The sequence below is a fragment of the Ascaphus truei genome, chromosome 1 (genome assembly GCF_040206685.1).
Source record: "Ascaphus truei isolate aAscTru1 chromosome 1, aAscTru1.hap1, whole genome shotgun sequence".
Taxonomy (NCBI): Eukaryota; Metazoa; Chordata; class Amphibia; order Anura; family Ascaphidae; genus Ascaphus; species Ascaphus truei.
The window spans coordinates 436,358,406-436,502,584 of NC_134483.1; positions in this window are offsets into that span (position 1 = coordinate 436,358,406).

The following is a 144,179-nucleotide window of genomic DNA, read 5'->3' on the forward strand; positions in this document are numbered from 1 at the left end:
GTGGTTGAGTTTGAGGAAGGGCATTGAGGAAGTGGGACTGAGTGCGACGAGGGGGACTTTGAGTGATTAGGGAAGTCAGAGTATGAGAGGAGTGTAAGAGGGAGAGAGGAAGAGGGAGCGAGGAAGGGTGTAAGACAAGGAAAGTGAGAGAGAGGGGGAGGAGTGTAAAACAGAGAGAGTGAGAGAGGGAAAGCTGTTGTCAGCCCTGCCCTTACCCTACCAATATTCTTAGTCCATTTTCTTAGAGAATAGGGTGGACCTATATATACCATTCTATCTCCCTATAGTAACATCACAGGTCACAAAACATACAAGGGAGTGGTGGTCACTTCTGCATTGTCATACTACTCCACATGATTGAGAGAAGAGTAACATGAGTGATCCCACACAGTTAACCTATAAAGACCATTAATACCTTAATTGACATAGTAACCAAAGGGGGGGGGTGGGGGCACATTTAAATTATTGCTTAGTCCACACATTTTTCTTATCACTACCCAATTATAAAATAAAGTATATACCTTTTAGTGACTATGGGGAAACTTCTTAAATAATATTTTAAATTAATCAACCTCAATCAGTTGCATCAACTCATATGCACTTACAACTCATTGATTGGTGAAGCGGGACCCACTGTTCTTAAGTTTAATGACAGGCATGCTTCCCTACTGGATCTGTACTGTACATAGGGTCTGTCATGGAGGGTGATAATTGGTATCTTCCCTGGAGATAGCGGGGCTAAGGCCTAGCACCAGAGGCTAAAATCAACTCCAAAAACATGTCACGTTTGCATTTACAATATATTTGAACACTTTTATTTCCCATTTTTATTCTCACAATTAAAAAATATCTGCCTTGATTGACTTTGGTAGCACCCTTTGTCATTTATGGGTTTACCCCTATTTGAATGAATTAAACTGTGCTTGATGGGGGAAGTGACCCAGTTTAAACTGACCCATCCAAGGATTCATCTACTTTCATAAAATTTAAATTGTGTCTGACTGTTTTGATTTTCTATTCCAGTCTTGGATTAGATCTCCTGGGATTATTCCCCTTCCTATAAACACATACAGAGTGTTTAAGACACTGCAATGTAGTTTTTAATGCTTACCACATTTTTGCAAATACTGACAATCACAATATTTTTGCTAGTAACAGAAGTACAATAGTTGACTGTTTTGCAAAATTGTGAGTGTTTCTGACATCTCTACTCATTATTATAATTATCAATGTATATGTATATCTGAATATGATAATTTAGTATTCAGTTAATGACTAGAGATGGGCAAATATTAAAAAAAATCAGCCCACAAATATTTCACCAAATTATTGTCAATATGAAAGAGAGCGAGAGAGTGGCAATTGTTATATACAGTATATCCCCTCACCAGACCTTTATACAACATGGATGGGGGACCTGCAATTCTTTGAAGATATACTCTCTCTCTCCAGCAAAACCCATTGTTCATTGTTTGGGGTGAATCAAATGTTTTGGAACGAATTTGCGATTAATAGCCACCAGTGAAATTGCGTACATTCGTAAAAACTTTTTTAAAGGCTTTTTTAAATTAGGCAAAGTCAAGTTTTTTTTTATCAAGCCTCGAATATTCACACTTGCAAATAAATGCAATGTTCTCAACGAACACGAATTTTGGAAAACAAATTGTCAATCTCTATTTATCATGAACCAAGACAGAACCACAACTGTAAACATAAACCTGTAAATAAAATACCTGTACAAGTACAGTACAACATATTTGATTCTGCTTGGGAAGACATACTGTAAAGCTTTCATAACTACAGTATTAAGAAAGATCAAGGATCAAAGTTACTTTGAGATTTTACAGTTGGTACTGTACATAAATGGGCAGACTGAGTGGGTCAAGTGGCTTTTATCTGAGAGGAGAAGGAGGGTGTGGTGGGAGGGCAACCAGAAGTCTAGGAGCCCTTGTTGTGATGAAGTGGATACTGGTGTCAGACCCAAAGGATTAGAACACACAACCTCTGCTATTCAGGGCAGCAGCACTAAAATTGTACGATACCAAACTGGGAAATGCTATTGCCACTGCATACTTTTGAGCTCTACTACTCGCACCTGCAGTCCCCTCCCAATAGACAATTTCCACTTCTAGGTTATCAGTTCAGTGTGCCTTTTACACAAAAAGGAGCACACATTAGACATCTCGGAGATATGTGATAATGGACTTTCCCAGCATTTCTTCTGCTGCCTTCTCCTCCTCCTCCTCCTCCTCCTCCTCCTCCTCCTCCTCCTCCTCCTACTCCACCACCACGCAAAAGCCCAATTTCAGGTTCTAGAGGAAGCACTTTCCATTCGTATATTGTCTCTTTTAGGTGGCGTGAATAAAAATGTGAGTTTTAAGCAGTTTAGCATTTTGTCATTTTCAGAGCCAGTAGAATTCATCTAGTTTGCAAAAATAGTTTGGTCATTTTGCTCGGATTAGCAGACCCAGAATGAAAGCGCTTATAAAAACGCCTTTTCCACATAGTTTGGACATGCAAGAAGGGCTTACAGAATTGCAAAACATGCAAATCTATTAGAATATCCTCCTATGTCTCTGTGTAAATCTGCATTCACAATTTAATTGATACACTCTATTGAAATTAATGTAATGTTGGAATTCAACTTTTCAGTGGGAGCCCTTTTTTAACAAATTAAAAAAAAGAAAATGAAACATTTCCTGTATTTTTTTACTCCAAGTAAAATATATTTCATCCATTCATAAGAACTATCATTCTTTAATTTGGTATAAGCCATTGCTGATTCAATTATTAATACCGATCTTAAATAGCAAACCTTGGAGTTTCAAGCTCACCTCCTTTCTGCTACATGAAACTATAAAACCATTATGGAAAAGAAAGTTAGTGGCAATAAAACCTAGAGTGTTTCTGGATGCTGGAAGGAGTTTAAAATCCCTAAATGCCTATCATAAGTCAGAATATAAAACATACCAAGGAAAAAATGCTTCTTGTCAAATGGAAATGGCCAGTTCATGTTACCAACAAAACATTGGCATGATTAGGGTGCAAACTGTTACCCAGTTTTGATGACTTAAAGTAACAATCACATCCTGTCCTTGGTAAATTAAAAGATTACACTAACTAATCCCACTATAAAATTGTTCCATGCTTTTCAGCTAAAAAATGTCAGCGGATCTTGTTTTAGAGCCATAAGCAATTTATTTGAGATTTACTTACAGATTCAGAATATGGCATTATAATGTTTAAATAAAAATGGGAAAATATCAATGGCCCAGCACACAAATAAAATGACTGAGGAAAAGGTATGCATGTCTAAATTATAGATCAATGCAAATGTAACTAGCTTCCATCTTTAAATGTACTTAATGGTGGTTCATCATCACCTTAAGGTGTAATCTACTCTCTCACTTGTTAAATATTATACTATTTACATCAGACTAAAAATAAAGTTGGCTGTGTCTGCAGTACACAAAACTGTATACAGTACTTTGATTTCCTACTTACAGGTATCAATATTTCCCCTGTAAGTGGCAGAGGGGACATGGCCACAGCGGACAGTTTAGTTCCTTTTTTTTTTGTTTGTTCCAGCTTCAAACAGTTTAGTTCCTCTTTTACCGTGACTGTCTTAGTTGCTAGGGAAGGCTCCTCTCCTCCCTGTTCTCTGAGATAAGGGTATTTAAGCTTTGTCTTTGGAGTAGGGGGGCAGCACCTCATCCTGGGACAAGGCTAAAGGTGAAGCCACTTGTGTCCGGGAACATGCGATCGCAGAAGAGTACAGTGGCGTCCGCCATTATCCTCCTGCGGCCGTTTCCCAGCGATTTTTAAAATCGCGGGCAGATGCGGCATGTTTTCGGCCATTTTGGGCGCCGCGAGCGCTTTCCATTGTTTAGCGCTATTAGCGCTGTCTGGTGAATGCGGCTGATGAGCAGCAAAGTGCGTGAAAATCAGAAAACACCCCAGAATTTTTTCAGGGATGTAGGAGGATAAAAGGGGCCGCAACAGTAACTCTAATTGCCAGGCACCTGAGCTGGGTGTGGGGATTCCCTGGTAAACCATGCATGTGGTATCCTGACTGCTGTGACTCGAGCTAAGTATTTCAATAAACAGTATTTGACTAACAATTGGTGTGGGGATGTCCATGTGTATACTCGTGGGTAAAATCGACAATTCGAACAAGTATTCCTATCAGTACATTATAAATAATATTTCCTCTAAGCACATTTGGCGTAGTCAGCAGGATAAACAACACCTGGTAGCACAGTCCCCTTAGTTGTTCATTGCAATTCAGCATGAACTTCCAATATTGGTAATGGATAGGAATCATAGATTCTTTCTGACTAGAGTGTGTTTTTTTAACATTGTACATTGTACATTTCATCACTTCCTCAGAGAAATATCTCTGAGGAGGGGATTGTCAAAATCACAAAATGCTTCTGGAGAATGACAAAGAATCATAATCTTACTAAATATTGTTTTTAAAATGGTTGATAAATTAAAGGTAACAAGTTTTATACTGTTGTAGCGCCCTTCCCCCAACCTATGTGAGATAGTGTCGCTATCAGTGAATTCTGGTGCTGGTGCGTACCTGTGAGGTGGAAGAGGAGGCCGAGATCTCCGCGATGTTGTAGGGAGGACATCAGGACAGGCTATAGTGATGTTCATTGGTCAGTGACAACGCCTCCAGCCCAAGAGAATCCTGGTGTAGCCAGGATGGACCTCTGGGGCACTTTTTCTTTGGGTGATGCTTCTAATTCGTACACCAGATTGGGTATAACTGGGGTTTATTGGTAAAAAAAAGAAGCAGGTTTTCTTTTCATGCAGCTGGTTGCAACAGGTTCAATGCCAGGATCATCCTTCCCCTAATTATAGAGGACAGTGTCAGCTCATCTCCTCCTCAAATCCCTCTCCTGGCTTCCCATCAAGACCCGGATCAATTACAGATATAGCAGATGTTCTTACCCCACTCTTAGTCCCACTTAGAGTATGACCTCTTTGGGGCAGGGCTTTCCCATGACGTATGACTCCGTTACAGACCAGATTCAAATGTGAGACAGCTTTAGTTTTGAAAGAACTTAGACTGGTGGCGGAAGTGAGAGTCTTCGGTAGATTGTTCCAGTTGTGGGGTGCACGCTGTTCCTCAACTTAACTTTAATACTTACAGTACTATTGAACTCCTGATTAAGCTGCCAAGCCAGCAAAATGCATTGAGTTGAACCTGCAGCAGCCTGAGAAGTGTATCCAGCATCTTCCCCTCTCCCTGGTGATTCCATCTTCGCGATCGATCGCAACCGGAATTGATGCGACGGACCGACCGGACGTGACGCGACGCAACCTTGGGAGCAGGGCTGGAGCCATACACAAGCTGCCCATCACTATTGTTACGTGTCTATGCACATAGTGCCTAATGTAAGTGCAATACCTATTGCCTTTGATAAATTATTTACTGGAACATGCAATGTTGCACTAAGTGTGTTATCTTTTCACATTGAGGGATTATGCTGCCGATTCCTGATACTTCACACTGATCAAGTCATCATTATTATCTCCACTGCTAATCTTTGACTGGGAAAGTGTGACTTCCCAATCGTGAATGTTTTAATTGACTGTTGAATTTATAGAATATACTACACTATGGGCCTTATTCAGAAAGCCTCGATAAGGCCCTTATCGAGCACTTATCGCCCAAAATGGGCACTCGTATTCAGATAGCCTCAATAAGTGCTCGATAACGGCCTGTATCGACGCAAAATTTTATCTCCATCCGAAATTCGCCGACTGAGCAGCGATCAGCTGCTTATCGACCATTTTCGAATGGTTGATAAACTCCCGCTATTCAGAGACCCGCGAGTCGGGTGTCGCGGCCCATCGCAGCCCTAAAAAATGATTTTCTCCCCAAATCCAATTCCCCACAAAATTGTTGGACAATTGGTGGGGTGATGGCCTCGATGAGCTGCGATGTGTCGGGACTTAGAAGAAATCAGGCCCTTTTCCTGCCTCGGATTGATGCCGGGGGTCTCCGGAGCTGATAGCCATTAATAGCAGCTCCGGACCCCCCGGCATGCATCCGAGGCAGGATACATGCATGTACAGCAACTTAATTACCTTAGCGGCTAACCGCTAAGGCAATGAAGGGGTTAAACACCCGTGCCTGGCTTACTGTAAGAAACATACAGTACAATACAATACTGTGGCTAGCGGGGGTTGGTGAAGGGGGAATTTGGCCCTTAGTGGCTGTTTAGGCATTGCGAGGGGGTTGCGGGGGGGAGTTAACCCCTTCATTACCTTAGCGGTTAATACCGCTAAGGTAATAAAGGGGTTAACCCAACCGCTACCCACCCGCAAGGTCTAAACACCCATCCTTAGGGCTAATACCCCCTTCACCCACCCGTGAGGCCTAAGCATCCACCCCAGACTGACTATACCCACCCTATACCCATTGAGTAGTATAGTGGTACATCATACCCATATAATAATAATATGGGCATGATAAGCCTCTATAGCACTCAATGGGCACCCTAATAAAAATACAGTACTCTTGGATTTACCGACGTCATGTTAAAGGTAAATGAAGCACAGCCATTCTGATTGGCTGGCATCATTCCCTTTAAGTGACGTCACGGCAAAAAAAAAAAATGACGTCTGCACATGGTTTTAACAGCCAATCAGGTGGCTGTTAACCATTGTGAGGGTAAATGTGACGTCACAAGACATATTTAAGGCCGTGACGCCTCATTTGAGCCCAAGAAGCCGACGAGACAGCATCGGCTGGGATTTAACATGGGGTTTTATGGATTGACAGATGAAGAAAGAAGATAAAGAACAACAAGAAATGGTTACAGATGAAGATAGAAGATGGTGAGTAAAGAAAGAAAAAAGAAGATTGGGGTACCTGAGCCGGATCCTGATGGCGGATGGCATCGGATGCTGTTGGAGGCCTTCAAGGTACGTGAGCTTCCTGTTACCCCGGGAGTCAGAGGGCCACCGCTTCTAATGGTAATTAAGATATTCAATGTTTGTAAATGTCTCTTTTTACAGGTTTATTCTTTGGATGTGTTTTTTTATTTTTTGGGGGAGGCACATTGACTGATAATATATTAATCGGTACCTCTTTAGGGTACAGATTAATACATTATTATGCCAATATTTGGGGGGCATTTCTCGCTTGTTATTGCATTTATTGATGTGGATGTGATTGTTTGTTTATGGTTAATGTAAGAAAAGGTTTGCGATTGGTGTTCGCTTGTACTTAAAGTTATATTATGTTAGCTAATGTGTTTTATGGATACTTCAGAGATAGTTTTAATGTATTTATTTGTCTTTTAATGGTTACATTAATTAATGTTGGATTAATTCATTGTTTACATTGGTTAGTGTTACTATTCATTTTGAGTTGCTTTCCGAATTAATTGTTTTGATTGGATAATGGTTTAATTAATTCATTGTTGATGTTGTAGTTGCTTCTATCGATTGTATTAGCTGGCTACTGATTTTATTTAGTGAAGTGTGTTTTTTGGGAGTATAGTTAGGTTTTATTACTGTGTGTCTTGTGTATTACTGTATTTTTATTAGGGTGCCCATTGAGTGCTATAGAGGCTTATCATGCCCATATTATTATATGGGTATGATGTACCACTATACTACTCAATGGGTATAGGGTGGGTATAGTCAGTCTGAGGTGGGTGCTTAGGCCTCCCGGGTCAGGGTGGGTTAACCCCTTAATAACTATAGCAGTTAGGAACCGCTAAGGTGATTAAGGGGTTAGGGACCATTAGAATGTATTTATTTTCTATATATGCTTTCTGGCAACGGAGGACAGAGGAACCTGCTGTTGTGGTAAGTATAACTGTATTTATTTATTTTATTTATGTATGCTAATGCAGTGTTTAATAATGGGCAAATAATCTATTATCCATATCTGGATAATAGTTATTTTGCCCATTACTGTACTGTATGGGTTTTGGCAGAGGTGGGGGGCGTGTATTGATCTGTTTTTAAATATTTATTTAAATATCCATTTCTTTAATAGTGTAGAGGTGCAGGGGGTCTCCGGAGCTGAACGACGTTGGTTTTATGTCCGGGGACCCCCTGCTTCCCGAGATACAGGCACCTTTATGGGGTGCCGGTATCCCTCTGCATTGAAATGTCCCGCGTCACGTGACCGGGACATTTCCTTGCATAGGAGATACTGGCACCCCATAAAGAGGCGGCAAGGTTGGAGGTACTGGAGGATCGTGGGAAGCACTACCCTTAGGACAGATAGATATCGCCGAAAGATACCAATATATGTACAATTGAGTTGTACTTATTGTAAGTACATTTCCTATTCTCTACCTGTTATATAAATTTTGCCTTGCAATCTAGACCATTGGTCTGTTCTGTTTTCATTGCATGCATTATACCGGGATTTGAGTGTATTCAACATTGAAAAATCCTCTTCATTGAATCCTACCTGGGCCAGGATACACCTTGAGAGGGGACATCAATTCCTTCACACCCTGACTGAGTCAGACCACTGCTCTATAAACTTAACACTTATTGTAAATAGGAAATCCCAAAGAGCCAAGATATCCATCTCGCCCCAATTACAATAATATACTACACAATTATTGTTTTTATGTTTTTATTTACATGATGTGTTCCTGACCTGATCGCTCCCTTCCCATCCCAAACCAAGACTACACAGTATACAGTCCCTGAATGCAATACCCAGATTGGGGCCTTGAATAACCCCTTCTTGTTTAACCTTAGCCCCTTGTGGGGCAATAACTCAGCTTACTCCTTTTGGGGAGAGGCTCTCTGCTGCATCCACAGACTCTGGAGGGCAGCCCAAACTACTCCCAGAAACACATACTCTACTATAGAGGGAAGCCCCCTCCTTCCCTAGGGAGTGGCTTGTAAGCTGGCCTACCTACAATACAGTCATAGACCCACCTTACACCCTGTAAGGCAAGCAGGCAAATCCTAAACTTTATTGCTAACACACACACAGAACAGTATAACAGACCCTGCAAGAATTACACTCAACACTGCCCACTCTTTACTGGGACTACAGTGTTAGAGGGGCCAGAAAATCAGTAGTTGAAGGGGACATGGCTACATCGTATATACAAAACAATGTTTTACTTAACTTCTACTCTAACATATAATTTGTGTTACTGGTGGAAGGTGGTTTTCGGAGAGTTAGAATAATTTTTTTTTTTAAATTGTCTATTTTTATTTTTGTTATTGTAAATTAAACATTCAGAAGTTAAGCAACATACCTGGTTTGTAAGAATACACCAACCATAGTTACCCAATTTCTGGTCAGTAAAGAAAAGTTACAGATACATTAACTATTGCTATTTATTTACCTTTGGTTTCTTGTGTAAATTATGAGATAATATACTCTCTTACTGTGCTGCTCCTTTTATAGTTTTATGTGCGGGCCTCATACAACAAGTGGTCTACCAAAACAAAACATTCTAATATATAATGTATATGTAGCCCTTTTTGTGAATACCTACACTAAGGAACTACGGTGATGCAATTACCTGTGGCTTCAGGAGCTCTGAGCCTCCGCTATTTGGGAGCCTGGGGTCATACCATTACTTATCACGGTGCAGCGCCTCCACTCGCCCAGGATCCCCATGATAGAGATTATACCCTGAGCAAGAACATAACCATAGCATTGTGCAACAGCAACCTTTTATGTATTAAGCATAGAGAACAACAGAATCACAGAATATATATATATATATCAACATCTCACACATACACCGTGGCTCGGCCACACCTTATTAGGGATAATGTCCTGTACACAGGTGGCTCTGCCACTCTCCCTAGGAGTATGTCTTATAACCAGTATAGGTATAGTACCATAGGATTTGCACGGGTGGCCCAATTAGTTAGTGGGAGGCGGGATCAGCGCCTGGTGACCGGTGTAGGTGCACTTGTAGACAATGATACCTTCCGGTCACTGCGATGACCGTCACACTCCACGCAGGGTCCTAGCGTTGCCCCAGCCTTTCGCCGTCACTCCTTGCTGCAGCGCCGTCTGTATCCAATCCAAAATGGCGGCCGCAGCTCCGCAGCTCCGCGACTAAACCACACTAATGGGAAATGTCCCTACCAACTAGGGCCGTCCTTACAAAACAGCACCCTACGATGACAGGGGAATACTCCTCGGGCCGGGGGAATACCTTTCACCTAAACGGACGGGTCACTGACCCTCCGCTCGCGCACACGAGGTTCCGCCAACCTCCTCCTTCACCTCCCTCTCTGCTCTGACCCACGAGCCCACACGCATCCGGTTCCTCTATACAGAGTCTCGCACCCGATTGGTCCTCAGCCTCAGCTGACTCTCTCGCAGTTCGGAGTTCAGAGTTCAAACCCCCAAAGTCTCCACAGATTGGTTGCCCTTCGCGCGCTTCTCTCGCGCATGCGCAGCCCAACTTGTACACAGTGACCTTGCTGACAGAAGGAATAATATGGCGCTGCCTTTGTGATTGACAGCGCGGAACCTTTAGATATATATATATGCACATCCTTACATTCTCCCCTCTCCAGAATCCAACGTCCCCGCTGGACTACATAAACCACATATATATCTAACTATGTACACAACCCTCTCATTCCTAGATTAGGTTACACATTTCGTTAAACAGTACCTTCACAGCTTGCATCCTATGCCGAGCCCACTGCTGAGCCTCATAATGGGGTGCCCCAAATTGATCATATGCCATTCGCATGGGAGGCTGACTGGTTCTTTGACTTCGCCGGGGTTGATTCTCCTCTGTTTCCTCTGCAGAGTATCCAGTCTCAACTGGTGCTTCCCTCTCTACCCTTGAGGAGTTTTCAACATTAGTACAGTCTCTTTGAGGTGTGAAACAGGGACTTTGTGGGTCTAGGAACTGACTCGCTGGAGTCAAATAATCAATGTTCGGGCCAAGAGGCTCTTTACCCGTGGCTCCTTCGGGAGATGCCTCCACGGCCGGAAGGCCCCTTTGAGAGGTTCCTTCTATTGGATCCTCAGAGGTGGCAATTTTTACAGTCTCTAAGCCATCCTCTGTGTGTTCAACTTCTCCATCTAGGGCCGTGGCTGGGACTTCCAATTCGTCCGTCCCTACTTGAGGTATGGGAAGCAGATGATTCCTATGCCACACTTTTACGCGGCCTTCAGAATCCTTGATCCGGTACACAGGAAGACCAGGCATCTGTGACTCCACCTCAAACACACCCTCCCGCCACCGGTCTGCCAATTTATGCTTCCCAGGTACACCTAAGTTGCGTAAGAGGACCGCATCTCCGGGGTGAATTTCCTTATGACGTACTTTGTGATCGTAGCGCCTTTTATTTCCCGCATTCAGTTGCGCAGTCGTCCGTTCAGCCAATTTATAGGCCAACTGTAAACTGTCCCTTAGTCGCTGGACATATCGAAAATGCGTCCTATTGGATACCCCATCGGTAGATATCCGCAGGCGCACATCCACCGGTAACCGGGCTTCTCTTCCGAACATCAAAAAATACGGGGTATACCCAGTGGACTCATGTCGGGTACAATTATACGCATGTACCAATGCCTCGACGTGTTTACTCCACTCCGTCTTTTGCGGGCTCGTCAAAGTTCCTAACATATCTAACAAAGTGCGATTGAACCGTTCAGGCAAAGCATCCCCTTCGGGGTGGTACGGGGTAGTACGCGACTTGGCAATGTTCAGTAGTGTGAGCAACTCCCGTATCAGTGTACTCTCAAAGTCTCTGCCCTGATCAGAGTGAAGACGATTCGGTAACCCATAGTGAATGAAATATTTCTCCCATAGTACTCGGGCCACCGTTACGGCCTTCTGGTCTTTCGTAGGGAACGCTTGGGCGTACCTAGTGTAGTGGTCAGTGATCACAAGAACATTACTAACTCCCCGATTGTCGGGCTCAATACAGAGAAAATCCATACACACCAAATCCATTGGACCCGAGCTTTTCAAGTGTGCCATAGGAGCCGCCCTGGTGGGCAGTGTCTTTCGTTGTAAACAGCGATTACACCTCCGACAATGTTGCTCCACGGACTCCCTCATTCTCGGCCAATAGAACCTATCCTATAGTAGCCCAAATGTCTTGTCAATGCCCAGGTGACCATGGTCATCGTGAAGGGCCCGGAGGACTAGGGTTCTCAAACGTTCCGGCAAAAACAGCTGACGCGATCGGGATGGTTATGATAAGGTATCACCCGATATAACAAACAATTGTCCATTTCGAACTTCCCAAACTCATTTGACAGGAGTTTCACCAAGTCTTTGGGGGCTCGCTTCAGTATAGAAGGGTTATCTTGTTGTACCGCTTGACGGGCTAGCTCCACTATGGGGTCTTGTGTTTGATAATGCACTAGATCCCTCCACGAGATGATATTATCGTCAGTGATATTCATCCCTTCTCGACCCCGATAGGCCCGAGGAATAGCCCGCGAATGACATCCCAACGAGTCAACAATCCGTAATTCCGAGAATGCCACGTGGTCGTCGACTACCGCAGCCACGGAGCAGAGGGCACGAATCCCGGGACCCGGTATCTCTTCCCAAACTTCCTCATCAGGGGTGGATTGAAGACCAGGTCGACGAGACAGGGCGTCGGCACCTATGTTGGTGGGTCCGGGTTTGTATTTAAGGTTGAACCTGTAATTGGCTAGAGCAGCTAACCAACGATGTCCTGTGGCGTCCAATTTGGCAGATGTATTGATATAGGTCATGGGATTGTTGTCCGTGCGTACTTCGAACTGTACCCCATATAGGTAGTCATGCAGCTTATCCACCACAGCCCATTTTAGCGCCAAAAATTCCAGTTTATGGACCGGGTAATTCTGCTCGCTAGGGGTTAAGCTTCGGCTCGCATAGGCCACCGGACGCAGCCCGGTCTCATACTTCTGATGCAAAACCGCTCCTAATCCGCTAAGGCTAGCATCGACATGTAGGACATAGTCTCTGTCGGGGTCCGCGTAGGCCAAGACGGGAGCCTGAGTGAGGCTGGCCTTTAAGTTCTTGAAGGCCTGTTCACATTCTGGAGTCCATGTCTTCCCAAAGGGTGTCTGCGCCGAGATTCCTTTTCTCCCGGTTTCTCCCGGATACACCTTTAGAAGATCATTCAGTCACTTGGCCTTGCTGGAATAGCTCTCTACGAACCGCCGATAATAGCCACAAAACCCCAAGAAGGACCGCAACTCTTGAACATTTTGAGGTCTTGGCCAATTCACCACCGCCTCTATCTTCCCTGGGTCGGTGGATACCCCATCAGCTGATACAATATGACCCACATACGTCACAGAGGACCGACAGAATTTGCATTTGTCCAGCGACAGTTTTAGACCCTCCCCCTGAAGTCTATCCAGCACCTTCATCAGTCTCTCGGAGTGCTCCTCTAGAGTCCGCCCGAACATGATAATGTCGTCCAGGTACTCTAAGCACTCTCGCGGGTTAAGGTCTCCGAGGGTTTTTTCCATTAGTCTCTGGAACATGGCCGGGGCACCGCAGATCCCTTGCGGCATGCGGGTAAATTGGTAAAACCCTAATGGACAGATGAAAGCCGTTTTTTCTTGGTCTTCCTGGCCCATGTCACTTGATAATATCCGGACCTGAGGTCGAGCACACTGAACCATTTGCTTCCCGTCAGAGCGTTCAGGAGGTCCTCGATTCGGGGCAGTGTGTACTGATCGGGAATAGTACGGGTATTCAGAGTTCTGTAATCCACACATAGACGGACCATCCCGTTCTTCTTGCGGACTACCACAATGGGTGAGGCGTAAGGGCTCCGAGATTCCTGCACGATGCCAGCCGTTTTCATCTCGTCGAGTAATCTCCTTACTTCGTCAACATCCCTGGGGGCAAGCCGGCGGGAGCGCTCCCGGAAGGGGGTAGCGTCGCTCATTCGGATGGTATGGTGGGCGCTGCGACTGCAACCCACGTCCATATCACCAGTGGAGAACACACTCCTTCGGTCGTGTAGCTCGTTCTGCAGCCTCTTCCTCCATACATCCGGGAGTGGCGAGTCGCCGAAGTCAAATTCCAACACTGACTCGACGGTAGTAGGTGGACACCTAGATGGTCCCGTCGAAACCTTCTCCTCGGGAGTTACAGGGTATATCCTTCCCAGCGTCTGCCGCCTGTCGATAGTCATGGGGTACGGGGATATATTCTGCACGTACACCCAGGTGCGCCTCGGAATCTTCCCGGGCCATTCCTTGACAGAGGCTAGTACTTTGTATCCCAAACGTTGTTCGTCCTGGGCCACACTTTCCACGGTGAAGAGTTGATCCTCCAACCGTCGTCGGGGGTAGTGGCAAGCGGCGACCATCATTCGTCCTTCCCCCGGGGGAATTTGAGTCAGTCCCCATTCTTGACTGTAAAGGACGCCATACTCTTCTTCAGCCGCAATTCTACCGCAGACCTCTTGGAGGGCGGGACAGGCCGCTAAGGCCAGCAGTGGGGCTTCTCCCGCTTCTTGCAAAAACTGGCGGAACACCGCGCGCACAATGTCAGCGTTGGTCCCCAAGATGATTGGGGCGCTGGGGTGGTCCTGAGGTTCGGGGCACACTAAGGCCTCCACTTCCATGGGGTGATGTTTACCAGTATTGAGCTGGAGAATATCTAACTGCACCTTTACTACTCCGTCTATGGGGTAATCTTCATGACTCAATCCCCGTAGTCGCAGGGCATCCGCAGATAACAACGGTAGTTGGTGGAGATGTTGGTCGTAGAAGGGCCGGTATACGATGGTTACTTGAGAACCCGTATCCAACAATGCGGCGGCGTAGATGCCTTCGATAACTACGCGAATAATGGAGGCGGGGCCAATTCGGGGGCTCTGAGAGGGCGGTAACGCCTTTTCATCCTCCAGGGGTTGGCACGGCATTGATTGCGCCGGTCGGGACGACGTCCTCCGCGAGGTGGGGCAGTGGGCCCGTAAATGCCCCATCTTTCCACATGCGTAACACTGCATTTGGCTGAGGTAAGCCTCGTCTCTCCTGGTTGGGGGACTTCGCCCAGTCGGGGGACGAGGTCTGGGTGTCACTGGGGTAGGGACATCCTCGGGATCGGGATCCCCAGGTTCGGGCACGTCGGGCTTTGGGTCCACTTTCTTGGCTTCTTTACCCCCGGGCGGTGGCTTCTTCCCGGTGGCTAAGTCACGCCCTAACAACACCATCTCGTGCGCTTGGACCCGATCCATTAAGTCGTGAAACGACAGGGCTTGTCCGGGCGTTATGCAGCTACTGACCCGCACCGACACGGGGTGTAGGGGTAGGAGCCCCCTCAGCAACTGAGTGGTACGTAGTCCGTTGGCTTCTTTCCTTGGCAACACGCCTTTCCTCACCATATTCCAGAGATCCAGGTGTAGTCGCCTGAGAAAATCGGATACCATTTCCCCTTCCTTCTGGGCTAACGCATGAAATTTTGACATCAACGTGTACATGTCCACCGGAGCTCCATACGCCTTGGTTAGGCAGTAGATGAGATCCGCCGCATCAGCTTCCGGGTTGTCATCGCGGTAGTAGTGCACCATGTGGGACGCGGGGGGCCGTAAGCACTCGACGATGCGCTGTCTGCGGACCGCGTCCGTGCAGGTCCATTCAGGCAGTACCTGTTCGGTATGATCCAATCAGTCCTCTATCCCTACTTCCCCTTGGGGCGTGGGTTTATCACCGGAGAAGGCCTTTAACTTCCTGTACTGGAGCGACTGGGTGGTATTGTGGATAGCGGCGGCTATGGCGGGAAAAGAGGTGTCTCCCGGTAAGCTATCCCCGACGGCGGGGTGAGCGTCCAATCTTGATAGGCTAAGTCGGTTGAGGCCAGCCCGCAGGCCGGACGGGGTAGATGAGGAGCCTAGGCTCAGGGCTGCGGGCCAGCGAGGGTGCAGGCCACGGTCAGGGGAGTGGTCGGGGCCTCCCGTCGCGGTGCCAACGGCGGGGGTATACTCTCTCCGGGGGGTGGACGTGGCCAGGGGCGCAGGGGTGTCCGCCTGGACTAGGGGGCAGCGCACCCCCGGGGCCTCGGGCAGCAGCAGTATACGAGGCAAGGCCTCGGGGCATATATCTTGTTCAGTGGCACACAAGATCCGGCGCCAGGTCTGGTCGTGGTCATAGAAATGGTCTTGTACTTGGGCATTGTCCAGGAGCGGGAGCTTTCGGACCTGCTCGGTCACTGTGCCTAACGAGATCGTGGCGGGGACATGGCCCAGCGCGAAAACACGGTTCAAGGGAATCCCGCGCCGTTGGGCCCACTTGCGCACCTCGAGCGCCGAGGGCGCCGACATGATGTGGGTTGGTTGCACAATAGAGACAAAAAAAATGAGGGGGCACCCCAGGTCTAAGATCTCAGCAGCGCCTCCAAATGTAGCCCTTTTTGTGAATACCTACACTAAGGAACTACGGTGATGCAATTACCTGTGGCTTCAGGAGCTCTGAGCCTCCGCTATTTGGGAGCCTGGGGTCATACCATTACTTATCACGGTGCAGCACCTCCACTCGCCCAGGATCCCCATGATAGAGATTATACCCTGAGCAAGAACATAACCATAGCATTGTGCAACAGCAACCTTTTATGTATTAAGCATAGAGAACAACAGAATCACAGAATATATATATATATATATCAACATCTCACACATACACCGTGGCTCGGCCACACCTTATTAGGGATAATGTCCTGTACACAGGTGGCTCTGCCACTCTCCCTAGGAGTATGTCTTATAACCAGTATAGGTATAGTACCATAGGATTTGTACGGGTGGCCCAATTAGTTAGTGGGAGGCGGGATCAGCGCCTGGTGACCGGTGTAGGTGCACTTGTAGACAATGATACCTTCCGGTCACTGCGATGACCGTCACACTCCACGCAGGGTCCTAGCGTTGCCCCAGCCTTTCGCCGTCACTCCTTGCTGCAGCGCCGTCTGTATCCAATCCAAGATGGCAGCCGCAGCTCCGCAGCTCTGCGACTAAACCACACTAATGGGAAATGTCCCTACCAACTAGGGCCGTCCTTACAAAGCAGCACCCTACGATGACAGGGGAATACTCCTCGGGCCGGGGGAATACCTTTCACCTAAACGGACGGGTCACTGACCCTCCGCTCGCGCACACGAGGTTCCGCCAACCTCCTCCTTCACCTCCCTCTCTGCTCTGACCCACCGCCCACACGCATCCGGTTCCTCTATACAGAGTCTCGCACCCGATTGGTCCTCAGCCTCAGCTGACTCTCTCGCAGTTCGGAGTTCAGAGTTCAAACCCCCAAAGTCTCCACAGATTGGTTACCCTTCGCGCGCTTCTCTCGCGCATGCGCAGCCCAACTTGTACACAGTGACCTTGCTGACAGAAGGAATAATATGGCGCTGCCTTTGTGATTGACAGCGCGGAACCTTTAGATATATATATATGCACATCCTTACATATAGTATTAACTAATACCACTATTTGGTCTTTTGCTAAAATGCTGATCAACAAATCATTGAGACAAAAATTGAACATCAATTGATATGGTCTGCCTGTACGGTCTTGGACATTTGGTCAAAACCTTTTTGGTATGACCAAGTCTCCACTGGCATTCCGACACAAGTGACCTCGCCACCGGACCTGTCACCGCCAGCCGCTTCCCTGCTAAGTTAAATACCTAACCTTAGCCCTTACACTAAAGCCCCCTAATCTTAAGCTCTAATAACACTACATGCTACCCACAAACTTTAACCCCTTACCCTAAAACCCCTAATGTTAACCCCCAACTCTAAAACTAACCTTCTATCCTAAAACTTACCTTATTGTAGAAGTGACCGGTGGTGGAGGGTCCAGCAGCAGTGTGGCTGGGGTGAAACGCCAGCGGGGACTTGGTCTTTGCGGGACAGCCAAATATCCCATTCCGCTTCCAGTACTGGTGGTTATATCACATATAGTGGAAAACCTTTACATTGTGCCTGGGTTTGTAATGGTTTTGATACTTGTTCAAAGGCAACTAACAGGAAAGGAATATGAAAAGTGTCAGAAAATTGTTCTGTTTCATACTGTAGTGCACAAATTAATTCCTATTAAGACAAGAGCAGGGTTGGTTATGGACCAAATGCTTCTGGCAGGAAATGAATCAGTGCATAACCAATTTGTTAAATTGTACAAATTATTATAAGACTCCTAAAGAGAATTTAGTTGACATAATTAAAAGCCTTGGTTCAATGCAATATAAAATTACATCATAATTACACCATACTGTAGAAGTGAAATTAGTAAGAGTAACATTCATCATCATTTGCCGAACAAAATTATTGCCTCTCTGTACAGGGTGTAGATTGTGTGTAATATGTACCCATATGACCCCTTAATATTCTATGCACGGTCAATCAATAACATACTGTAAATACATTTTATTTGTAATCAGGATAGCGTTTTCATTAGTTGTGATTCAAATTTTATCTCTACCATTACTTTATCAGAAAAGAAGAGAATAACTGCTCGCCTATATATATTCTTAGTCCTATTGATGAAAGGGTAGGTGCAAGGGAGGTAAAACAATATATATAACAGGGAGAACTCAAAAGAAATGAGTTCAAAGCACCCCACTGTTTGCACTCATTACCAAGGTAATAATTGGATACTCCATAATGCAGGTATTCAGATCCCTAACAGGGAACTGAGAGCGACGAAAAAAACAAAAAGTTTTATTACATCAATCATTATACACTCAATAGTTAAAAATTATTAAAATCCCCACAGAGGAGCGGTGGAGAAGAGAGAAGGGATTTGCTTACTGAATTGCTACGTTGGTATCAGTAGTCAGAGAAATCCTTTTCTTCCCCTGCGGTTACTATAGCTATGCGGTATCCACTATCTATTGTCCGTGGAGTAATGAATATACATAATGCAGATGGGTAATAAAGATAGTAATCTATTGTTGCCTTTTACTGAGGTATAGTTAATTACAAACTATGATTACCTTCTCTGGGACACCCTTAGTACCCCAATTACAAGGTGTTGACCCTGTTTAAGATGCCAAATCCAAATCAACAGTGTTAGCAATATATTATTAATTCGTAGTGATATACTGTCATCTTAGTATGTATACCTACTTTGTTACAGCCATTAATGGTAAAGATCGATTCAGATCAGCACAGGGTTACAGCGAACCTGAAAAGTATACAAGTCGTATATTGCTGAAATATACCAAACAAACCAGCAGTGTATTAATGGTTCGTGGTATCAATTTGACATCTAAAATACACACACTCAGCCTGCATATTGATACCAATTAGGTTGCAACCGCTTGCAGTAAAAGATGCCCGCGTAAGATCGATTCCGGGCAGTACAGGGTTACAGCGAACCCAGAAGGTATACAAGCCTTATACTGCTAACATATATCCAACTAACCGGCAGAGTATTATTGGTTCGTGGTGCCTATTAAACATCTAAAGTACACAAACTCAGTCTGCACATTGATACCTATTGGGTTACAGCCACTTGCAGAAAAAAATGCCCGCGCAACTTGGGGTTACAGCGAACCCGAGCAGTGAAGGAAGAGTATACAAGCCGTGTGTGTGTGATCTGCATCAGCCGCATGCATCGCCGCTCCTGTATGATGTCACTCTCGCGACGACCTATTCAGCCCAACATATGTTACGCGCGTACTACGCGCTTCTTCAGGGGAAGGAGTCTGCTCATCAGACCCTAACATGGGTATTTATAACGGCGTCTGTTCACCGATTGTCTAATCAAGATTAATCTTAGTTCAGTGTTTGTGATGGTTTAGCCCTGTCAAGTCGGGTCTACTTGAGGGACAGAATGTCACGGATATATCATTTAGTATATTAAAATCCCTACTTATATTTCAATCTCCAAGTAATGCCTTTGATGTCATTTTGTTTATGCTTAATTGTCTGTTTGTTTCTGAATAACGTTTTAACCCTAAGAAGATGTTTAAATATTCCACATTAAACATATATGCAAGTGTAGGAGTGTATGCACCTTTTACATGATCCGCCCCTAAGGTCAATACGGATCTTATCTGTATTAACAGCTGTATACCCAGGATCCTTAGATTGTATACCATCCAAAGTCCCAAATATAAAATGGAAAAACAATCTTTCATAGGGATATATCTTTAGTGTTATAAGTAGGATGCTTATTCCTTAAATGATGTTCCCTATTATAACACGCTTGATTTTGTTATTACTATAGGTATGCCGAATATATAAACCCTTCATTGAGACCAAAGGGTGACTGGGTCTGCAGTAAGAATATCCATCGACACTCCCGCTGAATATTTTATTCCAGTCACCCCCTCGTGGGCTTCGCTGTATATGTTCATATGCAGGGGGTCTCCTGAGCTGAACCGCATTGGTTTCAGCCTCGGGGACCCCCTACTTCTTGAGATACAGGCCCCGTTATGGGGTGCCGGTATCCTCTGTGCTTTTAAAGCTCCCGCGTCACGTGACCGGGGGATTTAAATCCTGCAAGGGATACCGGCACAGCATAACGGGGCCTGTATCTCATGAAGTAGGGGTCCCTGAAGCTGAAACTAATGTGTTTCAGCTCAGGAGACCCCCTGCTCATGTACACTAGTATTAAAACACACATATCAATAAAAAAAAATTCATTGCCGTAGCAGCTATCGGCTATGGTAATGAAGCTGCATTAATGTAATTTTTATTAATAGTGTGTGGGAGCAGGGGGTGTCCCGAGATGAACCGCATTGATTTCAGCCACAGGGACCCCCTGCTTCCCGAGTTACAGGCCCAGATATGGGGTGTTGGTATCTCCTCCATTATTTAAATGTCCCCCATGTGACGCGGACACTTTAAAAATGGCGGCGACACTGGCATCTGTTTACCCATACCGGGGCCTGTAACACAGGAAGCAGGTGGTCCCTGAGCCAGAAATCAAAGTGGTTCAGCCCAGGGGAACCCCTGCTCCCGCACACGATTAAAAAATTACATTAAAGCAGCTTCATTACCTTAGCGGCAATTTAATGAATAAAATAGAAACACATAAAGGATATGTCCGCTGGACTACAGTGGACATATCCTTTATGTGTTTCTATTTTATTCGTTAAATTGTTTTGTACATTAGTATATTCTGGTTTGGTTCCTTATCTGGATGCTTATCCCTGTGTAAAAGCCATTGAGGCAGTGTGCTGTCTCGGGAGACCATTATTACAGGAGTATCTCATTGGAGTAATACGTTTGGCAGATGAGCCCAGCTGATACCTGCAGGAGGGGTTCTCGGGCCATTTCATCTGAGTTTATGATCACTGCCCATATTGATCTTTTATTCTGTAAGTGTAGACCTTTATTTAGCAGGGTTTTCTATACCAAAACAGATTACACTATGTTTTGTTTTTTGTTTTTTCTCTCCTGTGTGCTTTAGGTCCTTTTCTGGCGAGTTTAAACAATGGGCAGTTTTTATCAATATTATCTATTATCTATTTAATTAACATTGTCTTTTTTTAAATAATTTTATCTCTAGCGAAATCATTTTTTTAGTATATTTACATATTAGAATTATGATATCTTTTTTTGGAAAGGTAAAAAACATATTTATTATTAATTAAACTTTATATGGTATTCTGTAGTATATCAATCACCATGTTACCTTGTATTTCCCCAAGTAACCTATAATTACTTATTGACACATTCATATCATTTTAAATGGCTGGGTTCATTCAGAAATATGCTGCACATGTACAGTACATATTGCTAACCATTACGTGGCACATGTATCAAATGCCGGTACTGCTTACCACTTCTGTTCCAGCATTGTTGACTTGAATGGGAGTTAATAGTGGAACAGGTGAGATAGTCAGTACCAACATTTGATGCATGTGCTCTTAAATATACCGTATTTTTCACAAAACAAAACTAATGATTACAACTTGTTGTGTCAATATTAAATGAAATACTGTAGGGTCGATTGATTGATGTTTTTTTCCGAGTTGTGCAATTAGGAGACTTTATATGGTGCACAATTGTGCCCCATATTTGCACCATTTCAGTCAGATGTACTATAACCCGACAATATGTGGATAAAATGTATTTTCTCGCTGCGCTGGGCAAAGTGACAGCCGTGGGCAGCCGCACTTCCGCATTTTAATCAAGACTTAGAGCCACTGACAGGCAGCAGTCGTGTAATACATGGCCTTGTCAAAATTCTGAGTTCATTACATTTTCTTGCTTCAACGTCTTTTCAGTCAACAGTGGGCATAACAGACAGGGATTCACCATCACCGTTTTTGGGTGTTCTTAGCCAGTTTCTATGTGCACTGAATCAACACGCAAGGAATTATATACAGTTTCCTAGTGAGCAGACAGAGTGTCAGGAACTCAGGACTGGCTTTTACAACATTTCCGGGCTACCCAATGTGATGGGTGCTATAGACATTGCACTGAATCTGTCACGTGAAAGGGAGTAGGTCTTTTGCAACTGCAAACACTACCACTCCCTTAATGTGCAGGCTGCATGTGATGCGCAAATGGATGTTCAGATGTCTGGAGAGATCTGTTGATGCCCTACAGTACTTGTCTGAGTAGGTTGCTGACATAGTCATTGCTTGCTGCATTCTGCACAACGCAGTACGACATCACAATCTCCCAAGCAACATACGTGAGAATCTGGAGGATGACTCTCATGTGCCTGCTGCATGGGTGGGGGAGCAGATCCGGGAGCATGTGATTAAGCAATTATTTCATATAAGGTGTTTTGCATCTTGTCTTCTCTCTACTCCCTTTGTATCTAAAGCCCTCTCCCACCTAGAACCATTCTCACGGACTGCCCCACAACTCTGGAATGCCATTCCTCTCAACATCCGACTAGCACCCTCTATCAACCTTTAAGACCCAACTCAAAACACACCTGCTTAAGGAAGCATATAAGTAGCTCTATGAGTGATAGTTTTACACCATATTCATAAACTTTGACACCTTGCAGACGCACTTACCAGAATGTCCTCCAACTGTCTCTATACGTCCTTCCTACCAACCAATTAGATTTAGATTGTAAGCTCTTCAGAGCAGGGACTCCCTTTCCAAAATGTTACTGTTATGTCGGAAGCACTTCTCCCCATTTATGTGTTTTTTATATTATTTGTTATCTATGGTACCTGTATTACTGCTGTGAAATGCTATGTACATTCATGGCGCTATATAAATAAAGACATACAATACAATGATCTGTAAAACAATTCAGTGCATGCGCAAAGGCTGTACGGGAAGATATTCTCTGTCCCCTGAAATATGCCCATTTTGAAGTAATATCTTATCCACACAAGGTGACCATCTGGCAATGGTATGTGCGGGATTAACCCATTCCTCCTCTTTCCCAACAACTTCTTTACCCCTCAATAAAAAGCATCTCCACAAATCATCTACTCACACCCTCTCTCTATCTACTCCTTCCTGCTGCTGGACATATCTGTCCTAATTTGTACATAGCCATATACACACACCTGCTCTTGCCCATGCCACCCTACCACCTCTTCCCTTGCTAATGGTGTTAACCAATCTGATTTAATACTGACTAACCATTGAAACTCGTCCCACAAATCAAGCATCCCAATAGCCTGCACTCACGGCTATTGTCCCTCACTCACAGTCACTCTGACCACCCATTGTGGCCAAGCACTGCCATGTACAGCACTTATTCCCTTACCTACTGTCTCTGTAAGTTTCCCCTCAAACCACTTAGATTGTAAGTTTTTCGGGCAGGGATTTCCTTTCCTATTTTCTGATTTTGCTGCACTTATATTATTGTATTTCCCGCACTGTATTCTTTGTGAAGCGCTGAGTACACTTTTGGCGCTATATAAATAAAGATATACATACATACAGTATATACATGTTTTTATGTGTACAGTAGGTATTATCATTTTATAGCATATAACATTTTTCATCATAACAAATGTTCTTTAGCTAATTAGCTGACCAGCTAACCATTCATTATGGATTAGAGTCAGAGCATACATGTATATTGACATTGGCTATCTTGCATGTAGCATATTAGCTAAGAATAATTAACAGACCCACATCTTTCTACATAATGCAAATATTGCTCTTTTTTAACATAAGTGGAAACTTTGTGATTTCAGTTTGTAAAATGAATAAGGAAAATATGTACATCATTTTAAATGCTACTCATTTGGGACAATGTACTGACAGATTACTCCACAATGTTTGGGGGACATTTTATTTGTAAACATATCGATTGTTATATGTGTGATCCACAAGATTGTGTGTTCATTTTTTTCTTGATTTATGCAGCCTTTTTATTCAAATTATTTATCAAATTATGTGGATGAACCTAATTCCAAGGTATGTGGATAAACTATTGAACAACATCAAATGTGAAGATAAACATTTATTACAGCTGTGTTCTTTGTAGCACAAAATGTTACATAATTTTTTCTTACCCCTCTTTGAACGTGTTGTTGGGCCTGTTGCAGTCGGTGGGGCAGCAGCAGTTGTTGGTGCAGCAGAAGCAGTTGGTGGCACAACATCTACTCAAATATGTGGACCCTGGCGCGCCGTACATAGTTTTTTTTTGGTATGCATATTTCCTAACATGAGTTGTGCAGTTAATCTGAGACTGGCAGAGCTTCCAGAGGTCTTGTGCTCATTGTTCCTGGCTCCACCATTTCCCTGACCCTACTGTATTCCATCCAGACCCTTCTGTACTCCCATACCTCAGCTCTGACCTCAGCAAATCTAGGCCTTCTGACCTCCTCCCCACCTCCTCTATAACCCGCAGTCACATCTCACTCCTTCATGCCTGTTCTCCACTCCTCCACTCTGCTCCACTCTGCACTCACACTCTCCATTCACCCATGCCCATTCCTCTCATGTCCACTCACACTCCTCTCATGCCCACTTGCACTCCTCCCACTTCTTTCATGTCAACTTCTCTCACACTCCTCACACCTCCACTCCCCTTATGCACGCTGCCAGCCCTGTACGCCTCCATGTTATTCACTCTCCAAAGTCATACACAGATGACAAATTGATAAAAGGGGACAAATACTATTTGCAACACGCAACAATAAAACTTGCACACTGAGAAAACAATAATAATAAAAATACAATTGCTCAAGGCAAGTCAATCAACCAACAATCGTAAACAAATACCTCCAAAGTCCAAGCCTGTCTCTCCCCAACTGTTCACATCACTGACACACCTTGTCTAAAATGGCTGCTTAATATAGAGTGTATGATGCGTTGTATCACAAGTTTATGTTCCCTCTACTTCTAAACCAAAACAAAGTAAAATCTGTGTGGTTAAACAGCTGGCTTGCCATTTTTTATAGACATGGTTTAAACTATTCAATTTGTAATACAGGATACATTTTTGGACTAGTTTTAATATGCTACTTACTGTATATGACCATGTCAAACCACATGATTTGACAAAGACAAATTCATAGCTACTAGAATATGCCCCTATATGTGGAAAATATACAGTAAGGCTTTTAAAAACCTAAAAACAGTGAAAAAATAGATATTTTATATTCCATGATTTGTTTTCCCCTTCTAACATCTGTTTTATGGTTATATTAAGTTTATCCTACTTTTCCAGAATCAGTGCACAATTAAAGAATTATCTTATACTGTACCAGTCTTTACACAATCCAGAGTCTTAAAAGCAAAGAATTAAAGAATGGAGTGCTCTTCTGGAAAGAAACAATCACTTAAATAAAGCAGAACAAAGCAAACATGATGCTGGCATGAAAAGTGCAAAACGAGAACTAATTTTGGGTCATATGGAAGCACTATAGTTTCTTGTCATATTAACCAACATAATTAGTGCAGAATGTGCCAAGTTTCTTTATTCACTTTAAAATCACTTTACAACCTAAATTGCCCAAATTCTGCTCAACAGTATGTTATTGTATGAACATCAGGTAAATTCTGGCAATGTTCACTCATTTCACAAAGACAATTTCTGATTAACATCTACATAGTCAAGCAGTGAATAATTTTGCATATTTGCAAAATAAGTGAATTCTTCAATGGAAGGTGATGTTTTTTTTTGGACTACATTATTTAGATAAACGCTGAAGAACAATACCCTTTCCATTAGTCAGAAAATGGTAATAATTTCTCCTTATTTTTCTTTCCACCTTTCCCACCAAACTACATACTCGAACCAATTTTCATTTTCACATTATATTAACATCACTTTACCTCTTTAAATGTGTGTTTCCAATTATTCTAAACTTCTATATCACACACACATCACATTCTCTCCTTTGGTCCATGGATTGCCTCCCTGAGTTTTTACTTATGTAATGCCATCAAATCTGAATGCTCTCCACAGTTACAGTACAAGTTCTACTAAGGCCCCCTGAGATTGATCAAGTGTGAGTGGTGAGGTTATGCTCTACTGGGCATCACACTGCAGCGAATCTCTGCAGGCCCAGCCATTGTGTGATGTTTGGTGTACACGGATGCGTGAATACTCTGGACAACTCTCGTTCTTGTGGGGGAGTGCCTGAAAGAGTGAAAGGGAGGCATGCAGTGGAGTTAAAATAGGCTTTGAGGTTTTAAGGTTTAAGGTGAAAGTTAAAGAGTAACCCAGCTTGAGGCAGCATGAGAAGACTGGGAAGACAGCAGAATGAAAAACTGAAGGAGTACAGGCACAGAGAATAGAGAGACTGAGAAAGTGAAGTAAAAAAAGAGATAGATAAAGATAGATAAAGGACTGTGAGAATAAAACAGAGGGACAATGAAGCAGAAAAAGTGAATTAAGATAATTAAGATAAGATTAAGAGAAGAGATAGATAAAAATAAAGATCAGTAAATTAATAGATTGCTGTATATATACATTTACAGATAGATAGAAAGATAGGGAAATAGGAAAATAGATAGTATCATATAAACAGACAACTATATAGATAATGTTGTATACACTGTATAAAGAGATATATTAGGGAGAGAGGGAGATAGGGAGAGAGGGAGATGAGAGGGGGGAGATGGGAGAGAGAGAGGGGGGAGATGGGAGAGAAAGGGAGAGAGAGAGGGGGGTGATGGGAGAGAGAGAGGGAGATGGGAGAGAGGGAGATGGGAGAGAGAGAGGGAGATGGGAGGGAGATGGGAGAGAGAGAGGGAGGGAGATGGGAGAGAGAGAGGGAGGGAGATGGGAGAGAGATTGAGAGAATAAAGGAAGACTGCTTTGAAAGACAACCCTATTAAAGTGCATCCATTCACTGGTAATTTAAGTTATGCATAGCATTTGAGTGTTTGAGGACGGGGTGATGTGAGAAGAGGGGGACATTGAGTGATTGAGCAAAAGAGGGGGTGTAAGAGAGGTAGAGGAGTAAGAGGGGGATAGTGGGGTAAGAGAGTAAGGAGGACGAGAGTGATAGTGAGGAGGAAGAGAGAGGAGGGTAGAGTGAGAGAGGGACAGAGAGGGCAGGGGTGCATGAGAGATGATTAATAAATAATTTTGTCCCTGGTTTATCACTTTAAAAATATTATCACCTTATGTACGTATATGAGCTTATGTGGTTATAAGTTGGCAGAGACAAGGGGTCTGAGGATGTAAACTCAGTGTTTAACTATGTTCTAATGTTAATAAATTGCCTTTTGCACCCAAAGAGGACATATTGTGTTTTTTAGGATTGGAGTTGTAAAGGGATGAAGGAGTAGCGTAATCAACAATGCACCAGTCATGTTGCCTTACTATAGGTATACTGTAGCTGCACTATTACCTGTGAACAGCCTGCATATGTGTAACTGATTTTAAGTGGGACCACTCAGGAACCATAACATGTCAAAAGGGCATTAAATTGTTGGCACAGTGAATTGTAGCTGTTCTGCAATTCATTACATTGTATTATACATAGGAAATAATACAATTACTACACAGCATGAGAAGTTAAAACAAATTTGTATACTAGCTCATCAAATGTGTTATTATTTTAGGTTTGTACAGAACATTTTATTTCAATTGCTTTCTTAACATTGCTTAACGTTGCTCTGAAGGGTAATAAAACAAAACATACAAATAGGTTTCTAAATTGAAAAAGAACTCAAGTGGGCTTTTCACCCATAAAAACTGAACATTTGACATAATAAAGAATGTTGGACATTGACATTTGGCAATTTAATAAAGTTGAATAAAACTAGATGTGTACAGAATTTCCCAATCATGTTCCGCTGGATGTGATTAGGCGTTCTGTAAAAAAAATTCAATGTTGGCGATTTGTTTTTTAAATTCTAATTTATTATTATGTTATTTTTGAAGGCTGATTTTAAATGATATCCATCCTACATGCTTAAAAAAGAAATCCTATATAAATTGTATTTAGATATCTGAATATCTTCAAGGCATTCATGATAGTACAGTATAGTTATAAACAATCAGAGTCGAATTATTTAATTCTTTCGGCCCAAGTCGAGTTCAGAGAAATGGGGAGAGTTGGTCACATGATGCACATTCACAGGCTGGTAGGCTGTTTTTCGTTAGCTCACATGCTTGTAAGATACTGATGCTTGCATTGTGTACTCATGCATTGTACATGTATTTTTCGTGTAATATCAATATTGTTGTGAGAAAAATCTGTTTTTCCAAATATAGATATTAAACCTATTCCCCATGGATCAGTGACTGAAAGAAGGAATTTTGAAACAAAAAGCAGAAAATGTGAATCTTTGCACAGCAACATGACTGGTGAATAAATATTCTACTGCCTTGACAACAAAAAAAACATGGAATGAGTTGGAAAAAATGTATTGATGTATGTACTGATGGTGCCAGAGCAATGGTTGGGAAGATTATAGTAGATGCTGTAACACGGAAAAAAGTGTATGACATGCCTATGATCTACCAATTTTATGTACGCAGAATATTTACCCTTTATTAATACAATATTACTTTGATATACTTCACGATGAGCATATTGCGCTATTTCTTTTGACTCCAAGAATTGGCCATCGGATTAATCCCTGGATCAACATCCTTCCCATGTATACTTATTTGGTATATCCCTGTATACCTTTCCCATCTAAAAAGATGTCCAACCTTTTTTTGAACAAATCTATGGTATCTGCCATCACAGTCTCCATGGGTAATGAATTCCACATTTTAACTGCCCTTACTGTAAAGAACCCTTTCCTTTGTTGCTGGTGAAATTTCCTTTCCTCCAACCTTAAGGGATGGCCCCGAGTCCTTTGTACTGCCTGTGGGATGAATACAGTAGAGGCAACATTTATTCTAACATTTGCTGTAAACTAGCCGGGTTACATTCTGGGTATGTGCTGGGTATGTGCTGGGTATGTTCTGGGCTAGTTTGAGGCACGTTTAAGGCATTTCTGCATTGACTAACGACCCATAGGATTAACACAGCAGGGATCCCTGGCAGTCCAATTCAGTTTGAATGGGACTGCCAGGGACCCCCCGCTGTTAATCTGATAGGCCATTAATCAATGCAGAAATGCTGGGGCTAGTTTAAGGAAAGTTTAAGGCATGTATTCAGAATGTACCTGGGTGTACCTGGGTCTTTTGGGGAATTGCCACTGGTTTTTGTTAGAATAAGAGTTGCCTCTACTGTAGTTCTTTTGAAAGCTCCTTGTATTGTCCCTGAATATATTTGTATATAGTTATCATCAGTGTTCGACAAACCTATACATTTGCTCGCCCCGGGCGAGTGGATTTAAACCCCGGGCGAGTAAATATTGGCCCAAGCAGCACACGTTTGGTACTAGGTGGCGAGTAGATTTTTTTGTGTGGCGAGTAGATTTTTTGGTGATTTGTCAACCACTGGTTATCATATCCCCTCTTAGACACGTCTTTTCTAATGTAAATAAATTTAATTTAGCTAGCCTCTCCTCATAAGTTAGTATGTCCATCCCTTTATTAATTTGGTGGCTCTTCTCTGCACTATCTCTAGTTCCATAATGTCTTTTCTTAGGATTGGTACCCAAAATTGTACTCCATATTCAAGGTGTGGTCTTACTAATGCTTTGTAAAGGGGCATAAATAGGTTTACTTCCCTTCCATCCATTGCCCGTTTGATGCAAGATAAGATCTTGTTTGCCTTTGCAGCTACTGCATGACATTGGGCACTATTGCTAAGCCTGCTGTCTACAAGCACTCCCAAATCCTTCTCCATCAAGGATTTTCCCCGATATATCTCCATTTAATTTGTAAGTCGCCTTTTTATTCTTGTATCCCAAATGCATAACCTTACATTTATCTGTATTAAACCTCATCTGCCATTTACCAACCCACGGGTTGTAGCAGGAGGCCCAGTCCCCGCTGCCCCGGATGCCGCCTGCTATGAAGAGGTAGTTGTGCAGCACGCAGACCCCGCAGCCATTGGTGTTGGCTTCCTCCGGCAACCGCGTCAGTGGCCTCCAGCCCCCCGGGGAGCCGCTGTAGCAATGCACCTGGGGGGAATGGCGGCACGCATGTGCTGAAGTGGCCGGGGCTGAGGGGAGGGGTTAGCCATCACAATTGCGCATGCATGGCATGGCAGCGGGTTAGCAGCAGACGGGGAATGGCGGCCGTTAGGAGCAGCGCCGGCGGCGATAGGTGATCGGCTGTGTGGGTGGTGCGGGGGGGGGTGGGGGGGAGCCGTGACGTCTATTCCGTTTCACATTTCGTCTCCATCTCTCCAGTTTTGCCCCATCAGAATAGGTGCCACTAAAGAAGTTTCACTTCAAAAACTAAAAAATAACTATTTGTAGTTATGATTCTTCATAGAGTCTTGTTGCTCCAAATAGGCTCCCAAAAAAAGAGAGAAAATAAATCAAAAGACCATCATTAGATTATAGAGATCCCAATAAGAATACTGCTTAGATGTATGTAGGGACAGCAGAAATGATTGACATTCTTTCAATAGTCTAGAAAAAATATTGATAAATAGACATTTAAAAAGGTAAATATTTGCGCTTATGCTATAGTAATCAAATTCAAAACTAGTAAATAAAGCGAAAAATTTTGAAAATTAATAAAACTTTAATCCATAAATTAATAAGACCATGATATATCAATAATAACTAAAAATATATGTATATATATATATATATATATATATGTTTGGCTACGGTGTATGTGTTGCGGGGTGATAGTGACTGAGTAACTGATAGTGACTGAGTAAGGGCGTCCACTAGTTGTGGTAACGTTACCCCCAATGCTGGGCTAGGGGTGAGTGGTAGACTGGCCCGGTGCTCTCTGGGAGTGTTATTTATTTTTATTTCTTTATCAAATATTTTACGAGGAAGTAATACATTGAGTGTTACCTCTCGTTTTCAAGTATGTCCTGGGCACAGAGTTAAGACAAATAATACATGCCTACAAATACAGTTACATAAATGAACAGGGTATACATTATATACAAGACATTGCATGCACAGTTAAAGAAAATATATATTATGGGCGTATGAAACAGTTACAGACCAGATTCAAATGTGAGACAGCCTTAGATTTGAAAGAACTTAAACTGGTGGTGGATGTGAGAGTCTTTGGTAGGTTGTTCCAGTTTTGGGGTGCACGGTAAGAGGAGGAACGGCCGGATACTTTGTTGAGCCTTGGGACCATGAACAGTCATATATAGACCTCTTTGCCTGATAACCTGTAGAATAAATCCCTAAGTCTCATTAACCACCATTCTTTATCACATATTGTATGCTGTGTTTGGAAATTTGCAGATACACACCCACCTTCACAGTACTTGTCTACAGGACCGCCAAAAGGGTGGTTCAGCCTGGGGTTGGCATCCAGGGACCGGTGAGTCAGAGGGCCCGGCCGCCCGGGCCCCCAGCGCAGCCGTGCCCATGTCATTATAAAAAAAGTGTCAGAAAAAAAAAATGCCAGCAATTCCAGTGTGCATGCGCAGAGCGGAGGTCTCTGCGTGTATGTGCAGGGAAGCAGTGTGTCTGGCCTGCAGGGTCCAGGGATGGGATTAGTGGTGCATCAGTCACCCACCCAGTCAGTCAGTCACCCACCCAGGCAGTCAGTAAGTCACAAACCTACCAAGGCAGTCAGTAAGTCACCCACCCAACCTTTTTGTCAATAAGTCAACCACCCACCCAGGCATTCAGTATATCACCAACCCACCCACCTAGGCAGTCAGTAAGTCAAGGCAGTCAGTCTGTCAGTCACCCACCGAGTCAGTCACCCACCCACCCACACAGGCAGCCAGTCAAGGGAGTCACCCACCCACCCATGCAGTCAGTCACCCACCCGCCCAGTCAGTTACCCACCCACCCACACAGGCAGTTACTCACCCACCCACGCAGTCAGTCACCCACCAAGTCAGTCACCCAGGCAGTCAGTCACCCACCCACGTGCCTTCCATCTCCCCTCCAAAACCAACCCCACCGCCTGCCAATTGAAGGCCCCCCCCACCACCAAGCTGGTTGAAGGCTCCAAACCCCCCCCCCTGGCCGGTTGAGGCTCCACCCCCCCCCCACCTGGCAGGTTGAAGCGCAGGCCGGTTGAAGGCTCTCCTGGCCAGTTGAAGTGCGGGCTGATTGAAGGCTGGGCAACGGGCCAGTTGAAGGCTCCCCCCTCCCGGCTGGTTGAAAGCTCCCTCGCTGACCGATCGAAGGCCCCCACCAAGGACCAGTTGAGAAGAGGTACTGTAATTCATTTTTGTCCCATACTGTACTTTACCCCTTAGGTCCATACTTTAACCTCAACAGGCCCAAACTTAACCCCCCCACACCCAAGGCCCATACTTAACCTGCCCCCAGGCCCATACTGAATCCCCCCAGGCTTTTTGTCACATTGGATCTAGCATTGGGTATCTTTGCTTGTTGAAAATATTAAAATAAACAGATTGCATTGTAATGTTTTTTTTCCGTATTACAATAAGAAGAAAACTGTTAAGTAAAAGTTGCGCACTAAAAAACTTTTTTCCGTGGTTGGTGCGCTATGGGTTGGGGGGGGGGGGGGTATTTCCCTGCTTCTTTCATTTGTCCTGGGCCCCATGATTTCTGTTGACAGCCCTGCTTGTCTAGTTTAAGCAGGTTGTATTTCAAACTCCACAACAAACATTTAGGGCGCACATTTTTCATTCTTTATTTCTCACTAATTTGCATCATATTCATGGATAATTAAAGAAAACAATCTTGATTACATTGCTTTCATTTGAGTTGTGTCCAAGAAATCTCTTAACGCCTGCTTTTTTAAGTGGAAGTTTCCATACAGAATGCATTGTAATTTTTGTTATTTTTCTTATTTTTTGTTGCTGAGAAAGCAATCCTGTACAAGATATACTGCACTGTATAAAAGAAAATTAATAATAATAAAAAATGTTGGTCTTGTTGATCTTGGACATAAATTCTTTAATGTGAAGGGAAATATTTGTTTTAGTGTTGGAGATGAACACTGAGTTGACATGTTGATGAATATGCATTTCTTCCCCAACATGGACTTTTAAAAATAGTCTTAAGAGATCTTTTATGTCTCCTTGTTCTATAGAATGATGAACAGCCCTTGTTGTTTGCCTCAGACTTTTTTAGCTGGCAAAGGTTGCTCGTGTTACTTTCTACACAATGGCATATTATGTAATTTGACTAACCCCTGGTATAGTATCCTACATATTTTTTTTAAGCTAACATATCATAGTTCATTAGTAGTATATATATGAGGCATTGATTAGTATTTTTATAGGTGTTTCTTCCAAGAAGAGTAACAACTTTGGTGAGTTTTAAGTTCCAGGACAATATGTCCTTGTCTGGGTAACCGCTATGGAATTTTACTATTGAAATGTTATGGCAACCTGACCGAAACGTCATCTTCTCTTCTTATACCCTCAATTGGTGTGTTCAAAAAAAAAAACCTGAATAAACTTGAAACTTGTCAAAATTGTTATTTACTTTACTATAATATGCATATTTCAGTTGGCAACATTTGTATGTTATTTTTCAGCAATATAAAAGTATGTGACACATTTAACCATGCACTAAGAGAAGCAGAACATGTTATAGGCCAATCTATGTTGTATTTGTAGTAACTAATTTCATACTATATAGTGCATTTTTGGCAAAAAACTGATGGCGTGAACAATGTGATGCAGACAGATCTCACTATCACGAAATCAGTAATGGCTCTTTGTCATGATAAGTTTTTGCTCAACTTTATCCATTTTAATCTCTGGCTATTCTACATTACCTTTTGAGCTCTCGTTTAGCTAAATAAGGTTTTATCATGTTTAATAACAAAAACGTTAAAATGCCGCGCATCGGATAGTGATACTTAAGTGGTTAAAGACAAATAAAACCAAAAAATTGGGGAAAATTCAAGTGAATAATTATGAATTAAATATGTTATAAAACGTGACTGTGTATAACAAACAATTTGTGATATAAATCAGTGTAATATCACAAGTGTTATATTAGAACAACATACTGTAAGTTTATCAAAACTGTGCTGTAGCCAAACATGAGATGCTGCTGCTGGTTACATAGGGTGGCTCAACATCTTATAGAACTAGTACAAAGGAAAAAAGAAAACATTGCAAAAAATCTAGTATGTAGTATATATAAAATGTATTGAAAAATTCAATCAGCAGGTGAGTATTGCACATACATCAAGGGGGAGATAAAAGAGCATGACATGTTAGGGACATGTTACCACAGTGGCAGATATAGCTGGTCCCCACACCGATTATCTGATCTCACGGGTTATGCTGGATGGAAAGTCCAAGAACTCCCCTCAGTGGGCCACCGATTCCTGATGTCGTTGGTATCGGTCCTCGTCTGCTATGCTTCCCGTGGTATGGGCACTATTATGGAGTCCCTCCACACTGACGGCAAATGCTGATTACACAAGCCAAACCTTGGCGGCCACTGATGACATCATGAGTTCTGTTGCCGGTGAACAGTCAAAAGATTTTGTATGGCCGCAAACATATAAGGCAGTAACAGTGCTTCTGGTTTCCCAAAATCGTGCAGAGATTGCACTGTATAACTGGAATTCCTACACGTTTAGTTGTATACAACTACTTCTTCAGGGGATAATGATTTCTTAATCAAGAGCAATATATATATACGCTGCAGGATCCTACGATTGGACCAGCAAAGGGGGGAAGTCCCGATCCAATCATAGTAATCATTCTGCAGCTAATCTAATTAAAACAAACACATACTGTATATATGCATACCAATATTATACAATGCCTATAACATATACTGTATAAAAATAGGAACAACATATTTATTAAGCAACTAATGAAACAATTTATGCAAAATGAATAAAAATATTATATACAAAGTACACAAGCTATAGAATGAAAGAAAAAAATGTTAGTCACAGTAAATAGAGAAAATGCAAAATACTGTCAGTTAGTCACTACATTAAAAAGTTTGAGAGGAAGATCATGAAAGGCAATGAACATACAGGATTGTAATAAATACCATGATACTTAGTATAGAAATAATAATAACAAGAGGTGAATATTAGGGGATGAATATATCATTAAAACACAAAGCATAGATATGGCACACTAAAAATATGTTAAGATTATAGAAAACAAATTTATAAATATATATTCAAATATAACGTGGTAAAGAATGCAGATGGAAACATAGGACAAACAATGTAGAATAGTGACTCAATATAATAACCAAAAATAAATCTCTTCATTTAAGCCCAGTGGAACCAAATTTTTCATTTTATAAATCCATAGGCTCCCTTGTTTTGATAGAGACTTAACTCTATCACCTCCTCGTCTCTCTTTTTGGGCGATCTGGATGCCATTATATTTTAACTGAGAGGGACCACTGTTGTATTTCAATTTGAAGTATCTCAATACGCTGTGTTTGTCAAAACCAAGTTTGATATTCCTGGCATGCTCAAGGATTCTATTTTTCAAATATCTCTTTGTGCAACCTATATATTAATATCCACACTGTATTAAGAGGTAAACCACATGGTGGTTTTACAAGCTATACAATCCTTAATCACAAAATGTTCTTTAGTTGTGTTCAAGCTAAATGTTTTTCTCTCTTGATTTAACATTACACAGGCTTTGCATTTCCCACAACCAAAATTACCTGATGGATTTTGGTGCATCCAAGAGGCCCCCTGAATTTATTTTTGCATAGGTCCTATATCGCTTGGTGCAAAATAGTTCTTCAAATGTTTGGCCTTACAAAATATGGAACTTGGCCTTAGTTCTAAATGTGGGCCTAAAACAGGATAATTAGAGAGAAGTTTCCAATTTTTCTTTACTATCTGTTGTATGGTATTACTAACAGAAATAAAGTTGGTGACAAAGGAAACTTTAATGGTTTTATCAATACATCTAGAAAAAGTGGCATCTGTTTCTTTGTATTTTGTAATAGTAGTGAATCTCTTTCCATATTATTCACCTTCCTTAGAGATTCAGTTAGATTGTCTACATTATATCCTCTCTGGATGAATTTATCAAAAATAATTTTAGACTGAGCTTCAAAATCAACTTGGAGACTACAATTCCTTTTAACCACTTCAATTGCAGTGTTTCCCAACTCCAGTCCTCAGGGAACCCCAACAGGTCAGGTCTTAAGGATATCCCAGCTCCAGCAGAGGTGGTGCAGTCAAAATGACTGAGCCACTGATTGACCCACCTGTGCTGGAGCAGGGATATCCTTAAGATTTGACCTGTTGGAGTTCCCTGACAACTGAAGTTGGGAAACACTGCCCTAGAGGAATGTTACTTCTTCATGACTGTTTATGGGTACTTGATGCCAATAGTAAACTGTTAGTATCCACCTTCTTAAAAAAGGTTTTTGTTGTTACTGAAAAACCTGGTCTTGCCTCTAAATGTAAATCCCAAAAATCTATGGACATATTGTTACTCGCTGAAGTGAACACAAGAATAAAATAATTTTTATTGAATTTTTCCAGAGTCCACATCTCCTTCCCAAATGCAAAGAACATCATCTATATATCTTCGCCATACAATTATTTGATTGATGAACGGATTATTATCCCAGATATAAAGTTTCTCTCAGGCCCCCATAGAGATATTCGCATAACTGGGGGCGAATCGCGTCCCTATTGCAGTCCCACATATCTGTATAAAGAACTGGGTCAGGAATAAGAAATAGTTAAGATCCAGAATAAACTTAATTGCGATTAGAATAAATTCACTATTTAACGAATGTATATTCAGATCGTTATCCAAAGTTTCTTTCACAGATACCAAATCTTTACCCTGATGGGGTGAGGTAGAATCATGCCTACTCCCTAAGGAGCAGGCTATACTGGAACACTACATTTTGATAGGGAGCTATCTTTTTTTACCAGGGGAGGGTTCTACTCCTAAGCTCCGGTAACAGGGCAGCACTACTGAAGTGAGCCCCCTCCCCCCACCCCCTGACACATGCTCCAACGGTTTCCTGACTAACATCTAGAAACGCAACAAATTAAATTCCCAGTGGGGAGACTCAGTGAAGAGAAAGAGTGTGTATGGCACAAACTGATATTAAATACAGTTAATAACCATATAGTGAATGAAGGTAATATGATACCAGCACTTATTTAAAAGTCACAGTACTCGGTTGAACAGGCATCTTGCTTTAAATCTCCATTGTAGATATGTAGGGAAGAAACATAAATGCATAATGGATGGGACATTAACGTATTTACTCCTTGAACAAACAACACAAAGGGGGAAATTTCAAACTCACAATAACCCCGATGTGGGTAAGGAAGGAGTGACTTGTGGTGCACTGCAACCCTTTCCCAGTATAGATAGCTTCTCATCTGACCCGTCCTCCACGTGTAGTAGCCTGCTGGTGAGAGCAGCAGATGCTTAGTTGAAATCAATTGCTGCTCAAGGAACTGCCTCCAGGTATTGAATCTAATGGTTCACATACTTTTTAACACATGGTATTGAATGTAGAATCATTTGTGGGTAAAACAAATGTTTAAAAAGTATCATTTTTTTTCAATTGTTTGATCAGGTTATCTTTATCTTTTATTAGGACTTAGATTAAGAACTAATAACAGTTTAGGTTAGAAATGAAAAGGGTAGATAGAGTTGTATTCGGGTATTATTTATTGTAATGACTATTTTGTGACCTGTATTTTTGTAATTTTTTTATGGGTGATATCCTTATTAGCCACATTTGCTAATGATAGGGCTAAGCGTGACCGTGATGCTGAGGTAGGGGATTGGATAATGCCGACCCACAGCCACGCGGGTGCGCCTAGGATGTAGAGTAGTCATTCAAGCCAGGTCAGGGTTATAGATTGGAGAATGGTTAAGGGACTTGCCAAGTTCAGGAGCGGAGAGTTTCGGATCGTCGTAGTTCATAGCGAGGTTCAGGATTGGAGAGTATCGGATAGTCGGGGTACGTAGCCAAATTCAGGATAGGAGAATGTCGGATCGTTGGAGTACTTAGTCAGGTCAGGACTGGAGACAGGAGAATGGTCGTACTAGCCGGATCAGGAGTGGAGAGAAGTGGAGTCCAAGGTGCTAGCAGGGTTCAGGCAACAAGAGGTTAGTCAGCATACAATTTAAGGCAAGGCAAGTATTCAGGAACAAGGATGTGGCAAGGCACGGCATCACAATGACTATGCTCAGCAAGGAATGGTAGCAGACTGAGGGTATAAATAGAAGGAGCCTCCAATAGCCAGCCAGGGCGGAACCAGGAAGTAAGAACCGATTGGTTGCTGGTGCACATATATGTGCCCTATGATGCAGCCTGATCGGGGAGAAGGGTGGAACTGCTCGCGCGCCATCCCGCGCATGTCACGGAGGCCAGGGGGCGGAGTTTATAGTGCGCATCACTCCCACGCCGATTCCTGGGACAAGAGGAAGTGGGACCAGTCATGCGCCGACCCTCGCGCATCACGGAGGTCAGGGGGCGGAGCAGAGAACATGCATCATTCCGCAGACGGTCCTGACTTTCCCCAGAGCGGGGTCGGAGCTTGACTCGCGCGTCAGCAGGGAGGCTGTCCGAATGAACACGCCATGTGACAGGGATGGGGGCGAATCCATGGGTGGGTGATCAGAGTGCGCAAGTTCTGCACGCGCGTACTGGGACCACAGAACCGCGCACCCTGGGTATCCGTCACGGAAGGTTTGTTGGGATGAGGAGACGGGATGGTGAATACTTACACACTGGGGCAGAAGGGGGGTTGTTTTCATGGCATTATGGGGGCTAGAGATGGGGTAGTTGCCCCTGGGAGGGTGGTTAGTCTTCCCAGGAAGGTGGTGGTGGGGGGCGGTTAATCCCTTGGGTACCATAGTGGTTAGTAATGCATTGCATGGCAATGATTTACTAGCCACTAAGGTGGCCATGGGTTTAGGTAGTGGAGTTTGATGTTTATATTAACCCCTTTGTATACTTTTTGGCAATTACTAGTTTACCCATGGGCTACTATGTGGTTATATATACTGTAATGTATTTTAATTACTATTTTATCATCTATTTAAAGTTGGTTTAGCCTATCTTGCCTAAAGTATGTATATATTGGCCATTACACACATATGAAAGACAGGGTTAACAACCGCCTGGAGTAGGTGATAAAATATATGCTTAAAAAAAGTTTTGAATTTATATTTAGAGCTAAACTCCATTAATTTAAGCTCCTGCAACCCCCTGTTTCCTGAGATACTTCCGTCGGTGCTGCTGGTATCTGTACAGTTTAATTCTCATGTCATGGCTTCCTGTTGGTCCACATGACGGGGGCATTTAAACAGCAGAGAGATACTGGCACCCCACGGAGTTAAGTACCTCGGGAAGGAGGAGATCCATTTTAAAATATAATGCATGTTAGTAATGCATATATTTCCATTCAAGTAAATTAAAGTTTATGTATTGCTAACTGTGCATTATCATATTAAATAAAGGGTTCAATAAGGGCTTCTGTATCCTCTCTGCCTGTCTGTTTTTTACGGCAGTTACTGACTCTCAAAACTTGCTTATCTTTTATTTAGATACAGAAGGAAGAATAAAGTCTAGAGGTAATCATTTCATGATGAGGCTTTTATACTGTAGCTACTTTTATATTCTATAGGCTACTGTATGCTTATTTATTCTCTCTCTCTCTCTCTCTCTCTCTCTCTCTCTCTCTCTCTCTCTCTCTCTCTCTCTCTCTCTCTCTCTCTCTCTCTCTCTCTCTCTCTCTCTCTCTCTCTCCCTCTCTCTCCACACATATATATTTTATATATATATATATATATATATTATATATATCTTACAATAGCTTAAGATTTAATTTAGCAAGAAACTTCAATCATATAATATTCCTTTGTAGTCATTAAGATCATACAGTAAGTAAAATACCCTAATCCTTATTTTATGTGTTTCTCTTCTTTAGAAGCTGAGATACATAATGGAATGTGCCAGGTTTGATCTGGCAATTATGATGAGTGAAATCATAGTAAATCCATAGAGGCTGGTTGAATGTTTTTATGTATAACTGCATTTAAGACATACCTTATTAGGTGTTTCTCTTTGCCTTATCGTTTGTGGTTTCCTGCAATGCTACATATCCGTATGTTTCTTTTTAGCTCTGGAATGGTGTTTTCTTTAGTTTTTGCTGACATTTTATATGTTTATCAACTTTAAGCTTACAGGCATTTATCCGTTTGCTGTCATGGCAAAGATTCAGGGTCTCAATATTTTAATTCATCTTCGGCCATATTCATATTACAAACTGAAATGACCTTCAAGAAATAACAAAAAAGGATGAAATATCATCTTAGATTACTGCACATATTATGTATTCTACATTATGTTTTTATAAAAATAATTTAAAGAAATCATTATCAGACATTTAATTCCAGCATTTTTTTGCTCACGTTTTTACTCCTTGATTCATTCCTCTTTTTCCCCCCATCCACCTGCACTACCTATCCTCTCACAACTCGCCCCCCCCCCCCAACAACAACATTAAATGGGTTATGCATCAATATGGCTTATTCAATTAGCCCTGAAGCTCCCATTTAAGTCAATGGGAGTTTTTGCTTTGGGGCATATTAATATAATTATAATAAATGATTAATATAATAAGAAAATTAGGGACAAAATGTGAAGCAAAAAAATAGTTTAGATCATTAAAGAAAGGCATTTAAATGTATATGTAGTATATAGGCAATACGATACCGTGTAGAGACGAATATCAAAGGCAGCACTCCAAATGGTTGTCAAAAGAATATTGTATTAACAAGACATCATTTCCAACGTTTCGGTCCTTCGTGCGGGACCTTTCTCAAGGTGATGTTCTTTATCTATTTGCTATATATATATATACAAAAAGTCAAGAGTCAACACTCCTAGTAAAGATAATAATATGGCCTGGTGCCTGTCCCTTACAAATAAATAGAATATACGTTACCATCCGAGGACTGAAAAGGTAGAGACAGCACACAGTAGGAGGGTGACAAAAGGTTATATTAGCTTAAACAGCATCACAGATAACTGACGTTTCGACCACACAGAGGTTTTTTTTTCTCAAGGGGATGTGTATACACATCAGTGGGGTCGAAACGTCGGCCCCTGTGTGCTGTCTCTACCTTATCAGTCCTCGGATGGTAACGTATATATTCTATATATATATATATATATATATATATATATATATAAATAAATAAATATATATATACTGTATATATATATATATATATATATATATATATATATATATATATATGTTAAAAAAGTTAAGCGCTACAACTAATAAATATATTGTGAAGTGAATGTGAAATATGCTTAAAAAAACAATTAACACAATAGGTGATTGGTGGCTGACAAACACATGATCTGACTACCATGGTCAGATATAGGAACTTTCAACAATATGATACTGAAACGGCGTCTGATAGGTGTAGTCTCATAGATAAACCAATGATTATATTGGGGTGTAATCTATACAACATTAGTCCTGAATGAATAGTCCTGGCAATTCCAAGAAATGTTTAAAGCGGACGATGGTCACAGCACATGAAATGAAAAGAACAAGAAAAACATACATTGGCGGCCGCCTTTATCCTAATGCGGCCGCCACCGCGGAAATTTTAAAACGCGGCGTGCGCGCAGCTTTTTTTTTAGGTTTCCCGCTCTGCGGGCGCTTTCAATGATAAGCGCCATTAGCGCTTATCTGATGAATGTGGCCGCCGCGCGGGAAACTCCGATACAACGGAGACAAGCACCGGAATTATCCGGGTAAGTGTTAGACTAAAGGTGGCCGCGACAGTAGCATAATACTGTAGTATATTTGAAATCCAGCAACTAAGCGTTTAAGAAATAGAAGATGCCTCAGAGGTAAGAAATATCAGGATAGTGGAGTGAAAAGAGTTACATTTAATTCAAATAAATTAAAAATACAATAATCAAAACACATTAGATGATCAGGTAGTCATCCAATTTGCAAAAATTGGAATCCTGCCTACAGGATACAGGTAGGACATGCGCATTACGATGTATCAGATCGGGAGATGATTCGGTGCACAGAGAGTCAGATGGAGCGTTTATCAAAGTGAGTGTTCTACACTCATGGGTGTAATGACGTCATGAAGGCCATTTAAAAGATTTTTTTTAAATTCCAAAGATCAGACATATTGCACATTAATAAAACCTCACTCGATACTAACTTTCTTACTACTGTATTTCCTGCCTTTTCTAAAGCTCACTCAATACTAAACTTTAGTACCACTGTATTTCCTGCTTTTCTAAAATCCTCTTTCATAGGCAGGGCAAGCTGAGAAACTCGCCTGTAAAACTGCCTGAAGTTTTCAGAGAGCTGGAGCCTTCTTGAATACTGTGCTGCATAGTACATTTTCACATCCATTATATATTTATTTTATTACAATTGTAGCCCAGTCCTCCCTTTAGTTCTCCTCACCTCCGCTGCAGGCGGGTAGCCGGTAAGGGCGCCACCATTTTGTTTGTGCGCTCGCATTCGCAGAAAAGGTTCACGCATTCAAAGGTTCCAGCAGCCAAGAGTCTGCACAACACCATGACACTGTACAGCCAATAGGGCTGCTAGAATATCCTGAGAGGAGATTGGAACTTTGGGTGTGCTTGAAGTTTGAGCTGAAAGTTAGGAGAGTGGCAGCTGGATCTGGGACAAGGAAGAAGTAAGTTATATGCAGATGTCAGTGGCATCTGCTCTTGGCCAGATACCCCCTATTATGCCCCAGCTAGGCTCCGACTCCCACATAGTTTGCGGCTGTGATAGGGACTTGCCCCTCAGATAGGGACCCTTCCCTGCTTAGCAATATTAGTGTTAGGGAAACAGGGAGACGCCGCACGGTGGCTGCGGCCTGTGGTCAAGGACACAGATCGCCCAACATTAATAAAGACATTATTTACGGTGGTACAATCTACAAGGGACCCACCCAATGCAGAGTCGGAGGCTTCGCAGTATCTGCATCGATTCCGTGGTTCCCAGCATCGTGGCATCAGCGCACCCAGGTGTGGCAACAACCGGCAGGTACCCCAACGCATCAGTGCACCAACTCAAACACTATAGTGGGGCAGCGCTGTCACACAACTTCGGTGGGGGAGCGGAGCATTGGAGGGTACGGCCATGCGTGGCATACTTGTGGGGAAGGTCTGAGGAACTTGGCAAGTAGCAGTAGCAGTTTACAAGCCACAAAGATGGCATACACTGTGAAGTGACAAACAACAATTAGAATCAATCATTGGAAAATGTTTGCTCTGAGTGATCCCAGCCATGCAATTAAACCCAAGAAATCTCCACCCAACCTTTCATCCTCATCTCTACCCATATTATCTATGGTTTTCTGAAGATTTTTCATCTTATCAAGGTGCTTACTTACATCCATATTCCTATCCTCCAAACAGCTGAGACCAGCTGCACAAAAGTTTCTTGCAAACTTTTTTCCAGATGGTCTCAGCTGTTTGGAGGTTAGTGGCCCCTCCACTCCAGGGTTTAGGCTCACCCCTCTCCACTTTCCAAGTCAGCAGATCTTTTTAATGTTACTGGGTTTGGACAGATCCAATGTGATTATTCACACTCCAAATATAGGGGTAAATGAGATTTTTAATCAGGTAGTGTTAGGACCTGCTAACGGTCCTGCCTTGATGTGGCTTACAGGCTTATAATGCTTTGGCCATAGGGTTTAACTAAATGACCCTTTTTCAAGAGAATATATAGGTATTTCACTGTGTATTTTTGTTATATTGGATATAGTATTGGGCTTTTCTGTCTTTTGTTGTATATATTTCAGACCCCAACAGGAGTCCTAGTAATGGAGATGTTTGTGATGAGTGGGGTAGATGGGTGCATACCCAACATTTGCTCTAATCTTCTTTATGGGCAGTTAGATTATGTTACCATCAAATTACCGACCAGGCTCTTTTCTTCCGGAAGGTAAATGGATTTGTTACTGTATCTCTAGATCTGTTTTGTCTATCAGATTCTTCCAATGCATCCTCATAATTTTTCTAAATTACTAAAATGGGAGTTAAAATTAAAACAGTTAAACCAACACATAACATAACAAATTTCCAGGCTGGATCCATAAAACTTCCCAAAGGGTTGATATGATCTTATGCATCGGGGTTCCTCGTAAACGTCTTTTAACATGTTTTTTACTTGGTCCAACACTTTACAATGAGACGCGTGTACCCAGGATTCGGCTTCCATAATCTTTATGGCAGTGTTTGTGGTGAAAAAATTTGATAGGGGCCAGCCACTTTGGCTGCAGCGCGGTTTTCTTTTAGAAATTCTTTACAAGAATCCAATCTTCAGCTTCCAGACGATGAGTCTTAGAAAATTATTTGTTTATCTGTACAGCTTTGACCTGTGTATGGATAGACTGCAAAGTTTTCATTAGTTGCATGCAATACTTAGATACTGTCTCTTCTGCTATTGCATTATCCTTAACTAATAACTGACCTGAAGAAGCCGTAATCATTGACCGCCCCATCAATATCTCATGAAGGGACAGGCCATGTTTACGCACCGGTGTGCTTCTGATGGACATAAGTGCCAAAAAAAGTGCCTTGGGCCACTTGAATGCAGTTTACTCACAAACCTTTCCTATCTTACCCTTGATGGTCCCTTTAGCCCTTTCAACTGCGCCAGTGCTCTGTGGATGATGTGCATAATAGAGGTGATAGGTAATACCTAACCCTTTAGCCACCTGTTGAACTATTGCCACTGTAAAATGTGTACCCCTATCTGAAAAAATATATGGTAGACCAAATCTATGAATAAATTCCTGCAATAGGGTTTTAGCCACAGTCTTAGCATCAGCATGTTGAATGGGATAGGCCTCCACCCAATTAGAGAAAGTGCAAATTACCATATTGATAATGGAGGCTTCAGGGCATTTCAATAAAATCCGTTTCTAAAATGATAAATGGCCCCATAGGCAAGGTGAGTGATTAGTTCCTGTGATTTTCTCTGGCCTACTGATGTTAAAAGCTTGGTAAGTGGGGTATTGTGCACAGTGTCTTTCTGCAGCTGCAGTTACGCCTGGGGACCAACAATCTCATTTAATGATGCTCACAATCCCCTCCTTTTTCACATGTGATACTCCATGAACCATGCAAAAAATATAGGGCAGCAAGGAAGAGGGCAGAGCCTGCTTTCCATTAGGTACCCACAGTGGGGATGTGCAGCCTGTCTAATTTTAACTGTGTTGCCAACCTCATGAACCTGACAAATTGGGCATATTTTACAATATTGCTGTAACATTTTATAATTTCAACAATAATTCCCCCTTTTGCCAGAGCGAGACATATCATAATCGCTCAAGCAAGGTGGAGTAATAGGATCTCTGGTGCCACCAAGCGGCCGTCCAGAGAGCGCCAGAGTCCACCAGGGTGTAATAGGCACCCTATATATCAAAGTGATTCAAACAGGCGCTTTTAAACACAGGTGAACTAATAAAGTGACGTAGTGAAATACTTAATTATAAGTGAACAAATTAATTATTTTAAAGTGATAAAAATGAAGTCTCAACCTCCAAGGGATAATGTACACAATAAGTGTAATAGGCACCCTGCCAGTCTCATTATTCTAATTTACACCATGGGGCAATTTTTTTAATTTGGGGTAGATCACTAAAATCAGTGATCAGAGACTGGGTAGTAAATATAAACATTTTAGTGTCCTGAGGTACATGCGAATATAAAGATATTTAGTACCAAATATCATAAATAGAATCAGTGTACACAGTAGCTGTTTCACCTGTCTAGACACAAAGTCTGGTAAGGGCATAAAACACACAAATTTATCAACTTGAACTGGATAAACCTTGGGTAGAAGATTTGCATTTAATCCATCATGTGGGGAATAAGCATAATCTGACACTAAATTACCCATCATATCTCTCTGACTGGAACCATCAAAATACAAAATAAAATCTGGATTGCTCAGAGATACATTCTTTAAGATGAGATGTTATAGCCACTGGATTCAAGGTGAGACACCTTTGGAGAGAAAAATGGTCAGCAGTTATAAAATATATCACATATTAAGTTAATTTTACAGTAGAATAATAGTGTTCGTTAAACTTCAGAAATAAAACAGCAACAAGGACATTTTTAATTCTCCATTAAGATTCGGTGCATTTCCCATAGAATAGTTTATTTCCACTCTACTATTTATAGTGAGGAGTTAGAAAACCTAAAAAAATAAAATAATAACACAAATTGGGGTATTGAAGGCAAAATAAAAAAACCTTCACCCCAAAAACCTTGTCCCTGTCTATAAAGACAGCAGACTCCTCCAATATATAAAACTTAATTAATAGCCAGCCTCTCAACACAAATATCGCATTGGCCCGTATAATATATAGTACGGCCTCACACATAATACGACCCTAAAGTTTTGAAGGTGTTCTACATGAAAAATAAAAGGTGTTAGGCTGCAAATATAATACGAGTACAGTTTTCGGAAGGACATTTTTTGGAAAAAAACATAGCACTTTATTCAGGCCAATACGGTATACTGTATATACACTTGTTACAGCAGCACTTATAAAATATTTGTTATTTAGTACATACAGATGCAGCAGCCGTTATTCAAACATTTACCTGGTTATATCTTGCGTTACGCCGCGTGGTGGACCGAGATGGTCTGTTGCAGACATAATAGCCCATCAGATTAACACAGCGGGGTCCCTGCTCTGTTAATCCTACCGGGGTCTGCCTGCCTGTAATAGACGCGCAGTAAGAGATAGGCTGAATCAGTCACTCTAACTGCGCGCCTCTCACAGGCGATTGCGGGGTTTTATTACAATTCTAACACTACAGTATTATAGCAGGGGGTCTCCGGAGCTGCACCACATTGATTTCAGGTCTGGGGACCCCCTACTTCCCGAGATACAGGCCCCGTTATTGGGTGCCGGTATCCCCATGTTAAAATACTGTGGGTCACGTGACCGTGGGATCTAAACAAAGCAGAGGGATACCAGCACCCCATAACAGGGCCTGTATCTTGGGAAGTAGGGGGTCCCTGAAGCTGAAATCAACTTTGTTCAACTCAGGAGACCCCCTGCTCCCACATACTAGTATCAAACACCCTCCCCCCCATAAAAAAATCATCACCTTAGCGGGTAGCTGCTAAGGTAATGAAGCTGTTTACATTTTATTTTTATTCATAGTGTGCATGAGCAGGGGGTCTCCTGAGCTGAACAAAGCTTATTCCAGCCTCACGACCCCCTACTTCCTGCGATACAGGCCCCATTATGGGGTGCCGGTATCCCTCTGCTTTGTTTAGATCCCACATGGATTTTAACATGGTGGGGATACCGGCACCCCATACCATATAATTATTATGCCTTCAAGCTATCTACTATGATCTTTCTAAAATAAGATAAAAATTGGATGTGATGTCACTTTAAGGGATGATGTCATATCCTTTTGAACTAATGTAACCTATCACATGGTACAGCAACCAATGGGATTGTCTTAAATCCCATTGGCTGTAATATCATGTGATACAGCCATGTGGTTTTAAGGATGTGACGTAACTTCCTTGGAGATGATGTCGTCACATCTTAAAAAAAAAAAATGAGGCAAGCACATCCAATCAGATTGGAGATGTACCATCTGACACAAAATGTGACATCACAGGCCATATATAAGACTTCTGCATCTAATTTTACCTCAAGAAGCCGGCGAGTGAACATCCTGTTCTGGATTTACCTTGGAGCCTTGGCTTGACAGATGAAGAAAGAAGATTAAAGAAAAGAAGAAAATAATGACAGATGAATAAAGAAGACGGCGATAGAAGATAAAAGAAAGAAGATTTATTTTTTTTACCTGATGCTGGTCTTCAAGGTGGATGGCGTTGGAGTGCGGGTGATGATGTTGCGGTATGAGAGCTTGCAGATACAATGGGACTCGGAGGGTAAAGACTTCTAAAGGTAAGAGAAATACTGAATGTACGTAAATATCTTTTTTTCCAGGTTTTTTCATTGTTTTATTATTTTTATGTTTGTGATTACCTATTCACTGATAATGTATTCATCTGTGCCCTACATATAAATACAGTGACAGTCAACGCATTTTTTGGCAAATTCTTGTTTTGAATTGATTGAAATTTTTACTATTTGTTTTTATTGTTTGGATTCAATTGTTTGTTATTTGGGTGGCTTGTTTCTAGTACATTTTAGGATTGGTTAGCATTTTAAATTAATTATTTGTTTTGTTGGCTACTGGTTTAAGTTCATTGATTGGTTTGTTGGCTAGTGTTTAAAATGAATTACTTGTTTTGTTGATTAGTGCTTTTAATTATTCAATTGATTAGTTGGCTAGTGCTTTTATTTATTTAATTGGTTGGCTAGTGCTTTTATTTATTTAATTGGGTGTTTAGGTGCTTGTGTATATCTTCTATTATTAATGTGTATTTTTGGCCTTGTTGCTTTTTTATTAGGGTGACCATTGACTGCTATAGTGGCTTATCATGCCATATTATATGGGTATGATGTACCACTGTGCCAAGGTGGGTGAGGGTGGGTATAGTAGTCCCAGGGTGAGTGGTTAGGCCTACCAGGTGCGTAGTGGGGAAGGGTGTGTTAACCCCTTACTAAGTATAGAGGTTATTAACTGCTAAGGGGATTAAGGGGTTAGGGGCCATTAGATTGTATTTTTTCTGGCAATATAGTACATGGACATGGAGTATGCTGATGAGGATGCCCTTCATGATGGCAGGGTTAAGTAGAAATTTTTATTTACTTTATTTATGCTGGCTGGTTAAAGTTTTATTTAATAATGGGCAAATTAGCTATTATCCATATCTGGCCCATTAATGTACTGTATGTGTTGGGGGGGTGTATTTATTTCAATGTATTGCACATTTTGTTTAGGCCACAGGATTGGTACCACAGGCCAGTCGGGACCCGCAGGGATAACAAAGACCCCCCAGACACCCAAAGACACCACCTGAGGCGCCCACCAAGACACCGTGGGGACCACCTGAGGGCCCACAGACACCCGCGGGGACAACCCGAGGGCCTGCAGACACATGCGGGGTCCACCCAAGGGTCCGCAGACACACACGGGGACCAGCTGAGGGCCCACAGACACCCACAGGGACCACCCGAGGGCCCCCAGAATCCCGTGGGGACCACCTGAGGACACCCGCGGCCTCTGGTATCAATTATGTGGGGGTAGAGGAGGTCAGTATTCGTATTTATTGTGGATAGCGGAGGTGGGTGAAGGGGGTATTTGGCCCTTGGTTGGGAGCAGGAACGCAACCCTTCATTGCCTTTGCGGTTACTCGCTAAGGTAATGAAGTTGCCAGTAAATACATTTTTATTGCATGTTATTCATGCTAGGGGTCTCCGGTGCTGATATTAACTGATATCAGCTCTGGAGACTCCTGGCATCAATCCAATGCAGAAAAAAAGCATTTTTTTTTCTAAAAGTCCTGTCTCGCCACCTCTCATCAGCTCATCTCACCAGCCCCACGCCAACTTTTCCTGGCGTGAGGATTTTGGGAGAAACTCACCATTCTAGAGCATGATAGGCCCCGATAACATTATCGCGGCTACTAGAATTGCACGGTTTTCAGAACCTGCTGATAAATGGCTTATTGCCGCTCACTCGGCCATTTTTTTATGACAGCTGAAATTTTTGGTTATTCATGCCTTTATCGCCCACTTATCGAGGCTTACTGAATAGCCGACAAGTGCTCGATAAGTGGCTTATCGACGTTTATAGAATTGTACCCATACTTTACTTTACAGGAGTTCCAAGAAAACAGATTAAGCAATCTTGTCACAGAGTGCAGAGGGATCTGGAAAATTATATGATAACGTCTTAAAATAAACTACTTATGGTAGAGGAAGTAGTAGCATAGCTAAAGTTTATATTAACCAAATGGTCATAGGAGAATTGAACTACAAGCATGAAAGAATATGCAACGCAAACGACTGCAAAGTTCTATTAAAGGCATCACATGTGCCAAAAAGAGTATTAGGAATGTATGGTATTTGCTTAATAAAGTAAATTTTACTGTACAATAAAACATTATATGTGTGGTTATACAGAACAGTGTATGTGGAAGGGCAAAGCAAATATGACATGTACAGTATACAGTACATATATACTTTTCTAATATTTCAAAAAGCAATTTGTATGATGTGACCTCAGCTACCATTAGAAGTGCCTGACGTATAAAAATAATATGGCCAGATCCACAAACGCAGATCACTCAGGGCTCATAACATACTCTTATCAAAATCAGTAATGGCCGTTTCCCCCCCTCCTCCCCCCAAGAGTTTCACAGACCCTGGATGTCAGAGGCAAGAGAGGATCTCAGTAGCCGGTACAGTGAGGTGAGGCGCGAAGGCAAAACAGGGCCACTAGCAGAGGTCATGCCAGGTGATGAAGTAGTGTCGTCTGGGACATGGGCAGAGGCCAGGGCTGGCAGCAAAGAGGCATCATCGAGGTCACAAGCAAAAGTCACAAGCAGGTAGTGAAGAACAGTAAGCTGGGACAGTGGAACAGGGCTTGGACACAGGAACAGGATTTGGACACAGGAACAAGACTTGGACACAGGAAAAGGACTGGGACATAGGACTGGGACTGGATTTAGGGGGGCGGGGGGGAGAAGGCAAGCCAAACTATAGGCAAGGACTTTTAATAATGAACCAAAAAGAAATACAAGTAAGACAGGCAAAAGCAGGGACCAGGATATACTGAGAGGAGACCCCCGCATCAGCTAAGTAGTAATAGTATGAAGGTGATGGTGCTGATTAGGGCAGTGGATGCTAGAACCACTGTAAGATAGAAGGACCCCAAATATAAGCACTCTCTCACTGAATTGAATTTGCCTATATTGAAAAGCATCTATTACCTCTTTCAGTACTCTATTGATGTACTGTACCTACAGTATGTACCAATGATTACATATGATATGACATGCACTTGGTGCTTGTGCTTTTGTTAGAATTACCATAGCAGTGATGTGAACATACCATAGGAGGTGGGTTACCTCTTTAACTCAAAGTAGTGGGGAGAGAGATCACATTCATGTGGTCTCCATAACAGTGTGTGTGCTCGTACACATTTTGACACTGAAACAGTTAATTAATCAGTAGCAGCAGAAAATTGCCAAAAGTGTGAGTAATCTGTAAACTTAACGTTTATTTAACAGAACCTCTAAAAATCAACAGAAAAACACAAAAATTGAAAATGATTAAATAATTGGTGTTGAGAAATATTAAAACAACTAAACTGTAACACTAGATTAAATCTACCTGGTACAATAGAAATTGTCATCATATACTCTATACTGTCGCGGCCCTTTTTATTCTAAAACATCACCGCATTTTTCTTGGATTTTTTTTTGAATGCTACGCACTTCACCGGGTGCATGCCGCGTTCATGTTGCGTTCTCAGCTGCGGTTCATGTGCGGTTCATGCGCGGTTGATGCGTTTATTGAGAATGGTTCGGATTTAATAGGTTGCAATTCTTTGCGTGTCCGCCAGATGGCAGATATTCATGAATTGTAATGCGCACGTGCTTCAGTAATGTGTCGACTTGCAGGTGTTTCGTTTAAAAAAGATACCACAGTGGGCTATTGTAAATTGGCCTTGGGACTGAAGGAAGAGGTTACAATAATGTATCAATTTAGGCTTTTCATATTAAAGAAAGACAAGCACCAGTTTCTGGTTATTGTCCAGAGAGTCCCGCCATGAGTGCACAAATGCAGCCCGTGTTCTAAAAACCCGACAGAACGTACGCGTATTTAATATGGGCCGCGATTAATGCAACAGATAAGATGGCAACAGTTGTTCAAATTTATCAGTATTTTATCGAAAACTATGACTTTTACAAATTTTCGCCAGCTCCTCATGTATGGAAGCGTGCAATAAGGAAAAAGTTATGTAGCGATCCATGTTTTTTTCGTATTGATCCCGAATTTATTGGAGGTATTGGTGTGTATCACCGGGTTTTCCTGTATCTATGATCATGCAGACGACAAAAGGCGAAAGGTCGTGTTAAAACCAAGTTAGAAACGTCAGTCGCTGGCAAGCAATGCGCCAGCACATGGGCGTCCGCAGAAATGTTTTCAGGGGGGGGCATAATGTTAACTAGACAGAGAGAGAGAGTGGTTGTGGGGGGGGGGTGACGGGGTGGGTGACTGACACTTTGACTGACTGACTCGTGTGTGACTGACACTTGGGTGACTGACTGACACTTGGGTGGGTGACTGACTGACTGTGGGTTGGTGTCTGTATTCATTCACAGACAGACAGACACAAACACACACCCTCCCTCTCTCAGACTCTCCCTCTCAGACTCTCCCTCTCAGACTCTCCCTCTCAGACTCTCCCTCTCCCTCTCAGACTCTCCCTCTCCCACTCTCCCTCTCAGACTCTCCCTCTCCCTCTCAGACTCTCCCTCTCAAACTCTCCCTCTCAAACTCTCCCTCTCAAACTCTCCCTCTCCCTCTCAGACTCTCACTCTCCCTCTCAGACTCTCACTCTCCCTCTCAGACTCTCCCTCTCCCTCTCAGACTCTCCCTCTCCCTCTCAGACTCTCTCTCTCCCCCTCAGACTCTCTCCCCCTCAGACTCTCTCCCCCTCAGACTCTCTCCCCCTCAGATTCTCTCAGACTCCCCCCCTCAGACTCCCTCCCCTTCAGAATCCCTCCCTCACTCAGACTCTCTCTCTCTCACTCAGACTCTCTCTCTCTCACTCAGACTCAGACACACACACACCCCACACACCCCACTCTAATGCAGATAGTACCAAGGTGTAGCCCCATCTCTTTCTTACCCCCTCTCTTCTTCATTCACTCTCTCCCCTCACCCCTCTCTTCCTCTATTACACCCCGTCTCCTCACTCTCCCCCCTCCATCAATTATGCCCCTCTGACTCAAACCCACTCCCTGAATCCATCCTCCTCACATTCATTCCCTCCCCCCCTGATCTCACACACACAGACACACACTCAGACACAAACTCAGACACTCGCAACAAGGGGGAATCGGAGTAGGGGGGGGGAATCGGAACGGGAAGGGGGGACCCAGAGCAGGGGGGGAATCGGAACGGGAAGGGGGGACCGGAGCAGGGGGGGGGGGAATCAGAGCAGGAGGACAAGGGGGAAGCGAGAGTGGCATGGAGCAGTAGTCACCTGACTTGCTCCATACAGGGAAAGGCCGGGCCTCGCTATGCAAGGTCAGATAGACTCGCAGGGGTGAGCAAACTTTTTATGCCGAGCCCCCCTTTTCATCCATTTAATTTCTCAGGCCCCCCTGCCTGACGTAATCAAAATCACATGAACCCCCCCCCCTTTATTAAACGATATACAATGTAAATACAAATATGTTTCAACAGCTCGCGCTTGCAAAATTAGGCTGTGTCCACGCTGCCGCTGAGAGTGGTGACATCACCAACTCTCCAAGCATGAGCACAGGGTGTCCTGCATAATTTTGCAAGCACGAGTGGGGGGTATGGATCAGGGCTATTTCTGTGTTTGTGTGTGGGTGTGGGGTTGTGCGCATTGACTGCTGCTGAGCATGCTTCAATGTCAATTTTGTTTGTCTCGCCAAGCACACAATTAATCACAACACAAACAACACCCCCCACACCACACATTCAATCACAAAACACACACATCACTACACATTACATATATATATATATATATATATATATATATATATATATATATATATATATACACACATATATATATACACACACACACACACACACACACACACACACACACACACACACACACACACACACACACACACACACACACACACACACACACATATATACACACACACACACATATATATACACACACACACACACACACACACACACATCACTATACATATATATACACACACACACACACACATCATTATACATATATATATATATACACACACACACACACATCACTATACATATACACACACACACATCACTATACATATATACACACACATACACACATCACTATACATATATATACACACACACACACACACACACACACACACACACACACACACACACACACACACACCACTATACATATATATACACACACACACACACACATCACTATACATATATATACACACACACAGTGACATCACTATACATATATATACACACACACAGTGACATCACTATACATATATATACACACACACACACACACACAGTGATATCACTATACATATATATCAACACACACACACACACACACACACACACACACACACACACACACACACACACACACACACACACACACACACACACACACACACACACACACACACACACACACACACACACACACCTGTACTGCTTCTCGGCTCCCCACTCAAGTAAAGTGTGTCTGTGTGCAGAGAGAAGCCCCGCCCCCTCTGCAAGCACAGGGAAACACAGCACGGATCTTCTGCTCTGCCCCTGCTCTGCTCTGCCCCCGGTTTCGCCGCACAGGCTGCGCCCCCCCTAAATAATTTGGCGCAACCCAGTTTTGCGCACCGCTGAGATAGAGTTGCGAGGGACAAAAAAAAAAAAAATCCTGGCAGCGTGCCAAAACGCGCCAGCCAATCAGGAGACAAGGGAGGTTTTTTTTTTTTGCAGAAGAGCTCGCTAAATCCTGTCACGCCAGTGCCCTCTATTCCCCGCTGTTGGCGGCCCAGGATCCAGGGGGGGCCAGCGCCCCCCCTTGCCACCCCCTGCGGACGCCCATGCGCCAGCACCAGCACCAGCTTCCAATAACGGTACTACCGTCAGTGACAACCCTTGCTGTCTGTCCACGCACGGTTACCTGCAGCCTGAGACGGATTTCATGTGCAGTTTCGAGTAAGCTTGCATGTACCTAAGCGATTTCCAGCCTCATCAGCTGACTACAGGTGTAGTAGTCCCGCTGCCAACTGTCAACGTGTATGATCAAGAATACTGGACTGGCAGTGGCCCGGCGCCAGCTGAATGGGAAATTCTATGGTGAGTAATGTTGCCGTATTTTTTTCTGTTTTTTTTTTTATTGTGAAAATATCAATATCAGTGCGATTCAAAAGTCAAGCGATTCTCCTATAAGCAAAATCATTGGCTGAGAGGCTTCCACAGTACTGCAGATACTGAACAATTGGTGGAACGCTAGGCGCATGTGCATTGGAACCTTCTTGAAATGCATATGCGTGTCATCACATCGACGGTAGGCGCATGCGCATGTGAACAGGAGATGCCCCCCGAGAAAATTATTGGTGGGACTGACTGGGAACTTCTTTAGGGGACTGACCATTACAGTAAAACTTTTCTTTTTGTTTTTCCTCAGAAAAGAAAACGGCAAATGGAGTGATTTCGATGGATAATATCGCTTTGAATAACAATGCCTGCACATTGCTGATTCGGATTTAAAAAACCACGTACCGGAGTCTACAGTTTAGTGGCCGTTGTTATTGATTAGGATAGAATACCTGAAACAGTATGCTGATGTTTTCCGACCGTACAGTATACTGTATAATAAACCCGAAAAAATAAAAAGTATGCATTTATTCAACATGTATTACAGTACATACAGTATGTGTCTTCTATACCAGTACATACTGTACAGAACAGTATGTGTTTTGTATTTTTTTTAATACTATTGTGATGTGCAGTACTGAGCATGCCTACAGTATACAGTACAGTATGCCTGGACAGTAGTGTACATTCTAGAAACACTGTATTTTGATACAGTATCAAAGGAGACAATGAACAATTTAAAACAAATCAACATTTTCTTTTATTGGTGGAGTAAGTACAAAAACATTTATTTACAAATACTGTACAATGTAAAAACATTTTAATTGCAAAGCAATTCAAAACATCAACAGGTTTACTGCTAGTTCAAACATTTATGTACAGAAAGTAAAAACATTTACAGTCAGTCAGTATGGTTTACAGTCACATGTTGTTATTAAAAAAAATTCTTTATTCATAAAATATACAAAACGCAACATCTCCTTTATTAAAGTACAGCAAGTCAAAACATTTACAGTAGGATGTTGTGCAGAGCGGTCAGTCAGGCCTGCACAACTCCAGTCCTCGAGGGCCGCAAACAGGCCCGGTTTTCAGGGTAACCTTTGAAAACCGGGCCTGTTTGTTGCCCTCAGGGACTGGAATTGTGCAGGTCTTGTATACAGTAAACACAAACATTTATTTATTAATACAAGTTAAAACACACAACATCTCCTTTATTTAAGTACAGCAGGTCAAAACATGTACAGTACAGCACAACAGTATGGTCTTACCTATTTAAAAAAAAATTCTTTATTCATACAGTAAAATATACAAAACGCAACATCTCCTTTATTAAAGAACGGCAAGTCAAAACATTTACAGTGGGATGGTGTGCAGAACAGTCAGTCAGGCCTGCACAACTCCAGTCCTCGAGGGCCGCAAACAGGCCCGGTTTTCAGGACAACCTTGAACACTCACGCAAATGCGTACCCCACCAGATTGTCCTTCCATGGCCGATGCCTTGCATGGCGCAAAATGCCATTAATGCAGTCACAAACGCCTTTCATTACAGGATCTGTAATTGAAAAAAAGTTCCGCAATTCATCCAGAATGGTCTTTCCACAATTGTCAGGAAGCGCCTTTTTTTCGCGATCTCCTTCGTAGTTCACTTTGAGGGCCCAATCGCAGTACATCAAGTAGTACACGTGGTGCTTAAAAATTAACAAGGCATACTTGTGGGGTACACCAGCAACTCATCACCCTATACTTCTCCCTGAGTGCCGGTGGCATATCGCGCAGGATGATGTCGGGGACCGTATCGATGCAAGCGAATGAAGGTTGGGTTCTGGAAGTGGGTGTTCTTCTGTGAGCAGGTGTGCTTCTAGCGGCGGGTGAGGGTAGGTTGTCTGGGAGGAAGCTTTCCTCCTGTCTTGGTCGCCGTGTTGTCTCCTGGCGTGGTCTTGACGGGGTTGTCATGTTATCCTCGTCAATGGCATACATGTACACAAATTCTTCTGGTGGAGGGGGGTGCGCTTGGTGATGGAAGGTGGTCGATGGTCCCATTCATCACATCCATGCCACCCTCCTGCTCCGGCGTCGGGGATACAGGGACATGAACACCGAGCAAATTATGTATCCCCGCTATATCAGTCTCTATCTTCTCCATCCGTCGATCCATCGTCTCCATCCGTTGATCCATCTTCTGCATCCATTGATCCATATTTAGCATCCGTTGATCCATATTTAGCATGGTCTCCAGATGTAGATCTATCTTTTCCAGCACAATAGAGTTCCTGGGGATATCCACACTTATCCCATTCAGCATCCGGTCTAAAAAGCTGCTTCTTGTGCATGGCGTTCTGTGGACATCTGGGTGCATGGGTGCTACGGAGGATGAGATGGGGGTTCCATGGAGAGAAGCGGCAGCGTCGTCGAAGAAGGGTGGAGGAGGTGACCTGTGGATATCCAGGAGAGGAGAAGCGGCAGCGTCATCGAAGAGGGATGGAGAAAGTGACCTCTGGATTTCCGGGCGAGAAGCGGCAGAGTCGTCTAAGCGCAAAGGAGAAAGTGACCCGTGGATTTCAGGGGCACCAGCGGCAGCGGCGTCGAAGAGCAGTGGCGAAGATGGCCTGTGGGTTTCCGGGAGGGTGGCGGCAGCATCGAGGACGAGTAGTGGAGAAGACAGGCTGAAGATATCTGGGAGAGCGGCGGCAGAGTCGTCGAAGCGTATTGGAGGAAGTGGTCTGCGGGTTCGATGAGTTGGCTGCCATTTTGCATTGAGTGTACATCACCGTATTTCTTCTTGACATAATAAGGCTGACGTCTATTAAAATCCTTAGCCTTTGGGGTCAGCAGAAGGTTTTCTTTATTGGCCTTAGCCTGTCGCTTTGGCCTTGGCGTGGAAACGGCTGCCGCCTTTCGCTTTTTTTGTGTGATAGGCACGGCAGAGGCAAGTGGCTTCCTGCGTCCGTAGAATCGGGGTTGATCCATGAAAGCAGATGGCACAATGCAGTATCTGGACAAGGGCAAGTTCAGATAAAGATCATCGAGTGGCGGGCTATGCAAAGTGTGTAAACTTTTATACATGGCGACGAGGTACAGGTGTTGAAAGTGGACGTACTCTAATGTGAGTCATTAACGTATAAATACACCATCCATTTTGTGGATTCACTGCACATTGAATACACATTGACTAAACATCAAATATACTTTCTTGTATTTGTATTTCTTTCTACTCGCAGCAATGCCTGTTAAAAAGATTTCAAAGGATCTCAGCATGCGAATTAAGGAGATGTACACGAGTGGACACCGAATTGTAGATATCCAACGCTGGTTAGCTACTTCTGGCCTCGTTGTGCCAGCAACCACCGTGAGCTATCATGCACACGGAAAAACCAGACAACGCACGAGGACACCAACGGTAACTAACGCGTAAGTATATTTATATAACTAAATTTATTTATTTTTTTATAAAATATTGTACTGTACTAGTGTACTGTAATAGTGTATTGTAGATCTACTGTATCTAATTTTATAGTTATTTCGGTATATTTATATAACAACAGTATATACTGTAAATTGTTTATTTTGCTGCATATTAATAGAACAATATCTCACTGTATACTATTTTTACTGCAAATGATGTGCTGTGCTTGTGGCCTACCGCACTGTAACTTACCGGATTGTTGTTTTTCTGTACATTGTAGGGAGACAACTCTTCTGGTCGCCAAAATAAGTGAGGAGAATGATGAGAAGAGTGCATTATGGGTCAAATACACTCTGCAGGAAAATCACAATCTCACTGTATCCGAGACCAGCATAAAGAAGATGAGACGCAGAATTGGATGGAAATATGGACGTGTGAGGTTAGTATTGGACAATACAGGTGGTAAAAGTGTTGTTTAAGAAACTGTACTGTACCTCTAAAATTAATTATTCCTTGTCATTACAAACCGTACCCCATGATAAGGGACGTAAACAAAATCAAAAGAGTGGTCCAGGCCCAGGCATGGATCGACAGTGGGGAAACTTTCCAGGATTGCATCTTCACTGACGAGTCTACTGTATCGCTGGAGAGATTTGCCACCTTTGCATTCCACGAAAATGTTGCATATCTATGAAGCCACGTCCAAAACACCCAGTGAAGATGCATGTGTGGGGTGCCTTCTCTAGGCGTGGACCAGGATGCATTGTCATCTTTGAAGGTAAAATATATACAAGATAATGAAGCCTTATGCACTGTACTGTACTAGTGTGCAGTTTTTTGAGCACTTTTCTTTTCTTGTTATAGGAATCAGGAATAAAGCTTTCTTCCAAGACAATATTGTGCCTGAGATTGTGGAATACATCACACGCGACTTCCCGGATGGTCACCGTTTCTACCAGTACAACGATCCGAAGCACACCGCGTCAACAGCGCTATTCTGGAAGCCAGAGGGTCATGTGTAGGGTGACTTAGCTCAGATAGTGTCAACTCTGCCCTCTTTTCCAAGCACGACAAGGTCTGTTTCTTTTCTTACTTTATTTTGGAGAAAGCAGGTAAAAACAGTTTCTTGTGTAGAGGTGTAGGTCTAAATATCTCTGTGTGTGCTTAGTAGTAAAGGGAGGTGAAAAGATAATCCTGCAGCATCATTACAGGGGTTACAGCAAGGTACTCACTCGTCCAGTGGTGTGGTGGAAAGGAAATGGCAATGTATGCTGGGTAGTAAGATAGTCTGGGGACAGACCATCTGTGGGCAGAGCAGAGGGGGAGAAAGCAGATTTGCCCATTTGAGAGAACGGCTGGGGATGCTATGGCAACTCACAGGAGTGTCTGGGGGAGCTACAACATGTAGCAATAATGTTGCATCTCTAATACAGCAAGCTGCTGGGAGAGGGGAAATGGCACTGTATTTATCACACAAGCACTGTGTTTGTGTGCAGAACCAAACACATACAGCTGGCAATAATAAGCTGACAAGCAGGGCTGTGAGGAAAGGGGGGGGGGTGAAACAGAAGTGCAGACAGGGGTATTCCTGTTCCATGACAAGCGCATATCCTTGAGCGCGGTATCAACTGGTTGAAGACGCCAGCGGAGTAAGTGCGGTAACCGTGTCTCATTTTTTCCCCACTGTTTTTACTGTGTACTGTATCTCTTAAACTAATTGTCCTTTTTTTCCAATGACAGATCGCCAGACTTCAATCCGATTGAAATGGTCTGGCATTAGCTGAAGGACCGTATCCGTAAAGTCGTGAAACTCTCCAAAAAGGATGAGTTGGCGAAAGGCATTCTGAGTTTTTGGAACGATGTACTCACCGTGAAACGATGCAATAAATATATTGACCATATTGCGACTGTGTTGCCCATTGTGATCGCGCGTAATGGGCAAGCATCAGGAAGGTAGTATGGTATACTGAAGTACTGTACTGTAGTATTGTAAATACAGTATGATAAAGGTAAGTATGGCACAGATTTTTTCTTTCCTAGTAGTCAGAGTATACAGTAGTTCCAGTATAGACTAGTTTGACAGTACTACAGTAACTGCATACTGTAGTCCAATATGGAGTAGCTATGCAGTACACAATGCCATAATACAGTATGCACCTACTGTACAGTACAGTAACTGCTCAATTTATTTATTTCCCAAGAGAGCAGCACCAGCCATCTGGTTACAAAGTATTTAACAGTAGTCAGAGTACACAGTAGTTCCAGTATGAACTTGTTTGATAGTGCTAACAGCGTACTGTAGTCCAATATGGAGTAGCTACAGTATACAGTACACCATGCCATAATACAGTACAGTATGCACCTAACTGCTCAATTTATATCTTTCCAGAGAAAACAGCACCAGCCATCTGGTCCAAACTATTTTACAGTAGTCACAGTATTCAGTAGTTCCAGTATAGACTAATTTAATAGTACTACACAGCACACAATGCCATAATACAGTACGCACATAACTGCACTAATTTTTTGTTTTCTTGTCTTTTCAGGAAAAAAGGATGGACTGGGAGAGAGGGGGGGTGTCGTGTACAGTCTGTGAACTGTTTGTACAGTCAAGTGTACAGTATCTAAACTGCAGTAACTGCAGATGTACACAAAACATCTCCTCTCTCAATGAACTACTGTACTGTACACAGAATGAGGAAGAAGATAAAGACGGAAAAATTATATTACTATATATATATATATATATATATATATATATATATATATATATATATATATATATATATATGTGGCAGGACGGCCTCGCGGCGGGTCAGTAAGACGCTTGGCACGATGGGAAACTTTAAACACTAATGGTTTATTAGCCACAACCAAAATAAGTACGGGTGCACTGTCCCTTTAAGAAACTACTTTCTTGCAAATTAAAGCCTAGTCCCGTTAGGGACACTAACTCACTTCTTGAGCCCTTACTAACAGGACAGCCAGCTAATCTGGTCATGCCCAAAACATGCTACACAAACGATAACCAATAAGCATAATAAGAATAAAGTCTTATCTGTTTCAGCTCCAACAGCAAACAGGAACACGGTTCTGGGGAGCAGGCTGTGTCCAGCCTCGCAGCAATGTTTATCTTTATCCTGGGTTGGGGTCCCAGCAGATCCCAGCAGCAAAGCTCCTCGCAGGACTGGGGACCAGAGCAGCAGCAGCTGCTACGGCTTCCAAGCCGGGAGAGTTCTCTCCACCTTCCTGTGGAAAAACAAGCTCACCTTGTGTGAGCAACTTCCTGCTTTTTAAAGCACTTGTTTCACTGATAGTTCAGCCCCTGTTTAATTAGGCTGCAGGTGTGCTTCTTTCTGTCTGAGGAGGTTAACACTCTGTGAACTGGCTGCAGCGTCTCTCCATTCACTATTCCAGCCTACTGAGTTAGTGACTCTGTCACATATCCCTCTCCCCAGCGAAACATTGTCCTGTGGAGCGGCCCGTGCACCATTCCTGTGCACCAGCATCTTCGTCGAAAATGTCTGACGTCGGCCCTTCCCTCCCCCCTTTTTTTTTTCTTGCCTTCCAATTTAGGCATTTTCTTTTTGGGGTAATTACCAGGCCACCTGGGTCTGAAGACTGGTACCTCCCTATCTCTTTGTCTTGTGCCAGTTTCAGTTTAAGGTTGATGCTCCGCTTTTGTTGTATCTCTTCTTGACAAGGTTCCTGAGCATCCTGCTGTCTATTAGCTCTCTGCTAAATCCTGAAGATGCATTGTTGCCCTTGTCCTCTTGTGCTCAGAGTCTCCCTTATCCTGTAGAAGAGCATTGACCTCGGTCAGCTCATTGCATACACTCGCCAGTGACTGTTTGGCCTTCTCTTTTGGACCTTTCTTCCTCAGTGTACCTTCAGTGTTGGGTTCCACACCATTTATCTTCAGTACTTCAACTTGGTCGGGATTCCTTTTAACCCGAAGTACACCCCATGGCACCTCCCTTTTACGGTCAGCAGACTCATAGGCTTGGGCCTTTCTGTCTTGACTCTTTAACTTACTCTGTTGGGAGATTTGCTGGACTATCTGTGTGGTCTTTCTCCCCCTATGATCACGGGCACACTTCCGTCTCATTCGCGGCTGTCTCTTCACAGTGGCTGCCCTCATGGCAAGGAATTCACTTTGTTTCCCCTGGGCACTGTAGTTTGATTGGATTCTTACTGTGCTAGTGCATCACAATTTGGCCTTCGCATTCCGTGCCTTGTGGAAAGTAGACTGTAGTTCTGCAACGGTATCACGGTCATGCTTCCTGGAGTGCCTCCCTTGTTTTATCTCTACTGCCACCTTTTCCTTGGACTGCTTCAGTAACCCAAACGTCTGTCTTGGGGTTGCAAGCTTTTCCTCCAGCTTCATCTGAGAAAACTCCTGCTGGTCAGCCGTAGAGTCCAACGTAGCGTCCCGCTCAGTCTTCAGAGCCTCAAGCTCCTTGACCAGGTCACACTTTTGTTTCTCCGCCATCTTGCGGCCAGCACACTCAGACTCCAGGTCCTTCCTCAGGTCTTGAAGCAGTCCTTCTGCCTTTCTTCTTTCACTCAGTGTGGCTGCTAGTTCATCTTCGTTAGAATTGAGTCGCGATTCTACGTCTCCTAGCAGACTCAGAGCAAGGCTTAAATCTGTCTCTCTTTCTTTATTCTGGACCTGCAGCTGCTGGTGCTCCTCCCGGACCTTGTCTAGCTCCAGCTGTAGCCGGGCCCCCTCATTGGTCGTGTAGTCCAGCCGCTTGTGGATATCAGCCATCTCGGTTTCATGGTGCAACATCAGGCAAGCCACCTGTCCGACGGTCACCTTCTCCCGCTCGGCGAGCTGTATCTTGCACTCAGCAACCTGCGTTTGAAGCTCTTCAATCTGATGCTGCCAGTCCCCTCTCAGGGCCTTCACCTCTTCCTGGGGCTTACTCTGGGTTTGCATCAACGCCTCCTCCATCTTTTTGAGCTCTGCAGTTCTTGTCGCCAGTATCGCTGTTGCTTCTGTCTTCCAGGCTTCTTTCTCCTTGGCATACTGACTCATGGAGATGGAGTTGCCTCTCTGCTTCTCCAGCTCTTGCTCCAGTCTTTGGACCTTCTCATGTTCCCTCTCACACAGAGTCACCTGGCTTCTAAGCTCCGCCTCCAGCGATGCTCTTGTGGCGCTCAACGTGATCTTCAGCTGCTCCAGGGCGAGGCATTCTTTTTCCAGCATTTTCTCTGCATTCTGCAGAGCAGCCTGTACTTCATTTTTTTCTTGCGCCAATTGCGTCTTCACTTCCTGCGCTTGGTGAAGCTTCTCAGTCCCATCACTGACCTGACCAGTCAGGTTTAAAACCTCTTCCTTCAGGTTTATATTCTCCATTTTCACAGTCTCTATATCCCTTAGGACCGTTTCATTGGTTTTCTTCAAAGTACCCAGCTCTGCCCCTAGCGATGCTCTTGTGGCGTACAGCGTGGCCCTCAGTTCCTCATGCTGTTCTGTAGGGACATACTGGGTACTCAGCCGTTCCTGTAGCACTCGCTGCTTTTCCTTGGCTGCTTGCAGACTTGCATGTAGCTCTTGCAGCTGGCTTTGCCATAAGTGCGTTGCCTGTGTGTGCTGCTGCAGGGAGACACCTTGCATCCTCTCTGCATTCTGCAGTGCTTCCTGCACCTCTTGCTTTTCCTGGATCAATTGCTTCTCCACTTTTCCTGCTTGGTGGAGCTTCTTATCACCTTTACTGATTTGATCAGTCAAGTCTGAATTTTTCTGCGCCAGACTTACATTCTCCTTCTTTACAGTCTCTAAATCCCTAAGGGCATTCTCATGGGTTTCCTTCAACATACCCAGCTCTGTGTTTAGACTGTGGCCCTCCTGGCGTGAGAGCTCCAGCTCTGTTTTGAGCGTGCTAGCTTCTTGGTGAGAAACTTCTAAGTCTTTGATGAAGTTTTGCACATCTCTCTGGGACATCTGATAGCATAGTCTCCAGTCAGGACTTGTTCTCTCTGATTCCATGTTAGCAATTGCGGTGTTGGCTTAATTCAAGCTTGTCGTCAGCTCCTCCAACTCACTCCGCAAGAGTTGCTCTGTTTTCTTTAAAGCCGCATACTCTTGTATAGCTGGGAGTATACACCTCTGTACCTCTGCATTAGCTTCTCGCTCCCTATTCAATTGTTTCTGCAAGACATCATAATCACGCTGGGCAGTTTGGAGTGCAGAAATTAAGGCCTCTATTCCCTGGATCAAGGATTCAGCTTCCCTTTGCTCCTCCTTTTCCTTTGCCACCGTTCCTGTGACAATTCTGCCGGTCACTCCGGTCTGCAGCACATATCGGCGCCTTTCTGACGCATGTCCTGACAGCGCAGGTTCAAGTGGCTTGGTCACTTCCCCTGTGATTTGAGGAACAGTTTTCTTTTTCTTCTTTCTTTTTGCTTTATTAGCTCCAGAGATATCAGTGGTACTGTGCACACGCTCACTGGTATCAGCTTCCACATCTTGGTTGCACTCATAGGGCGTTGCTTGCTTTTGCAGCTGTTTGTCTTTGAAAATTTTGGGGCACACATCTTCCATGTGACCTACTTTATGACAGGCCCAGCATACTAAATTCATCTGTGGGTATGGCTCTCCTCCAGGGGCCACATACGAGTTGTCATCATCATCATCGTATGGCCTGAAGGGACACTGTTTTGTATGGTTATGTACATTGCAAAACTGACACATGACGGCGGCCATTTTAAAACCCCAGATTTTTTTTTTGTTTTTTTGTTTTCTTCACACCCGACGAGGCAGACTTTGCACAACACACGTAACTTGTATGGGCTTTACAATCTTTGAACCTTCTGGGTTCTTCTTAGGGCAACATCTTTGCCAAAATTCATTTTCACTTTCTTTTTTTACCAGACAGGGCAAACTTTGCTCACAGCACTTACTAGCTGCAAATTCACTCACTTCAGCAAAAGGCATTAGCTTTACACAGCAATCCTTTCATACCCGACGGGGCAAAATTTACACTCAGTGCTTGCTAGCTGTAACTTCCATGCTTCAGCAAAAATCATTTTTTTTTTCCGCTTGAGTTCACTGTCTCAACACATCTTCATCTACTGACCCCCAGAGGCGTAACATCCCACTTCTTACACCACATGTGGCAGGACGGCCTCGCGGCGGGGTCAGTAAGACACTTGACACGATGGGAAACTTTAAACACTAGTGGTTTATTAGCCACAACCAAAATAAGTACGGGTGCACTGTCCCCTTAAGAAACTACTTTCTTGCAAATTAAAGCTTAGTCCCGTTAGGGACACTAACTCACTTCTTGAGCCCTTACTAACAGGACAGCCAGCTAATCTGGTCATGCCCAAAACATGCTACACAAACGATAACCAATAAGCATAATAAGAATAAAGTCTTATCTGTTTCAGCTCCAACAGCAAACAGGAACACGGTTCCGGGGAGCAGGCTGTGTCCAGCCTCACAGCAATGTTTATCTTTATCCTGGGTTGGGGTCCCAGCAGCAAAGCTCCTCGCAGGACTGGGGATCAGAGCAGCAGCAGCTGCTACGGCTTCCAAGCCGGGAGAGTTCTCTCCACCTTCCTGTGGAAAAATAAGCTCACCTTGTGTGAGCAACTTCCTGCTTTTTAAAGCACTTGTTTCACTGATAGTTCAGCCCCTGTTTAATTAGGCTGCAGGTGTGCTTCTTTCTGTCTGAGGAGATTAACACTCTGTGAACTGGCTGCAGCGTCTCTCCATTCACTATTCAAGCCTACTGAGTTAGTGACTCTGTCACAATATATATATATATATATATATATATATATATATATATATATATATATATATATATATATATATATATATAAATATATTATAAATTATATATTATTAATTAATATTATTATCAATGTGCATTATTAATGTTTATCCACCGGCCCTCAATTTCCATCTGACAGAAGAACTTAATAAAGACTGCATTATGTATTATTCATGATTATTTTTATATTTGCTTTTTTGGTTCCTGATAAAATAAAATAAATATTTATTTACATTCTTGATAATCACAATCATTGACAACAACCTCCCCCCACACACACACACCTGATTCAGTTAATGGTTTTTTAACTCTCAATTCTCACAGTGCTGGGCAAATCAGATTTACATATCAAATTCGAGAAGGGATTTTTCCAAAGTGTTACCGTAAACAAAGCCTCAAAGGGTTGGAGGGGGGGGGGTTGGGTGAGTCATGCGCAGTAATCAGCTAGCTCCCATCTCAAAGAGGATTACATGCAGGCGCAGTGAGGTGATGCTCGGCTAGGGACGGATTAAAACACAATGACAATCTTCAGAAAATGATTGACTCTGTGGAAGTGTCTGTCGATAAGAGTTTCAAATCCTTGAGCGAGCTTTGTGTATGTTTGTGGGGGAGGGGGCTACAGGGTACAGCTGCATGAAGTTCAAAGATAATGACATACTTTAATTTCAAAATACAGTTCATCATAATAATATGATCCCTACACTCCCAAAATACAGTACGTAAAAAGCACACAAATAAACCATGTGCAGTCAAACGCACAGGGTCGCAGTCAAAAGCTACAGCACAGATTGAATATCGTAATATCAAGATGGTTTTTGCAAGCAAGCAGTGGTGGGTGAAGTTATAGGTGCATGCGCAGTAATCAACTGCTGTCAAGAAGGAATGTGATTGAAACCAGAAAGACACACATTCAACACATAGACACATGTTCAAAGGAATGGTGTGGGAGAGATGTACTGCACTGTAGATAAGATAAAAAGTTGAAATACCCTGCAGTGCAGAAAATGATCTTGTGTGTGTGCGGGGGCGAGTGAGGGGAGAGCGCTGTATATGCCGAAATGTGACACTGTTACAGTACTGTACACGCCTATGCATTTCAACATTTTTCAAATGAGACATACAGTACAGCACTGCAAATGCATGTATACTGTAAATATGCAAATTTACAATTACTGCGCGCACACACGCAGACTGTGTACTGACGTAGGTTGAACTGCTAAGGTATTAGACTTCCAAGACTACAGCTCGCGAACGCCCCCCTGAGTTTTTAGATGGCATTGCCATATTGCAGACAGCGAGAATAAAATGCTAATATCACGAGTGCTAAAATAACGCAATTCACTCCGGACCCAAAAAAAAAACGCATCTGACCGAGATTATAAGAGCGCCACGGATACAGCCGATTTAGGCTAAAGGTGGCCGCCACTGTAGTACTTCATAGTACAGTTTTCTGTTATAGAGAGATAAAAGATTATAAATAATGAACCGCAAACTTACCATTCACGTGACTAATAAATCAATTAACAATTAACAAACTTAATTAACAAACTTAGTGCAGCCTACAAATAACAGTCTTTAGTACCATGTGATACAAATAGAATGGAAATATGAAGGTGCAAATAAGTAAATGAAGTCCAGTGCAGTGCTCAATTTGTGAATAAAAGCACTCACAACTAGTCTGTGGTTGTCAAATGACCACAAATGCAGTTTTCAGATGCTGTTAACTGCACATTGAAATCCTCCTCGTATAAAAACATAAGGGGAGTGGGTTTTTGCCACTTGGAGGACACCGTACAATCCTGTCAGCTAGCCAGACACCTCTGTGACGGTGTACTGTGGTGCGCACGCAGACACGGAAGTACTAACTTTGGCAAGGACAACGCCGACACCAGGAACTGTGCGGGACATCTTTGGCTGAGCGTGGCAATTTTTGGGATTCTCCGGAGTGGCTACAGCATGCCCTTATGACACTCATTGCGCTCAAAGAGACGGCGAAATGTGAATGCAACTTGTACGTTCCCTGTTCTGTCTATACATATTAAATATTATTATGCTATGTTCTCCCTACGTTTTTATCTGAGGAGATTTTCAATGTGCAGTTAACGCCATCTAAAAACTGCATTTGTCGGAATCCGACAACCATAGACTAGTTGTGAGTGCTTTTATTCACAAATTGAGCACTGCACTGGAGTTCATTTACTTATTTTCACCTTCATATTTTCACTCTATAGAGAGATAACAGAAAGGGTAAATACAGTGGGAGCTCAGACTTCACTATTATCCAATCTTGTATCAAAAGTAAAATTAGTTATTCGGAAACTTTTACATTTTAGATTTATTTGGAAAAGTAGTTGATTGATGAAAGCCATAACAAAATCATGAATGATAATTAAAAACAGAGACATGACTTTACAGTATAAGAAATACGCCCTGATTGTTTTTGATCAGATGAAAATCTGAGGGATATGTGCACTGAGCTTTTAATCATGCTAATGACATCATTTCATGGAACATGGGAAAATGAAATCTAAATGACATATACAAAAGTGCTAATAACTGTGATAACGTCCTTACTACTAATTGCGAGCAAAAATCATAAACCGGTGCCACAGATATTTAAATATAAAGGCAATTACAAACATGATAACTATGAGCTCTGGTCAGCAAGATTGATGTTTAATTCAGCCCACCATTGAACAGCACTCTAATTTTTCACTAAAAAGTATAGGGCCTACAACAATCACAGGAGTATATCACATAATTTAATAAACGTACTAATTTACATAGTAAGTTTATCCTAGAAAACTGGAAGAAATCCATGGTCAGCCCATCTAGCCTCAGTGATTTACCATGGGACATAAGACTGAGCATGGTCCCAGTTTATCCTAGAAAACTGGAAGAAATCTATGGTCAGCCCATCTAGCCTCAGTGATATACCATGGGACATAAGACTGAGCATGTTATCAGAATTCTTACATTTAGGCAGCTGTAGACAACTATCCACTATTGCCTTTCAGACAGCATTTGTCATGACCCTATAATTAGAGAAGGATGAATTAGTCAAAATCCAATCTCCAGATTCTCCGATGATGTTATTGTGAAAATCCAGTCCGTGTGCGAATATCCTAAGGTGGATTGGGAACTAACAATTTCGGAAGTGGATACAAACCACTCCCTATCCTCCCTCTCCCAGCGGGACGTACGGAACATCTAAAGAGACCCAATGCTTCTCCATTCAGTGTCCAGTAACTTCCTTTGAATATTGCTGACAAATTCTGGGGTCAGACTCATGGCTATCAGGTGGTTCCACAGTTGAATGTCCATCAGCTAGTTGATCACCAGAGCCCTCCCTCAGAGGGAATGCATTTTTACAAGATTCGTCCACGACCTCAGATGAGCGAGGACTCATTCCTCAAGTTCTCACCAGTTGTCTGGGGCCGGGTTGTCTTCAGTGCACAGGTAGACTCCCAGATACTTGAGAGTATCACTACCCCATGAGATACTCTGGAATGTGGGGGTAAGGAGTCTACTTGTAAGGGACCCACCAAAAGGCAAGAGCACTTGGACCAGTTGATCCAAACTTAAAAGGTTGCTGTATAGTCCTCTTGACACTTGTGCCTGCTCCAGGTCAACTAGGGAGAGGAAGGCGAGTGGCAGACCAGTCCTCCTGCGCATAGTGCAGCAGATCCCGGACCAAAAATATATTATCATGGATTGCCTAGGACAGTATAGGACTAGTAAGGGTGAATCTCCTCTGCCAGCATGGACATAAGCCTCAGTGAGAGCAATTTGGCTACAATTTTATCGTCTGTGCTGAGCAGTGAGACCGGACACCAGTTGTAGATGTGGCAGAGATCCCCCTTCTTTGGCAGTAGTGATGGATCCACCCCACGACATAAAAGGTGCATCTCACTGGTTCGGGGGCTTCTGCCAGACCTCATTAAAATCAGGTCACAGTTTATCCTAGAAAACTGGAAGAAATTCATGGTCAGCCCATCTAGCCTCAGTGATTTACCATGGGACATAAGACTGAGGGCTAACAAGAGACAACGGTAACTCAAGCTGCTCCCTTCCTCCCTCACTGACCATGGGAAACTCTGCCCATAAGACCCCATGCATGTTTGGCTGCATGGACTCCAGACAGAACAGGGTAGTATAGAACCTCTTGACCCTATACCAGATGGTCCATCAGAGGAGAGGAGAACCGTCCTCTACCAGCAAGCAGGTAATGTGCCTTTGATTCCCCTCTATTTTATGAGTGCATAGAAGAGATGCGACCCACGACCATCTCCCAAAGGAAGAGGATGAGCCCGGTGTTCTTCCAAGTCTTGGAGAGCACACTTCCTCTCCATGTATGCACTCTGCAGGTTTTGGTCCTCTGACGCAAACAGCCACTTTTTAAGATCAAGCAATTCCCCTCCAAGGGTCTCGATCCGAGCATCATACCATCTGCTAGCACCTTTGGCATACTCCTGATACATGAGGGACTGGTGAACCTTGCCCATGTTCCACCAGTGCTCTAATGGGGCAAAGTCCACCCTGAAACCTCTCCAGGCAGTCTAAAACGTTGTCTTCCAACAACATGTTGATAAAGTGCCAATAGGCGCCGGAGAGCAGTGCTAATATGAGTGCCACCGTCACAGATTCATAATTGTGGTCTATGAATGGCGCCAACCTATTGGCTCTGGACTGGGCTCGTGACAGTCTGTAGCTGAATATTTACAGCCTGTCTATTCGGGAACAGGACATCTGTTTACCCCACACAGTGGATGCCCTGGGAAGTTCTAGCAGGCGTCAATCAGAGTGTTGCGTATGATGATTGCCTGTAAGGCTGACGTGACGAGTGAGTATGGTTTTGTCCCATTAAAGTCGGGTGGCCTGAACATACACATTAAGGAAATTGAATGTGTAGCCCTCATTCTGGACCATGGCATGCAATAGATGGCCAGGAAAAACAGCTTTGGTAAGCAGTAGTTCTTGCTGAAAGGACTCAGAGAAAAGGGTCACAACTCTACAAGACGACGCTGTGATGTGGTTGAAATAGACCCTGCCTCACAACTCCAGATACCAGCTGGCTTCAGCCTCTAGAGTGGTATGGGTTTCTTGAAGGAAGCACACAGAATACCCTCCTTCTGCATAAAGAAGAGCATCGGAATCTGCGAAACCTGTCCCTACAGCCATTAATGTTGAGTGTACCTATGTGCAAAACCATTGTTAGTAAAGAGTTGATTTTGGTCTTGCGACATTCGCTCGGACTGAATCCTGAGTTGCTTAGTGGGCTTGTATCAAGTGGTAAAACTTCAGGGTGCACAGATGACCTACTGTATGCTCCTTTAGTTTTTGGCCCTGAAGTTGGCACTCATAAGTTCTACCAGAGAGAGGAGGAGCGAGGCATCTTTCCACCTCTGTAGGGCTAACTGTACCTTCATCTTGTTAAGCCCATAGAGGGTACTTTTCAGGAACTCAGCTAATTCTAGGATAGGGATAAGAGGGGCCAGGGGGTACACCAACTGCGCAATGTCAGAGGACGCCCCCTCATTCAGCTCCAACTCCCACGGTTCCTCCTGACTAAGGACCCCAAACCCCCCGCCCATCTCTGTGGGAGCTAGTCTCCTCAGTCGTTAGATGGGCCCCCTCTGTGGTGTTTCGAGAGGGGGCTCCATCGTACCCTCTATCTTTGACACTTGGTATATCAATCTCTGCAGTGGTACAAGCTGGTGAGCATATTCTTTCACCAGCTGTGCGATATGGGGTACAACTGGCAACTGTTTATAATCAAACCTGAGGGGTTAGGTAGAGACCTATCAGTGTTGCCAACATACTACCGGAACCTACTAAGAGCCTTAAGCCAGGTCTCCATGACCTGAAAGGAGTGGTGGTGATAGTGGTTGAGTTCCTCAGTGAGCCCATGCTGTTTAATCCGGAAGTGTGGGCTTGGATGTTAGATTCACCCTATATCCGTCGCCAACTAATCCTGGTGCGAGTGATCGAGTTACAACACAAATGTAATTAGCCAGGGATTCAAGACATGCCAACCATTTTATTATCATCATCATCCTCATCATCTTCATCCTCATTTTTGGCATCATGCTGCATATCAATTCATGTTTTTTTTCAAAGAGGAGTGATCTGATTTATGCAAGCTTCATCACTGCTCACAAGAACAGTAACTTCCTCAAAGGGCCTCAGCAGCGTGCACAGCTCTCCCATTATACCTGTATGCCATTATCTAGGTTCAGAAAGGCCTTATGCAGCTGACTGGCATGCTACATAACATAATATATCCTAAATACTGCTGCCAGAATCACTCTACTCTTTCCTAGATCTGTCTCAGCATCTCCCCTCATGAAATCCCTCTCCTGGCTTCCGATCAAATCCTGCATCTCACACTCCATTCTTCTCCTCACTTTTAAAGCTTTACACTCTTCTGCCCCTCCTTACATCTCAGCCCTAATTTCTCGCTATGCACCATCCCGACTCTTGCATTCTGCTCAAGGATGTCTTCTTTCTACCCCCTTTGTATCTAAAGCCCTCTCCCGCCTTAAACCTTTTTCACTGACTGCCCCACACCTCTGGAATGCCCTTCCCCTCAGTACCCAACTAGCACCCTCTCTATCCACCTTTAAGACCCACCTTAAGACACACTTGCTTAAAGAAGCATATGAATAGCACTGTGGATATTCTGAACACATGATACATAAAGCTTGGCCCCCTGCAGACGCACTTACCAGAACTCCCTCCTACTGTCTCTGTATGTTCTCCCTACCTACCAATTAGACTGTAAGCTCCTCGGGGCAGGGTCTCTCTTCCTTAATGTTACGTTTATGTCTAAAGCACTTATTCCCATGATCTGTTATTTATATTATCTGTTATTTATTTGATTACCACATGTATTACTACTGTGAAGCGCTATGTACATTAATGGCGCTATATAAATAAAGACATACAATACAAAGACATACAATAATCATTGACCACCTTCTACTGTTCATGGAGTCTCTCAAGCATATATAAGGTGGTAATACAGCATGTAGGCACCTCAATTTTTGCTAATAACGAGGTAAAGTGTTGTGTTTCACCAAACAAGACATAGCTTTGCAGGATGTGTATGATCGGCTTTAATGAGCATATTTTACTGGCAATGGACAAAATGCTCTGCACTTTCACATATTGATAAGTATATAAAAAAAGGAATGTGTATCATGTTGCCCTGCAACCAAGTTGGAACAATTATCCCCCACCACAAAGCCAACCTCAAGTGCCATTGATGTTAGCCACCACTCTATGACATTCTATATTTTTGATAACACATCAGAAGCTGAGTGTGCCTTTTCTTCAAAACTCTACAAACATGTGGCATGTCTATGGAACATCTTCATGTGGCATACATTCACTGTATTTTTTTCACCATCCTTGGTGATTTGATAATACTAAAACACATCCAATCGGTACACATCGGAAAGCTTCGATAGCATGCAAAACTCGCTCTAGAAGTACTTCTCCCTAAGTGGTACAGCTCCTACTCAGGCAAACCATAAAGGAGCTCATAAAATACTCAAACTCTAATTTTTTTAAAATATCAAGCTATTCAGGTAGCTTCCTGATTCATATTGAGGCTGCAATTTGCAGGTTCTGATCTTGCCACATCAAGGGTGGTGAGATGGGTTCCGCAATGTGACTGATGAAAAAAAATATTTTTACTAGATCGGATTGAAGCAGGGTTTCTCCGGAGCTGTCCCACATTAATACCAGCTCAGGAGACCTCTTGCTTCCATCCTATGTAATAAAAATACATTTACACGCAGCTCCATCATAAAGGGAGGGAGGCATGCTACCTGATTGGATATCTTCTCTCCCTTTTTGATGACGTCCTATCAATCTAATCAATCCAATTGGTGGGTCTTCCATGAAATGGCTTCCATTTTTCTTTTCTGAAGTGACATCATCATAAAAGGGAGGGAAGCATATCCTTCCCAATTGGCTTGCTTCCCTCCCTTTAAGATGACGGCACATCATGAAAAACAATGGAAGCTATCATATGGTATATCATCCAATCGGATTTGGGTGTGTACCATTTTTCAATCAAATATGACATCACAGGCCTTTTATAAGGCCTGTCACATCTCATTTGAGCCCAAGAAGCCAACGGATCAACATCTACTGGACCAATTGGATTACAAAGGAGAGAATAAAGAAGAATAAAAGGTAACAAGACTACTCACGCGTGCCTCCTCTGCAATCAAGAGTGGATCATGGACTTCTGTGCAACAGGCTGTCATTGCGTCGTGGGTCAAGAGTTGGTGCCGCAGTTGGATGAGGTGATGGTGAATGTTCATCCCGACAAAGGCAAGAAATACATTGATTGTATTTTTTTTTAATTGTGTGTATTTTTTTTTTAGGGTGCCCATTGAGTGTCAATGTGTTTATCTATGCCCCTTTCAGGGCATCGATAAGCACAGTGACAAGCAATGCATTTTTTGTCAAATGCTTTTTTTATTTCTTTGTAATGTATTGTATTTTTTGTTGTTTTTTTTTTAGGTTTCCCACTCATTGTCATTGTGGCAATCCATGCCCATATTGTGAGCATAGTTTACCACAATGGGTTTATTGGCAAGGGTACAGTTATGCCAATGTTATTTTATTGTATATTTCTTTTGTTTTGCAAACAAACGGTCAAATGTGCTATTACTGTAGCAATTTTTGGCTATTAGTGCCTTTGCCCATTTGTATGTGTGGTGATGGGGGTAGAGTGGTTGGTGGTTGTTGCCCCGGGGAGGGTGGTTAGGCCTACTGGGTGGGTATCGGTCAGTGGGGGTTAAACCCTTAATTACTATAGTTGATACTAACCGCTAAGATAATTAAGCGGTTAGTGGCCAGTAGTTAGTTAGTTTATTTTAATGTTTCTGCTCACGGAGGATGAGGAGGACAAAGATGAGGATGAGAGTGGCCTTCATACTGGCAGGGGAAAGTATAACTTTAATTTACTCTTTGCTGGCTGGATAATGTTTAATTTTTAATGGACAAATGCGCTATTATCCAAATCGGTATTATAGGGGTTTTGCCCATTACTGTATTGTATGTGTTAGGGGGGGGTTGTTGGGGGTTGAAGGGGTGGGTATTAGGGTGTACATTCATTGCTATTGGGGTTATCTTTGCTCCCATTGAGGGCATAGGTAACCACACTGACAATCAATGTTTTTTTTTGCCAGTATTGGTGTTTATTTTGTGTTTTAATATTTATATATGGCTGAAGGGGTGGGTGAAGTTGGTATCTGGCCCATGGTGGGTGTTTATTATGCCTACCAGGTTGGTAGCGCGGGGGGGGGTTAAGCCCTTCATTACCTTAGCGGTAGCAACCGCTATGGTAATGAAAGGATTAACTCCTGCTGCAACCCTGCCGGTAGGCCTAAACACCCAGCACGGGCCAAATACCACCTTCATCCACCCCCCTCCACCCCCAAAAAAACGGACACTAGTACTGAACCCCTTCATTACCTTAGATGTTACCAGCTATGGTAACTGCTGCTTGTACATTTATTTTTTTTACATAGGATGGAAGCAGGGGTCTCCGGAGCTGATATTAATGTGTAACAGCTCCGGAGACTCCCGGATTCAGTCTGATGCAGTAAAAATAAAAAAAACTTCAGAGTCACATCGCAGATCCCATCTCGCCACCCTTGAGGTGGGGAAATCAGAATCTGTGAGTCGCTTGCAAGTTTCAGCTGTGATTTGTATCTCGGAGCTACAAGAATAGCTCAATATTTCAAGAAATTCGAGTTTGAGCATTTTTGAGCTCCCTCATTGGTTGTCTGTGTGGGAGGGCTACTGATTGGGGAGGAGCACTTTTTGAGCGAGTTTGGCATGTTATCGAAGCTTTCTGAATAGCTACACTTGAAAACTCGTTCGAGAAGTGCCCAAAATGCTTGATAAGTCACTTATCCAAGCTACTAGGTTAGGCCCATTTTGCTAGTAGGCTTATGGCCATTACCATAAAAGAGGGGTTAATGTTGTTTGTGGGCGAGTTGGGGTTTATAGGACTAGTTGCCTCATGAAGGTTGATTGGGTCACCAGGGGGGGGGGGGGATTATGGCTGCCAATTAACCTTTTATGCCATAGCGGTAGTACGTCTATGTCATATAATGGGTAGTAAAGTAGTTAGAGTATTAGTGACTGTGATGGTATGCATAATGCCTGCCCTCATGGCCACTATGGCTTCAAAGAGTTTCATTTTTTGCGAGGCAGGCAGATACCAGGTATACAGTAGATTGCATTGCAATGTATACCTGCCATCTTCCTTAGAATATGGGTAACGTGATGTGGCGTTATGGGCATCAAGCACCGGGGTGTTTTATCACTAGGTTAGCTTGCTAATGCCACATTAGCCATATGATATTTAGGGCCCCAACACATGACTTTTCTGCATAAAATGTGTAGAGCTCCACTAAACTCAGGGAAGCTAATATCTGTTACCTTTTTCAGTAACGTCAATCTTGTTGCTCTGATTTAAAAGAGCTTTGTAGATTTACCCCTTAGTCTTTTTTATATTTGATTATAGATGTCTAAGAGGGGATATTATAACTGTTTACAAATATATGTAAGGTCAATTCAAGGAACTTTCTAGGGAACTTTTCATCCCAACGTTAGTAAAAAGGAAATGGGGTCATCCCTTGAAAGTGGAGAAAAGGAGATGTCACCAGCAGCAAAGGAAAGGGTTCTTAGAGTAAGGGCAGTTAAAATTTGGAATTTACTACCGATGGAGATTGTGATGGCAGATGCAATAGATACTGCATATTTAAAAAAAAAAAAAAGCTAGGCATCTTTTTAGAAAGAAAAGGTATACAGGGATATAACAAATAAGTTAAACATCGGAAGGATATTTATCTAGGGAGATATCTGCTTGTTATTAATGCATTCAAGAATTAATTTATTTTTTCCATTGCTGAGATATATTTGACAAATGTTTCACTGAGGTTTTTGTTTGCTTTTCTCTGGATAAATAGAAATACAAATATACTGCATGGTGAGTACACTGTATGTGAGCTGAATTCATTTTAAATAGCATAAACTCGATGGGCACGTGTCTTTTTTCAACCTTGCTAACTATGTAAAAGTGCAATAACTGTATGTTTTATTGTGTGAATGGTGATGTAATATTTCTATCATTGAAAATATAAATCCCAAATTATACCAAGCTTATAAGAGGCAGGTGCAGACGTACACACAAGCAGACAGTTTTGGGGAAATTAAAACATGGCTTTATTTAGCCTTTTCCATTAAACACTGTACAGCATACAAAAACAAAATAAACAAAGCAACAAACACCTATCTCTGTGTAAGGGCTAACTCACTCCCCATTCTCTATCTGCAAGACTGGGAGGAAAAGCCCTGTACCAGCCTACCACCTCAAAATCTCAAGTGGTACTTTAAAGTAGGAGGCCCTTCCGGTCTGTGGTGTCCGGGTGTCTTGATCTCAGCACAGCCTTTGTGCTCAAGACTCTCTCCTCATGGAAGCACAGTTGGGTGCTGAGGCGTCATAATTCTCCTGTTTCAACACAGTTGTGTGCTAAGGAATCTTTTGGTCTGTCCCCAGCAGGAAGTTTTTACCCTCCTCTGATTTCCCCGGTGGAGCTAGTTAATTGACTATCTGCAATTAACCAGCTATCTACTGGATTTTCGGACCACTAGAGGCAGCTTTATTTAAACAGGGATAAGTCCCTGCTGCATAGCAATACAGGTGGTAAGATTGAATCAACCTCAGTGGCAGTTTCGCTAAAAAATAACTGAATTGATAAATTGTTACTATAAAACACCATATCAACATATATCTTGGAATTAGTTTACCAAAAAAAAAAAAAAACTTTATTTTTTTAGTTATGCATTGGTTAAAGACCAGCACTTTATAATGATCCATTTCTTGACAAATAATGTAATGTTTATTTGAATGATCCCAGCTTTGCAGCACAAACCAGAGGCCACACTTTTCAGATTAGAACATTTTCAACTCTGACGTACATGTACTGTAGAATCTGTTTGGCTGAATATTCTCAGACAGGTCTGGTTGTATGGCACTCTAAACATGTTTATTTCTCCTTGTAAACCACAATAGTACAGTATACTAATACAATCCAGAAATCACTTATAAACAGCTGCTGAATGTGGTCAATGTACAGTATGTAGATGAGGTTTTATTTAAACAGAGATCAGAGTTTGTTGCTATTATACTGTATACATTATTTAAAACATTCTGTGTGTGAACTGCAAAATCTCATTACTGTTATTATGACAGGATCTTTCATACACAAAATATCTTTAGTGGAAAATGTGATTTTGTAGTTAATATAATTATGAGCTTTTAGATTTTTTGCTTTGTTGGTTATACTGGCTAGTAGAGAAACCATTATAATTACGTAAAGGAGCAATTCACCCTAAATAAACTCAATTTTTTAAAACAGGATTGGAACTTGGGGGTGTTAATGAGCAGAATTGCACAGCTATGGAGACTCCCCGGTTCACGTGATACTTACTGGTGACATTTCCGATATTAATTTCTGGGTTTTTTTAAAGGGAAAGTGAGTGTAATGTGCTAGTGAGTGTAATGTTGTACTTAAGTAAAGTTGCAAAGGCAATTTGATCACTAGAAAACTCAGAAAATATTTTCATATTGTTCATAAGTGAATAGAGCGTGACTTCGTTTCAGAAAAAAAGAACATTCTGAAAATGTTTCCAAGACAGATTCGTTGTGGGTCTTCCCAGTGGGCCCAATTTTGGAGTGGTGAGGGCAGAAGTATGGTTCCCCTGGGGCCCAATTCTTACGTGGGGGACAAGCTACAGTAGGTCTTGCTTGGGCCAGCTGTTCCCCTTTGTAGATACTGCATCAACTGCTTAATATACTTTAGGTGCCAGCTAGCTATGAGTCTAACATGACTTGCTGGATACGGTCTAATAAAGATTTAATATGTTAAAATATTGTTTCATTTATTGGGGGGGGGGGGAGGTTGTGCTTAATGTTGACACCCTTAGTGCTGTAGGCACCTGCAATTCATTCATTTGCATTTGGATGATTTATCCTTCCGCATTGAATAATTGGGGTCAAATATTTTTTCTGCCAAAGGGTACTGTAATTATTTGTATTACATGACCCTATGTTAGAAAAGTATGCTATTGGCTTTTTGGTATTAATGGGGGACATTTCAATAGTAAAAACAAACAAAAATCACACCAGCGCACTGCGGATTTGTATAAAATACCAGTATTTAATATATGGTCACAATGAACCACAAATGACAAATAAAATTTAAAAAAAACAAAACACCAAACCAATAACACATTAAAAACACACATGCGGCTACTCCTACAATGAGGATGCTAAACCAATAAGCTTCCAATGAAGCACAGAAATAAAACAAGGTAATATCAAAATAACACCCACTACGGGGGTTCTAAGATGCCTTGTAAAAAATACCCAAATGAGGGGAAGCACGTTGTTGCGAAACACATAGAGGTCACGAGAGGCAGCCCTGCGCAGTTTCCCATTGGCTGGAACGCGAGACCAGGAAGTGGTTGCAGAGAAGAGTTGTTTGCCGTGTGTTCGCCTAGTCCGGACAGTTTGTGTTCACGCTGAGCCCCTGCTGCCACTTTGCGGTCAGTACTCGTTCCCCTCATTTGGGTATTTTTTACAAGGCATCTTAGAACCCCCGCAGTAGCATGTGTGTTTTTAATGTGTTATTGGTTTGGTGTTGGTATTATTGAATTTTATTTGTCATTTGTGGTTCAGTGTGACCATACTGTATATTAAATACTGGTATTTTATACTAATCCGCAGTGCACTGGTGTGATTTTTATTTGTTTATTCTGTCGTTTGGGGAACTCTCTTGGGAGTTCTCCATTTTAGGAGCTATTGAGGAGTGGCTCCTTCACATCATTGCTGCAAACGGATGTATTCCTAGAGGACAGCGCAAGCGCAAGAATCTATTTGTGACATTGACATTTCAATAGTAACTAGCACACATCTCCCCCATCGCAAAATATCTGAATGTAGATAAAGTCAGTAATGCATGGCTATTAATTATATATAATTCTTCGTGTATTTGTCAGTAAATCTGCAAAAATATTGTAATATTTTTTCCTAATGACAAATATTATTGAAAATTGTATGACGTTTTTTGAATTTAGTGTAATACATTCTAATTTATTATGGTGATGATGTACTGCTGAAGTTATATCTTAAGTAAATGAAGCTGGCAGCATTGACATCCATTTGTAATTATCACTTAATACCATACAGATGTAGCTAGACATTCTGTCTCCGGAGCCGTGGGGAAAAAAGCAAAAGTCTGCAGCACCGGAGACAGTGTCTGAATCGGTAGTGCTGCAGAGGGTCCATGCTTTTGAATTGGAAACCCCTGCAGCTTTTATCCTCCATCATCAGGACCATCGAGGTCATGTGACTGCAACTGGTCCTGGTGCCAAAAACAGTAAGTCTGGCTACATCTGTAGCTGGTTTTCCAAGTGGAGTGTATGTATGTATGTATGTATGTACAGTATGTATGTATGTACAGTATGTATGTCTTTATTTATATAGCATCATTAATGTACATAGCACTTCATAGTAGTAACACACATGACAATTATATAAATTACAAATACTACAAATAACAGATCATGGGAGTAAGTGCTTCAGACTTAACAATTTACATTTAGGAAGAGGAGTCCCTGCTCCAAAGAGCTTACAATCTAATTGGTACGTAGGAAGGACGTACAGACACAGTAGAAGGGCATTCTGGTAAGTGTGTCTACAAGGGGACAAGCTTTATGTATCAGGTGTATATTATTAGCCGCGGAGATACTCATATTCTTTGTTAAGCAGGTGTGTTTTAAGGTTGGTATTAAAGGTGGATAGAGAGGGTGATAGTCGGTTATAGAGGGGAAGGGCATTCAAGAGGTGTGGGGCAGTCAGTGAGAAAAGTTTAAGGCTGGAGTGTCCAGCTCTTTACTGATTGAGAAGAGTTACCTGCCTTATCAAGTATAATATGTATATATCTATACTGATGCAGCGGCCGTTATTCAAACAGATCACGGTGCCGATTTTGAGTTCTTTGCATTTTCCCACGCAGCATGAACGCAGCCAATCGCCCCAGGCACCCGCGCTTATCGCAGATCTTTTGTTTGAATTTCATGGATTCTGTGTCTTCGTTTGCAAAAAAATGGATGAATTGTAATGTGTACAGTACTGTGCTACTGTGCTACTATATCAATTTCATGTTTTGAAAAGCAAGAACACTAAAATTCATTTTTCTGCACTTGCCGCACTCGCATCTTAGCGCGGGAAGGCTGGAATTCATCCCGCGGTTTCAAATCGGGATTCCAATGTACATGATGCGTGAAGTATTCGAATAACGGCCGCTGCATCAGTATATAATACACATATTTAGAATGAGTGTTCAAACATTTATACATTGACTTTGTATTGGAGTGCCAGTAGTGTCCCCCTTCTCCCCTCTCCCCTCTCTCTCCCCCTTTTTCTCTATTCCCCAAAGAAGCCCCAATGCTACATCCAATACGACAAAGAATTTAGTTAATTACAATCTTTTTTTCTCTGTTCTTCTCATATGTATGGGTCATTTAGTTAAATCCTTTAGCCAAAACATTTCAAGCCTGCAACCACGTCAAGGTAGATCCTATCAGAAGGTTCCACACTACAAATTGTATACTGTGTATTTTGTGTTTCTTCCACTGCATAGAGGAAAGAGGAAAACAAAATTATGCAAGAAAGATATATACTATACTTCCCATGATTGTTGCTACAGCAAAGATCATCTCCACCTTTCTCCCGAGAGAAGAAATTTCTTAATATGCTACTCATTCACATCTGTCTACCAGGACCTACTGATAAAATAGAAGTGGGGTGGGTGAGCTAAAACTAAGAAGGATGAGCAAATAAACTCCCAACAATTGTTTCCAATTTAAAATTAGATTGTCAGGAATAGCCCAGACATATAGTAGTTTCCTAAATCTCTCTCACAGTTCCTTTGTATGTCCACCGAGTGTGCTGCTACTTTTGTCTGCTATGGTTTTCCTCTGTATGTCTCTCTTGGTTCTCCTGTGTTTGCTTGTCTTCTGTCTTTTCCTGGCTTGATAGTTTCCTGTGTTCTGTTTCTCCTTGCCTTTGTTTTGTGTTCCCTAGACTTCTCTGTGCCAGTCTGTTCCTGATCCCTGATCCTGTACTTGTCCAGTCCTTGCTAATACAGGTCCTTCACTACAATTAGGCTTGACTCAGTCCGTTCCTTGCCCTTGCCCTGTCCCTGCCATAGCCTCTGTCCCTGTGTATTCCCTGCTCCTGACCTCTGCCTGTGACCACAACTATGATTATTGCCACCTGGCCTGGACACCTGCCTGTTACCCTGACTAAGCATTTCTTGCTCCCTGCTGTTCCGACCAATGAGGTCCAACCCGCACATGAAGTCCTGACATAGACATTTACAGTTTTTATCTATTTATTGGAGTCGGCTCACTTGAATATCAGCCTTGCTTGATACAGGTCGTTTTCTTAAGTCTGCTTATATTTGTTCAAATTTTTGCTATTATTAACACTCCCAACCTACTTTTAGAATCATAGGGCTAGATTCATTATAGGTCAATGTCAACTGCAATCCAGTCCAATCACTCCTGCAATCCAGTCCCGAATCTCAGACTGCCTCCTTCCTTTGTCCTCATGGATGATGCTCCGCCGCTTTAAACTTAAAACTCTATGTCTAAAATGGAGCTCCTCATATTTCCCCTTAAATCTGGCCTAATACCCTCCTTTCCATCACAGTAAATAGTACTACCATTTATCCTGTTGCCAAAGCACATTGCCTAGGAGTGACATTTGATTCTTCCCTTTCCTTTTCCATTCACATTTATGGTTTAGCCAAAATATGTTGCTTCTTGAGTCGTAAGGTTACCAAGATCTGCACTTTGTTCTGTCAATCTATTTCTAAAACTCTAATTCATTTCCTTATCCTCTCCCATCTGGATTATTGTAACATTATGCTAACAGGCCTCCCTGCCTCACAACTTTCTCCATGGCAATTTATCCAAAATTTGGCTGCTAGAATATTTTCACTTTCTCCCAAAACAGTCTCTGCTCATCTCCTCCTTAAATCCATCCTTTGGCTTCCCATCAAATTTTGGATAACCTACAAAGTTCTCCTCCTTACGTTTAAGGCTCTCCACTCATCTGCTCCTCCCAACATATCAGCCTTGATCTCTCGCGATGCCCATGCTAGTCTCCTGCTCTCTTCCCATACCTGTCTCCTTTACACCCCTTTCACCTTGACAGCACTCTCACATCTTAAACCCTTTTCCCTCACTGCACCTTACCTGTGGAGCTCCCTCACACTCATATGTCAAACCTCCCCACCTTTAAGGCAAACCCAAAGACCCACCTCTTACATGAAGCATTCCAATAGCCTGGACGCATGGCTATTGTCCTACAGTCACTCAGGCCAATCACTGCCATCTACTGCACTTATTCCCTCACAAGCTTTCTCTTTAAATTTCCCAACATACCTCTTAGATTGTAAACTATCTAGGGCAGGGATTTCCATTCCTATTGTCATATTATGTTGCGCTTATTTTATTATAATTTCCTGTACTGAATTGTCTTCGTAAAGCACTGAGTACACTGTGGGTACATTAAAAATAAAGATATACATACTGTATATACATATACAGTACATACATACCAGGACCATATTCTAATTTAAATCATTTGCATATACTTTGCATAGCTAAATTAGCATATATCTCATGACATCTCAGGTGTGTTACATTTTGGTACAAGTGCTTTTCCACATGTTGTGTATTTGGGACTCATTGTATGCTTTCATGCAATCTTTTTAATAACAAAATGTTCAAATGAACTTCCGCGGGTTTGTGAAAAAATATAATGGTTTGTGCCAACATTCGTGGGCCAAACATTTATATTTTTGCACTACTCTACCTGTAAATACGCATTTTCATGTTAAATTAGAACCTTTATCACATATTTGTTACACATAGTTATATGTCCCATTATTACTAAATTGCCCAACAGCATCATTTGAAAATCATGGCTAGCCTTGTTATGTCATTAAAGTATTATACATACTGTACACTATAATGTGGAATATTCAATTTACTGCACTAAAGGACTATGATGAATACGGTTTTAAGTAGGGTCCTCTTCATAATCAATCTATTACTTACCAGTATACTGTATGTTTTTACTGGTAAATAGAATTATAACAGACCTCAAGTTAATAATAATTTGGTAAATAAGTAAGAACATAAATGCCATATCCATTAATATTCTGACTTACTAAAGTCCTTATTCTAAATCTAACCTACTGTATGCTCAAAGCCATGTGTGCCATTGTACTGTTTTTCTGTATATCAAATAATGGTTATCTGTTGTACAGTATGATCACTAACCAAATATTAGTATTTAAAATTAAACCCTATCTAAATACATCTCAGTAAGCAAGGGGTCAGCACTCAAGATTGTATGTTGTATAAAATTAGCTTAATAAAACAGGACTATCCCTTATCATGCCAATCTTATTTATCTGGTACAAGATAAGAATTGAGAGTCACATTCTTCTAAAGGAACAGCTGAGTGTTATAATTCTCTTTGGTTATGAACTGGGTATAGTACCTTCTATGCAAACTTGGCTGTCTATGTCAGATATGTCCACTCTAGGGTGTTCAGTAAAATATAAGTTTCAACAGCCTGGTACAGATACCGGTAGTAAGCAGTGCAGTATAGGCCTCAGCAGGTCGGAATGGGATGTGTATCCTGGCGACGTAGTGTTGTTGGTGTTTGTCTGTAGCCAAACGTCCTAGACTGTCAGCTGGTACAGTATCTGTAATTTCTGGTACACTAACAGTAAGCAGTGAAGATTAGGATCCAGCAGGTTCCTTCCATGACTGGTACAGGTGCCACATTAACAATAGATACTAGTGACAGTCACCAGATTGTACTGCTTTCCACTCATTTTTTCTTGCAATAACTTGGTAGTATCTATGGTTACTTGCTACAAAAAAACTGGCTTGTGCTGCTTTATAGGTATCTTCCCTTAATCGTAATGTTTGGTAAGTGTATATGTTATATATTTATAATTGCTGCCATTACACTTAAGTTGTATCCACATATCTTGTAACCTGTCTAGCAGATTAAACATTTTGTTGAAATTCATTGCCTGAACAATTTAAGAAACAACAAACACCTTTCGCCAGCATGCTGGTTGATGTCTCCCCAGGCTGAAAGTTCTCACCATACTCCTTGAAGTCAATAGTAGTTTACATGGGATAGTGCCATGATTGCTTATATCACAGTTTAATGAATAAGCCCAGATGTCTCTAATATTACATATTTTTGCAAAACATTTATAAATACATGTTAGTGATTGCCACAATCCCTTTTCCAAAAACACAAAACATTAATGAATCTAGGCTAGAGTTTGATAATCATTAGAGGGAAAGATTAAGCGGTTCACTGCGTTCAGTGAAAATTAATGACAGAGGCTGGATCACTCGGCAGATAGAAAAAACTGCAACTTAGTAGCAAACAAAAACCTTGAGAGGAACCTCTGACGCGTTTCACACATGCGTGCGCTTTGTCATAAGGTATGGTTCCACTCATAATACAAGACATTATAGGGCCCACGGCCTGGAAATTCCACCCTCCATGTCTCCTCAGGAACGATCCACAATGGTGTGCAAACCCAGGAGTAAGGCATCAAAAACCGAGTGGCGGCCCTGCCGGTGGGGGTCCACATAACATCCGTTCATCAATTTAAAACAACTATTACATTCACCCGTGAAGTTACATAAACTCTTACAAACCAATATGGGACCTCTTTCATTTGAGAATATATATATGTTTTATGTTAATCAAAGATCTGACCTCAATTTATAAGCATAACAAATATAAAACTTGAATTAAAACCTAATTAAAAACAAAAAATGGTTCTTATGTGCTTTATAACCAAATAACCAAATTATGTGACAATATTATAAATTCATGAATATAATGGTAATAGTAATAATGGTACTAATGATAAACCAGGAACAAAATATACGGTACATGGGTAAATGATGCGTTCATGTTAAGGAGAGAACTGGATGTACATTAAACATCAACTTAATAGCTGTATATAATTATATATATTGCTATACACGAGAGAAAAAAGAACCCTTTTGATGAACACTCCTCTACTTAATTTTAACAAAATACATTTTAATGAAAATAAAACAAACCACAAAAGCGAACGATTAAAAAAAAAAACATAACCATAAATATGTCTAGTCACAAGATACTCTCTATAGGAGATAAGTAAAGTACCTGGAGTGTAACACTGAAAAGCCCTAATGTCACCTAGTGATTCAGGTATCTAAAGGGTTAACTTATTAATGATACTACTATTCTGCTTGTGGTATACCCTAATGGGTCTTGATGATCATTCCCCTAGGTTGCCATTGTGTTAGTACTCTAACTGAAACCTAGGTAGCTCATATGATAGGTTCAGCACGTTAGATCTAGTTGGCTAGATGTATTGTTGCTCTTTTTTGATAGAAAATCGGTCAGTGGATCTTCCATGTCCTAATAGCAATTATATCACAGCATGGCTTTTAAACTAACACAGTGAAGCCTGATTAGGTTAATCCTCCCTATCAACACCCATGCCTTTATCCTTGTGTTTAGAACAATGACTGGAAAGAACAATTATATCTTCTATATTGAGTTTAATAAATTTCACATTTGCTGTGTATGTGTATATGATGCAAATAATCTGTGCATCATGTAACTATATGTCAATCAATATTCAAACTAAAAGAAACAATTGCAAACAATATACAATGCCATCCAAACAATCTTATACTATATTTGTGAAAGCACTGTATGCCTGTCTGCATGGCCTCTGTCCCTAGGGGAAATCTCATTGGTCCCTTGGCCCGCCCGCCCCCGCACACCTCTCATTGGCACACACACACACACACACACTCACACACACACACACACACACACACACACACACACACACACACACACACTCACACACACACACACACACACACACACACACACACACACACTCACACACACACACACACACACACACACACACCCTCTCTCTCTCATCGGGACTCGCGCGCACCTCCTCCTCTCCCCGGGTCACCCGGTTTCCTGCGCTTCCCCCCCCCCCTTCCTTTTTAAGGCCAAGCTGGCGGGGGAAAGTCCTCTTTGCCACCCGCCAGCTAATTGCTTTGGAGCTCTCCCCGCACTCTCCTGGACCCGATGCCACGTAAGTACAGCTTCTCCCCCGGGGGGGCCTTCCTTCTCCCGAGTGGGAGCATAGCGTGGGGCAGAGGCCCCCCTCCTACCCCTTTGGGGCCACGGCGGATGCCCGGCGGGATTAGTGGTCTCAGGGCAGAGGGGTTTGTGTGCGTGGGGGGGGGGGTCCGGTGGAAGCACGCGACCAGCACAGGCAGTGCCGGGTAGGTGTGGGACTGGTTGCCATCGTGTGCGGCCCGTGCGGGAGGCACACAAGTGACCTACAGGACACGGTCAGGTTCCCCTCCCGGTAGCCACGGGGTTTCCCGCAGCCAAGGGGCATGTGGCACTTGCGCTCCTTTCACGGTGGAGTTAAAGGCGCATAGCGGCGGTCCAGCCATGCGTCCAGCCATGCGGCTGGAGAGGAGGCTGCTCCCGCGCTCTCCCTTCCCACACCTTTCGATTACGGGGGGTCGTTGGGAATGTTTGCACTTAGGTGAGAGGAGGGGTGCACTGGGTAGATATTGGTAAATCTATATAGGGATTTATGTAGGGGATAAGAGGTGTGGATTTATTTGTTAGCAGTAAAGTAGATGTGAGTATTTATATATGTGGATGTGTGTTTGTTTGTAGGTAGGTATATGTATGTGTAGGTATATATGTATAAAGCAGAAAGTAGCCGTGTTAGTCCAGTTGCGATAGTGCAGAATAAATGAGTTCTTCAGTATTAGGACTAACAATTTATGTCATAGGACAAGCTTTCGAGAGTTCTCCTCTCTTCTTCAGGTCAGCAATACTGATTTACACATGAATCAATGCTAAAACAGTGTAGAGAGAAAAAAAACAAAAAAAACAAACAGATATTTACTGTAGATAAGGTCGGGTGTTAAGTGTTTGAAGCCAGGGGACAGTGTCAAAGAAAGGTGGGGAGGGGAAGGGATGCTGGGGGGGGGGGGGAGAGAAAATGTGGATAAGAATAGAGGCAAGCAGGATAATTACAGACAATTTTGGTAGGGTGTGAGAAAACCCATGTCCACATTAAGTCCTTTGGTTTTGATGTCAAAGAGTCTTATCATTCTGAGCTCAAATGTTTTCCGTTCTTGGGTGCTTTTAAACATTCCATTGAGGATTTTGATTTTTAAATCATTTATGGAATGATCTGGTTGTGAGAAGTGATGTCCCACAGGTGAGCAGTATCTTCCTTCTTCGTGATGGAGTATAGAGTGTCTGTGCATATTCATTCTTCCTTGTAATTTTTGGCTGGTTTCCCCAATGTAGCAACCTTGGTCACATTTGTTGCATTGAATCATATACACTATATTCGTGGATGTGCAGCTGTATGATCCTTTAACATTGAATGTTCTATGGTTGTGACTGGCTGTGGGATCCTGGAAAATATGTTTGCAGAGTTTGCAGCGTGTGTTGCTGCACGGTTTTGTGCCGTTATTCATGTCTTTAAAATCGTTGTGAAGTTTTCTGCTGACTAATTTTTGTTTGAGGTTTGGTGGTTGCCGGAATGCAAGAATGGGAGGTTTGGGAAAGATTTCTTTTAATGTCGCATCCTCTGTCAGCATGGGTTGCAGATCTTTGATTATTTTTCGTATTCCCTCTAGGGTAGGGTTGTATGTGGTCACTAGTGGTATGCGTGTGGTAGGTTCTTTCTGTCTGTATTGTAGCAGGTGTTCTCGTGGGGCTTTTAGTGCAGATGTAATAGTTTTGGCAATAGTCTTTGGTTTGTATCCCTTCTGTCTGAACGATTCGGTCAGGGTTGTGAGATGCCTGTTTCTGTCTTCAGTGTCAGAGCATATGCGGTGGTATCTTATAGCCTGGCTGTGTATGATACCTTGTTTGGTGTGAGTGGGATGGAAGCTGGAGTTGTGGAGGTAACTGCATCTGTCTGTTGGTTTCTTGTATACAGATGTGTGTAGTTTCCCATCTTTCAGTGTTACTGTTGTGTCTAGAAAGTTTATTAGGTTTGCAGAATAATCCATTTTGAGTTTAATTGATGGATGGAATGAGTTTAGGGACTCGTGGAATTGTTTTAGGTTTTCTTCACCCTCTGTCCATATTATAAACAGGTCATCAATGTATCTGTAGTATTTGTAGGGTTTGTGGAGGCATGTAGTTAGGAATCTTTGTTCAAGATTTGCCATGAAAAGATTGGCATATTGCGGTGCCATCTTGGTACCCATTGCAGTCCCCATTAGTTGTAGGTACATTTCCTTGTTGAAGCTGAAGTAGTTGTGTGTGAGGATGTATTCTATCAGTTTGGTAATTACATCCGCGCTGTATTTCTGATCCAGGGGAGATGTTGTAAGGAAATGCAGGCATGCCTCAATACCATCCTTGTGGGGGATGTTGCTGTAAAGGGATCCTACATCCATGGTGGGCTGAAGATCAAAAACCCACTTGCAACAACACACAATTCCCATTTCGCTGAAGAACAATGCAAACGTCTCAGTGAGAAACTGAGAAACAAACTGATCCATCAACTATATGGAAAAAAACAGGAATTAGAACGGCAAAAATGCACAATACTCCAAACCCTGCAATTGCAAAGCAGTGCAAATACCATCAAACTGGAAAAAGATATGCAAACTCTGCACAAGAGACTGCAGCGTAACTTAATCAAGAAGAAACAGAAGAAACTACAACGCCTCTCTCACTATGACGGCAGACCATGGACACAACATAAGGGATTTCAAACCAACAAAAAGCAGGACAACTACGTAGAATTAGAAACCAGAACTGACTCTTCAAGACAGATACACAACCTCAACCCAGAAGAGCCCACAGCCTGCCATGGAGTTATAAACCTGTCTGATTATAAACTCTCAAAACCTGAGACCTAAGTTCTCTCCAAGGGACTAACATTCTGTCCCACCACCAAACTGGATCAAATCCAATTATTCTCAGACCTAGAAGAATTCTTCAGGAGACTACGACTGAAAGAATACTTCCACAAAAAAGAGAGCACCCCCATAATGACAGAGAACAACAACAAGAAGAAGAACACGTACTTCACACCACCAACAGGACGCAACATCATACTTGACAGCTACATACAGAGCTTAAGATCACAAGTTTCCTTACTAGCATCAACACAGCAGAAAAAAACTATGTACAACCTATCCCCCATGGAGAGATCTGCAATCAAGGAACTGCGAAACAACCACAACATCACCATCAAACCAGCAGATAAAGGAGGCGCAGTGGTGCTTATGAACACAAATAAATACATAGAAGAAGGCAATAGACAACTCACAGACAACACCTACTACAAGAAACTCACGCATGATCCAACCCAGGAATACTGCTGCGGCCAAGTTTATTCGAGCATTTGCCCGTTCTTGGCCGCAGCAGTATCCTGGCGCACGCCGGAGGGTGACGGGCGCGCGCCGAAGCAGCGGAAGAGCGCCCTCCGATCGGGGCGCTCTCCCTACCGCTGCCGGGTCCGCCGGGTCCCCCGGAACCCCCTGCCGCCGTCCCGCGATCGCGGGACACCAGGGCTCCCTCGGGGAGCCCTGGACGCGCGTGCAGGGGGCGCAGGCTCCCGATGACGCGTGACCGGCTTGCGGATCTGGCCGCAGTGTGATAAAGTGTGTCGGTAGTGTATACAAAGCAACTCATGAATCTCATTCAAACATTCCCTAACCACCTGCAACCACAATTGAAGCAACTAATACCTGACAACCCAGGAGTTGGGATCTTCTACATGCTTCCCAAAATCCACAAACCAGGAAACCCCGGCAGACCTATTATAACAGGTATGGATACACTCACGTGCAAAACAGAAAGTGAATCCCTGCGCTTCTCCCATAGGGATAGCAATCAATGGGGAATATATATATATGTATGGTGTAAATACCTATAAGAAAAAAGGAGACTTTTGGTATACATCCTTTGATCAAATAATGCCAAGCCTGCTAACCACGTCAAGGTAAGTCTCTTTAGCAGGTCCCTACGCTAAATGCATACTAGTGTTATGTGAAATAAGCCCAGAAGGGGTTAAAATATCAAAGCATATGCTTGTATAACCTAGTGCAATTAAAAACTGGTATATACCAGTACAGATACTCACATGTAAGTGAAGTGGAATAAGGGGACCTTGCTAGGAGATTATATACCTAGAAGAGGAGGGGCTGGCCTGCCACAAACTGCTCAATAAGCAGTTGCAGGTGATTGGCTAAATATATTCAATTGCACCATAGTAGTGTTGCCCTCTAGGAGCGTGCTGCAAAGGATTAAAATCGGCCCAACAAATAATGTAAAACAAATATAATCACTGCGCTTCTCCATGTAAAGAGCATGCAGCTAGTGAAGGAAATGGCCATACAAATGTGCAAAACAGAAAGTGAATCCCTGCGCTTCTCCCATAGGGATAGCAATCAATGGGGAATATATATATATATGTATGGTGTAAATACCTATAAGAAAAAAGGAGACTTTTGGTATACATCCTTTGATCAAATAATGCCAAGCCTGCTAACCACGTCAAGGTAAGTCTCTTTAGCAGGTCCCTACGCTAAATGCATACTAGTGTTATGTGAAATAAGCCCAGAAGGGGTTAAAATATCAAAGCATATGCTTGTATAACCTAGTGCAATTAAAAACTGGTATATACCAGTACAGATACTCACATGTAAGTGAAGTGGAATAAGGGGACCTTGCTAGGAGATTATATACCTAGAAGAGGAGGGGCTGGCCTGCCACAAACTGCTCAATAAGCAGTTGCAGGTGATTGGCTAAATATATTCAATTACACCATAGTAGTGTTGCCCTCTAGGAGCGTGCTGCATTTAGCCAATCACCTGCAACTGCTTATTGAGCAGCTTGTGGCAGGCCAGCCCCTCCTCTTCTAGGTATATAATCTCCTAGCAAGGTCCCCTTATTCCACTTCACTTACATGTGAGTATCTGTACTGGTATATACCAGTTTTTAATTGCACTAGGTTATACAAGCATATGCTTTGATATTTTAACCCCTTCTGGGCTTATTTCACATAACACTAGTATGCATTTAGCGTAGGGACCTGCTAAAGAGACTTACCTTGACGTGGTTAGCAGGCTTGGCATTATTTGATCAAAGGATGTATACCAAAAGTCTCCTTTTTTCTTATAGGTATTTACACCATACATATATATATATATATTCCCCATTGATTGCTATCCCTATGGGAGAAGCGCAGGGATTCACTTTCTGTTTTGCACATTTGTATGGCCATTTCCTTCACTAGCTGCATGCTCTTTACATGGAGAAGCGCAGTGATTATATTTGTTTTACATGGATACACTCACGGAACAAATATCAGGCTTAGTGGAGAATATCCTCAAACCTTCAGTCAGAAGCACCAACAGCTTCATACAAGATACCACAGATTTTCTCAATAATCTTAACAACATCAACCAACTACCATCCAACACACTGCTAGTTACCATGGATGTAGAATCCCTTTACAGCAACATCCCCCACAAGGATGGTATTGAAGCATGCCTGCATTTCCTTACAACATCTTCCCTGGATCAGAAATACAGCGCGGATGTAATTACCAAACTGATAGAATACATCCTCACACACAACTACTTCAGCTTCAACAAGGAAATGTACCTACAACTAATGGGGACTGCAATGGGTACCAAGATGGCACCGCAATATGCCAATCTTTTCATGGCAAATCTTGAACAAAGATTCCTAACTACATGCCTCCACAAACCCTACAAATACTACAGATACATTGATGACCTGTTTATAATATGGACAGAGGGTGAAGAAAACCTAAAACAATTCCACGAGTCCCTAAACTCATTCCATCCATCAATTAAACTCAAAATGGATTATTCTGCAAACCTAATAAACTTTCTAGACACAACAGTAACACTGAAAGATGGGAAACTACACACATCTGTATACAAGAAACCAACAGACAGATGCAGTTACCTCCACAACTCCAGCTTCCATCCCACTCACACCAAACAAGGTATCATACACAGCCAGGCTATAAGATACCACCGCATATGCTCTGACACTGAAGACAGAAACAGGCATCTCACAACCCTGACCGAATCGTTCAGACAGAAGGGATACAAACCAAAGACTATTGCCAAAACTATTACATCTGCACTAAAAGCCCCACGAGAACACCTGCTACAATACAGACAGAAAGAACCTACCACACGCATACCACTAGTGACCACATACAACCCTACCCTAGAGGGAATACGAAAAATAATCAAAGATCTGCAACCCATGCTGACAGAGGATGCGACATTAAAAGAAATCTTTCCCAAACCTCCCATTCTTGCATTCCGGCAACCACCAAACCTCAAACAAAAATTAGTCAGCAGAAAACTTCACAACGATTTTAAAGACATGAATAACGGCACAAAACCGTGCAGCAACACACGCTGCAAACTCTGCAAACATATTTTCCAGGATCCCACAGCCAGTCACAACCATAGAACATTCAATGTTAAAGGATCATACAGCTGCACATCCACGAATATAGTGTATATGATTCAATGCAACAAATGTGACCAAGGTTGCTACATTGGGGAAACCAGCCAAAAATTACAAGGAAGAATGAATATGCACAGACACTCTATACTCCATCACGAAGAAGGAAGATACTGCTCACCTGTGGGACATCACTTCTCACAACCAGATCATTCCATAAATGATTTAAAAATCAAAATCCTCAATGGAATGTTTAAAAGCACCCAAGAACGGAAAACATTTGAGCTCAGAATGATAAGACTCTTTGACACCAAAACCAAAGGACTTAATGTGGACATGGGTTTTCTCACACCCTACCAAAATTGTCTGTAATTATCCTGCTTGCCTCTATTCTTATCCACACTTTCTCTCCCCCCCCCCCCCCCCCCCAGCATCCCTTCCCCTCCCCACCTTTCTTTGACACTGTCCCCTGGCTTCAAACACTTAACACCCACCCTTATCTACAGTAAATATCTGTTTTTTTTTTTTGTTTTTTCTCTCTACACTGTTTTAGCATTGATTCCTGTGTAAATCAGTATTGCTGACCTGAAGAAGAGAGAAGAACTCTCGAAAGCTTGTCCTATGACATAAATTGTTAGTCCAATAAAAAAGGTATCACCTAATACTGAAGAACTCATTTATTCTGCACTATATATATATATATATATATATATATATATATATATATATATATATATATATATATATATATATATATATATATATATATATGTATATATATATATATATGTGTATATATATATGTGTATTTATATGTGGGTATTTATGGGTATGTATATAGATATGTATATGTGGGTATACAGGAGTATGTGTATATATATGTGGGTGTGTTGTTATATATCTACTATATATTTCTGAAAGCACTGTATGCCTGTCTGCGTGTCCTCTGTCCCTAGCAGCAATCGCATTGGAGTTTTGGCCCGTCACTCCGCCTCAGCCCAATGACATGGCTCCCCGGTGCTCTCCCTCACCCCCCACCCGCTAAGCCCCCCCCCCCCCCCACACACAGAGCACGCACTGTGCGGCACTTCCCTCACACAGGCCGCTCCCCGTCCCCGAGGGCGCTCCTCCGGCTGTCTCTGCCTCTCCCCGTGAAAGGCACAGCACCTCCTCACGGAGCGTCTCAGCCTGTCCGCTGAGGAGCCGAGGTTGAGGAGGAGGGCGGCCGGTACCCGGACGAACAGGAGCGCGGCCGTGTGCAAGGTGAGCAAACGCAGGGGAATTGGTTATTTAACGCGTCCCTGTCTCCCCCTGCCCTTTGCCCCTCCCTGTCCTTTGCCCCCCGCCCATCCCTGCCCCCCCGCCCTTTGCCCCCCACCCTTCCCTGCCTCCTGCCCTTTGCCCCTCCCTGCCCTTTGCTCCCCACCCCTCCCTGCCCTTTGCCCCCCCTTCCCTTTTTCCTCCCGCCCCTCCCTGCCCTTTGCCCCCCCGCCCCTCCCTGCCCTTTGCCCCCCTTCCCTTTGTCCTCCCGCCCCTCCCTGCCCTTTGCCCCCCCGCCCCTCCCTGCCCTTTGCCCCCCTGCCCCTCCCTGCCCTTTGCCCCCCTGCCCTCCCTGCCCTTTGCCCCCCTGCCCCTCCCTGCCCTTTGCCCTCCCCACCCTTCCACGCCCCTTGGCCCCCCCCCCGCCCTTCCACGCCCCTCCCCCCCTTCCACTCCATGCCCCTCCCCCCTTCCCTTCCACTCCATGCCCCCTGCCCTTCCACGCCCGGGCAACGCCGGGTCTCTCAGCTAGTAAGAAAATAAAAACAAAGCAAGAAGTAAACCAAAATAAATTACCATCAATTAATCCTATCCAAAATAAATGACACAATTCACGATTAAAATCCCACAACCAAACAATTCTGAAATAAATGCAAATTCAAAGTAACACCATCAGCCAAAATCAAACTACCAAAAATAAGCCAATATTAAAAAGCAAGCCCCCCCTGAAATAAACTATTTAACACACCACCCAAAATTACATCTAACTAAATAAAAATACAAATTACATTGCAGAAACAGTTCTAAACAAACAAGCAACTAAATATAAAAAACATCAAAACAAGCCAAACAAGCATTTGCAATACAAGCATTGTTTGTCCCTGTATGTATATATATCCATATGGACATACATAAATACAGAGGCAATAAATGGGAATAAAAAATAATTCAATGGCATTAAAAATAAAAATACATAACAACTATATATTGTCCATGTATGTATGTATAGCCATAGGAACATACATAAACACAGGGGCAATAACTTTGCCTAAAAAAAATCTATCACATACATTTTTTTTTTCAAAACCTCTAAAAGTAAAATAACATACATTTATTTTTTTTACATGCTTTAGATGACCTCACCCACCGAATACCAGAGACACCGCATACTCACGAACCAATCCACGCACAGGAACCAGGTTAAAAAAAAAAAGGCTTTTTTTTCTTTCTTACATTTTTTAATCCATACCGTCAGTCTTCGGAACCTTTTAGGGTCTTCGGGGTCTTCATCTGTTTCTTACTCTTCATCTATATCTTCTTCCAGCATGCCCTTGTCCTCTTCTTTCTTCCGGAGTTACGTTCTCCTCGGCTTCTTGCTCTCAAATGAGGCGTCATAGGTTTTATAAGCATATGACATTTCCATCAAATGGTTCCCACGGCCCTGATTGGGCAGTGAAAACCATGTGATTTTGTGTTTTTTTTTTAAAAATTATGTCATGTAAAGGAAATTAAGCCAGACAATCAAAATGGCTGTGCTTCATTTACCATTAAGATGATGTCATCAAAAGCAAGCACTGTCACATGGTACTTGAGCCAATCAAATCGTTGGAACTAAATCCCCAATCTGATTGGCTGTAGTAGACCATGTGACAGAGGTTTGGGGGAGAAAGGATGTGACGTCATCCAAAGCCAATCAGCGTGGGGATTTAGTTCCCATGATCTGATTGGATCAAGTACCATGTGACGGTGACCATCTTGCTTTTGATGACGTCATCTTAATGGGAAATGAAGCACAGCCGTTCTGATTGGCTGGCATCATTCCCATTAAATGACGTCACCAAAAGAAAAAACAATCACATGGTTTTCACTGCCCAATCAGGGTCATGGGAACCATTTGATGGAAATGTGACGTTATAGTCCTATAAAAGCCTATGACGCCTCATTTGAGAGCAAGAAGCAGAGGAAGACAGACAAAGAGACAGATCAAGACCCCGAAGACCCCAAAGATCCCAGAAGACACCCAAAGAGTGACGGTATGGATTACAAATTTAAAAAAAGAAGAAAAATACTTGGGGTTTTTTTTATTATATTTTTACCTGGTTTCTGTGCATGGATTGGTTCGTGAGTATGCGGTGTCCCTGGGATTCTGTGGGTGAGGTAATTTAAAGGTAAGTAAACAAAATAAATGTATGTTATTTTACTTTTACAGGTTTTAAATTATTTTTTCATTTGATAGGTTTTTTTTTAGGCAAAGTTATTGCCCCAGTATTTAAGTATGTCCCTATGGCTATACCTACATACAGTACATACATACATACATACATACATACATACATACATACATACATACATACATAAGGGTTTGAATTTGTGGTTTTAATAGTGAATTATGTCATTTAATTTCGAATTGGAGTAATTGATGGTAATTTATTTCAGTTTACTTCTTGCTTTTTTAAATTATTGTTTGGATGGCATTGTATCTTGTTTGTAATTGTTTCTTTTAGTTTGAGCATTGATTGACATAGTGTCACATGATGCACAGATTATTTGCATCATGTACACACTACCATTCAATTGTTTGATTGCCATTTGTAATATATTTATTTGGCTAGGTACTGTATTTTCTTTTGAGATGTGCTTCAGTTTCTTTTGCTGTGTGCTGTGTTTTTTTATTTTTGCTATATGATGTATTTAATTGGCTAAGTGATGTTTTTAATTGGCTATGTGATGTTTTTAATTGGCTATGTGATGTTTAGATATGTTTTTGTAATCCTTAACCATTTTTGTATAGTGGTTAATTATGCCCATATTTTATATATATATATAGTAACGCAGAGACAGTCAGCACACTGACTGACTTAATATTTACTTAGGATCTTAGTATTACCCTGATATTTTCACAGATGTTGAGACCCTCTGGGGATTGTTTTATATTTATATTTGTTTAGTGTTTTCCATGTCAATTAATAAATATTTTTTCATTATTATTGTTGCTTGAGTGCTTTTAGTGGGACACTTTTCTTTTTTCTTTTGAGTATTTCATATATATATATATATATATATATATATATATATATATATATATATATATATATATATATATATATATATATATATAAAAAGCAGAAAGTAGCCGTGTTAGTCCAGTTGCGATAGTGCAGAATAAATGAGTTCTTCAGTATTAGGTGATACCTTTTTTATTGGACTAACAATTTATGTCATAGGACAAGCTTTCGAGAGTTCTCCTCTCTTCTTCAGGTCAAGCAATACTGATTTACACAGGAATCAATGCTAAAACAGTGTAGAGAAAAAAAAAAAAAACAGATATTTACTGTAGATAAGGTCGGGTGTTAGTGTTTGAAGCCAAGGGACAGTGTCAAAGAAAGGTGGGGAAGGGATGCTGGGGGGGGGGGGAGAGAAAGTGTGGATAAGAATAGAGGCAAGCAGGATAATTACAGACAATTTTGGTAGGGTGTGAGAAAACCCATGTCCACATTAAGTCCCTTGGTTTTGGTGTCAAAGAGTCTTATCATTCTGAGCTCAAATGTTTTCCGTTCTTGGGTGCTTTTAAACATTCCATTGAGGATTTTGATTTTTAAATCATTTATGGAATGATCTGGTTGTGAGAAGTGATGTCCCACAGGTGAGCAGTATCTTCCTTCTTCGTGATGGAGTATAGAGTGTCTGTGCATATTCATTCTTCCTTGTAATTTTTGGCTGGTTTCCCCAATGTAGCAACCTTGGTCACATTTGTTGCATTGAATCATATACACTATATTCGTGGATGTGCAGCTGTATGATCCTTTAACATTGAATGTTCTATGGTTGTGACTGGCTGTGGGATCCTGGAAAATATGTTTGCAGAGTTTGCAGCGTGTGTTGCTGCACGGTTTTGTGCCGTTATTCATGTCTTTAAAATCGTTGTGAAGTTTTCTGCTGACTAATTTTTGTTTGAGGTTTGGTGGTTGCCGGAATGCAAGAATGGGAGGTTTGGGAAAGATTTCTTTTAATGTCGCATCCTCTGTCAGCATGGGTTGCAGATCTTTGATTATTTTTCGTATTCCCTCCAGGGTAGGGTTGTATGTGGTCACTAGTGGTATGCGTGTGGTAGGTTCTTTCTTTCTGTATTGTAGCAGGTGTTCTCGTGGGGCTTTTAGTGCAGATGTAATAGTTTTGGCAATAGTCTTTGGTTTGTATCCCTTCTGTCTGAACGATTCGGTCAGGGTTGTGAGATGCCTGTTTCTGTCTTCAGTGTCAGAGCATATGCGGTGGTATCTTATAGCCTGGCTGTGTATGATACCTTGTTTGGTGTGAGTGGGATGGAAGCTGGAGTTGTGGAGGTAACTGCATCTGTCAGTTGGTTTCTTGTATACAGATGTGTGTAGTTTCCCACTACACACATCTGTATACAAGAAACCAACTGACAGATGCAGTTACCTCCACAACTCCAGCTTCCATCCCACTCACACCAAACAAGGTATCATACACAGCCAGGCTATAAGATACCACCGCATATGCTCTGACACTGAAGACAGAAACAGGCATCTCACAATCCTGACCGAATCGTTCAGACAGAAGGGATACAAACCAAAGACTATTGCCAAAACTATTACATCTGCACTAAAAGCCCCACGAGAACACCTGCTACAATACAGACAGAAAGAACCTACCACACGCATACCACTAGTGACCACATACAACCCTACCCTGGAGGGAATACGAAAAATAATCAAAGATCTGCAACCCATGCTGACAGAGGATGCGACATTAAAAGAAATCTTTCCCAAACCTCCCATTCTTGCATTCCGGCAACCACCAAACCTCAAACAGAAATTAGTCAGCAGAAAACTTCACAACGATTTTAAAGACATGAATAACGGCACAAAACCGTGCAGCAACACATGCTGCAAACTCTGCAAACATATTTGCCAGGATCCCACAGCCAGTCACAACCATAGAACATTCAATGTTAAAGGATCATACAGCTGCACATCCACGAATACAGTGTATATGATTCAATGCAACAAATGTGACCAAGGTTGCTACATTGGGGAAACCAGCCAAAAATTACAAGGAAGAATGAATATGCACAGACACTCTATACTCCATCACGAAGAAGGAAGATACTGCTCACCTGTGGGACATCACTTCTCACAACCAGATCATTCCATAAATGATTTAAAAATCAAAATCCTCAATGGAATGTTTAAAAGCACCCAAGAACGGAAAACATTTGAGCTCAGAATGATAAGACTCTTTGACACCAAAACCAAGGGACTTAATGTGGACATGGGTTTTCTCACACCCTACCAAAATTGTCTGTAATTATCCTGCTTGCCTCTATTCTTATCCACACTTTCTCTCCCCCCCCCCAGCATCCCTTCCCCACCTTTCTTTGACACTGTCCCTTGGCTTCAAACACTTAACACCCGACCTTATCTACAGTAAATATCTGTTTTTTTTTTTTTTCTCTACACTGTTTTAGCATTGATTCCTGTGTAAATCAGTATTGCTTGACCTGAAGAAGAGAGGAGAACTCTCGAAAGCTTGTCCTATGACATAAATTGTTAGTCCAATAAAAAAGGTATCACCTAATACTGAAGAACTCATTTATTCTGCACTATATATATATATATATATAGTAACGCAGAGACAGTCAGCACACTGGTGTAAATCATAAGGCAGATGCTAGTCCCATAGGAGAACACACAGTATAGTTACCAGTCCAAGAACTGGTAAAAGAGACAGCATACAGCAAGGAGTAATCCAAAAGGTAATTGTATTAAAAAAACAAACAGTTACACGAAAGCCAACGTTTCGGTCCCACAGGGAGACCTTCCTCAGGGCCGTGCAAACACCAAGTGTGAGTGACCAACATATATACCCCCACCCAAAGTGCACCACAAATAAAATACACCAATCACCATCACCCAATCAGTATCAAGATGCACCTCACCTGTCTGTCCCATACCCCTAACCAATACCTGTACAGGAGTCGTTCACTCCAGACCTGCAACCGGATGGAATTCAATGCTACAATCAGAACGGCCCATTCTGACATCATTACCTGACGTCTAGAGCCGGTGTCCGCAGCGCATAACCCACTGCGCATGCGCGTCAATACATGCTGTAAGCCGGGGATCCATTGCAGGAGACGCAGCTGTGTGTTGAATCAGGACACAGATCGAGTCTCTGTAACCCTGGCAGCCTCAGATGCCAGCGAACAGCTTGCGCATGCGCATTAGTAATTATAAACATCAGGAACAACACCGCGATCACCGGCACCGTCATGAAGAATAAAAGTGTCAGCATGACTAATAATGAAACTACTAGCTATTAAAAACCAGAACAGGGGTATATATGGTAGGGAGGGGCAAATCTAAAGCGTGTAGATGCATCTTCATACATAAAAAACAAGGGAAGTGAATAATGTGCAAGGGAAGTGAAACTATGGGGAACATTTGAAATCACAGGTGGCTAAAAATAATAAATAAGGATAATCCTACAGACACACACATGCAGATTTAAGCAATAGAGAAAAATCAAAGAAAACACCCCAACTTTAACTCCTCATTTAGGCCACCAGGTTCATAAATGAGTCTAGCCTCCTGTTGTAACAAGATTTTGCCCCTGTCACAACCCCGTGTGGGTACAGGGACCTGAAAAATAGGCATGCATCTGAGCGTGGCCAAGGAATGTCTCTGTTCTTTAAAGTGTCCAACAACAGGGAGACATTTTAAATCCATGTCATCGACCCCACATGTTAGAGCTTCCCTGATAGTCGTGCGATGCATGGCCATCCGCTCCTTCAGCATCCTCACAGTCTTGCCAATGTACAGGAGTCCACAGGGACATCTGATGTAATAAACCACAAATTTGGATTCGCAGTTGAGTACTTGCTTGATTTTAATAGATATACCCGTGTGCGGGTGATTGTAACTTGGGCCCTGCTGCATGAACTGGCAGTTAGTACAGCCGTGGCATCGATACGAGCCGGGTTTCTTGGCCAACCAGGTTTTGGGGACAGCATATTTTTCTATGGGATCAGAGCCAGTAACCATGTCACCAATACTGGGGCCTCGCCGAAAACAGAACAACGGTGGTTCTTTGGCACACGCACCAATCTTCTCGTCATTTGTCAAGATGCACCAGTTGTCCCGGATACTATGCTTAATCTCATTTGAGGCTGTGCTGAAGGTGCTGACAATATTGAATCTGTTAGTGACCTGTAAATTGGGCATTGGTGTCAACAACACACTCCTGTCAATTTGTGCAACCTTCTGTAAAGCGAACTGGATGTCCTTAGCACAATAACCCCTCTCACGGAAGCGTGCAGCCATCAGTATGAGGGCCCCTTGTGCCTCCTCCGGATCAGTCGTAATCCTCTTAACTCTTAAGAGCAGCGAATAGGGAAGGCCCTTCTTCAATGGCAGTGGCTGATGGCTAGCAGCACACAGTAGTGAATTTTTGTCAATGCTCTTCCGATAGAGTTTGGTGGCCAACAACCCACTAGAATAATACTCAATCGTATCAAGGAAGGCAATTTCCTCGGTATTGTAGTTAAGGGTGAAGCGTATTGTAGATGAAACCTCGTTCAGAGCAGACACAAACGCTATCAATTCTTCCTCACTGCCATCCCCAAGATAAAGACATCATCAATATAGCAGAGATATTTGACAATGTGTTGTCCATAGGTACCATCGTGTAGAATGTGCATACGCTCATATAGGTCCATGAAAAGATTTGCGTAGGACGGCGCCATGTTTGAGCCCATGGCCATCCCAGTAAGCTGTAAATTATGCTGTTTCTCAAATCTGAAGAAATGTTTATGCAGGATAACCTCAATGATTAGCATCAGGAATTCTACAGGGGGACCTTGTTGTACACCAAACTCTTCAAACTTCATACGCACAGCTTCTAGGCCTTCAACATGGGGGATGTTAGTATATAAAATGGACACATCCAAAGTGACAAATATGAGGTCTGTTATATCAACAGAAATGTCACTATAATATATGGGCATGATGGAGCCAATGTACAAATGAATGTATTGCTGTGGTAAGTAGAATTGTATTTTTTTTTATTTATTTATGCTGGTTTATGTGTTTAATAATGGGCAAATAATCTATTATCCATATCTGGATAATAGTTATTTTGCCCTTTACTGTACTGCATGTGTTTGGTGGTGTGAGGGTGGGGGGAAGTTGATTTATTTAATTGTAGGCTATGTTTTTTTTTTACATACAGGATTAGTACCTTAGGTCTGTGGGGACCTATAGAGTTCACCTAAGGACCCCCTGACGCCCATGGGTACCACCTGTGGACCCACGGGGACACCTGCAGGGAAGAGCCAGGGTCCCCACAGCTATGGGGCCCCGTAGACCCTCAAGGACCACCTGAGGGCCCCTAAACCCCTGTGGGGATGACATGGGTACCCCCAGACACTCGCGGGCCAACCCATGGACCGCATGGTGGCCCATGGAGAACATCTGGAGCCCCACGGTGCCTAGCGGGGACCACCCGGAGACCTCCATACACCTATGGGCCCCCCTCTGGTACACTGTGGGGTCTTCTGGCACCCATCGGGGCCACTGGGGACTACCAGGCCTGGGGTATTAAGCCTGTATGTAAAATAATAAATCATGTTTTTATGGGGGGCACAGGGGGTGGTTTGGTTATGTATTGTTTATTAAACATCGTAATGTTTATTGTGGGGCCTAGGAGGTGGGTAGTGGGGCTATTCTGTTTATTGTTTTTATTGTGGTAGTGGGTGAGGGTGGTTTGGCTTCACAGGTGGGTAGTGGGGGAGGGTGGTTAGGCCTCCCGGGTGGGTACTGGGGGAGGGTGGGTTAACCCCTTTATTACTCTAGCGGTTAATAATCGCTTTGGTGATTAAGGGGTTAGGGGACATTAGTTCTTTTTATTCTTATGTATTTTTTGCAGCACCAGAGGGCAGGGACGGGGTGAGGATGAGGACGGCCTTCATCGTGCGTGCCTGGCAGGGGTGAGTGCAAGATGTATTCATTTTATTTATTCTGCTTATTGTATTTTAAATGGGCAAATGCATTATTATCCATATGTGGATAATTGTAATTTTGCCCATTACTATACTGTATGTGTTAGGGGGCGGGGGGTGTATTTATTTAAATTATTTATGTATTTTTAATTTATTTTGGGGGGCACAGAATTGATACTGCAGGCAAGCGGGGACCACCCGAGGGCCACCACCGGCCTGTAGTGTAATTCCTGTGCATAAAAAAAAATGTACTGTATGTTAGGGGGGTATAGGTGTTGTTAGGGGCACAGGGGGTGGGGGGTGTATATGATATAGCAATGGTTATTGAGGGCCTAGGAGGTGGGTGGTGGGGCTGTAGTGAGTATCTGTATTTGCAATAAGAAATACGTGTCCTCACCCACATATTTTTTATTGCAAATACTCTGTGAGATTACTTATTCAAGATACTATGGGGCATATTAATGTACAGTAGCTGTCCTTGGGAAATTCCCCAACATAAAATCAAGCTCTGATTTTGTTATTATCTTATCATGTAGACCTTGATCTAATATTGCTTTAAGCTCTTTTTTGTAATTTAGGGTGTTTCAAAGCAGGACGTGTCTGATAAAAGGCACATGTTTTCTTTTATGTATCTAACTTAATTTCCCCCTTATTAGCCTGTTTTAGAGTGATGTTATTTTCCCAAGGGGGAGCTTGGCTGGCAAAAATGTTGATATCATTATTAATGGAGGGAATCCAACAGTAAAGTGTAATGGTTCTCGCCACAAACCGGACAGGACCACGAAGCTGAGGTGGGGATTAAAAAAAACGGGCCAAGTGTTGCGAGGTCACATCCAGGGTGCAGGTTTGTAGTAGTGGATAGCCGGGTCAGGGTAGGAGTATGTAGAATTGCAAGAGGCAAACCGAGGTTGAGGGTTGGGGAGATACAGATTGTAGGGATCACTTTAGCCAGGTCTAGGGTAGGAGAGAGCAGAATGGTCGAATGTAAGCTGAGGTTGAGGTAGGAGACAGCAGCCAAGTTCAATGTAAACAAGGCAAAGTAAGCCTTATATCACACAGGGTAACAGCAGGGGTGGTCCTTTCTCAACGAAAGACGAGAAAGCGAAATTGCATTGTGCGCTTTTTTCTCTAAAAAATTCTCACCGACAGAGCATAACTATGATGTGGGCAGCCGGTAGATTTTGGCCATCAAGATGCTCTTCAAGAATGGAGACATCTCTTGGAAGGTTCTGAGAATCCCATCATGATTCTTACTGACCACAAGAACCGTATGCATATTGAGGGCGCCCGTCGCCTGGGGTCACAGCAAGCCAGATGGTCTCTCTTCTTTTCGCGCTTTAACTTTATCTTTTCTTACCTTCCCGCCTCCAAGAATGTAAAAGCGGATGTTTTCTCCCGCCAATTCCTGATGGACAACGTAGCGAAAGACCGCACGGAACCCATCCTTCCAGCTTCTCAAATTATTTTGGCTGCCACCTTTGATGCCTTGGAGGACATCGTTCTCAATCTGTCTCGGATCCCATCAATGTGCCAGTAGGTCACCTATTCTTGTCGCCAGACTTCCGATGTAAAGTCCTGTAATGAGGTCATAACTTCAAGAGCTCTGGGCATCCCAGTGTGAGGAGGACTACCAAACTCTTGGAGCAGAGGCTCTGGTTGCCTGAGATCCACGGGGACAGGAGGATCTTCGTGGTAGTATAACCCATGTGAGCCCACCAAGACTCCTAGGAATTGCCCGGTAGGTCTTCTCCATCCTCTTCCCATTCCGGACCATCCATGGACCCACATTTCCATGGTCTCATCATGGAGCTACCCCCATCCAAAGGCATGACCACAATATTGGTTGCGGTGAACACCCTTTTCAAAACAAGCTCACCATCTCGCTGAAGGGTTTACCCAACATCACTACATTATCCCAGGTCTTCATCCGGGAAATTTTTCCACTGATTGAAGGATTGAATGAAAGGCAGTCATTACAGTAGGTGAACTAGGGAGCATTTGCTAACCGATTACAGAATATTTGCTAACCGATCACAGAAGAATGGATCAATCAGCAGCTTAAGTAATTAGTTTTCATTAATGGTAATCAAATGCAACATATATATTTTTTCATTTTTAAAGGTCCACAAGGATTACTGATTTTTATGCCGGCCAAGGTAGTCACACTGACATTCAATGGATTGATGTGTGGTATTGCTATTTTTAATCATATTAATGTATGTATGTATGTATGTATGTATGTATGTATGTATGTATGTACCGGTATGTCTTTATTTATATAGCACCATTAATGTACATAGCGCTTCACAGCAGTAATACACGTGACAATAATATAGATAACAAATAATATAAATAACACGTAAAGGGGAGACGTGCTTCAGACATAAAAGTAACATTTAGGAAGAGGAGTCCCTACTCCGAAGAGCTTACAATCTAATTGATAGGTACTATAGGAAGTATGTACAGAGACAGTAGGAGGGCGTTCTTGTAAGTGTGTCTGTAAGGGGCCAAGGTTAATGTATGAGTCATGGAGCTACTCATACAGTATGCTTCGTTAAACAGGCATTTCAATTCATTTTTTTATATTCTCTGTTTAAAAGTTGAAAATATTTAGACTAACTTATTTGTTGATTTTTAATTTGTTTTTAAATAAAAATATTAGCCGTTGTTGTTTTAGAATTCTGGTGATTTTTGCAAATATTAGAAAACATTCCGAAAAGGGGTCCCTGGTCCAAAGATCTTACAATCTAATTGGTTGGTAGGAAGGACGTACAGAGACAGTAGGAGGGTGTTTTGGTAAGCGCGTTTGCAAGGGGCCAAGATTTATGTATGCATTGTAAAACTATCACTCATAGAGCTACTCATACAGTACGCTTCCTTAAGCAGATATGTTTTGAGTTGTGTCTTAAAGGTTGTTAATTATAATTAATATATTGTTACCTTAATTTATGTATTTTTAATGTTTATGTATTGTGCTTTTAGTGGGCAAAAGCACTTTTAGTTACATTTGACTAATAGGGCTATTAGCTTTACTCTACATGGGGGGATATTTGTGGGGAGGTGTAGTAGTGGGGGATAGTGTTGGTGGAATGTGTCCAGTAAAGGGTAGTGAGTCCCCACTGGGGTGGGGTGATGGTGGTTGAGATTAACCTCTTGTTTGTCTTAGCTGTTAGAAAAGAATTGCAATTGCATGATTCAACTTAAAATATCTAACTTGGTAAACATTTACCGCAATGTTGATGATTTGAGGAATAACATTGTGGTAAAAGCCCCCGATATTCTTTTTTTGCCGGGTGCGATATTAACTCTAAACTTGATACTGAGTATGATGTCTCTAGGCCAAACTCTTTTAACAATTCCTTTGAAAGGTTGCTTCAAATGTCACAAGTGCACAGCCTGTAATTTCATGGTTTCTTTAGTAATTGTTTTTGTCAATTTGAGGTTGATACATTATCTTATCCGGTGTACTTTTGGTACACAAAATGCTGGGAAAGCTAAAATAAATAAAAAATCAAGAATTGATAACACATGAAAAAATATTCTCAAATGAATTAGTGGAAATTAACCTTTAAGTCACTTTTTGCAACATTTTATGACAGTACATGAATGTGATTCAAAGCATTTACAGTTTCTTGGTATCTAATCTGTTTTTAATTCAGTTATATTGGGCTCAAGATATTTACAACTTTTAAAAACAGAACAATTTTGGATTTTAACATTTCAAACCAAATTTCCTTTTAGGTTTTGATGAGGTGGATCTAGCTCTCTTTTTCAAATAATTACTTTGGTTTTTTTTTTAAATGTTGTTTATTGTTTATTTATTGATTTTTTTTTTAATAGTTTAAAAAAAATAAAGAGGGACAAGGGAGGGGTATACAGGAAGAATAAAGAAGGGAAATTGGGAAGTGGGGAGGGAAGGTGCAGTTCAAATACACATATCATACAGACCTATTAATTATAAGCACATCAGCCTTATTGAGTAAGTAAGAGCAAGAACACATTCATTATACTATAAATGGGTTATTTAAAAGAACAGCGATGAGATTACCACAAATAAATTAGTGAATTACTCCATTCAAATATGGACAAAATTCAGCATGCTGTGTGATCTCTGATCTCCCATAGGTACCACACATTCCAAAACTTGTCAACAAGTTCAGTTTAGCACGCTTGTGAGTCTCTTCATAAGGTTAAACACCTTCAGTTTGTGCAGAATATGCAATAGAGAGTAAGCAATATAAACAATATCAAAGCAATAGGTGGAGATTCTTCTTTTTTCCAATAGTTTGCAATAGCACATCTAGTAGTAATAAGTGTGAAATTAATATTCGGGACTGTTTGGGCATTTCCTGGAAATGTTTATTCAATAGTGCCATAAACGGTTCCTTTGGTATTACACATCCAGTTAACAGTTGGTCTTTGTAGAATAGTCATAGAAGTTCTTGTTTTTTTTCTCTCAAACCATATGAATGTATTTATTTTTGACTGAAAACAGCATTCCATTCTCTTTGAGGGACAGTAATTGGGAGGACCTAGAAAATGTATAACAGCATGGGTAGTATATTCATCTTAATTGTAGCGATTCTGCCTAGCAAAGAAATCTCTGATTTGTACCAGGAGTTCAGATCTTTTAGAAGTGTCTAAAACAAAGGGGGATTATTTTGTTTTTTTTTCTTGAAAGATCAGCTGGATCTTTTGTAATATGAATAACCATGTACGTTATGAAGTGATGTTTCCAATGGTAAGAACACTTCCTTCAGGTCCTAACAGATACCTATATAGAGAGAGTTTTTGATTTATAGGAAACCTGCTGCATTGACACTTTCCAGAAGGGGGATCATGAAGGGCAGATATAGCCGCGCCCAAATCCCCCTCAAAGCAAAAAGACATTAGGACTTTAAACATACAGTATATTTCCAGTTGAATCAATCAAAGATCTTCTCTGCGTCTAAAGAAAGAAGAATCTACATGGACTTATTTGGACTGGGCATAATGTATAAGGACGGTATTTCTTCTGGCGTTGTCTGCTGCTTGCCTCCTGGGCACAAACCCTGATTCACCCTGATCGGGTGAATTAGGGAAGACGACTTCATCCAACGTTGTTGCCAGAATCTTAGCGTATCATTTTGTGCCTGTGTTAAGCAAATGTATGGGTCTGTAATTCTAACAAATATAGTGATCTGTGGTTGCCTGAAACATCTCAGAAGGAAGTTCTGCAAGAGACATAAAGTTATTGAGCACAAGAACAAAGGGAGGGGACAGGATTTTGGCAAAAATCTTATACTATTTATTTGATAAGCCATCTGGGCCAGGTGACTTAGTGACTTTAAGATCTTTTATAGATGATGTTACGACCTCTAGTGTTATAGGGGCACCTAATTGTATTTGTTCAGCTTCATTAACTTTTGGAATATAGATATTAGGATTATTGTTTTCATTATTATTTAATTTATATCGCTTGGAGTAGTGTTGTGCAAAAATCTTATTGATTGTGCACAGATTGTAGGTCAAATCCTTATTTTAGTTCCTAATTGAGGTAGTTTTATTATTTGTCAGCTGTTTCCTGATCTTATTTGCCAGAAGCTTATCTGCTGTATTACCTTTGGGGTAGAAATTCTGTTTTATACATTTTAGTGATCTTTCCAATTTAACAGGTGAAGAGATTTGAACTTATAGCTCTGAAAGAGCTTGTTTATTTTATTAGTTGCTTCCTAGTGAAACTCTTATTTAATGTTTCAAGTGTAACAAGCTATTTTTGTAGATTGCACATGTCCTCCTCCCCCCTCCTCTTAAGAAAAGAAGAGAGTCAAGAGAGTCTCCATCGGGCGTTATTAAAATCTAGACTAGGAGTACAGTAGTTACAGTAGGCCAATATTGGTACTGATAAGGGAAGGCATTGAATTAATATCTGTACAAATTTAATTGATCCTAGAATAGTTGGAATGGGGGAGGGGAGCAAAATAATAGTCTCTATCCTTTATTGTTTATGCTTCTCTAAGCATGACATCTAAACTGTTCCTTCATGATATTCTCAAAAGATCTTGACGTGTTTATTTGATTTAGTGCACCTCAGAAGGAGTACATGACCTATCCCTATTAGAATTCATCACTAAGTTGATGTCACCACAGATCAGCGGAAGACCTCTACAAACTGCTGCCAGCTGTTCAGAGAGTTTGGAGAAATTCTAGTTGATTAATAGTTAGAGCATAAATATTTGTAATAGTACATATTATGTCTCTGATAGAGCAAATGTAAAATATACTTACAATCTTTATCTCGAAATGAGGCTAGAAATGTAAATTGCAAATTTTTATTTATCAAAATCGTTACCCCACTTTTTTCTAAATCACAGTGCATATATAGCAACACAGATAATGGCCGCCTGTGCTATTTAGGGCCTGCCTGCCCCACCCTCAGGAAGTGGCTGGACATAGACTTTGCAATCCTAGTTGCAAGTAACTGTGCTTATCACAGACTCTCTCTGTTTGGCCTGCTAGGCCTCCTTGTGCCTTGTATCCTGCGCCCAGTCCCCTGCTGTCTAGGGCTTCTTGCATAGTAGCCTCGGCGCTGCTTCCTTGTTCCTGGCAGACTTCGCCTTCGCCGCGTGGAGGCGGCTACGCTGGTTTCCCCAGCGTTTCATGTGGCGTGTCTGCACCTCCTGGTTCCTGCTTCCTCCAAGTGGAGTTCACTCCTGGCCTTTTCCTGACACACTGCAGCACCTTCGCTGAAGCATCCCCGCTGCAGTGGCTTCTCTCAAGGTTCTAGCCTCCTGTGCTGAAGTTCCTTCACCCAAGATGTCCTGTTGATGACCTCTGTGTATAGGTATAAAGACTGATGCTCAATATAAGTGTTTAGACTCACAAAAACACTGTATTTTTTGGCATAAAAATAGATGGGAACTTTCAGAAATCCTTTGAACATGTAAGTAATAAGAAATTAATTGTGGGCATCAACATGGGACCTAGCGGTCAGTCAGCACGACTACCGCAAATATGGTCCCACCGCTCACCCCACTTAACAAACACACTTCCCCAAATAAGGACCAAGGTAAACGTATGACGGCTATTGCCCATTACCTGTCCAGGGGGTACATTGAAATCCAGAGTCCATCATCAAGGTAATTCCACTGCGTGCAATCCTGACAAGGTAAACAGCAAAATTGAAGAGAGCAAAGGAGCACTGCATGTATAGAGGTCCACAGGAGAAAATCCTATAGAAAAAATGAAGGGCACAACTCCAGGCTAAAACTGAGGGTAGTTTTAATGTATAATTACACAGGGACAGAAACACAGCCCACACACCAACGCATTTCGTCCCGGGGGACTTTATCAAGGTGTAACACATAAACATACCTCCTCACATTTATAATCACCATTTCGCGCCAAAAGCGTCTGTGTAAGCACACTGCGCATGCGCGCCTGTGACGCGTCGCATCATTGTGACATCGCCTCATAGCCACCCAATCTCCTGCATACCTGAGGCGACGTCACTCTCACGCGCCCGCTTCCAACCTGGAACACACGGCAGTGATACTCCCATCGGGTAGAGGCGGAGGGGAGTTAAAAAATATTTTTTTATTCAACAACTTTATTAGTGTTAAAAAAACAGACAAACTCACATATAGCAAAACAAATCCGTAAAATGCACACAAAATACTTATACTAAGGTCAAAACATATAAAAACACAAAAGAATAGAAAAAATGATTATAAATCCATTGATAAATAAGATACAAAGTAATGTAAAAGGCTGTTAAAGCAATCACAAACCCATAGATAGCCATAGCTAGCAATTAATCAGATTACATAATTAATCATCATATGAAAAAATATATATAATAATAATACAGTTTAGTTAACTTAAGTTGATTCAACAATAAATGAACTAAAACTAAATTCCAAAACAAAAATATAAACTGGATATATGTGATTGTCAAGGACATAGTGAATTATATGGAGAAAGAGATATACAAATATTAACCATTAAATTCAATATTGAAACAATATTAAACTCCATATAAGGATGAAACAGATAGACACCATAGATTAATATACATCAATTATCAATTATCAATTATCAATATCATAAGCAATTAGATCATACTCAAAAGAGCATATAGTATCATAATAATACAGAACCCCTCTCCACTACAGAAAGTGGGAAAGGTCCCAATCGATATTCATACCGTGAGGCACTCTGGTTCTCAAAGTAAAGATCCAGAATGCCTCACGTTGATCGAGCTTCTTGACCCTATCACCCCCTCTGGGTAATGGCAAGATAGACTCAATACCACATATATTGTCTACCTCATCACTTGTGGGTGCGGTAGCCAATATGTTGGAAGAACCATTAGAAATCTCAAAGTGCGCATTATGGAGCATGTACGATTAATCTCTAAAGGGAATTTGGACCATCCTGTCCCCAAACATTTCACCAACTGTATCCAAGGAGGATTAAAAAAATTCAGTTTTCAAGGTAATGAGTCTATCTTGCCATTACCCAGAGGGGGTGATAGGGTCAAGAAGCTCGATCAACGTGAGGCATTCTGGATCTTTACTTTGAGAACCAGAGTGCCTCACGGTATGAATATCGATTGGGACCTTTCCCACTTTCTGTAGTGGAGAGGGGTTCTGTATTATAATGATACTATATGCTCTTTTGAGTATGATCTAATTGCTTATGATATTGATAATTGATAATTGATGTATATTAATCTATGGTGTCTATCTGTTTCATCCTTATATGGAGTTTAATATTTTTCCAATATTGAATTTAATGGTTAATATTTGTATATCTCTTTCTCCATATAATTCACTATGTCCTTGACAATCACATATACACTACCGACACACTTTATTAAAGTGTGGCCGGTACCGCAAGCCGGGAGATTTCCCGGCTTGCTAGTGGCCGCCCCTCGGCGTGCGGTCATGCGTCTTCGGGAGCCTGCGCCCCCTGCACGCGCGTCCAGGGCTCCCCGAGGGAGCCCTGGTGTCCCGCGATCGCGGGACGGCGGCAGGGGGTTCCGGGTGACCCAGCGGACCCGGCAGCGGTAGGGAGAGCGCCCCGATCGGAGGGCGCTCTTCCGCTGCTTCGGCGCGCGCCCGTCACCCTCGGGCGCGCGCCAGGCTACTGCTGCGGCCAAGAACGGGCAAATGCTCGAATAAACTTGGCCGCAGCAGTATCCAGTTTATATTTTTGTTTTGGAATTTAGTTTTAGTTCATTTATTATTGAATCAACTTAAATTAACTAAACTGTATTATTATTATTATATATATATTTTCATATGATGATATCTGATTAATTGCTAGCTATGGCTATCTATGGGTTTGTGATTGCTTTAACATCCTTTTACATTACTTTTTATCTTATTTATCAATGGATTTATAATCATTTTTTCTATTCTTTTGTGTTTTTATATGTTTTGACCTTAGTATAAGTATTTTGTGTGCATTTTATGGATTTGTTTTGCTATATGTGAGTTTGTCTGTTTTTTTAACACTAATAAAGTTGTTGAATAAAAAAATATTTTTTAACTCCCCTCCGCCTCTACCCGATGGGAGTATCACTGCCATGCGTTCCAGGGTGAGAGTGACGTCGCCTCAGGTATGCAGGAGATTGGGTGGCTATGAGGCAATGTCACAATGATGCGACTCGTCACTGGCGCGCATGCGCAGTGTGCTTACAAGGACGCTTTTGGTGCGAAATGGGGATTATAAATGTGAGGAGGTATGTTTATGTGTTACACCTTGATAAAGTCCCCCGGGACGAAACGCGTTGCTGTGTGAGCTGTGTTTCTGTCCCTGTGTACTTATACATTAAAACTACCCTCAGTTTTAGCCTGGAGTTGTGCCCTTCATTTTTTCTATAGGATTTTCTCCTGTGGATCTCTATACCAGCAGTGCTCCTTTGCTCTCTTCAATTTTGCTGTTGATGACCTCGGCTTGTTTCCTCGACCACTGCTCCTGTGCCGCCTGCCTTGACCACTGCCTGGATAATGTTAACTCTACTTTCTCCAATCCTGACCTGGCTATGTCTGATTATGAAATTTGCACTCCGGACCTGACTCCGTGGCTTAAGGTCGGTGTTTATACATCCCCACCTCAGCCCCACGATCTGGTACCAGTTTGTGGCAAGCACATACGTTACAATCTTTTAGAGAGTGAGTAAACTGCTGGAAAACCACGTTTGCTTCACTTGAACCACAGGCACTGTGGCAGTTTAGTGCATACTGACGGTTGCCATTTATATATATCGATTTTTTTAATACTGTAGACCACATAAATCTGAGGAGCAAGAGAGAGAGTCAAATAATCCATAATGCAAGGTGCTAGTTCCTTAAAAAATGTAGTTTATACTTTACCATTCAGCAGAACAGCAAAAAAAGAGGCAGCACTCACAGTTAAGTATCCAAAAAAAGTGTATTTCAACAGACACATAAAGAACCAACGTTTCAATCCCGGACCGAAACATTGTTTTGTATGTGTCTGTTCAAATACACTTTTTTGGATACTTACCTGTGAGTGCAGCCTCTTTACTTGCTGTTCTGCTGAATGGTAAAGTATTCTCTCTCTCTCTCTCTCTCTCTCTCTCTCTCTATCTCTCTCTCTGCCCCTCCCTCTCTCTCCCACTCTCTCTCTCTCTTCCACTCTCTCTATCTCTTCAACTCTCTCTCTCTCTCTTCCACTCTCTCTCTCTTCCACTCTCTCTCTCTCTCTTCCACTCTCTCTCTCTCTCTTCCACTCTCTCATAGTGTGTGTGTATATGTGTATATGTGTATATGTGTATATGCAGGGAGCCTGGCCAATCAACAAGATTGTACAATATAAGAGGAGGGAGGGGGATGGGCAAAGTAAGGGGAATGAACAAATCAAGGAAACAAGACAAAAACGGGAAAGGGAACACAGAATATGCGTAAATCAATAATGGGAAGATAAAGGGATAAATGTAAAGGGGGCAACGTTTCGAGGCAAAAATGCCCCTTCTTCCAGGCCGTTCCAACAGACTGGTACTTCCCTTCAAATCCTCCAAAATTAATCCTCCCTCTACTGAGAATCTAATAAATACCACACCAATGGCAATGCAATCAAGACAACTGTCTACTGAAAAAAACATTAACTGCTAAATCTCATATAGTCTGAGTAAACAATGCAATGAGTTGGTGAACAAGCCTCTAATTATCTAATCTAATTATCTTTAATGATAGCCACCAGAGGAAATAGTTAAGTAGCAATAACTGAACCAATAAGTACACAATAATAACTGGACAGAAATGTTCTAATGGAAGAGCACACACTACAGCTGCAAAATAAGGAATATGCCTTAATATTGTGTAGCCAGGTCCCCTCTTACCTCCTGGCCGGGGGACGGCTACGGAGCTGCCCGTTTGCCACCCAAGCTGCAGGCGGACCCGGCTAACTGCACTGTGATGCTCTGGTATTTCAGAGCTCCGCGGCGTACTCGGCAAGTGGGGGCTGCCATTTTGGAAGACGCGGTTGCTCAATAGGAGCTCTACACATGCGCAGCAGATTAGTAGTTGTGGTGGCCATGTTATGTGGCCCCTCAAGAGATGCAGGGGACTACAGGCTCCTCCAGGGCAGGATACACACGTGGGGCAGCGCAGCCAAAAGGGCTGAAGAATCCACGGAAGCAGGAAAGATACATTTAGCGCACTTGAGATTGCACGCTCAGTCGGAGCAGGGACTGCAAGGAAGTAGGTAGTGTCTGGGTACAAGTGTCTCCTGGACTAGGCCAGATACACCACAGGTCCCAGCAAGTCCCCTGACCCTGTCAGCTTGTGATGCTATATGGAAGGCCCCCAGATAGGGATGCTCCCCTTAGCCCTTGTAGTGACAGGCGTTGCATCAGTAATCGGACGACCATGTGGTGAGCTGCGGCCTTTGGTCTGGGACCAAACCACGATTCCACATAAAGAGACATTAAGGGACACCCTCCACTGGAAGCTCCCTCAAGATAGCCAATAAGGTCATAGAAGGATCCCTGTTGTATAGCGGAGTGAACTGACAAACGGTCTAGGAAGGACTCAGATGCATCCCTCCAAAAGTCAAGGGCAACAGCACAACACCCGTATCTCCTGGTCTTTGAATAAAATAGAAGATGAAATTAACAGTGATAAAGGACACACTGGTGGGCATAACCAAGCTTGAAGGGAATTTGGGCTGAGAGACTCCAATGGGCATTATGCTCAGAAGCAACCCAGGTTAAAATCCCACCTGGTGCCAATGTACCAAGTGTCCTAATCCATTTAGACTCTCTCTGGAGTAATAAGCGTGAGAAGTTGCCTCATCGTCGACTTTTCTCCACACCATCGATGACCTTATAACGGAGTTGGCTAATGTTATGCCCAGCATGTGAGAAGTGGTGCAACACTGGAGCCTCCTCATCACCTCTCCGGATAGCAGTTTTATGCTGTCTAATCCTATCTTTGACTTGTTACGTGGTTTCACCCACATACCCCAAGCTACATGGACATTTAATTAAGTACACAACATTGTGTGGTAGACAGGTGTAGTATTTTTAAATTGCAAAAAATTGCCTAAAATCAAGCAGTTTCATTTGGGAGTTTAACATAAAAGGGGGAGGGAACAAGCGCAAAAACTGTGAACTAGAAGGATACGTAGTAGTCCAACTATATAGATTTCCTTGATGGGTGCCGCACCGGACCGCAAATGGGTTCGTTCAGAGCCACTTGTGTTGTTTGGGGAGTGAAGTTCTGAATGCGCACGAACTCATCAAAATAGGAAATATATGGAAAGAAGAAAAAACACAATAGTGTAATATTGTATGCAACCGTCAAGGTAAAAAGTAATGCACTCACATTGGGCAAGGTTAGATGAGCATTTCGGTTGTTAAGTGAACCACACTGATGAGCAGAAATCTCTGTTGATAGGATATATCCGTCCGTTTCCTGTGTTCTTGGAATTTTCCAGCGATTCCAGTATAACCTGTCTAAGTTGGTCACTTTAACAACCATAAGTCCTTTTAATGTTACTCTAATGTGAGTGTCTATTTGGCTTGAGCATTTAACCAATTCTGTATACACTATTACACTATTTTGTATTATCTCTTTATTGAGAATATCCCCCTGCTGAGGAGCTTACACTGATGCTGCAAGTCTTACGATTGGAGGAGAATATCCTGCTGATGAGGTACCTGCACTAACGCTGTGAGTCCTGCCATTCGAGAAGTTCTGCACTACAAGATATATCCTATCAACAGAGATTTCTGCTCATCAGTGTGGTTCACTTAACAACCGAAATGCTCATCTAACCTTGCCCAATGTGAGTGCATTACTTTTTACCTTGACGGCTGCATACAATATTACACTATTGTGTTTTTTCTTCTTTTTTCTTTTTTCCATATATTTCCTATTTTGATGAGTTCATCTGGGAGTTTGCAAGTTGAAAAAGGGATTGAAAGGGAACTTAACAGGGTGAAAATCAAATGTATTAAAAATGTGGTACAAGAGATAAAGATACTGTACTGTATGTTTCAGAAATTAAAGCAACAAATAATCAGTCAGGGTGTGATGGTACAGTACATGAATAGATAAGGACATTTTAAAAGTGATATTTCAAAATCCTCCCTTAAACTTAATTTCTCAAAAAAAAAAAAATCAATAAAGCAATTCCGTGCAAAAAATATATACAGTATTTATTCATTTAATAAAGCATTTGTTACTTTGTTCTGAAAGGTAATTGTCAAATGTTTCAGCACGTCTATTCAACTAGAAGGCATTACATTGCTTCATACAAACTTAAGACACCATTTTATCTTTTCCCCAAAGAGATAAATATTAATGTGAAGAGGCACATTATTATATTAACATATACATATACTGTATAGTATTAACAAGAGCAAATCCTTATTCCAAATATTGGCTTCTCATTGTTTTTTTGGGACTAGTGAAAGAAAGGTCAGCAGCTGTAAATGTTATCAGCTACTGTACCACTCACTATTTTAGGTATTTTTTTTCTTTAAAAAGAACAGTCACATTAGGAGCTGTGTTCTTTATATAAAAATACTGCTTTATACTAAATTGTATACTTTATTATGGAAAAAGGAAGTAGTAAGAATGAATTACTGCTTTATTATAGGAAAATAGTCAAATTAAATCAATATATAAAACACAAAATTCCTTAATGATGCTTCCACCTTTACTTTTATAAAATCAGCACGTTCAATAATAAAACTTACAGTAGCTCTATTTATATTCACTATTAAATTAAAAATACTCTGTGAACAGAAGTGTCTTCATTAATTTTTTCAGACTAAAGATAACTTTTAGACATCGCAAGGGAGTTGTAATGCATTTTCCCCAAGATCATCATGTTTTACAGGTCCTTTCAATATATTAAACAAGGGGCGTCAGAATTAGAGTGGACTCAATGGAGTATAGAATTACAGTAGTCTTGAAGCAGACTTTTCTCACTATTTAAACAACAAATAAAACAGAACAAAATGACTCTTTCATAGTAAAACCATTTATAATTTAATATAAACATTTATATTAAGTACATTAGCAATATTAATAAATAATTATGAGAATTCTTGAGCCTTTACATTTCACACATACTCAAAGTTTCCACAAATAACACTAAGCATGAGATGAAATGATCGTTAATACACATGGAGTATAATGGGAAGCACATTTAAACATATATACAGTATATATATATAAATATAAATATATATATAAAATATATATATATATATATATAATAAAAATAAATATATATATATAATTCATTATACCCCTACCCCAATCGCAGATAGAGTGTATGTGAGGGGGAACCTTTATGTTACCAGGTGTTATGCGTATACCTGCAGGTTCACAGGAGGCCTGAGCCTCCGCTGATGAGAACCTGGGGTGCTTCTCTGGAATGTTTCTTCAATCAGCGCCTCCACCTATGTGAGATTCTATGAGTGTAGAATGGCCCTCACATAGGAGCATCCATAAAGTAACCAGCCCACACCAAAAGTTATGGCTAAAAGGGTTTACTATAGGGATCAATAACATAACACACAGTATCATAATATAGAGTATCAACAGCTCTATGTATAACAAACATACATTGGGTGCAAGGGCACCAATATCCCCTTGTACAGGCCCTTGACTTGGCCTCTCTGCCCAATAGTAACCCAACCATACAGTGCCCACAATAATTGGGTGCTCGGCACCAGCGTCCCAGTGTCCTGGACCCCCACCCAGATGTGTGGCAGCGCTGCTCACGTGTGTATAGTTGGTGCACTTATAGATACCTTCCCGAGCACACGTCCGTGCCTCTATTGCTTGCGCAATAATTGTATTCATAAACGTACTTCACCATATTGGTATCTTTTTCATTTATAGATACATCTCGTTGTGGAATTCGAATATAGGACTTGTTCACTTATTTATCCTTCAGGTGTTGTAAATCCATGCACCTGTATCTATGATTTGTGCCTTGTGTGTTTTTTTTTGTACTATATATATATAGTAGATAGTAAAGAACAATAGGCACTCCGTCTGGTTGAATCAATAATGTGGGTGCAAATCCTGTAAGTACAAATAGGCAATACGATACCGTTTGAAGACGAATATCAGAGGCAGCACTCCAGGTAGGTGGTCAAAAGAATATTGTATTATCAAGACATCTTATCCAACGTTTCGGTCCTCGTGCGGGACCTTTCTCAACGTGATGTGAACATTGGATAAGATGTCTTGTTAATACAATATTTTTTTGACCACCTACCTGGAGTGATGCCTCTGATATTCGTCTTCAAACGGTATTGTATTGCCTATATATATATATATATATATATATAGGGCTCCATGTGAATGGATATTCCAGGCAAAAGGTGACACATTGTGTGCTCATTTGCATGTCATCTCCTAGAATCCCTTGCTGCAGTGGCAGCACTGTGTGTGAGGTGATCATGGGTGAAAGGCAGGGTTGCAGACCTGTCTAAGACATGTGAATGTGCTCACAAGTGATATTCTTTATTGGCTATATGCTAACGGTGGAGGTTTTCTGTCGCCTTTTTTACCCACCATAACTTAAAAAAAAATCCTCTACTGTGATAGAGGTGTGGTCTCTCCAACTCAGTATTGCAGGGCTCTGCTTACTGAGGCCTTCAATACGGGGATAGGTGCAAGACTATTCCCCTTAACCCACAAGGGGGGAAGGGAAGAGGAAGGACTGCTCCTGGTTTCTGGTGGCCAGGAGTGAAGGTCCAGGGACATCCTAAAGGTGAAGACCTGAGTGATAAGAAGGTATTCAGTGAAAGCTGTGCACTGCAGTGATTCAGAGAGAGACTGAATAAAGATCAACTGTTTCTACGTTCCCCTGGCCGGAGACTGAAATCTATCAGGAGAAGAGATAGTCCTCCTGCAGAGATTTCTCCCCACACATCTGGGGGCTGCAAGATATGGAGGTGCTGTCACCGTGAGTACGATTCGGGCAAGACCCCAGAAGCCTGTCCTGACCTCCCCTATAACACCATGTGGGATACCCAGGGCCCCCTGTTACCAGCAGGTTTGCACCACACTAACATGAGTAACCAGAGCAGCTTTCCCCAAGATAGATGTAGATAGAGCACAGCCAGCGAAATCCTGCTTCTGATATCAAGAGGAATAAATACATGTCCAGGCAACTCCAAACTAAGAATTATGATCAAATTTATTGCAGGCTAGAAAACAATAAAAACGGACTACATGAACGCACCTACGCGTTTCATGCAACAGCACTTTTTCAAGGTGTACAAGGTAATGTAATGGCTGCTTCTTTATACTCACCCGAGCTGTCCGTTGCACCATCAGAGATGACGTCATCAGTGCGCGTCCGCAGACGTGGTCACGCTGACGCAACGTGCATCCCCATAGGCCGAGCAGGTCAGGTGGTATGCTATTTTTTCTTAAAACAAACTTTATTCATCACAAAATAAAAAAGAATAACGTTATTTAAAAAACACAAAACTCTAATTGCTTGAGAAGCAACAACCCTGAAATGATATATAGTGATAGAAGCATATTTGGTTAGGTATAATAACAATAAGGCAAATGGTTAATGTCAAAATGATAACAATTAGAAATAATAATAACAATGAATGCATCATGCATATATTTTACATATATATATCTAAGCTACTTAACAAAGTATATACAATCAGGGCATAGATTAAAAACCTTGTAGTTCAAGGAGGACAGATGTCAATATGTGTAGAATATATAATCAACATATAAACATTATAGATAAGTAAACACTCATATAATGAGAGTAACTATATCAATTCAATTGTGGTTATAATGTATAAGTAGATAACTCCACACATGTTGACAAATCATATATAGAACTTTATATAGACCCTATTATAGACATGGGCAGGATAAACATGAACAGTGATTGGGAAGACATAAAAATCACATAAGTATAAGTAAGTAAATGTTGAAAATTAAATAATCAATTAAATAAACATTAATTCAATGTAATCTGACTATTATTATTAATAGTATAAAAACATAACATAATATAATAAAATGTCATTAAGATAATACATAAATAGTAAATGTGACTAATGAATAAAGTTTGTTTTAAGAAAAAATAGCATACCACCTGACCTGCTCGTCCTATGGGGATGCACGTTACGTCAGCGCGACCACGTCTGCGGACGCGCGCTGATGACATCATCTCTGATGGTGCGACGGACAGCTCGGGTGAGTATAAAGAAGCAGATATTACATTACCTTGTACACCTTGATAAAGTGCTGTTGCATGAAATGCGTAGGTGCGTTCATGTAGTCCGTTTTTATTGTTTTCTAGCCTGCAATAAATTTGATCATGATTCTTAGTTTGGCGTTGCCTGGACATTTTTTTCTTCCTCTGGATATCAGAAGCAGGATTTCGCTGGCTGTGCTCTATCTACATCTACTGCTACTTGGAATCCTCACTTGGATGGATTGAACGCCACAGATGATTGGAATGTCCCTTGGAGTGTATAGGCAAAGAGCCGCAGAGCCTTATAATAAATCCTGTATACACTGGACATTATCTTATATATACACTCATAGACCGGTTGGGTGTTTATTGAAGTGTCAATTGATGTGGGTGACAAGTGGACTCCACTAGACACTTATCCCTTCCAGTCCAACTACATCATTACTTTGTGGATACTCCATTTTCCACTGGACATTTATGTTATATATACTGAGGACATTGTGGGACATTGTGAATATGTGTGAAACTTGAAATGATGTGCCTGATCTCCAGCCGGTGATACCTACGTAAGTAAAACCTGTTTTGGGTGTGGGCAGCAGTGTGATCCAAAATGGCGGTTCCCGACGACCTGGGAGACCGCATGGACCATTTGCAGAAAGTTGCATGGTATCATTGACAAAACCTGTGTTGAGCTCGGCACGAAAAGTAGAGCCCCACCCCTGCGAGGTGAGTGGTGTGTAAGCAGAAGCCACGCCCACCTTCTTTGTGGATGGCTCAGAGCGGAGCCGAAGTTACGCCTTGCTACCGTGGCCCCTCCTCTAAACTCCACCAGAGGGAGGTGGCACAGGGAGCTTCAATCCGTATCCACTGATGTCACTGGGGGAGGAGCCAGATGCAAGCTGCCGCACCCTCAGTTCCTCAGAGTTAATCAGGAGACAGTTCTTATATTACCTGTCCTGCTCCCTCCATGTACCTTACTCACGCCCGAGATGGCACACTATGACTTTCTCAAGTATAGTCTGTCCAGAAATATCCTGGCAGTGAAGGTAGCATCGGCCCTTGGTCCCGGGGTGATGACCCAGCTGTTACGCCAAATGAAGCGGGCCGCATTGACGCTATCCAAGGTGAAATACCAAGGTACCTGACCTCAGCGGATGATGACGACAACTCCAGATCAGTGGTGAAGACCAAACCAGCGGACCACTCCAGCGGTGCTATAAAGGAAGAGTCACCTACCTGCGATGTAATTATAATAATAATAGCATGTTTTTGTATAGCGCTGCTAGTTATACGTAGCGCTTTACAGAGACATTTTGCAGGCACAGTTCCCTGCCCCATGGAGCTTACAATCTATGTTTTTTTTTGTGCCTGAGGCACAGGGAGATAAAGTGACTTGCCCAAGGTCACAAGGAGCCGACACCGGGAATTGAACCAGGCTCCCCTGCTTCAAACTCTCAGTGCCAGTCAATGTCTTTTACTCACTGAGCCACTCCCTTTCCTATGTAGAGCGGCCGAGTCCAGAGACCACCACACGGCGAGCGCTGGTGTGCCCAGAACCGCGGAGAAGTTCCATGGCAATGGCGATGCCCAGTGCAGCGGAAGCCGTACCTGTGACAGTTCCAGACGAGGACCAGATGACCATTGTGAGCCAGCGGAGCGGTAAGGAACCACCACCCCCTTACACCCGACAGGCCACGACGGAGGAGTCTGGAGACGAGGCCCAGCGCCTACTTCCGCGTGAAGGACCACACCGAACTCCTGGTGCAGCGCTCTGCAGATGACATATTTCCGGTGCGGGACTTGGACTTGTACCGGGATCCCGCGATGTCTCCACCTGATGACATCAATTCCGTGGCGACCGCCGGAGTGGAACTGGTCTGTGCTGCAACCGTTCTGTTGAGTACAGCCTTCTCCCGGCGCGAAATGGAGCGCTATATTTACAAGTTGGTAGACTGAGGGAGACGCCGGCCAGTCGAGGCCGCGTCCAAGAAGCCAATGTTCCCTGCGGTAGGCCGTGGCCTAACCAAAGCCAAGGACTTTGTCCCAGACATTGTTGCTTCCAGGCCCCAGTCCCTAGCTCCATTTTCACTGTTATTGCCCCTGTCCATGTCCCAGCTATTTAGGGTTCCCGACATAGCCACCCTGGGTCACTGGGTAAATGGGAAGGCCCCAAGCCACTTACTGATCATCGGAATTGGATGGATTTGGTTCAGGACTCTGTGGGTTCGGGTAATGTTGTTCATATTGTGCCTGTTGCCCGGGTAAAACCCTATGTGCCTCCAGTGTCTGACCGAGTTGCCAGAAATCGCCAAAAGTCATTACTCTATTTGCACCACCTACTTGAGGGAGAAATTGAGTTTGAAATGGGCTCCAATGTTGAGGAGAGGGGATATAGTTCTGATGATGAGGAAGATCAGACGAGGACAATTGGGATACTGATAGTTCCATAGACAATTGGGATCGTGAAGTATCAGATGAGAATTGGTATAATGAAGCAAGGGTGCATTATATCTCCAGAAAGTGCCTTAAAGAAATGTATGGGCATGATCCTCTTGTACCACTAGCATCCATGCCTGAAGTATGGGCTGATTGTGGGTGTCCAGTATGTCACCCAGAGTGTTATTGTATTTCTGCTCTAAACCCAGTGGACCATGCTGTGCGCAGGCCACCCTAAGATTGTATAGCTAGTACAAGTAAGATATATCCTGAGGGTAGGGTAGTAAAGAAACCTGACCCCAGGCATTATTGTCTGTATAGGATTCTCCATGTTAGGAGTATCCCTATTTTCTATTATTTGTTATCACCGTCCCAAGAGGTGCGGATATGATCTGTGAACAGCATACGATATTAACTGGGTACCTGTTAATATTATTATGTTTTGTATTTTTGTACAGGTTATTCTTCTACAGGATGGCCCAGCAAATTCGGTCCCAGTGGGGACCATTGGATTCCACCAGAGAGAGAGTGTTTTGGGCTATAATTCTGTCCTCCTCCGGGCAGCAATCCCTGGTAAGGACAGGTTTTGCCTGGTAAGGATAAATTTTGCCATTTTTATTGCTTGCAAAGTTATGGAAGCAGAATATTGTAACGGTTTCACGGGAGGCAATTAACGGTTTTGTTGGAGGTACCAATAAATATACATTTATTTTATCGATAATTTATATTTTTATTCCTGTGAGTGGTTGTGTAGGCAGTGCCCAGTGCACTTTTTTGGCCGGGGGCTTATAATGCTGTTAAGATGGCCCTGGTTTTATGGATTGACAGATGAAGACAGAAGATTAAGAAGATCAAGAAATATTGACAGATGAAGATAGAAGAAGCTGATTAAAGAAAGAAGAAAGAAGATTTGGGTACCTGAGCCGGATCTTCATGGCGGATAGCATCGGATGCTGTTTGAGGCCTTTGAGATACCTGAGCTTCCTGATTCCCCGGGAGTCGGAGGGACAGCATATCTAATGGTAAGTTAAATATTGCATGTTTGTAAATGTATTTTTGTTACAGGTTTTAACGTTGATCTGAATTTTTTTTATTTTGTGGGGGGGCACATCGAATGATAATGTATTAATCTGTACCACGTTAGAGTACAGATCAATACATTATTAGGACAATATTTTTGGGGCATTTCTGGCTTTGTAAGGATGGTGATTTTTAGATGTCACTTTAATATGTGGATGTCATTCTTTGGTATTTTGCTGCTTTATTTAAATAAAATGTTTGCAATTGATTTTTGATTTGAATTAATGTCTTGTGTTGACTAATGCGTTTAATGGTTGTGTTTCAGATTTTTTAAATAATTAATTTCTTGGCAGGTTAATGTTTCTATAATAGCTGTTGTATTCATTAATTGTTTTGATTGGTTTGTGTTATAATTAATTTGAGTGTTTTTAGTAATTAACTGGTTTGATTGTATACTGTTTGACATAATTCTGAGTTGTTTTATTAATTTAGTGCTTTGATTGGTTAATGTTTTAATTAATTCATTCATTGTTGATCTGATTATTGCTTGTATTAATTGGATTAGCTGGCTAGTGTTTAATTTAGTGATTTGTGTTTTTTAGGAGTTTTGTTATGTTTTATTATTGTGTGTTTTGTGCATTAATGTATTTTGATTAGGGTGCCCATTGAGTGCTATTGTGGCTTATCATGCCCATATTATTATATGGGTATGATGTACCACTATAATACTCAATAGGTACAGGGTGGGTATAGTGGGTCCGGGGTAGGTGCTTAGACCTCTCGGGTGGGTAGTGGGTTAGGGTGGGTTAACCCCTTAATTACTATAGCGGTTATTAACTGCTAAGGTGATTAAGGGGTTAGGAGCCATTAGAATGTATTTATTATGTATGTATGCTGTCTGCCAACGGAGGACAGGACCTGCTGTATCATGAGGAGGACGGCCAGCATATTGCTGTGGTAAGTAGAACTGTATTTATTTACTTTATTTATGCTGGCTAATGTTGTGTTTAATAATGGGCAAATAATCTATTATCCCTATCTGGATAATAGTTATTTTGCCATCACTGTACTGTATGTGCTTGGGCAGGGGGTGGGATTTTGATTGAAATGTAGGCCCATGTTTTATCATACAGGGTTGGTACTTTAGGTCTGCGGGACCTATGGGGACCACCTGAGGACCCCCGGATGCCCATGGGTACCACCTCTGTGGGGAAGAACCGGGGGCCCCAAAGCTGTGGGGGCCCTGTGGACCCGCAGGGACCACCCAGGGCCCAATACCCCGTGGGAACCACCCGAGGGCCCTCAGAAACCTGTGGGGCTGACCCAGGGACCCCCAGATTCCCGTGGGCCCATTCGTGGACCCAGTCGGGGCCCCCTGTGACCCGCAGGGACCACCTGGAGGCCCACAGCACCTAGCCAGGACCACTGGAGACACCCAGACCCTGTGGGCACCCCCACTGGTGCACTGTGGGGACTGCAGACACCCGTCGGGCCCACCGGGAACTACCGTAGGCCTGGGGTATGAATCCTGTATGTTAAAAAATAAATCATGGTTTTACATTATGGAGGGCACGGGGGTGTGTGGTGTATTTGGTGCTTAATAAATATTTTGCATTTACATGTTATTAATAGTTTAGATGTTCAGGGGGTCTCCGGAGCAGAACCGCATTGGTTTTAGGTCCGGGGACCGCCTGCTTCCCGAGATACAGGCCCCTTTATGGGGTGCCGGTAGCCCTCTGCTTTGTTTAGATTCCACGGTCACATGATCGGGACATCACAAACCATAGGAGATACCGGCACCCCATAACGGGGCCTGTATCTCGGGAAGCAGGTGGTCCCCAGACCTGAAACCAACGCAGTTCAAATCCGGAGACCCTCTGCACTTCTACACTATTAATATAATTTAAATATATTTTTTATACTCCAACATTCTCACTGTCAGATGCGTATATCGCTGCTGCAGCAGCAGACAGATCTCGGTGGGGGAGCCATTCTTGGCAGGGCGGGTTATCTCGCTGTCGGCAGCTTGCCATGTTTGCTCAGGCTGCGCTCACAGATATTCGGGTCTTCCTGCATACCGTGAGGGCAACTTGGCAAAAACATGGCGAGTTCAAACCCCTGCCGAATGGCCATTAGCGCCGTTTACTGCATAGGCCCTTATGTATGGGGATAAATGGTGGCTAATAATAAACTAATGTGTATTTCAGACCTTAATATATACAGCACTATTCTAAACTGATTTGAAAACCAGTTAAAGTAATCAACCAGCCCAAATAGGGGACATATTCCACCGCAATTGTTTGCCAATGGCAATATGTAGCATAATGCCAGCATTGGGCAGACTGCCAACAAATAAGTAAACAGCTGTTTTTTCTGTTTCTGAATATTCTTAACAAATTTTTTTTTAATTATTTTTGAATTGGCTGAAACATTTTTTGAAAGTTTTCTGGTGAAGAGTAGCAAAACATTTTTATCTGAAGCTGTGGCTTTGAATTATATACAATAGAATATGGCCCGACACTATTTATCTTAAAATATCTTTTCTAAATAAATTCAAACCAAATATGAAGTACCTAAGCTTTCTACTGGAATGGAAATATGTAGCACTGGAAAAAAATATGTTTTCAGTTTATGCTACTTCATGTATTTAAATATAAGCCTTGTTCTACTGTACTTGAGGACAGATTATCCTCTTAAATGGATCACCACAAAGCAATCAAGAAGCATTGTGGACTGTCAAGATTCAGCTATATTTATTTGGTAATTTTGTTGCTAGCCCACCACTGCATTATTAAAACAAAGGAAAACATTTTTCTTTGGTTTTGGCTTACATGTATTTAGGCTACTTGGAACTATAAAGAGAGTAAAACCACTGTCCGTAATATGCCAGCTTCAACCCCGCTACAATCCAAATCATTTAACAATATATTGTAAAAAGGGAGTCCTGCATACTGTAATGTACTGTATACAATATTCACAATCCAACATAAACAAGACAAAGATTTCCAGAACCCCAGCCTTTTTATTCATTTATTGATAAATGCTTGTTCTAAGAAATGCAAAAAGTTAGTGCATTTGTGCATTATTGCAAACTGTAATATACGGTACACTCTTAAGAAATATGAGCAAACAAGAGAACAGGCTAATGTCTGTTTTTACATTTATTGTAGCAATATTTATGGCAGAGTCCTGCACCCCAGTTCCTTGTGTGTGCTATTGGCATGACTAAAGATGAAAACCAAAAAGGACAATTTGTGTTCTTGTGCTGACTTGGATGCATTCCTATATAACACTCCATCAATATGGTCATTGAAAAAGAAAAATACAGATTTATGCCTATGATGTCTCCAAGAAAAGAAATCCAATTTGAATTAAAATGTACTACATTTGTGTTATAACTCAGAGTTATTGTTTTAAAACTTTGGATGTAACTTGAACATCAAAAAAGATAGTGAAGACCCTATCCTGTAACAGAGGAAGTCTTTTCAACACTGACACTGAAACCCATTGATTTATTTCTAATCTTGTATAGCCATACTTCAAACTGGAAAATAAATAAAAATCACTATATGTTTGTACAAAGTATATTGATGTATTTGTAATGTTGTAGTGCCTTACGTGGTGTATAATACAGCTCCAAATAATTACTGTATGAGGAGATATGCAAAACTCACAACTCCAGGATTTTTTGATCTTTAGTCACTTACAAAATGTTGTGGTTGTTAATATTTGTAAAGATTCTTCAAGCTTTAGCAACAAATTATGCACTCTAAATTCTTGTGAAAAAATTGCCCTTTCAGCAAATTTAAGATATTTAACTGCAAATACCATAAACACAAAAGCTGTGACAAAATAAAACGTTGAATGATAGTCTCATGTGGTAATTTCTATGGATAGACATTGGTTTCTACTGGGCTGCCTATGGCAAACTATTTGCATGCAGCTAGCTGCCATACTGATTGGTGAGCATTAATTTTCCCCAGTGTGATGGTCCAATAATGTCATGAAGACTTGAACAATCTTAGTCCATGAAATAAGGAAAGTGCCAAGACACAGGATCAGTGGGTTATTTGAATAGATTTCCAGGAATAGGAAAACATGTACAGTACTAGAATAGCAAATCCAAACAATAATTGAATACTCACACGTAATATTCAGGTTGGAAGGAACATAGACAGATACAGATGCAGCGGCCGTTATCCGAACATTTCACGGAGTCGTTTTCGTGACCTCCGCTGTATTCCACGTGGCATTCACGCGTTATTCTTCCGTGAACGCTGCTATAAATGCCGCCAATCACACCAGTCACACCTTTGTTTACCGCGGTTGATTTCCTTGAATTACCTGGATTCTGATTTCTTTGGGTGCAATTCTTCGCGTATCCGCCAGGTGGCAGAAATTAATGAATTGGAATGTGTACAGTTCTGTGCTACTGTGTCAATTTGCAGGTGTTTAAAAACTATATAAAAACTAAGTCTACAGTACCACAGTGGTCCATTGTGTATTGACCTTGGTCCTTGAAGACACTGATGACGTTATCAAATGTAGGCATTTCATAACAAAAACCTCTAAGACACAATGGACCCATGAAGCAATGATCCTCCGCTTGAAGTACAGTATGATGTGCAGCAGTCCACGATCCTTCATTGCTTGAAGAGTAGTCACTGGTGAGTAAATCTTCTTATCTCCTTTTTTTCCCCTTCATTCTTGAACAGGTCCTGGAGATTTTTAGATTCATTTTTCTTCCCGTCAAATGAGACGTGACAGGCCTTATATAAGGCCTGAACTTCTCATTTGCCAGACACATGGTACATCCACCAATCAGGTTTGGCAGAGAAGGACATTTCTACGAAACTTGATGGAATTACATGGTATATCCACCAATTGGATCGGTGTATGTACCATGTGATGCCTTCCCTTTTTGGGTGATGTCACATCACCTTAAAGGGAGGGAAAGCCAACCAATCAGGTACCATATACTTCCCTTCCTAGAAGGTGACATCACATCACCCAGAATGGGGAAGGCATCACGTGGTACCAATCCACATAATGTACCATTTGCTTACATCAGGTTTGGTAGAGAAGTCATTCTCTGTGAAACCAAATTATTCGGATTGGTGGATGTACCAGGTGTCTGTCAAATATGATGGCACAGGCCTTAAATAAGGCCTGTCACGTCTCATGTGACAAGAAGAATACAGAGTGTCAACATTTCTTGGACCTGTTAAAGAAAGAAGAGAAGAGAAGAAAGAAGAAAGGAAAGAAGATAAGAAGATCTACACACCGGTGACTCCTCTTTAGCAATGGAGGATTGTGGCCTTCTGCGCATCATGCTGTACTTCAAGTTGAGGAACATTGCTTCGTGGGTTGTTCATGCCACAGTTGGATGAGGAGAAGAATCCTTCATTCCGGCAAGGGATTTACTATATCCCATTGATTGCCATTGTAGCTATAGCACTGTTGAGGGCATAGATAGCCACAGTTACAATGACTGGATTAAATGGTTATTTTTTTTAAAATTATATTTTAATTTGTATTGTGTTTTATTTGAATGTGCTGTACGCATGGGAGGGGTTAACCCCTTCATTGGGGCATCTACACCTTCACCCACCCCCTCTACCACAAACAAACCAGGTACTGATATTTAACCCCTTCATTACCTTAGCGATTAGACGCTAATGAAGGTCGCCTTGTATTTTATTTTTCTTGTACATAGTATTGAAGCAGGGAGTCTCCAGAGCTTAAACATAACTTTCAGGTCCGAGGACCCCTGTTTCTTGAGGTAAAGGCCCCAGTATGGGTTGCCAGTATCTCCTGCAAGTTTAAATATCCCGATCGTATGAACCGTGACGCGGGACATTTAAACTTGCAGGTGATACTGGCACCTGATATGGAGGCCTGTACAGGGGGTCCACAGACCTCAAATTAATGTGGTTCATTTAAGGACACCCCTTGCTTCAATGCTACATAAGAGCTGTGCAGGGAGATATAAATTTTCTCTGCGCTGCTCTTCCAGACTGCTGGAGCGAAATCGAACGTTACGTTAATTTTAAGAGCAAATAAAAATAGTGCGGTATGTAATTTTTGTAAAAAACAGTAACTAAAATGTGATTTACTTTAGTGAATATTGTTTTTAAACAAATTTCATACCACTCGACAGGAACATGCCATCATGTTAGATGTTGCAATGAACTTATCGAAGGTTTGTGAATAGCCCCTAAATCTCACTTTCCTTTTAATGAACATAAATCCTCAATCACTGGTACATTGGTAGGTAGAGTACATACTGACCCATATAGTCATCCTGGCTACATTTTAACTTAACCCACACTTGGTACTACAAGCTTCTTATAGCAGGGTAAAGTTTATAGATGCAGAGATTTTACAAGCTACATTTTGATAATGGTGATATTTTAGTAAAGTTTCCAACCTTCTAACCAGGTGTAGCACAAAATTTATCAAATATTACTGTATATAAGAAAAACATTTTTTAAGGAGAATTGCTTCACGTTGCCTTTTACAGAACCGTGCATAGGATAGCCTATACAACTGCCCGGCTAGAAGGGGAAAAAAACATTGTTAACTTTGTACTTTAGTATAGTACACAAGTCAAGCTTTCTACCTACAGATGCAGCCAGATGGTTTATCGTGTAGTCGGCACGGAAACCGCCAATGGCATGTGCCTGATACCCGTCTGCTGGCAGAATCCCTGTGACCAGACTAATGGCCCATCAGGATTAACACAGCGGGGGTCCCTGCTTTTAAATGGGACTCCCTCTGTGTGAATCCTACCGGGCTGCATCAGTCTGGAATAGATGCACAGTGAGTAGACATAATCAGTCACTCTCTGGGCCTCATTCAGAGAAGGTTCATAAAAAAAATCACCGGACCATTTAAATCACCCTTTTTATGAGCGTTGCTATCACGGTATTCAGAAAGCCTTCATTACCTGTCATAGCAAAATTCAGAAAACGGGTGATAAGCCGGTGATCTGATGAACGACCCTCTGAAAAGGCCTTACCCGGCGAGTGGTATCTGCTGCAGAGAGAGCTGCTCTGAGAGAGCCGTCTCTCCCTGTGCAAATATCGCCCGAAATTTATGTGTATAAATTTTAATTTTGTTAATAGTTTAGATGAGCAGGGGGTCTCCTGAGCTGAACCGCATTGGTTTCAGCCTCAGGGATCCCCCACTTCCCAAGATACAGGCCCCGTTATGGGGTGCCGGTATCTCCTATGCATTTTATTCCTATGGTCACGTGACGCGGACATTTAAATGCATAGGAGATACTGGCCCCCCATAACGGGGCCTGTATCTCGGGAAGTAGGGGTCACTGAGGCTATCCGCTATGGGAATGAAGTTTACTGTAATTGCATTTTTATTGCACAGGATTCATGCCAGGGGTCTCTGGTGCTAATATTAATGGATGTCAGCTCCAGAGATTCCCGGCATCAATCCTATGCAGGAAAAATGCATTTTTTTTCTAAGTCCCATCTCGCCGATTCTCTGCAGGTTTCCAACACCTTTAAGCCAACTTTTTCTGGCGTGAGACTTTTGTGATAAAATCACCATTCTAGAGCGGTGATAGGCGTTCATAGCCAAATCACTGCTACTAGAATTGCACGAGTTTATGAACATGCCGAAAAGTGGTGATAAGTGGTTTATCACCGCTGCCTCTGTGATTTTTTTTATGACCAATTTTTTTTGAGCAATTCAGTCTTTTATCACCCACTTATCACCGCTTACTGATTAGCAGTAGGCATTTTGGGTGATAAGTGCTTGATAAGTGGCTTATGAACGCTTTGTGAATGAGTCCCTCTCTGCGCACCTCTAATAGGCGATCGCTGCTTTTATTTTAATGACATATTATTGAAGCAGTGTGTCTCCAAAGCTGAACCGCATTCATTCTTTACCTTAGAGGTTACTACCGCAACCTTCCCTGTAGTCCTAACCACCAACCCTGGGGTAACTACCCCTTTCATCCACCTCCTCTACTCCCAACAAACCAGGTAGTTTGGTTTAATCCCTTCACTACTATAGCGGCTAGTTGTTAAGGTAAAAAGGCTGTTTTAATTCATTTTAATTACACATTATTGAAGCAGGGGGTCTCCAGAGCTGAACCGCATTAATTTCAGCCCCAGAGACCCCCTTCCCCCTGCTTCAATAATATGTTAGTAAAATAAAAGCAGTGCAATCGCCTGTTAGAAGTGCGCAAAGAGACTGACTGATTCTGTCTACTCTCACTGCGCATCTCTTCCAGGCTTAACACATGAAAGCAAGTTTCTAAATGATTTACTATGCAGATCTTTCCAACTCTCAATCATCTCAGCCCCATAAAAAAAAAGAAAGAGCAAAGTCACATGAAAAACAAAACTGCTCTGTAGTTTTCCAATTTTAGAGTAGAATTTTAGCTATACATAGAATGTTTTTTTTAAATATAGAAATAGGGAGCAGAGCTACTTTAAATAAAGTTTTACATCTTTATTGAAATAGGCTATTAACATTATAAAAAGTTAACTCATTGGCCCTTATTATGTAAGGTGTGATATGCGCAGATGATCTGCTGTCGCATGAAAAGCCTCATTAAAGTCAATGGGGCTTTCATGTGATACCACGTCATCTGCGCTTGTCACACCTTGCTTACAGAATAAGGGTCATTGATTGATGATATTTTAAAGGTTGATCATTCATTACTGAGATACAGATGTACCAAGCGGTATCACTCTCTTTAACATGATGTGTGCTACTGCATTACTGTATATGAGTTTAACATAGCATTATTGAAAAGGATAGTTACATGTGGACGCATTACTTGAAGCATTATTTTGCTACTGTATATTCTTCAATAATGTTGGTAAAAATGCTTACTACATTTGTATTTAATTTATATCTGTACACGCAATTAAATCAATTTTACATAAACTTCTATTCAGATGCCCAAGGAAAGAGGATGTTTAAATACATATTCCACAGTGTTCCAATTTCTCTTAAAATCCCTTTGTTCATTTGTAATGTAAATCATAAAAAATGTAAATACTTTATGTAATATAAGGATAATGTATCACCTTCTAATGCTTTTACATTCTACTATGCTAACATTGTTTTAGTTTGTTGCTAGTTTTTCCTCTTACGGTAGCTTAAGCCAAAATATATTGCACAATCTTTTTTTAAAGGGCTTCTATCTATCCTTTAATGGTGTAATGGAAATGGCATTATGTTTTTTTTTTTTTTATAGCAATTAGAAACAATGGCAGGTTTTGTTCTTTAAATGTTCTGTTCAGTAAGGTTATCATATCACTACCAATATATTTACACAGGCAGACTAATGTGAATGAGGAAACTAAGATTTGCTAGAAAAAATGAGCATGTGGAGAAGCAATAAAAAAGGCTTCATTGAAGAAAAACAGCTATTTGGCAGATTAAAAAAAGACAAAAACAACACATTGAATTTAGACAAGTGGATCTGGCATGTAATAAAAAGAAAATGTATTTTATACTGAGACAGATAAAGAAAGGTCTTGAACAGGATTTGACTTGTTTGTTTCGCTGAAATGTACGGTGTAAAAAGCCAGATGTGTAAAGGGTGATAAATGTTGTGGGAAAGCAAGAGCATACTGTATACTGTATATATTTTCTTCTATGGGGGGATGCCTTATTGCCCCTTCCCACTGCTTTCCCTTTCCTGACACCCATATTTTTCTCCTTTATTTAGTTTTCTAACGTATCTCTATCTCCATTTCCCTCTTCCTTCCTTCCATTTGCTTCTCTCTCTTCCTTAGTCCTATTCATTGGAATGGAAGAGAACTCTTCTCCAACATTTGGAAGTGGCTTCACAGCATATTAAATAGGGACATTTCACAATGTTCTGCTGAAGACATCATAAAATGTAATGAAACCACATGAAGGTACTGTCTTATAATAGGTTTGCATATGATTTTGATATATGCCTATTTTATAACTAGCTCTACTTGTTACTCTGCTACACACACACACACACACACAAACAAACACACAGACACACACACACACACACACGATCCATGCTTGTTGTTTTTAGCAATGTATATTTATTTGCAGAAACAATCCTCTTGGTCATGTGAAATAAGGTGTCTCATATAGACTGTGATAATATATGAAAAAATATTTTCCCCACCTTAGAAGCCTCCTCCCCATACTTTTGGTACCAAAGCCAAGTACTGCATGTCACCCCCATTTTCCATATTGTGATATCACAATGATAGCATCGTGCATTAACATAAATTAGCAATGGATCCAAAGCGCAAACTTTCTCAAGGTGCATGGGAAAATCATAGTGCAGACCAATAATAAAAAGATAAATGAAAAAAATCTGCGAATTCTCCACTTACGTGGTGTATAAAAAATTCAAAGTTTTTCCAACACGTGAACTCCTGCAGAATCTTTTACTAATGAACCCCTGATGAAGCTCAGACACTGAGTGAAAAACGTAGGGTGGATAGAACTGATAGACTAAACAAGTGAGAGGTGTCCACTCCCTCTTCGTACATCTCTATGAGAACGCGACTCCTCCCTTCTCCCTTGTGATGTAAAAGACCCGGAAGTGAAGCAGCGCACTGAGACAGGAGAACAAGGAAGCCAGCACTCGTAGCAGTGGCACCTTTGGACAGCCAGTCTTCACACCCTTTGTGGTCCATATGCATTTATTATCTGGGAGCATGCGAGCATATTGTCACTGCTCTAACCTGTATTTTATCTCATAAAAACATTATTTGCACTATGCTCTTTACTTTCTTTCCTTCACATATCTTGGAAGTCTTACAGTTCTACTTCAGTAAAAGATTCTGCAGAAGTTCGCATGTGTTGGAAAAATATTTGCCCATTTTCATAGAAAACTCACAGAAATTTGGGATTTTTTTCATTTATATTTTTACTATTGGTCTGCACTACTATACCAGATATCAGCACCCTATACAGAAGCCTGTACCTCGGGATGGAGTGAGTTCTCACACCTGAAATTAATGTGGTTCAGCTCCGGAGATTCCCTGCTTCAATCTTATGTACTAAAAATAAACTAAAAGCAAAGCTTTATTACCTTTGTGGTTGATCACGAAGGTAATGAAGGGGTTAAACCATCCCATTACTTTAGTGGCCTAATCACTCACCCCCTCTAGACTAATGCCCAACCTCCCTATTAGCCAATTGTTGCTAATAGTGGTTTTAGGCATTAACCAAAATACACATACTGTACAGCAATTACCTAAAAAATAAAATACATTTGAACCATAAAACAATTTATTGTCAGTGTGGATCTGGTTAATAGGGCTATTGCCTATTTCTGTGTTTTGTGGTGGGGGGGATATTGGGGGTAGAGGAGGTGGGTAGTAGCGTGCCCATTAATAGCCACATTGGAAATCTGTGCCCGGTTGAGGGCATAGGCAACTACAGTGATAATCAGTGGATTTGATGGCTATTGTTTGATTTTATTGCAATTTACTGTATATTTTAGTGGGGGGTTTTTATGCTTCACAAATAGTCAAAATACGTTATTAGCCATATTTATGGTGATGGGAGTAAAGGGGGTGGGTGATGGGAGTAGTTGCCCCAGGCAGGGTGGTTAAGACTACTGGAAAGGTAACCCAGAAAATGGAGGGGGCGCGGGAGGGTTTAACCCTTTAATTACCATAGTGGTTACTAGCAGCCTAGCAGCTAAGGTAAATAAGGGGTTAGTAGCCAGTAGATAGTGTTTTAGTGGCTAGGCACCAGACTTTTATTGAATCTTGGTGTCACTGAGGAGGAGGACGGCCTTCATCCTGGCAGGGTTAAGTACTACTTTATTTACTATAGGGTTTGATTGCTTTTGAATGGGCAAAAGTGCTATTATCTAGATCTGGCTAATAGGGCTATTGCCCAATACTGTGTGTGCTGGGGTGGGGGTGTTGTTGGGGGTAGAGATGTATCTGTGCCTCCATTGAAGGTATAGCTAACTACAGTGACAATCAATAGATTTGATTTTTTTAATGATATTGTTTGATATTATTGTAATTTGTTGTGCATTTTATTGTATTTTGTAATGTGTAATTTTTTTATACTTCAAAAATAGGCAAAAGCTCTATTAGCCAGAACTAGCTAACAGGGCTATTGCCCATTACTGTATGTGTTGGGGTAGAGAGGGTGGTATATGGGGGCAGTTTCCCTAGGGGTGGGGGTGGGGTTAGTGGGAGGGTTATCCCCCTCATTACTTTATTGGTTAGCCACAAAGGTGATGAAGGGGGACGGGGGCTATTAATGTATTTTGATTGTTAATGTATTTTTCAAATTAAGGCTTAATATTGATTGCCAATGTGGCTATCTATGCTCTCCATTGAGAGGGTCTAGTAATCCACAGTGACAATCAGTGGTTTTATGTTTCAAATGTATTTTATTTTATTGTTTTGGTAATTATTCTACTTTTTGTGTATTTTGGCTAATAGGGATATGGGGCATTAGTCTAGAGAGCGGTGAGTGGTTAGGCAATGTTTGTCGCGACGCAGAATATTTAAACTTGCCGAAAATACAAGCATCTTATACGGAGGTCTGTACCTCTAGAAACAGGGGGTTCCCAGACCTGAAATTAATGTGATTCAGCTCTGGAGACCCCCTGCTTCAATCCTATGTATGAAAAATAAAAATAGCGCGATCTGCTATAAAAGCTGTGCAGAGATACAGAGAGTGGGACTGCTCCTCTCTGATCTCTCTGCATAGCTCTTACAGAACATCATAATACCTGTATAGAAAATAATTTTAATCACACTCATCAAACAATGGTGGCACCAAGAACTAAAGTATCAAGGCTACCAAGAAACAAAGTAATTTGAGGATGTTAACTGCCATATAGATGCAACTGTCGGTTTTAGACGACTTGCCAAGGAAAATCTGTGACCATCTCGCAGTAACTCGTGAGATTGTTCACAGTAGGCTCTAATGGCCCATCGGATTAACACAGCAGGTGTCCCTGCATTTGAATGGAACTCGCAGCCCAATGGGATTCACACAGCGTGAGTCCCATTCAAATGCAGGACCCCGCTGTGTTAATCCAATGGGCCATTAGTCTGGTTGCAGAAATCTCGCAGTGTTTGATTTTAGTGCAGAATTCTCAAGGCAAGAAGTCTAAAACTGGCAGTTGCATCTGTAAATGACGTAAAGTTGCATGCTTTTCTTTCAATCCTAAAATAGTGGTTAAACATATACTGTATACAGTATGTATTTCAAAACCTTATCTCACTTCGTCAAAGTTGCGGCAAGGTGTTTAATGGCACTTGTGCTGGTAGGTTTAATGATACTATGAAAGCTTTAACAATATACCCAGCTAATGTTGGAAACGTATTTGAAAACATGCAAATGAGACCGGCATTTTGAAAAAGAGCATACTGCTGTGGCCAGCTTTATTCTTACATTTACCCGTCTTGTCCCGTGGCTCTTTTCGGGCTGGCGCCAAACTTGGCCACGCGCCAGCCGCATCTTCCCCGCATCCTTCCCCTCGTTCGCCTCCCCTCACGACCTCTGCCTCTGCTTCTCCGGGTCCCCCTCTGCTTTCCGGGACCCCCTCTGCTTCTCTACATCCCCCCTTACACCGCTACCACCTTCGGGGAAACCTGGCACACGCGCCACGCGTGCACGCACCCTGGCATGCGTGACCGCGCATCACGCGTCGGCAAAAAAACAAACCAGCCGCGTCTGCCCGCACATTGCGGTGGCAGCTGCAGAAGACTCAGATCGGCCGCCACTGTACTTATGGTTCGACACATTTTGCCCATATGCTCTGCTATTACCGGTACATAGATGATATTTTCATTCTATGGAAGGGAACTGAAGACCAATTGATTTTATTCTTTGATTATCTTAATCTATTGATCACAGCAGTACGATTTACCAATATGTGGAGTAGTACAGAAATATATTTTGTGGATGTTCTGATAAACTTTGAAAATGGGATAATCCACACGGACGTATACAGGAAGCCTACTAATAGGAATGCTCAGAGCCGATAGTTATCATTCACCGGCTCTTATTAAGGCACTCCCCTAACGGTTGGGCCCTGTTATTTTGGATTTGAAAGAATACTTTATGGCCAGAGGTTACACACCATTCTCGTTAGAGGAGGCATTTGAGCGGGATGTACCAGTCATTGGTCAAAAGAGAAATTCCAATGAGATAATAATATTCCCTACTACTTACAGTAGAGGGATTAACTTCCTATGGTCTAGCATAAGAAATAAGAATACATTGGCATATTTTGTAGCATGACCAAATCTGATCAGAGGTGTGTTGAGAACCCTCCATGTTGGCTTTTAAATGTGGGAGGAATATTTCAGATAAAAAAAATTATCATCAAATTTAATTAGTGTATCAGAGTACAATTTTTTTCAGTCACGGTAAACCTGGTAATTTTAGGTGCTGCATTTGCTCCATATGCAATAGTTTATGCACAGGGGATACATCCAGTCATGCGTTCACTGGGGAAATTATAAACATTAAACATTGATTATGTGTAGATCTACACATGTAGTGTACTTCCTTAGATGTCCCTGTGGGTTACTTTACGTCGGTAAGACGATGAGGTTGTTGAAACAATGTTTTATCGAACATAAGAGCATCATTAAGAAAGGTACTGACACCACAATATTGGTACAGCATTGTGTACAGCATAAGCACCCCATAGCAGCAACGAGGGTCATGGTATCGAGACTGTACCATTATTAAAGGGAGCTTTGAATAGGGATACTGCTCTTTTAAGGAGGGTGGCATACTATATATTTCATTTATGGACAAGTACTGAAGGTGGCCTCAACGATCAATTAAACCTTAATTGTTTCCTTGACAGGCGTTGATTGTGCTTCTACTATGATGTACCTGCGCTTCTATACCTCCGTCTCAGCTGTGTATCTATATATATGTATGCTGGAAGATTTATCATTGATAATGGTTTAATATATTTGATTTTCTGTCTGTGTATGTTAGTTAGTCTTTGTTGTATGTCATGTCATATGGGTTTCATTTACTGTATCATGTCCATTGATTTTCACTGTACCATTTGTATATACACTATTTAGTTGTACATGTAGAGTACTGTTGTTTTATGTGCCTTTTTTACCCTTTATTTATGGTATTATTACTTGGTACTGGTGCGCTGGGATTTGGTTCTTTAGCTTGTTCCTTTTGTTAGGGATTATGTCAGTAGTGAGCCACAGGCACCAGGTGTGTTGGCACAACTCCTGTTCACAGCATCATGTTTTATCATGAGTGCTTGGTTCAGCGTCTTGTTGCCATATCAACCAGATGGGGGGCTGCTGGGATAGCGCGGTGCACGGCCATCATTACGCTGGCACCAGGCTCACATTCATATGGTGCGCATGTCTGGACCTCTGTCGTGGCCGTGACGTCACGGCTGATTTCGGTTTTGCACTATTTGCCTGTTGCTGTGATTCACGATGGGTAGTGAGGGGGTATATATATGTGCACTTTATTGGTATGTGTCTGCCCTCACCTTGATAAAGACTGCGTGGCAGTCAAAACGGTTTCATTGCTGAAAACATTTTCTGAACAGAAGACCGTGTGCTTGGATTACTGCCTTCCTTATATCATTCCTTTGGGACCATTCAGGACAATCCCTTCCATCAGTAAGAACCGGCAGATGATATATTTTTTGTATACAGGATACGTGTGCCAGACAGCCACTTTATGACTATATAAATAAAGACATACATACATACAGAGAATATTTTACAAAATATAAAAACCATTCAAAAAAACTCTTTCTGCAGCAAATAAATAATATAGTTTTTACCACAATTGGGGTCATTTTCACTCACATTTATTATGAATATTCCTTTGAAGTATTGCCAAATGTTTTATATTTTTCTAGAAAATTATCAAATAAACCCATAAAGCACATGTCAACACATACTCCCAACTCTATTTGAATGTGAGTAAATATGAGAGGCAGGGATGAAACTTATGACTATACACGTGGTTTGTTCTGGTTACACATTGCAGATAATATTTAAAATCTATCTTTTTTATTATACTGAACCACTTTTCTGCATAGTGTACCATCCAGATTTCCATAGATTATATTCAACAGCACATGTCACCACATTCCACTAGATGGCAATGATATACAATTGTGTTTCCCTGTAGATTTTAGTCTTATGGATGTAAAATTCTATGCAAGAAATACTTCTTGGAGCACACAACCATAAATTCCTATCATAATAATTATTTTATACCGTCATTTGGTTCATGTTCAAAATCATACCATATTGTTATCAAAAAAATACAGTACGTAATAGAATTTCAGCTTAAACTTTAATCAATTAAAGGACTATTTTGTTTGGAGGATAAAATGTCTTAACTTAATGAAAATGAACAATATACAGTAGATTGTATTACGATGCAAAGTATATCTCTTCCAATCTCTCATAACTCACAGCAACTCACAAACACTACCTTGGATCGATTCCTTTGTAGTATTTATTAATAAATGCTACTTGTAAGATGCAAGGCACATTACAGCTTATTCAAGTGCATTGGCCATAAAGTGTCTTATGGCTTAGCACCACTTAGTCAATATATTTATAATTTTTTATAAATTATATATATGCTTCTAGAGGCAATGTACTGCACTTCAACTGTACACATGTTTGCAGTGGTGGCTTAAACATTCTTTCTAATGTACTGTAACAGGGGTTGCTGGTTCGGTGTGTGTACCTAAATTTATTTTTCTACTTTCAAGATATAAAAAAAAAACGGATAAAATTTGATTTGAACGTTTGCCAAATTGTTAAAAATTAACTTTTCTGCTTTTTTAAAGTGTCAAAAGTGCTGCCATGTGACTAAAAAAAATTGAATTAGAAAAGCAAAAATAATTAAAATAAATCGAACATAAGCTGCCCACAGAAAGGTGAATATTGAGAGGACATGTACTTGATTATGAATCTCTTTTATTCCTCCAACTATGATTAGACTAGGATGAGCAATTGTGCAGTGGGTAAAAGGAGCCAGATCCTTGCTGGATGCAGATGACAGGTGCCCTTGCACACTCAAAGGTTTGAGGTCACTTGCCCAGTATCCCTCCTTCACTGTCAGTGTCTAAAGTCAGTCAGTAATCATTTATCGTCAAGCTGCTCTACAATTTGCCTATGACAGACCAGTGGACTTATTTTTCCATAAAAATACCTCATACCACAGTATTACTCAATTCCAATTCTTAGACTAATATTATATTGCTAAGTGTCTGTGCCCTATTCATGGTACAGTATGTGCTCTAAATAATGTCAAGAATATTTGCAGGAGGGCACTTTGCTCACAAGACTTTAAGTAAATAATTCGTTTTTATATCTTATTTGTGAATGTTGCAGATTTTGTAACACTTTCGCAAGCCACGAAAAGTAAAACATGCCAGATTCACCAACCTCGGCAAACGTATCATACATCATTACTCTTTGGTTACAGTTGAGGAACAGAGGAAAGTATTGATGCATGATTACTGCAACATTAGGATGATCATTGATCTTCACTTTGCGTAACAGGGCCCTTTAATTTGATGACAGCATTATTGGAGGTCTACAAATGGATGGCATTTGTTAGGAGAAGTAGAGGAGATTGTATGTAATATTGGCTCCATTCTGGTGAGTGTTAACTATTTTTACATGGTCTCTAATTGAAAGCAGAGTGTATTGAGCCTGAAGAATTTCCGAGGAATCTTACTCGAACTGGAATTGCAAAAATAATCAACTAATTAACTCATGTGGATTCATATTATGTGCGACTTACCTGGACTGAAGTAATGGGATATTTTGGGTTCATTACAATACTTGCCTTACAGAGTTCTTACCTTAGCCCTTTGTCTGTACTACATCATTTCACCTTGTCAGGTACACTTGAGCAAATTATCTGTCTGATTTAACACGGTTTTTTCCAATTTTGGAATTGATTGTTGGAGGATTTATGTCTAGATTTACGTACAGGGGATCCATGCCTTGCTTTAATTATTCTCTGCTTTCATTTAAATTTCTTGTTTTGTGACAGTCATTCAATAAAGATATTTGTATTTGTATATTGTATTGGTATACTAGAGTGCTATTATTTGGGGCTTTTTCTTTCTTTCTTTCTCTTACCACATAATTTGGCCCTTATAGCACCACTCACTTATTACTTGGTATTTATTTGAAGTCGGTATTTAGTTACATCAATTTATCTTGTGGACGCGGGGTCCGCTCTTTCTCTTAATATATATATATATATATATATATATATATATTTTTTTTTTTTATTTTTTTTTTAAGGACTAATTTTCTTTTTTTATGAATTTCTTTGTTAATCATATTTCTGTGTTTTAAATTTTTATTTTATTGCTGCGGTTGTTCATATGGGATTTATTATTTTTGTTCATTGAATGGGAATTAGTATTATTGGATTTT